Genomic DNA, 111,651 nt, shown 5'->3' with positions numbered 1-111,651 from the left:
AAAAATAAGAGGTCTGGGGGCTGCAGTTGTAGCTCAGTGATAGAACACAAGTGATAGAACACGTGAGGCACTGGGTTCCTTCCTCATCACCACATAAAAATAAATAAAATAAAGGTATCATCTGTTATGGTTTAGATGTGGTGTCCTCCAAAAGCTCACATGTGAGACAATGCAAGAAGGTTTGGAGGAGAAATGACTGGGATATGGCTTTAACCTAATCAGTGAATGAATCCCTAATGGGATTAACTGAGTGGTAACTGGGGCAGGTGGGTGTGGCTGGAGGAAGGGGTTCATCAGGCACATGGCTATGGGGTATATATTTTGTATCTGGACAGTGGAGTCTCTCTCTCTCTGCTTTCTGATCATGATGTGAGCTGCTACCCTCAGTCACACACTCCTGCCATGATGCTGCCTCCCCTGGAGCTCCAAGGAATGGAGTCGGCCTTCTATGGACTAAGACCTCTGAAACCATGAGCCCTCCAATAAACATTCCTCCTCCACAGTTGGTTCTGGTCACAGAGGTGAAAAAGCTGACTAAAACAGTGCCCATCTACAACTAAAAATGTATCTTAAAACAATGAGAGGTCTGCAGTGGGCAGTAAGAAACACACATGACCACACTTGCAGCTTCAACAAGGTAGGAAGACCTGACGCTAGCTATGATTAGAGCAGATGATACCTGCCTCTGAGTGGAGAAAACCTGAGAGTGTCTTCCTGTACTGGTTTCCACACTGATCAAAGAAGATGTCATAAAATCAGTTCAAGACAAGAACACTCAATGCAACAACTCTCTGCTCTTTCTCCAATGGTGCAGGAAAAGGCCAAAAGAGCACTTTGGGTTCAGGAATTTAGAGTACTAAGAAGCAAACTACAGGCTTCTCTTTGATAAATGTGGAAACTGTACAGAACACACTCTAGCCACGGTCGTTGGAGCTCATTGCTAAAACAGGCCTAAAAGGGCTTGTTCCAAGAACTGAATGAAGGGTTCCTTTCCACAAGGACTACTAACTCCCGGCTGGATGTAAGACAAGCCAGGCAGGAACATTCTCATTGAAGTCTTCCTATAAAATCAAAGTTGGAATAAAGAAATACTAATGACTGAATACGGAGAAAGGCTAAGTTATACCCAATAATAAGAGCTACACTTCTACTTTACTACTGCCAAGCACTGCTCATGGCACTTTACATGCATTGACTCTTTTAACTATCACAACAACCCTATGTCCTTGCTAGCACTATTCTCATTTTGCAGATGCTGAAATGGAAACAGCTAGATTAAGGGATTTATTTGAAGTTGCACCACTAGAAGATAAAACAGTCAGGATTCCATCCCATATTCCAGAATCTGAGGTCATTACTCCTGGGACAGAGACAGGGTCTCACAGTGTTGCCCAGGCCGGCCTTGAACTCCTGGGCTCAAGCCATCCTCCTGCTTCAGCCTCCTGAGTAGCTGGGACTGTAGGCATGCACTACTGTGCCAGGCTCCACAACCTTTTTATCCACTGTGTGCTAACTATCGAGGCAGTCATCTCATTTGAAAATGTGTTTGTGTTCCATAAGAATTATCTTTCTTGGGCTGGGGATGTGGCTCAAGCACAATTCACAATAACTGAACTATGAAGCCAATCTAGATGCTCTTCAGTGGATGAATGGGTAAAAGAAATGTGTCACGTATACACAATGGAATTTTACTCATCAATAAAAGAGAATAAAATCATGGCATTTGCAGGTAAATGTATGGCGTTGGAGAACATAATGCTAAGTGAAGTTAGCAAATCCCAAAACAACAAATGCTGAATATTCTCTCTGATATAAGGAGGCTAACTGATAGAGGGGTAGGGATGGGAAACATGGGAGGAATAGATGAAATCTAGATAGGGAAGAGGGGTGGGAGGAAAAAGAAGGGTAAGGGGACTAGCAAGGATGTTGGAATGTGATAGACATTATCCAAAGTAAATATATGAAGACACGAACTGGTGTCAACATAATTTATATACAACCAGAGATATGAAAATATGTGCTGTATATGTGTCATAAAAATTGTAATGCATTCTGCTGTCATTAATTTTTTTAAAAATCAATTTAAAAAACACTGGCAAAAAAGAAACAGAAAATGCAAAAAATAAAAATGAAAGAAAGAAAAAAAGAAATGAGAGAGTATATGCTAAAAACCAAAACCAAAACTAACAATAAAACCCCAGAATGCTTCCAGTAATCATACTGTAGAAGTATTGCAATTTTATTCTTTGACTGATATGTATTATGGGACAAAAGAAATGAGCATTTATGAGACATGAAAATTAAATTATTCCCTCTATGCTTCCAAACCAGAGTTATCAATATGGAAGAAACAGTATGCAAAAAAATAAAGATGATAAATAGAAGCTCTACTCTCAATTAAGTATCAATATACACATGGAAGTATAAAGTTCATAAGCATGTATGTATATACACACATAAAATATATACACACATATAAAGACACGATAAATATGTAAAATATATACATATATACATATAAAGATATAATAAGTAAATACTTATATATACACATATTAAAGTATATCCTCAAATCCTCCCATCCCCCTCCAGTCTCTCCCAGGTCCAGTGGAACTGAGGGGTCCCTGAGTGCTGAAAGAAGGATGTAGTAATCACTGTGACCCAGCATGCCTGGTGCAGTCAGCCAATGACAGCACCTCCTAGCACCCTGGTGAGTGGTGCTGGTAGGTGGGTGAGAGGCCATAGGTCAGAATGGCCACTCCCCCCTGTAGACCTATGCTCCACTTCCAGTGGCTGAGAAAGTGAGTGTTGCATTTGTTAAAAATAATGTGTCTCTGGGCATTGGTCCCTAGATCCTCCCTCATACCATGGCAGGTGAACTGGTGCTTGTCTTGTATCTTCCTCTGATGTGGCTGGGACAGGAAGCTCCTTGCTTGCCTGCACAGGGTGAGTCAGAGTGCTGTCCGTCCACCCGTCTGTGACATGGGCAGATTACTGGAGAGTGACCAGGATGCAATATTTCTCTTTGTGTATTTATATAATCTAATATAGAAGAGTATTTTAAAGCCACAATTAAATATCAAACTTTTTTCACTAAAATATATTTCTTCTTATACACATCAAATTTTGTCTCTTGTTATTATTATCCCATAGATTTCTTGTGTGCTATATAAGCATTATGAACCTTCGTAGATTATTTTCACTTATATATCTTTTGCTAGTATATGCAAACAATTCATGCTAAGGTTTTATTAACATTGAAGTGAATTATATCTGATCAATATATTAGTTTTCTTTGGGGATGCACTTAAGTAATTTTAAATGATACAGAAAATTAAACTCACACTGCCCTTAACATAACACTTTCTCTTCTGTTATTTAGTAAAAATGGATCACAAAACTGTTAAATTTGTGCTGTTCTGCTGACAGTAAAACTTAATGAATGCCTGTATGCTATCAAGTGCAAGTTAAAAGAGTAGAGCTAAAGAATTTTTTTTATTGTATGTGAAATGTGAGTATTTTAGAAAGCGAATTGGCTAAAAGCAATTTAATGAGGTACCTTCTAAATTGAGGTGATAAGAAGGCTTTGTAGTGCTGCAGTCCGGCTGGGTAAAATAACCGGGAGGTGATAAACAACTTGAAGGTTGAAGCAGGAACTGCTTTATTGAGGAGAAACTCAGAGGGAACTGAGCACGAACTCAAGGTAGTGGGTACCCAAGGTAGCAGGCACCACTTTATTGCGGAACAGCAGAGGAATATATACCTAACTGATTACACACAGCTTGACTCAATTAGCATTATCTAGATACAGCAGTCAGCCAATAAGGAATCCTTATCATCTTAATGGCTCAGTGGCCTTGCCTCACAAACCACTCCTCCTGGCAAACTGCCAGATGCCATCTTGACTTGATTTGTGGTCCCCAACATTGTAGAAGTTGTGAGAAAGCAATTTAGATGTTCCTGATGATGTCTAAGAGGCCTGGGTGCCTAGAATCAATCTAAATCTGAAACTACTTCAAGGATATTGAATAGGAACACTGTGTCCTGTAACATTTTTGTATTTATCTTTGCTTGTTGATCTGCAATCACTCTTAAGACATTAACTATTTATTGTACTGTTCCATTTAAAGAGTCAGAGAATGAAGACATAAATCTCCAAAGACCAAAGTGATGTTCCTGAACAGGAAGTTTCTCTATGTGTCCTATATCCATGACTACTTTTTAATTTTTCATTATATTTCAACTATAATTGGAAAAACTCTCATATTACTTTCAGGTCTATATTCATTAAGTTTTGACTTATCTTTTGAATGTCCCAACTTCAAGAGATAAGTCAAAACTAATAAAAATAATTTATTATTTACCAAAGACATATTTAGCCTAAACTTCTACGATAAATATGTATTTGGTAAATAATAAATTAAAACACCTCATTATGTATAAAGCCATAAATAACTTTCTGCATCATTTATTATTTACTACCAGCAAGACATCTGTTAAGAGTTTACACACATTATCTAATTTAACCCCTATGGTTCCTAATAGGCTCCATTTAAAGATGCTCAAAGATCCCTGACTTTTCCAAGTTTTGAAATATTAATGGAGAAAATGGGCATTTTAACCCAGTTCTTCTCAGGCTGAAAACCAAATATATTATTGTTTAAAATATTAAATACAAAATCATAACTGTGTGAAAAATTTAATGAGACAATTTTTAATTTTACATTGAATTGGCTTTATGTAGAAAAGGCTAACGTAAGAAAAGGTAATGAGAGATTTGACTGCAAAATTATTTTAAATGACTTCACAAAAAAAGAATCCATAAATTGCAGATAAAATTAGTATTATATCTATCAAATAGTAAAAATTTACATGAAAAAGTGATATTATCAATTGAAAAAAAAATAATGCTTCTACAATTAGGAAGAGACAGGGCACATACCTTACTAAATAAGAAATACAGAGGCAGCATTAACATATAAGAAATGCTGAAATACATACTAAATAATATGTAAAATTTTTAAGGTGAAAAATCATTTTAGAATTTGGAGATGGGCAAGATTTTTCTAAAAAATCTAAAAATATTTGTAAAAGAAAAAAATTGCTTTGAAAGAAAGAAAAGGGAATTCCAGGTTTTAAATATGTTGAAAGGAAGAGAGAAAAAAAGGAAAAGGAAGAGTAATCAATATGAAAATCACTCAAATCAGTCAATGCAATGAAAAACCAAAAAAAAAAAAAAAAAAAAAAAAACCCAAATAAAAAACACCAATGTGCAACAGAATGATCAAATTTACTGGATTTAAAGTCCACTACTTATGGTGAAAAAAGATAAATTTATTACCACCATATATTACAAAGGTAATATATTACCTTAGATTAGAAAAATGAAGAACAGTGTTACTTTATTAGATAATATACAACTTATGCAAATGCCTGGAATTTTATTGAGTTTGAAGCTGAGAATTAAACCAAGTGTCACAAAGAGATTAATAGATTATCTCTTAGTGATAACATTTTTTTAAAATTTTTTGCCTACTAAGAGTTGTTTCAGAGTAATGTCTTTATTGTTTCCACAATTAAATAGCTGAAAACAACTGTGTTGTAAAAGATGGAGGACAATGGGAAAAGTTTAAGCTGCATTTGGACTAATCAAAGAGCAAATTAATGTATTTTCTGATTTTAAAAAATACTAAAAAATATGAACACCTTTTAGCTCATGAATATTCTTCCAAAATATAACAAGTATCATATATATATATATATATATATCTACTTATATATGAAGATTACTGTGACATTTTTTATAGCATCTGAAAATTGGGTGTAGATTCTACAAGTCTATATAAAGGAATGGATTTAATTTTAGCATATCCATTATGTGAAAAAAAATTATTAACTTAAAATTATGATGCCAATTTATTTACTCTAATAATAGGTATAAAAAGGTAATAAAGTTGAAAAACACATGTTTGATCCTGGTTTTGAAAAATGCTAATCCAGTAGTAATGATTCATAAGATTATACAGAAAATATTAGCCATAATCAAGATAATTCTTTTTTATTTTACACTGAACTTTATGAACATAAAAAATTGACATCCTATTCCTAAAGTATTGTTAGATGTTTGACAATAGGTAGAAATAACACAAAATCAGAGAATGAGTACTAATGCTAAAATTTAACCTACAACTTTATTTCCACCTATGTGAATAATGAAACACATTATTTTTAAGTGTTCCTCATTCTTTGGTCATTTGAAAATGTAAGGCTGTATATGAATATACTTTGAACATGAAATAATATTTATAAAATTACTTTTTTTCAGAATAAAGTTTTAGAACCCCTAAATTTTCTTATGCTTCATAAAAGCACTATTGTGGTTCTTACCAGGCCAATAATAATAACACTAATAATAAAAAATTTTTCAAGGCTGAGATTTCCCTTTCATGCTCAGAAGATAAACAGACAATTGGCACCAAATTATAGATTTGGGACAAACAAAACCTTGATCCGTCAGTACAAGTAGAGAAAGTGAAGCTCAAGTGCTACAAAAGGATTTGATAGTACAACAGTTTGTTTCTTTGTTTGTTTTGGTACCAGTGATTGAACTCAGAGGCCCTGGACTACTGAGCCACATCCCAGCTCTATTTTGCATTTTTTAGATATTTTTTAGTTGTTGATGGACCTTTATTTATTATTTATTTATATGTGGTGCTGAGAATAAAACACAGGGCCTCACACATGCTAGGCAAACACTATATTATGAGCCACAACCCCAGCCCTCATATTTTGTATTCTTATTTAGAGATGGTCTCACTGAGTTGCCTAGCGCCTTGCTGTTGCTAAGGCTGCCTTTGAACTCATGCGCCTCTAAGCCACTGGGATTACAGTTGTGCACCACCGTGCCTGGCTGATAGCACAACAATTTATTAAAGCAGAAGCATCTTCTGTGAATTTATTGGACAGCTTCTGCTAACACCCTTTCAAGTGCAATCATGGGTTTCTTTCATTCTAACTGATGACTGATTCCTTTCTCTTCTTCTGTCCAGATAACTTTAAGCTCCTCATCTTTATTGAATCTAACTTAGAAAACAAATGTGTTGTATTCTAACATCAAATATGAAACACATTTTTGTAATAGAATATTGTTGTCTTTGATTTTCCATATTATATCCCTAAAATCACAGACACTTCGAAAAGACATTACATTGTGTTTTATGAACATTCCAAATAATAAGTAGCTAAGATAAATATTTTCTGAACTCTGAATGTTAAAATCTGGTACTTCTTTATATTCTCATATTCTAAAATAGCTACTATTACTTCTTTGTATTTTCATATTCTAAAATAGCTAATATGATGGGCATAGGTGTTCAAACTGGAGAGATTGAGTAGGGGTTGAAAATTGTTCGCCTTGGTTTCTTCTACTTTAATTATCATTTTTAGTTGAGTTCCCCTTAATTTTATGTTGGAATACTATAATAATATTCTGACTCTCCTGTGTGTGTGTGTGTGTGTGTGTGTGTGTATTTTTCAATTTACTCTTTAAGCTCATATGTCTGATATCAGCACCTCCCTATATAAGCACCGTAACTGTTCCCAGTAAAAAGCAAAAGCAGACACACTTTAAATTTTGCATCTACAAATGTTACTTTCAATACATCATCATTTTGTTGTTAACAAGTTAAATATTCTCCAATTCTCCTTCTTCTATCCTCTTTGTTATTACCACAAATCAGTGTTCTGGGGTGGGAGACTCCCCTGAGAACATCTGAAAATGCCTAAAGATATTGAGATATTGTTATACTGGAGGTGAGGGAAATATTACTGACATCTAGTGAGTAGAAGCCTTGGTTACTGATAAACTACTACATTTTTACAGCAAAACCCCCAACAGCACAGAATTCTGCAATGCAGAACCATCATAATGCTGAGGTCCAGAAACTGCCTGAGATCAAGACATCATTAACTGGTAAGTAGATACCTGAAACAACAGGATGAATGAATGATCTCTCACTGTTGCTCTGGCTCCCATCCAAGACAAATTTCCACACTATAGCAGAGCCAGTCTGTCCAAAATGTAAAAAGAGCCTGTATTTTATACTTAAAACTTCAATTACTTAGTACAAGGGATGGAAAGCATTATAAAATTCTTCATAAATTATTTCCTCATTAACTCTTTAGTTTCTTCCCACCTCCCTTTTTCTTTCTTTACCAAACTTCAGCGCTACTGAAGAGTTTTCTATTATTTAAACGTTCATCTTCTCTCTCTGTTGTCTGATTTCTGACATTTTGATATGCTGAAGCTTCTGCATGATTGCTATGACACTCAATTGATAGGACTTGTTCCCTTTGGACATAGGTCCCCCTCTGAGGAAAAAATAGAATATAATCAGGAAAATGCAAATAACCACTGCATCACTGTAATTTCTGAGAGAGATTATTAGACTATTTTGGAAAATTAATTTAGTACATTTTATAATTGAGTTGGATTCTAAAAAACAAACACCCACCTCAGTTTGTTATTTTTGCCATTTTAACACACAATAAAATACTTCTGAGACAAAGTTTTTCTCCTGATTTGTTTTGGCACTGGAACCTGGAGTCATCCCCCAGGACAGAGTGGCTAAGGAAGATGGACTTCCCTTCATTTTCAGATGCCCCAGTTGTGTGAGCATTAAATATTATTCCATCTACTTAATAGCCAGGAAGTCACAAAATAATTGAGAATAGCAGGTTTTGAGACAGTGAGGAATTTTTCCTGCTTATACTTTAAGAAAGGCAAATCAATATGAACAAAATTTATAGTGATGTTAATTGCCTTAGGTAAGGTAGGGGATAGCCATTTGAACAAGTCACTGATATATGAAATGTTACCTTTTGGAATTTTAAGCAATTTTATGACAAAGGAAACTGATTTTGCCAATCTGAGAGACAGTGGAGACTTTTTCTCTTTGAATAAAATCATCCTATTGACTTAGATAGATCTCAAATTTTTGTATCATGCTGCTTGATTTTGCAAATGCCACTGTCCAATTTCCCTTAGATTTTTTAAAGTTCTCCTGTGTAATATGTTGGAGTAGTTTCTTGGCCTGATGCGCCCAATTTCCCCTTTGTGACACAGTGAAAAAAAGGATACTGGTAATAGACATCAATAAGTTCCATTCCAATTTTAAAGAATTAGCATTTACATATTTAGCTTTCAAAAAATAAAAATCAAACAAATGTTATTCCTCATAAAAGACTTGTGACACAAAATATTTAATTTTTATATTTTTGCTGTTTCCTTCACTTATCCACAATAACATACTCTTTTTTAGATTGGAAGAGATAAAAGCTTTTGTGTTGATGACATATTAAAGAGAGAAAGTGAAATGAGCTTAAGTTTGATTTAAAAAATGTATTTTTCAGAATATGTGTAAGTTCAATTTTTATAAGCATTAAAACCAAGCATTTCTAAGTGATCAAACTTAACTCTTAAATTTATTCCATAGGTAATAGCAGGCAATTAAAAACTACTCCCCACATCCACAGAAGCATTATTTTACACTTGATAAACACAAGTACCTTTGTTTCATTATCTATTAGAGGATAGAGAAATAGTAGGCCTGACAAAAATATATGTATATATAATATATATGTATAATAGATGGGCATATTTAAGTATGTAAATTGTATCTCTGCCTGTCTTAAAAATTGCTAATTAATAAAGTGAATGCCATTCTAATTTTATTCTGTTTAAGAGGTAATTTATTCAAGAATATTCAGAAATCATCTATCTAATGGAAGGTTAGATTTTATTAGCATAATCCAAAAGTAGCATTTATTACTGGGGAAAGTAAGTGGTGTGGGGCTTTCATTTGGGCTTTAAAGTTTATGTCCACCTGCACTGTAGAATTATTACAAGAAGTTCCTTGTCACAAAATATAGAATTAATATTATAGCTCTGAATATTGGATATAATACACAGTAACTAGAAACTTTAGATATATTTTATATTTAGATTATTCTTTCATTCTTCCTTTTATATACTAGATGTTGATGATATAAAAAATGATACAATATAATATCAATCCTGAAAGAATTTGCATCATAATGGAGAAGATATTTATTTGTAAAAACAGACAAAGCACACTTAATGTTATGATTAAAGCTTTTGAAAAAGTATATGGAAATTAGATTAATAAGCTCTCACTTCTATTAGGATGGGAAAGTAATGATGGTGCAGCAGAAATTCTTTGGGGCATGAAAAAAAGAGAATTCAATGTGGAACTTAAGGAGCTAGAGGCAATGGAGGCTATGTTGGCAAATGTTAAGCATAAATAGAGACAGAGAAGCAATAAAAATCAGAAGAGGTAGGAATTGTGTGAAGCGAAGGAATGATGTGAACAAGTATTAGTGGGGCTGAGTTTGTTCCTACAGGGAATTTGGAAGACTATTTGTGATCATGCTTGGAAGAGCTGGGGGACATATGAATAAATATTGAGTTTATTGCATAAATAATAGAATACTTTCTTACTTTTGTGGGTATGGCATGGTTAAATGTTTATTTTAGAAACTAATGCTTGTGAGAGGGGAGAATGGCACACTTGAGAGAGGCTCATGACAGGAAGAGTAACCAGGGGCAGGTCACTGTTCTCTAGGCCAGAGATAAGAGAAAGGAGGGTTGTAAGCACTGGCAATAATGACAAAATGAGAACTTATTTAGAAAGCAGAATAAACAAAACATAATAGTAAGGATTTGATTTTTATTTGGTTTGTTGTAGCTAAAATCACAAAATTTAGAGATTTAAAATTGCCTATAGTTATGTCTCAATTATGGTAAAAACTGAATTAAAATAATTGAATACTTGGTGTGTCACAGCAACTCATGTGGTGGGAACAGCAGCAGTGGCCAGGCAGCACAGTTTCAGAAGGTTCCTGAGAGCCACTGCCTGCAGCACCTGCATGAGCCTTGTGCTCTCAGCCAGGAAGCTCCAGAGGAAGGTCAGCTCTGAAGAAAGTGAGGCTAAGAAGAAGCCTAAGAGGAGGTCTTCCAGGCTGTCTTCTCCGACTGCTGCTGCCAAGGCAGATGCCAAAACCAGAAAGGTTTTCTTTCATAGTCAGCAAATGGAAATAGTGATGTGAATGAATAACTGTGATATGAGGTAATAAATGCAGTTTTGCAAATATTTCCAAAATAGAACTGACGGGAAGCAGCAAGTCATCAAGGAGACTGTATAAAGTGTATGTTCACAAAAGGGAGATTTTATAAGGATCCCAAAGAGGAGTTGGATATTTCCAGATGGAGCAGAGTGAGACTGAGAGGTCTGTGAAAAGAAAATAGGATTTCAGGAGGTGCATCATCATCTGCCTAACTAGAAATATATTAGACAGTTAAGGGAACTGAAAGACTTTAATTTGATTGAAATGCACAATATAATTCTACAACAAAGGGAAAATAGGCAAAAGAGAAATTAGAGAGTACATTGCTTGGTCCTTTAAAAAGCAAAGACAAGAATAACATGGGGACATTTATATTTTAGAATAATCTCATTGGCTTTATTGCTGACGATGGGATAACAGATGTAAGACCTATGAATGAGGGGCTCAGAGTAGAGTTTACTATATTTTAGCAGAGAGATGATACAAATTTTAATGTCATTATCAGTTACCAGACAATGTTATTTAGAGTCAACAAAATATGATTACATAGAGAAGTAAATTGAGAAGTAAAGTTGATATATGTTTGATTTGATATATTTTGACCTGGAATTTATATATTTTAAAAAACCTTTTATAATTTACACTAAGTGTTTACTGTGCCTCTATAGATGAAATATTTGAAGGATTTACTGAGTCTGACAATTTTAGTGTTTTAGCCTCCTGATTCATTAATATAAAATGTTACATTTTAAGTAAGGGAAGTATTTTTTGTTTGAATTACTGCTGTCTAAAAAAGATATTTAAATGATTATATCAAACAAGAATTTATTATGTCTGTTTTTATTATTTAATTTTCCTTTTAATGTGTTATGGAAAACAAAAGTTTAATAATGGAAAATTACATTTATTTTACATAATTTTGGAATAATTTTTAGCTAAGTTATCTAAGGCAAAAAATAAAAAGTAAAGTTTTACAAAGCCAGATATGTGGTAGGAGGTGGGAGAACTAGAGGTGTGCAAAATTTGTGGTTAGAGACTGATCCTTCCCATCTCTTCCAGATGCTTCCCTTATTCTTAACATTTCTCAAAATTTGATATTGATACTCTCTTCTCACATTTTTCCGAAGAGGCAATTACATTACTTTCTATGATTGCAGAAAGTTATGATTACATTATATTAGATTTTGACACTAAATTACACACTGGTGAGAAAGCCATGCTCTTCATTTGGTTTTTATTTTCATCACTAAGACAATACAAAGGTGACTCCCATTCTGTAGTCACAAGTTACTTCAATATTCCTAGTAAAACATAACAGAAACATATATATGTTTTATTTCATTAAGATCTCCTGAAGGGAGACAATTCTTTGTTGTATGCTAGAGCCTTTTTCCCCAAGTTTTGAAAAGCAAAATGTCTCCAGGTATTGTCAACTATCTCCTAGACTATGAATATGGGGAAGAGGCAAAAACTTCCGTGATCCAGATGCAAAAGAAACATTAAATGTTTAAAGATATTTCATCTTTTAAATTCTAATGAAATGCCCAAACAGAATTCTTTTTTTAAAATTTAATTTTTAGTTGTAGTTGGACACAATTAGAATTACTGTAATTATCAACTACTTTCTATAAGCAAATAGAAATGATAGCTAAATAATCTTTAAGTGAATAATATTAAATATCACAATTATGAAAAAAGTAAAGAATATGAGTTATTTAATATTTTCTTTCAAATTCCAACTCACTGTTTTGCCTGGAATTACACTACATTATGTTGAAGTAATTGGTAAACTATACTATTATGAGTGTAAATTTTACAAATATTGAAATTACTGCATTCTGAATAAAATCACAAACTCTTAAAATGGGATATTTAAAGAGGGGAAAATAGTAACTAATACAACTATCTAAAAAATTTATTATACTTTACTGGGCAGTCATAGTCATGGCATTCTTATATTTTTTAAAACATTTTTTTGTAGTTGTAGATGGACAGAATGCATATATTTTATGTTTTTTTTATATGGTGCTCAGGATCAAACCCAGTGCCTCACACATGTTAGGCAAGCATTCTGCCAGTAGCTTCAGCCCCAATCCCAGGCATTCTTTTAAAGTATCATTAAGTTTACACATATTTTTTGGAAGGGATTGAGTATTTGTTCATCTATGATCAACACTTTTAGGCTAATTTTCTGTTTTAACTCAAGTTTAAAAAAAAAAACCTGCTTTTATTCACATTAAAAACAAACTGCTTGATATGTACTCAATAATTAGATGATGAATTAAGATGTAATTTTTCCAATAAGTAGGATGTGGATGCACTGGAGCAAACACCAGCAAGAGTGAGGGCATGCTGCTAAACTGTCTCACCTACTTTTATCATGCTGTATCCACTTTAGGGATCCAATTTATGTGGTAAACAAAACTTTCAACAAATTCATTTCATCCTCACAATAATTATACAATGGGGAGATCAACTTAATCTTCATTTTACAACTTGGAAAACTGAAGAACAAAAATATCCCGTAACTTATATAAAGTGGCATGCCAATAGTGGCACAGCATGGATCTGAACAGTCTGGCTTCAGTAGCAGGATTTTTCCAACCTCAATAGACACACAATTCAGTTAGCAATCTTATTAAATTCAGATTCGGACTCAGTACTTCTGGTTAGGGGAAAACAATATTCTGATTTTTAACAATCACACCTGTGATACAGATGTTGCTAGTCTGAAGATCACCCTTTAATTAGCAAAGTTCTAATCTACACTGGACAATAGTGAGAGATATGGCAACCATCAGAAACACAGTTTATACTCAGAAAATTACTCTTACGTGCAAATTGCCAACTTCTGATTTAGAACTTATGCTACTTCTTTTTCTTTCTTTTAAAAAGGGAAGTTAAGGGCTGGGGATGTGGCTCAAGTGGTAGTGCGCTCGCCTGGCATGCGTGCGCCCCGGTTCGATCCTCAGCACCACATACAAAGATGTTGTGTCCGCCGATAACTAAAAAATAAATATTAAAAAATTCTCTCTCTTTCTCTCTCTCTCTCTTTAAAAAAGGGAAGTTAACAAAATTTGCAAGTATTATAGTATTTACAAGTATTATAGTAGCTAATTTCAGGTTTTGATAGTCAACATATGATTAATATAAACTTGAAACTGTAATATCTACCCCCCATAAGGCCTTCCATTCATCCAAAAAGGATTTACAATTACTCTTAAATATCTTCTTTAACATAGATTCAGTCCAAACCCATTAATATTTAGGAGTACATGTTTGTACCCTCTATACAGGAAAAGAAATTCAAGGTTAACTTAGAAATCCAGCACCTTTCCAAACTTTTGCTGTTTACACAAGTGCTAACTCTAAGTGGAAAAGGAAGCACATCCTTTGATAAACAGAACGTAAATGTCAACACATTACTAAACAACTCTCGTCCATAACTTTCTGTAAAACAAAGGGATGTTCATAATAATTTCCCTTCATGCTCACTGGTGAATTGATTTTTATACCGTAATCTAAAATATAGAATGTAAAAAGTATAAAAGTAAACCAAAAAACATATATTATTTCCCTGTGTTTAAAATGCATTGGCCCACAGGCCTTCAATACTTAAAACCTAAAATACCATCAAATCATTAGAAATTAAATCTTTATCAACCTTGTTTACTAAAAGAAAAAGAAGTATTCCTATTGACATATAATCAAACACTTTTAAAGTCATGCATTTAATTTGACAATGATATCTTTCAAAGGCCATCCTGGATGTGTATATTAGACCTAATTATGTAACTAAATAATAACTTATTAATTAAAACAAAAGATGGGATTTAAGACAAATCTCCCTAGTACAAGTAATTCTGGTTTTCCTATATCTCATTCAACATTTTCCTGAATGTACCCAGATACACTTAACATTTCTTCCCTGAGGGATAATTAACTGCCACATACTTTGACAAGTTTACACACACACACACACACACACACACACACACACACACACACCTTACCAAAAGCCATAATTAAATAATTGCACCTGGAAGTAGCAAGCATAAGGTTTCAAAGGTCTCATGCAATATTAACACACAAATTCTAAATATACTTATGACTGTGGAATCCCATTTTTAATTACAACATAAATTAACAAATCTAAATAATACAATTACCATAAAGCTAAAATTCTCATTTATGCAGCTATGAGTTAAAAGAAATATAATACCACAATCTATTGCATTTTCTGGCATGAAAGCAAAAACACAATACAAATGTAGGCTTTTCTATCAAAATTACAAGAACTAACCTTCTACCCAGAAGAATCCAAAGACACACAAAAGTATCTGCATTATTTTACATATGAGGTGTATGGAAAAAAGTCTCTCCCCAAAGTAGTAAGAAACAACTTCTAATTTCCTAAGAAACTTGTATTTTACATTTGTTTTTTTTTTCCTGAATCACTTACACAGCCACAAAGAAACTCAGATATTAAAGAACTAGAGAAGTTAAAAGATGTCCTTTTCAATAGCCAACAGTCACCAAAGACTGTGACAAAAGAAAATAGATATAAGTATTCCATGTTACTGTGCACAAGCAAGCCCAAAGTTTTACTGCTTCAATAGTTAAATCACTAAATGTTAAGCATTATTTCATGAACCTAAATGAAATCTGGTATATAAAGAGAAAAAAATATGCGATAAGTGAAACTTACTTTCTATTTCACAGAAATATTATTATTATTTTAGATTATTTTACTTCATCTAAAATAATCCTGTGACCTTGTGGAAACAGTCCTGGGTTAAACACTTAAAGTACATTCCTTTACCAAATGTACTAGTAAATTACTGCTCTGAAAGTATTCAATATGTCTACTATGTTCTCTAGATGTAAATTCATACACTGGTTTAAGCCATTTGCAGAAAATCAACAGAAATTATCAGAATATATTCTGAAAGTTAAGTGATTCTTCCACAGAGCAAATTTAACTTGACCTCCTAAATGGTACAGATTTGACACACCATTTAGAAGGGTAAAAGAAATACTGATTTACTTCTTCTCTAAAGCAATACTGTTCAACAAAATTATAATACAAGTTACACATGTAATTTTGAATTTTCTAATAACTATGCGAAGATGATAAAAATACAATTTTTAAAACACTTACTAAACATGCCAAATATTATTTCAAGATGTAAAAATCCAGTATGCATTTCACACTTACAGCATATCACATTTTCAACTAACCACAACAACCTGGTCCATAATCAGAATGTGGCTAGTGGCTACACTATTGAGGAGTATACTTTTTAAGTAATATTTTGAGATCTGACATACCACTCTGTTTATAATTAGTTCACATTCATGTCTGCTTTTTAAACTGAAATGGCTGTGACTACAAATATAAGCAAAACTGTTAATTCACTGGATAAATCAGGATCAGATCCCCCTTATCTGGGAATCTGGTTAACACACACAATAAGTAGCAAATGGATTTTTCTTTATTATGTCTCAAGTAGACTTCAGAGATGGTGCTGATCAACATGAGCAAACACAATTTGTAGCAAAAACACAGGTTAAACACCAAAACATTTTTATATCAAATCATAACACTGCCTTAATTCTAGCATCCCTTCCCCTCTCATTCTTGAGCACATATTTCTATGCAATTTATTTATAATATTGCTCTCTAAATTTGATAAATTTTGTAAACCATACAGTCACCATTCAAAAATAAACAGAACACTATATAAGACACAAATGAAAAAAATCAACCAGCTACTTTTAATACAATTTGTCAACCAATCTTAAAGTCTGAGTTCCACTGAATTTGATTCTTCTCACAATTCCAATTAATTTACTTCTAAGAATTTTCCCAAGTCATTAGGATATTTGTTTAAAATGTAAATAATTCCAACAATGTGTTTTCTAGAAAATAACAACTACAACCATAGCTTAGCACATAAAATTTGTCCTTTAGGCAAGTTACTGAATAAATCAAACAAAAACAACTATACTCCTGTTTAATGCTTTCACATTTTGTAACACCATATTCAACAATTTCTAAATTTGGAAAATCAGTTCAGATTGCACTCAAACATTAACTTTAAAACTTAAAACCTTACAGGTTTCTACAAAATACTTGTGAATAAATGTATTCCACAGAAAAACAACAGAAAAATCAACACCACTCAAACAAATCTCAGCAAGAAGCACAAGATCAGTATATTCATAAGTACAGAATATATGATACATGCTAAACAGTGTTTTTCCCCTAATTTAATTTAATTCACCTAGGAAATTTTTGTTTAAAGCACTTGCAAAGTTTTAAGGAAGCAAACATAGCTAGCTAGCCTCTTCTGCTGCACATACATACAAGGATAATACATTCATCTCCTGATATCATTCCACAATTTAGAAATCAAAATAACAAAATTTGTTTCTTACCTGTAGTTAGGAGAGGGTTAAGGGTTATTTCAGCTAGCTCCTTCTGAATTCTATTAGTGAAATGGGAACAGACAAAAAGGATTTGAGACAGTCTACAGAATAACCAGAAAATCAGAATGCCCTCTACCATCATGCAGGTAACTGCAAGGCTGGTTTTGCCTTCAGTAATGCTAACATGGCTGCTTCCTCTTTGTTCTCAGAGGCATAACCCAAACTCCTTAACAGAAAATTGCAGCTTTTTTCTCACTTGGTACTGTAAATAGGTAAGTCATTTACACCTGATTTGAGAAAGTCCTCCACTACTACTCAACAAAACGATGTAAAATCTATTTTAAAACTCTTTTTACCAAAGAAATTCTCTTTTCAAGCTTATATGCAAATGAGACAAAACAGAAGGAGGAAAAGCACTAGAATATTTTTGACAATGACTTCAATCCACTTTTACTGTGGTAAAAATTAGAAAGCTATTGCAAGAGCACATTAATAGTTTTGTCAATATTTTATCTGTTTAAAAAAAGTTTAAAATTTACAAATACCTTTACCAATGAAAAACTTCCAAGGACTATTTTAGCAATCTTACTTAACCATTTCTTTTCTCTGATCTTAGGTACAGCACGCAAATTTAAATTTCATACTCTTGGAGGAAAGAGGGCCTTAAGGTAAGGGGAAAAAGAGCATTTCTCTGATTTTCTTGAAATTTAAAATGTTTTCAAAAGTTGTTTAATGTTCTCTCCACAAGATTACAACATACTGAGAAGAATTTTAAATTATTTCAAAGACTGCTGCTATTCAATACAATATTCTCAAGTTCATTAGTGTTTGATTAATGGTGCAATGACTGTGAAAATGTATAGAAAAATAAGAACATGAATCACTATAAAATGCAATAATTGATCAGTTTTTATATTTCCTTTTTCTTTTAGTTGTGATCAATGAAAAACCACAAAACATCAACATTAGGTAATGCTATAGGTACACTTTATGTTTGATACAAGAGTTCTACTCAACACAACCACTATCACTGATGGAGTCCCATTGATGGATTTTTTTTGCCATAATAGAAAATAAAAGTCAGCAGGAAACAAATAATCTTTCACTTATAACCAACAAAATGTTTTTTTTTCCTGCTGTTGATTTTCACTACTATGTCAAGAACATCCAGGAGTTTTAAAGATGTGCAAAGTTTTAACAGCAAAGTGACACCTGAGATTGTTAATGGCTACTTTTCCATTTTATTTGTTCTCACAAGAACAAACAGGGATAACTATAACTACAAAAAAAATTATACCTATTATGCAGGATTTAAAGACTTGTTTGTAAAACTAAGCAAATTTAAAATCTGCTTTCAAAAAAAGCCAAGGCCTGACATTCAACATTTTTTAGCAAATATAAACTTTTTTGATCATTTCCTTTCATGAAAAGTGACATATTTCTTTTTATGAAGTTGCCACCACAGATGCCTGGACTGACACCCACATGGACACACGCTAATTTCACTCAAGAGTATAACTCACAAAAGGAAACATCCCCAATGTACCATCTAATTCAGTTTCACAAATTTTCCTTGCCAACTCCTTAAACTGTCAGGATGAGAATTCAGTCTCTAGGACTCTTGCTGAAATTACCAAAGTACAGAATAAGTTTGCTTAGAAGCATAATTTTAGTGAGGATATTTTCATGCTCCCTAAAGGATGACAATTCATTCAAGTACAAATAAAATTGGTCATGAAGTATTTCTGGAGTATTGTTCTTGATGTAAAAATAAAAGCATCCAATTGCTTGAAAGACAACCTGACAATGTTACCTTTTAGCACTAGTGGATAACTTAGCAGTGGTTTTGCGAGAGAGTTTGGTGCTCTTCTTCCCCTGGGTGGCAGAAGGTTCTTTCTTCATGATCTTCAGGCTCTGGAGCAGCAGGGTGTTGCTGGTCGAATCTGAACTGCCACTGCTGGTGCTGGGGCTGTCATCATCGGACATTTGCTTATCACTGGCCATTTGATGAAGTTATCACTTGAAAAACTTTTTTAAAGAGGAAAGAGAAGAGGGAAGAAATGTTAATCTAAGAAATCAATCAACAGCTTTTCCTTATCTTAATATCATTCCCAAATTGTATCTTTATAAAAAGGCTTCAAAAGTGTTCACATTTATTGTATGAAAATGTTACTGGGGATAGGATGAATCTTACAATGCCAGCTCTCAGGGATTGTCCGAAATCACCCACTCACATTTTTTTCCATTCCTTGGATAATCTATGAATTGTCTACTTTCTCAGAAGGCATGAAAAAGATTTGCCGGGGAACTTAAGGCAAGGAGTATTAACAACATAACTGTAAATAACAGGTTTTTATGAAAAATGTTAAAAAGTCACTACACGTCTAAATATTCACAGACTGACATGGGTCAGAGCTACCAAATTCCCTTTCCCAGAGGAAAACATTCCCTGTCAACCGCTCATATGCTTATTTAAGGTGAACATTCCTCTTCTATGCACGTAAAACCTTTAAACACAACACTGGGAAATTTAAAACTCAACTAACAAGCTTCCCTAGCCTTTTCCACAGCCAGCAGTGAAGATTCATCCAGCCGCCACCATGGGAAAAGCAGAATCCAAACTGCACTTTCGGCAAAGCTCCCCACGTCACCAAGGTTCCTTGCTCAATATTTACATCACGGGGGACATTTTATCCAAAATTAACCAAAAGAAGGGTAAAAGCCCAAGGAAAACAACAAAGCCCCAAGAACTGCAACAAATGTCTGCGCCCTCATAGGCGAGCCACTGCCGCTGTCGCTGCTGCTGCCGGCGTCCACGCAGCTCCGCGGCCCTTTGTGGGGAAGGTCACCCACCGACAGCTCGCAGCCCCAGCGGGCAAGTAATAGGAGCAGCCAAAAGGCCCCGCAGCTCGGGGACACCGGTGGCGTGGACGCCTGGCGTGAACCTAGCTGCTGCCGCCGCCCTAACTGCCCACCCCCCAGGACCCCCGCCCCGCCGCCCTACCTTGCCGCCTGAAGGAAGTTGCCGCCGCCCCTACTGCCCCGATGCGGACCCCAGGACCCTGCCTTACCTCGCGGCGGGAATGAAGCTGCCGCCGCCACCTCCCCAGCCTAAGCCCATGGGGACACCATCCCCGCTGCCCTACTTCCTGGCGTGAATGTAACTATGGCCGCCGCTGCCCTAACTGCCCACCCCCCAGGACCCCAGCCCCGCCGCCCTACCTTGCTGCCTGAAGGAAGCTGCCGCCACCCCTACTGCCCCCCACGTGGACCCCAGCCCCGCCGCCTTACCTGCAGCGGGAATAGCTGCCGCCGCCACCGCCCCAGCCAAAGCCCACGGGGACACCATCCCCGCTGCTCTACTTCCTGGCGTCAAGGTAACTGCCGCCACCGCCGCCCTAACTGCCCACCCCCCAGGACCCCAGCCCCATCGCCCTACCTTGCCGCTGGAAGGAAGCTGCCGCCGCCCCTACTGCCCCGCACGTGGACCCCAGCCCCGCCGCCTTACCTGCAGCGGGAAAGAAGCTGCCGCCGCCACCGCCCTGGCTAAAGTTAACAAGGTTCCCATCCCCGCTGCCCTACTTCCTGGCGGGAAGGAAGCTGCCGCCGCCGCTACCACAGCCCTAGCTGCCCCCAAAGCCGACCTCAATCGTGGCGGCAGGAAGGAGAACGAGGCGGCGGCGCCGGCAGGAACGGGAACGAGGTGGAGGAGGCGGCAGGAAGGAGGCTGAGGTGGCTGGAAGGCGAGGCCACTGAAGTTGTCCCCTCCCCGCCCCCCTGGCTGCCACCCCCAAGCTGACCCCCCAGGCTGACCCCCACCCTCCCTCTTCCTTACCTCCGAGGAAAGAAGGAAGCAGCCGCCGCCGCAGCGAGGCAGCGGCAGGAGGAGGCGGCAGGACCGAGACCCCGAGGCGGTGGTGGTCCTGGCAGGACTGAGACCCAGGCGGCAGAGGCGGCGGCGGCAGGCCACTGAAGTCGCCCCCGCCCCCCTGGCTGCCACCCCCACGAAGACCCACACCCTCCCTCTTCCTTACCTCGCAGCAAGAAGGAAGCAGCAGCCACAGCGAGAAGATGCAGAGACAAATCCACATACTTACAGCCATCTGACATTTGAAAAATCTGTCAAAACTATATTTTAGACAGACAAAAGACAGCCTTTTTAACAAATGGTGCTAGGAAACTGGATAGCTATGTATACAAAAATAAAACAGACCCCTCTATTTCACCCTATACAAATCCCAATCAACATGGATCAAAGACTCGGGAATTAGACCAAAAACTTTACAACTACTAGAAGAAAACATAGGCTCCATAGTCCATCATATAGATACTGACAAGACCCCCAAAGTGCAAGAAATAAAATGAAGAATAAATGAATGCCATAAAACTAAAAAGCTTGTCTACAGCAAAGGAAACAATTAAGAACATGAAGAGAGAGATGACAGAAAGGGAAAGAATCTTGGCCACCTATTCTTCTGATAGGGGATTAATATCCAGAAGATTAAAAAAAGCTTAGCACCAAATATAATATAATAATAATAATAATGATGCAATCAATAAATGGGCAAAAGATCTAAACAGAAACTTCTCAAAAGATGTAACACAAATGGCCAACAAATATACGAAAGAAATGTTCAACAGCAATCAGGAAAATATAAATCAAAATTACAATACAATGTAATCTCAACCCAGTCAGAATGGCACTGCTCAAGAATATGAATAATAATTGCTGGCGATGTTGGGGGGGGAAAGGTACACTTGAACATGGTTGGTGTGACTACTAAACCACTCTGAAGAGCAGTATGGAGATTCCTCAAAAACCTAGAGATGGAACCACCCTATGACCTAGCTATCCCACTCCTTGGTATTTTTCCAGAGAGACATAAGATTGACACACTACAGGGATATAGCCACCTCAAAGTGTATAGCAGCAAAATTTCAATAGGTAACTTATGGAATCAACCCAGATGCCAATAAATAGATGACTGGAATAGAATGAAATATATATATATATATATATATATATATATATATATATATATACACACACACACACACACACACATATACATATACATATATATATTCTTAATATGTATCACAATTATGATACATACACACACACAATGGAGTTTTACTCAGCCATAAAAAAGAATGAAATGATGGTACTTGCTGGTAAATGGATGAAAATGGAAAATATCATGTTAAGTGAAATTAGCCAAACTCAGAAACTCAAAGTTTATATGCAGAAGCTAGAGTAAAATAAGGAAAGGAGGAGGTAAGGAAAGGATAATACAAATGAATCAAATATTAAATAATAGACAAGTGAAAGGAAGTCTAGCAGAGTGGAGGAAAGGGATGGAGAGGGGAAGGAGGATGGAAGGGAAAAAGAGGAGGGAAAAATGGATATCATGAACTAAAATAGATTTCCATGCATGTATGAGTTTTTCAGGATGAATGCAACTACTATGTATAACTATAAAGCTCTAATTTAAAAAAGAAAAATTAATAATTATGCAGTCAACAGTTAGGACTTTTGAGACAAGCATTAAGCTAGGAGCCTGGGTACACTGACCTCCTCCTTTATCACTCTTATTAACGATGAGGAAAAGGCAAAAACTCACATAGCAATAACTGAACAAATGATGACCATAAATTAAAACTGGTACTGAAGCCAAAAGTCAGGATGATATGATGAAAGAAATGTATGTATTAGGGGAATGAAGTTAGAAGGAATGACATGACAGTTTCTAAGATACAGATGGTTATGGTGCTCTGAATAAAAACTAGCCCAGAAAGCTGACAGTGCTAAGGGGTTGAACAGTCAAGACAGGAAAGGGGAGGTCATGAAGTATCCTTTCTTGGGTGACCATACAATTACCATTCATGTAGGGGTTCTTTAGAGATTGAAATATTAATAATAATTATACAAGGACATGGCATGATCCAGTGCTATCCTGGGCTAGAAGAAATATGGTTATCCTACATATATAGTATACTAACTAATGCTAAATTTATTATCATTGGGAATCACTAAATTTTTTAAATGAGTAACATGAATCAATATTTTTAAAAGATTACTCTCGCTACCAATAGAGAATGAATCTGAGGAGATCAGAGAACTTCAGAGACTTGCTTGGAGACTAGCAGTTCAGGTAAGAAAAGATAAGAACTACGCTTAGATGGAGATGAGCTGAGGTGGAAAGAAATGTCTACACTCAAAAATATTATGGAGACACAGATTCAAAAACACTTAATGATCAATTAGATGTGAAAGAAAAAAAAGGGGGTAATTCAACAAAATATATCACAGAATTCTCCCTTGAGCACTTGCATTTCTGAGGTTACTACTTCCCGAGATAAAAGCAAATACTCAAGCACAGTTTCATAGAGAAAATTAATTACAGTTCAGCTTGATATACATTATAACACACTCCTAAAATATATTTAAGTGGATGCATCAATAGGCAGTTAGACATTCAAGTCTGGACTACAGAGGAAAGGTTGCAGATATGATTTGAAAGACATTAGCCTACAGCTGATATGTAAAGCTAGCCTAATGTTCCTATGAAGAGCTACAGAACTGATGAAATTTCCCATAGTAGGTGAAAAGAAAGAAGAAATATGAACTAAAACTGAATTATGGAATACTCTAAGACATATTGATTCAGAAAAGGGAGGAGGATCCAGCAATGGAGACTGAGCAGACAGAGTTCTTAAGAAGGAAAGCCTTGTGGTATCACAAAGCAAGAGTAGAGGAGGATGAGATTTGGGTATGACTAAGTCTCATGCTGGTGGGAAGTTGTATATGACAGTGATAAACATATCTACTAGATTTGGCAACCCAGTCGCCATGGGTGAGCATGAGAAGTAGACAAAGCTAGCTGACACTTCTCTCACAACGTCCTACCGAAAAGGAGAGAAAATAAATGAAAAAAAAGAAATCAGAAAGGGAAGAGATCAAGGGATTTCGTTGTAAACTGAACAATTCTCAACTATTTATGCCAACTGTAATAATTTCTTGGAGAAAGAAATGCCAGCTATGGAGGGAATAACTAAACCTTATGAAGGCTGAGGGGCAGCCATGTGAAAGGAAGGGCTTCTCCAGAAGGACACTCCTCCGCTGCAGCAGGAGGGAGGGGCAACACTGGCTTTTAAGTGGAATTTTGAATTTGGTGTTGGGAAAATAAGTAATCGCCCTCTAGTGACTTTCATTTCACTGAGGTCATTAGTTGAAAATGAGGCGATAAGAAGCATGTACAGAAGCACCAGAGACAAAAATTATCAATTAAGCATTAAGGAGATTATAAGATGTAGTGTGCTAGAAAAATGTGAAATTTCTGGGGTGATGCTGAGTGCCCAATTGGTAATGTTAATCATGAATTTTTAGTGATACCATCTATCTAGCTGTGTGATTTTCCTCCATAATGTTTTCCAACTCAATTAAATTCTTATTAAATGTTCATGTTTATGATTACATTTGCTTTGGCTCTTGAAGAACATATAATATTCATAACTGTTGTTTAAAAGTTAATTGGGACCAATCAATATTCATATTCTCCTTTACTACTTTACCACAAACTATGGTTTTCTTTTATACCAAATCTCTAGACCCTACCTCATAACTTTCAATTACAGTATTTTTTTAAAAGTTGGAGAGATCTTCATTTTCAAAGATTCAAACCTGAGTTAATTCGGAATCCTCTCTTTGACTTGCAACAATTAAATAATCTTGACTGTCTGAAGTAAAATATCTTACTTGGGAACTCTCAGAAATAATGATTGTTTGCACCTGCAAGGAAGACAGAAAAGTGGGAATAAAAATTTAAAGAGTTTAACTCAGAAAGGCACTAAATATTATACTAATGAGTTAGTATTTGATGTTTAAGACTCGATGTTTAAAACTATTCTGATCACTAGGTATGCATATATCATAAGCATACATCATTTCAAGCCAACAAAAATAGCCCCCGTTTAAGATACATGCTACAATTTGTATCAACTTGCAAAAAGTTCTGTTACTCATTAACATAGAATATACATTGTCATCCATTTAGATCAGTCTTACAAATCTGAATTTCTTTTAGGTAAAGCAATATAAAATGAAGATTTTGTTTTTACCAGGAATAACTGGAATCCAGATGTGAAGGTATACACACTGTTAACAGAAGACTTCTCTTCATTTCTTTCTTTATGAGTAATTACAAAGTAGGGGGAAAGACCAATATTAAAGGCCTCACAAGTTTTAGGATTTTGTATCATTAAATCCTAGAAAATGAGAATTACAAAAAACAGTTAACTCATAATGTATCTCACATTTACTTGTATATATTATTTTGTGCACTGTGGAAAAAAATAAGCAATGTTTACCTTTACTGGAATAAAAATCCCTTGCCATCGGTAAATAGTAAATGATGATTTTCTTAACATTATACCATATACTGAATCTTCCAAAGTAAAGAAACACCAGCCAGAAACTGGCTTGTCCAAAAAAACTTTGAAATATGGAAAAGACAACATCCATTCCCCCTAAAAAACATAAATCATTATTTACCAGTGCATAATTCCTTCTCAAACTTATCTGCTCTAATTTGTTATTTAAACATTGAGACTAATGACTTCAATACAAATGAATTCCCCATGGTGTGTGTGTGTGTGTGTGTGTGTGTGTGTGAGAGAGAGAGAGAGAGAGAGAGAGAGAGAGAGAGAGAGAGAGAGAGACAGGAACAGAGAGAGAGAGAGAGACAGGGACAGAGAGAGAGAGAGACAGGGACAGAGAGAGAGAGAGAGAAAGAGGCTAGAAAACTTAAAAATAGTAACTTAAAATAACAATTATGGATAACAAAAGGAGTACTAATACTTCACTCTATAGCCATATGAACTTTCCCAAGGTCTATTTAAATATAAATACTTGCTAACTGTAATTTTAAAGGGAAATATGCTAAAACATGTTTTATTTCTTTCTTTTCTTTTTTCCAGCACTGGGGTTTGGACTCAGGACCCTGGGCATGCTAGGCAAGCACTCTGACATTGAGCAATAGCCCCAGCCCGTCTCCCACCCTTTAACACACTCTTCTAGTATCTGCAATCTACTGTTTTCTCCTGTATTTCTCACCAGGTCTCCAAATCCCCTTCGTGAGATCACTCTGCTATCCCTAGCCATTCAATCTTATGCTTTTCAATTTTCAGGCTGGGTCTTCTTCCCTTCTCTGTCTAGAGCTCCTCTTCTCAGATTGTTAAATCAATGTCCATGACTTTAAAAACAGTAACACATGTCAGATCCCTAAGTCTATCTTGCAGCAGAGACCTTCCTTTGAGTATAAACGCCTTCTCAAAAGGAACTCAAACTTAAAATGTGCTAAAACAGATTTATTTTAATTCCCTCACCAAAACAACACCTAGCCTTCTTTCACACATCTCTTAGTCAGTGGCAAGACACTCTATCCTACCACACAAGCTAGGAGTCATCTGGGTCTCACCCTCACCCTTGCACCCAGTTCATCACCTGCTCTAAACTTCCATCATCTGTTGCCCTTTTGCTCATCTCCATGCATCCTCTCTTCTCTGCTATACCAACCAATTCTTTACACGGTCCTATGAATAACACTTAAAAATGCAAACATGATCATACCATACCATCTTCCCCATGCCTAAACCACTCAAAGGTTTTCCATTAACTCTGGGATAAAAGATTGACATCCATAAAATATTTCTCAAGTTCTTCAATGATCTCTGCATCTCCCCTATTTCTGTACTCCCTATTCACTGAGGTTCTTCAATTATGACATGTCCTTTTATGCCTGAGTTTCCTGCCTCTAAAGCTTCCCCCTCGTGTCTCCCAGGTTCCTCCAACCCAGTTCTTTGCATAATTGATTCCTCCACATTGATTTTTACTTATTATTTTGGTACACTTTAAATTCTAAGCTCCATGAGCTCAGTAACATTCCTAGGCACTCAAATATTCTTGGATATAGTAATAAAATTAAATATCTGTTTCCCATTTTTAATAAACCCATAAATTATAATTCATGGAAATAATGTAAATCTTATACATGCAACATTTCTGAGTTACAGCATTTTTTTCTCATAAAAAACTAAACATACTCATGCCAAGGGCTGTTTCAGATATCGTCTCCCACTGCACACTCACAGCTAAATCAATGCCATTAGTACACGACACATTTAAGTATACCATTCTGTTGGTTTCTTCAATATCTATAGAAGTGGCTCTGAAATTGTGGAAAACAGAAAAAGAATATAATTTCTACATATTTAAAATATATGTCACATTACCAGTATATGCTTAATATGCTTCTACATTTATACAACCCAAATGACATGCACAAATTTGATACATGAATATTTTCAAGACAAATGTGTGCTTGAAAATATTCATTTATGGAGTTTTTTTAAGTACAAATGCAACACTTATAATCAGAAAATACTGAAGATCAGTAATTTAACATTACACATTTTAAAACTGTCTTTTTTGAATTTTTTCACACATAAATCAAAAACATCTGACAGGAAAAAACAGGAAATTCTTAGTATAAGAATAAAACTAAATCTCTTAATATACTGTATATAAATATCTGTCAGTTTCCAAAGGAAATTTTATAATTATAATCATTTTAATATGTTTAAAGAGTCATGTATTTGGATTAGGTGACCAAGTATATTTTATATTTTTTCTTGCTTTTTATTTCTAAAATCACAAAATAATGCAGGCCTTTTCCTAGAAGTGTGAAGTATGAGAAAATAAGAATTCTGATGACACCATTAAGCAGGCCATGGTTAAGTCTGGAATTCATTTTAAAAGTCCACTTTACATAATCACACCTCAATTTTCTTTTGCATTTTCTTATGTCAAAAATTATTTCTTCCTTATTTTCAGAAGTGACATTTTCTTATAAATAAATTATACCTATTTTCAATAGCAGAAATACTGAACAGCCCCAAAGGGGCCTGATTTTGTAATACTGTTATCAAGGTTTGAACCTGAGCCCCTAGTCTAGCACCTCCAGTCGGATTAAACAAGGTGCAAACAAAATGCTCATCCATTTCTGGTTCTGTGTCTAATACAGCAGAAATGTGCAGGGCCTGAAAACAAAATAAAATAGTAAAGTTACTATTTATGGAGTTTTTTTAAGTACAAATGCAACACTTATAATCAGAAAATACTGAAGATCAGTAATTTAACATTACACATTTTAAAACTGTCTTTTTTGAATTTTTTCACACATAAATCAAAAACATCTGACAGGAAAAAACAGGAAATTCTTAGTATAAGAATAAAACTAAATCTCTTAATATACTGTATATAAATATCCGCCCCCCCCACCGCCGCCCGGCCCAGCCTCCCGGAGCCCCGCTCCGAAGGCAGCGCCCCCCGCCGCCCCGCCCCCTGCCGCGCCGCCCCGCCCCCCGCCGCCACCGGTCCCTCCGCCGCCCGGCCCCCGCCCCGCCCCCGCAGCTCGGCCCCCTGCCTCCGCCGCTGGCCCGTCGCCGCCAGGCCCCAAGCCGCCGCCAGGCCCCGCCTCCCGGACTGACGCCCCGACGGCACCGCCCCCCCCCCCCCCCCCCCCGGCCGCCCGGGCCACGCCGCTGCTGGGCCCCCCGCCGCCTGGCCCCAAGCCACCGAGAGGCCCCAAGCTGCCGCCAGGCCCCACCGCCGCCCGGCCCCGCCTCATGGACCGCCGCCCTGATGGCAGCGCACCCCGCCGCCCGCGCCCCCCCCCCCGCCGCGCCGCCTCCGGGACCTCTGCCCCGAAGGCAGCCCCGGCCTGCTCACCTGCTACACTGTGTGGAGGACCCCAGCTGGGGAGCAGCATCCAAAGCAGCCCGCCCAACTGCTAGCCGCCGCCAACCGCCCACCTGTGACCTCGCGCCGCCTGGCCGGGCTCCCGCATGCGCAGACCGGTCAGGGCGCGCCGGCCCCCACACCCGCCCGGCCCCGCCCCCCCCGCCGCCCGGCCCCGGCCCCCCGCCGCCGCCTGGCCCACGGCCGTCTGGCCCCTAGCCACCGCCAGGCCCCACTGGCACCGGGCCCCGCCTCCCGGACCGCCGCCCGACGGCAGCGCCCCCCGCCGCCCCCAGGCCCGCCGCCAACCGCCCCCCACACCCGCCCGCCGCCCGGCCGGCCCCCCGCCGCCGGGCACCGCCCCCCTGCAGCCCGGTCCCCCTCCACCCGGCGTTCCGCCTCCGCCCAGCCCCCCGCCAACCGGCCCCCCGCTGCCGCTGATGGGTCCGCCGCCGCCGCCAGGCCCCAAGCCGCCGCCAGGCCCCACCGCTGCCCGGCCCCGCTTCCCGGACAGCCGCCCCGACGGCAGCGCCCCCCGCCGCCCCGCCCCCGGCCACCCTGCCACCAGGCCCCCCGCCACCCGGCCCCCTGCCGCCTGGCCCCAAGCCACCGCCAGGCCCCAAGCCGCCACAGGGCCACGCCGCCGCCCGGCCCCCCCCCCAGCTGCCCGGCACCGCCCCCCGCCGCCGCCTGGCCCCCTGCCGCCGCCGCCCAGCCCCACCGCCGCCCGGCCCAGCCTCCCGGACCGCCCTTCCCGGACCGCCGCTCCGAAGGCAGCGCCCCCTGCCGCCCCGCCCCCCGCCGCCACCGGTCCCGCCGCCGCCAGGCCCCCGCCCCCCCGCAGCTCGGCCCCCTGCCGCCGCCGCCACCGGGCCCGCCGCCGCCAGGCCCCAAGGCAGCCCCGGCCTGCTCACCTGCTACACTGTGTGGAGGACCCCAGCTGGGGAGCAGCATCCAAAGCAGCCCGCCCAACTGCTAGCCGCCGCCAACCGCCCACCTGTGACCTCGCGCCGCCTGGCCGGGCTCGCGCATGCGCAGACCGGTCAGGGCGCGCTGGCCCCCACACCCGCCCGGCCCCGCCCCCCCGCCGCCCGGCCCCGGCCCCCCGCCGCCGCCTGGCCCACGGCTGTCTGGCCCCTAGCCGCCGCCAGGCCCCACCGGCGCCGGCCCCGCCTCATGGACCGCCGCCCTGATGGCAGCGCACCCCGCCGCCCGCCCCCCCCCCCCCCCGCGCCGCCTCCGGGACCTCTGCCCCGAAGGCAGCCCCGGCCTGCTCACCTGCTACACTGTGTGGAGGACCCCAGCTGGGGAGCAGCATCCAAAGCAGCCCGCCCAACTGCTAGCCGCTGCCAACCGCCGCCAACCGCCCACCTGTGACCTCGCGCCGCCTGGCCGGGCTCGCGCATGCGCAGACCGGTCAGGGCGCGCCGGCCCCCACACCCGACCGGCCCCGCCCCCCCCGCGCCGCCGGGCCCCGCCCCCCCCCCCCCCCCCCCGCCGCCGCCGCAGGGCCCGCCGCTGCCGCAGGGCCCGCCGCCGTCTGGCCCGCTGCCGTCTGGCCCCTAGACGCCGCCAGGCCCCACCGGCGCCTGGCCCCGCCTCCTGGACCGCCGCCCCGCCCCCCGCCGCCCCCAGGCCCGCCGCCGCCCGCCCCCCACACCCGCCCGCTATAAGTGTCAAGGGGCACCACCCGCACAGCTGGAGTGCCCGCCCACCTCGCCCACCGCCAGGCTACCACGAAGTGCCCTGCACGGAGCTCCACCCACCCCCTACCAGTGGAGGGGAAGCCCCGCCCGGGAAAACCTCCTTTGAGACCTGGCTTGCGAAAAGCTGGTGTGCACCAGGTGGTGCGTCTGGGCGGCCCTTCTCCTGCAGCCCACTTACCTGTCAGGCTGCACTGCCATAAGTCCTGCTCCAGCACCCGTGTCCTCATCGCCTCTGGTGGGCCCTTTGCCTGGAAGGCTACTAAGAAGCCTGGCACTCGGCCCTCCATCTGGCTGCAAGAGGCTCCGCCCCACGCTGTGCGTGCTCAGCCTTTCCTGTGAGCCCCAGAGGACCCTGGACTCAGGGCTGTAGGAGTGCCGCGCTAACTGAATTCTATATTTTAGTGATAGTATGAAAATACTAATTGAAATCTATACTTCAATTAAATAATAATATGAGCCTTATAATTCTGTATTTGTACATTTAAGCAAATGCATACTATTCTTATCATGTTTGGACTTCTGCATACCTTTCTGTTCTTCGTTTTTGGGTGGATGACTTTCTCTTAAGTCCTCTTCCATTCTTTCTTGTGCTAATTTTTTTGCTTCTTGTTTTTGGATCTTTCTTTTCAATTTTCTGTCTTCTTTCAGTCTTAGCTTCTCTAGGCTGATAAACATTTACAATTAGTGATAATTTACCTTTGTTAATTGCTCAATGAACTACTTTCTGTTGCCTACTATAGAAAACATTCTCCAAGCAATAGGCTGTGACTTTTAATTAAGAAAACTATGTATAATTTGTATAGATGTTATTTCCATGTACATAATGTATATAAATTACTGTGTAGGGTAAATAAGAATAGTACATGTACTCTGCAAGCAAGATCCCATAATAAAATATTATTTTAACCCCAATAACAACATGGGAATTTGGTTGATTTGGTTACACTGATTCCTTTTCAACAAATAATTCTATACATCTTTTCTTTTGGTTTTTCTTGGTCACAAATTATAAGAAAAAAATCACTTTTTAGGATGAAAAACAAGAAGCAGGACCGAAAAGAAAAGAAAAAAGGATTGGAATTATTTGATCTGAACAGAAAGATACAGAGGTGAATAATTTTGACAATACACTAAGTATTTCAAGGTAAGAAATAGTCATTGGTTCAAAATGTTTAAAGTGGAGAAAAATAAAAAAGCAAAAATGCTTTTGAAATTGAAAGCCAAAAGCTAACTATATAATTTTTGTTAAATGCCAAATCTGTTGATAAGTAATTTCATAACATGAAATGTTATAATTTTACTTACAAGTTCAACCACTAAATAGTGACTTTTTCAAATTTTCAGTATTTAATCATTCTAAAGCTAGTTCTGTTTTAAATATCCATAAAAATAATTTTTAAAATACTTATTTATATATGTTTACACAGCCAATTTTAAAAAATAGCACAATTTAGAAATCTGCATTTAACAGAGTTATATACTAAGAGACAATATAAAAACTACTGATTGATTGTTAAAAATCTTACCTAGAACATTTCTGTTTCAGAATAGGTCTTGGAGGAACTGCCCAGAAAGCAGGAAAAAAAAAAAAAAGGAAAGAATTAAGAGAAATCGAACAATTAAGATAAAATAAGCCTTACGGCAAGCCTGAAAATCCTATGATTCATCTCTTTCTCAATGTAACTTGATCTAAAATCCTAACACTCCCATTCATCTATCTCTGTCACATGTATTTGTTAATGCTCTAGAGAATTAGAAGCCCCCAAGAGACTAACACCATGCTTTCAGTACTGGATTTTGTTGTCAATAACTTGTATATCTCCATCCCAATATGGTATAATGAGAGGAAAATCTAATAATCTCTGTGCTTTATTTTTCTGTAACAGCTTTGTTGATATAAATATAATAAAACTTACATAAGAGTACAGTTCAGTGGCTTTTAATATATCCAAAATGTTGTACAACCATCACCAATCTAAATTTAGATATTTTCATCGTCCAACAAGGAACTCAATACCATTAGCAGTTCCTCATCTTTTTCCCCTAATGCCCAGACCTAGACAATCTATTTTCTGTCTCTGTATACAGATTTGCCTATTCTGGATATTTCATATATACAGAATCATACAGCATGTGACCTTTGTGTCTGGCTTCTTTTATTTCGTACAGTGTTTGCAAGATTCATGCATGTTGTATCATATATCAGTACTTATTGTTTATCTATTCATCAGTGGATACTTGGGTTGTTCCCCCTTTGGGGCTATTATGAATTGTGCTGCTATAAACATTCATGTACAAGTTTTGGGGAGAACATGTTTTCCTTTTTTAGTACAAATCTAGTAGTGGAAATGCTGTGTCACATGGTAACCCTATGTTTAACTATTTGAGGAATTGCCAGTCTTGTTGTCCCAAAGCAGCTGCACCATTTTACATTACAACCAGCAAAGTATGAATGTTATAATATTTCCATCCCCTTGCCAACACTTAATATCTATGCATATCCTCAGAGTGTGAACCAGTATCTCACTGTGTTTTTATTTGCATTTCCTTAATGGTTAACAATATTGTACTAATGGGTTATCACTATTTTCTTTGCAGATATGTCTATTATATACTTGTAAATTCGATTATTTCTCTTTTTACTATTAAGTTGTAAAAGTTGGCCCCTGTACTTTTAAAAGCTTCATACAAAAGCAAGTTCTGGTATATGAGACAAAATTTATTAGTTTTTCTAGAATTGGTAAAGCATCCATATGGCTCCAGAAATGACACTAACTAAATTCATAATTCAATTCATAAACTCAGGTACCATCTCAATAATGATATTAATATAATAAAACAGTAATACTGTACCTTCCTCTAAGTACAACCAGTACAGCATCCTGCTTAATAACACATGCACTAATGTCAGAATGCCTGAACTCAAGTTCCAGCTCTACCACTTCCTTGATGCTTAACCATGAGCTCATCACTTCACCTATCTAAACTGTAAAATGGAAATGATCATACTACACAATTCTCAAGGCTGCTGTAAGGAAAATGTAATGATGAATGGAAGGTGTGTCACTAGTACCTAGGAAACGTGCATTAAAAGTCATTGTTTCTCTTTCAAGGGAGAATGCATGTCAGGGACTGTGAGGAGAGTACTACTGTCTGTCTTTCAACACCTGCATCACTTAATATAGCTAGCAGGGAACATTCTCAAAAACAAACTGTTACCTTTATTTTCTCTGGCTAAGACTCTTCAATAATCATATTACTGGTGGGCCAAGTTAACACTCCTGGAAGACGATAAGTCAAGGTTTTTGCTTTCTCAAAGTGATTGAGAGCTTCTAGGAATCTAAAATCAGAATTAGGAAAAAAAAAAGAAAAAGATGTGATGTGATATTTTCATTTACTACAAGAGTTCACAAGACCTAGAGCTTCTTGGTAGGAGTACCTTCAATAAAACATCAGATGGAAGTATTCAATGAACACTAAATTTCCTTTAAATAAAACTAAGGTTTATTGCTGCTTGCTATTACAGTAATATAAACTAAATATAACTGTGTCCTGGCCTTTGGCTTTATCATGGTAAGGTGCGTTCTATTCCTTTTAAAATGCAACTTTGTTCCATTCAAAAAATAAGAGGTTGTGAGGGGAATGGAATAATAAACATGGAGGTAAATGAATTACAGTAGATGGGGTAGAGAGAGAAGATGGGAGGGGAGGGGGGATAGTAGAGGATAGGAAAGGTAGCAGAATACAACAGTCACTAATATGGCAGTATGTAAAAAAATGTGGATGTGTAACCAATGTGATTCTGCAATCTGTATTTGGGGTAAAAATAGGAGTTCATAACCCACTTGATTCTAATGTATGAAATATGATATGTGAAGAGCTTTGTAATGTTGTGAATAACCAATAAAAAAAAGAAAACATTTGCACACATATGAAGTATGTGTAGAGGCTGAAAAGGAAAGACAGAGAGAGATACCAGAGTCATCAATTCCTAGGAATCAACAATAAAAAAAAAGATACTGAAGTATTAGATTATGAAGTTAATGAGGGCTTTATTCTCTTTAGACTAAAAAAAAGAGATTCCCTGCTTTCTCCAATCTTGAAACTATTTTCTAATTTAAAAACTTATTTTTGCCTATACATATGTAAAGATTCATATGTAGGGCTGGGGTTGTAGCTCAGTGGTAGTAGAGTGCTTGCCTTGCACACGTGAGGCACTAGGTTCGATCCTCAGCACCATATAAAAGTAAACAAATAAAAATAAAGTTTAAAAAATAGCCAATAACTCACTGACAAAAAATTGAAAAAAAAAAAGATTTATATGTAGAAAAGCTAGACTACCATCCACCATAAGACAATTATCAATAGCAGGATACAAATGGTACATTACAATGCCAAAAAGCAGCTATTAGACTTTTACCCACATCATATTACTTAGGAATTAAAATGTAAATGCCTTTCAACATGGCAAAGACTTTTCAGTTTACCACATTTCCATGATTTTACACATTTATGTTTCTTTCCTGGACCTTGTGAATACCAGCATATCACCGTTGCATTAAACAAGTATGTCCTAACAATTTACACTACACTTTGAAATTAATTTCATTTGCTATTACTATAAAGGTGATTGCTAAATCCTATTTCCCTTGTAACTACTTGATCCTTACAGACCAATTCAAAATTAACTTCATGAAGTAAAAGAATTTTCTTTAATCTTTAAAAATCTACAAAGAGGTTCCAGGCACACTCTAAGATTGGGTTCCCAAGAATCTCATAAAAAACTTTCCCTAAAAAGTTAGATGAAAATATGAGGAAAATTAAAAATTATAAGAGATATTTCAATCAGTGAACAATTATTTCTTTATACTGTAACCTATGTATATTGAATGCAAGTGGTTGGAAACACAGATTTCTTTTTTTAAAGCCCAAGACACAATCCTGTTCTGTAAGGGTCATACAGGCAATCTGGGGAGACAAGACTAAGAGCAATAAAACATTTAGAGAAAAGTTGTATTTTGAACTTGGAATAAGGATTTCTACTATAATAGAAATTCAGAAAGGTTTTTATGCTTAACTTATGATGTATTTAACATCATGTTAACATGTACCTTTTATTTAAAACACTTTCATACAATTGTTTTGGAAATAGGTGCTTAACATCAAAATGTATAAACCATATTTTAAAGTACTAATTTATATCAATTCAGTCACCATTTATACATGAAATGTACAAATGGATATTAAATTCTTCATGTTAAATACTCTATTACTGACTTTCTTATGAATTACAAAATTAAGAAGCATCAAGAATTGCACTGATTGATCTTGCTTTAATACTTAATATCGATACTAAGATGTCAGCTCCTCAAAGTAAATCACAATCATAATAGTGTGCCACACATAAGGTAACAAAATAATTCCAGAAAAAGGATCATCATCACATTAAGACTTCAAATTTATCAGCCTGGAAATTAATGTCATTTCTACTAACCTGGTTTTTTTTAAATATACTTTTTTCCAATTTCACAATAGGCCAAGCAATCAAGTCCCTCATTGGGGTAGTGTTCAATAATCCTTTTAAACTGGTTTTTCAGCTTCAGATAATTCCTTTAATAAAGGTGAGAACAATAATCACTTATGCAAGAAGAAAAATGTTAAAACAGACTTCACCCCAAAGTTGATTTATTTCGTGTAATATTAAAAAAACTGTATATTAAAAAATTCTTATGGAAAAATTATATTCTCTGCATTTCATTTTCTTAGAAGTTATACAAATTTCCTGTAGCTAATCAGATGAACATATGGAAACCCAGGAATTCAACAAATCCAACCTTGCCAAAAATATAAGACAGCCAACTATATAAACGTTTCTTTGTACACACAAAGTGATGGCCCATGCTGGCTAATACTATAAGATGTAAATTCATGATAAAAAACACACAAATACAAATACACACATGCACACACATTGTAATCTACATCCTATTAAGTACTGCTCTCTTAGACAAAAGCTATCTTAAAAATAGCCCCCCCCCCAAAAAAAAAATAGCCCTTTAGAGGCATCCCAAGAATGTCTGAAACAAGGGCTGGACTGTGGTCAACACATGACTTCCTTAAGGGTCTATGCTGATGAAAATCTTTTAAATGCATAAATTCTACCATATTCATAGTTTTTTAAAAAAATTTGTCTATTTTATAGTAAATCATGAGTATAAGAAACTATTTCTTCAATTCCAATAAGGGAAAGCATGAAATTTATTATTCTGTCAAGATAGAATTAAAATCATGAAGTCCTGTTTCCATTGATATATTATAAAACAGAATTAGACAGGAATTAATAGAAGGCATTCCATCTGTCACATCAAGAACAAGGAAAATGAACCTCAGGCACTGTAGATTCTCAGAAGTGAGTAAAACATAAACGTCAAGTTTGATCTTAACTAGGTAGCAATTTAGAGTTGAACTTTCATTTTAACAGGGAAGTTTAGCATCCAAGTTGGCAGAAAGGATATGTTATAATACTTGAAATCATTCTAGAGAACCTCAAACAATGTTATAACACTGAAAAGCACAGGTAAGTAAGCATCCCAGGAAAGTTAAAGAAGAGCATGAGTAATGGGGACCACTAGAGCTCACACCTACATGCAGACCATATGCTATTACCTGAATCCTCCACTTAAGAATTAACCAAACACCAAACTACTCATCACCCAGAACTAAGAGCTATTAAGCATGATCATGTTTACTTCAGTTTTCTAATAAAACAGCATAACACAAAGTTGACATCTCCTTTCTAACTTCCTCAGGCCCATTCCCTCTTTTATCAATAAATGTTGTCATTATCTTAAATATGATAAACGGGTAGTCCATGATTTTTTTTCAGTTTTACAAAATGCAGAGGTATCCATAAACAATATTTAGTATTGTTCTATACGAAATTATACACTAGTGTTATCACAATGTTTGTGTTCTCCAACCTGCTCTTTTCCTTCAACTTTATGTTTTTGCAATTTGCCTACCATGATACATTAGATTCTTTATTTTTTATGTAAGTAAGATGTAGAAGCCCAGTACTGCAAGCATTACTTTTTTCTAATAGGAATACAAAGTTTTCTTTAAAAAAAAAGAAAAAAAAAGCACAAACTATTTAAATTTAGCTATTTCAGCCTTTCAAGAAATTACACAGAAGGAAATGAGCCAAAATGGAAAAACAGTTTTTATATATCTTACAAAACCAATATCCTATTTTAATTGTTTGTTCTCTGCGTTACAATCTTACCTCAGGCTGTCCTATTCCAAGCAGAGAAATGGCAAGTCCATATACTACTAATACATATTTAATCATGGCCAGGTTCAATTGCTGTCAATAAAAAGGCTTTAGTTAAAAATCTAAACATAAATCTGCCAGTTTACATCACATTAACCTTCTAGCCACAACAGTGTAATAACATCACTAAACAAGTGTAATAACATCATTCATCAGTATGATTGAATTAATGATCAAATAGAATTAGAAAATATATTTTGCAAATACAAAACTGTTATATTCATATCAAGTATTTAAAACACAAAATCAGTGCTGGGGTTGTGGCTCAGCGGTAGAGTGCTCGCCTAGCATGAGCGAGGCCCTGGCTTCCATCCTCAGCACCACATAAAATAAATAAATAAAATAAAGGTATTGTGTCCAACTACAACTAAAAAAAAATTAAAAAAAATAAAACACAGAATCGATGTGTCAGTTGTTTAAGGCATAGTTCATAATAAATTAGAATAATTTTTAATTAAAATCATGTGTTTTTGCATGTGTTAGTAACAGATTAAGTAAGATATCTGCTTTCACAATCTTGCTTAAGCTACTCATTTATCTAATTAATTCCTTCTTGCTGGATAAAAAAATGCAACCTAAAAGCGAGTCCAAATTCTTGCTTTATTAAAAGACTCCTTTTCATAAAAGGAAAGGCCAGAAGGTTCTGATAACCCCAACAATGGTCAAAAAGAGAACATAAGCATGGATCATACATTGAATGTAATCACAAACTCTGAATTGGGATCATCACCTGTGCCCCACAACCTGGAGGAGATTCACCTGCTCCCAGCCCAGGTATAAGGTATATAAATTCGAGTTAAAGCCTTGATTTTTTCTAAATTCATCTGAGGTGCACTGGTATTGATAAACAAGCTATGATTTGGCAATTTTACCTTTATTTTTTGAGGTTCTAAACCATTTAGCAACTCTGTAAAGGCCTGCGCAGCACTTCGGCAACGCTGCTCCAATAAGGCTATGTAACCATCTTGAATTAAGCTTCTTAGCATTTTCATTATATTAGCAAAATCCTGCAAAAAGAAAAAAAAGAAAAAGAAATTTTATTTCACTAGTGCAAATCTACAGCTTTTTAGTTTAAAACTTATGATGTTAAATTCGCATTAACACTTTATAAATGATAATAAGTATTTAAATAAATACTCAAACTATGCTTTATTCATCATATTCCTTTCTCAGCACAGCACTGCCTCATTATCTTCATTCCTCTGCCACTGCCCATGAGAGAAAAGTTTGATTCATTTTATTCTATACAGTGCAAAGCTTTGCTTACTTTTTCAGTCTATACCAATAATATTTTGGAGTTTTAACAATGTAAGAAGAATACTAAACATCACTAAATAAGTAAATTGTCTGGGACTACAACAATTAGACACATAATAATACAGGACCTATGTACTCAAACAATCAGATTTTAACAACTGTCATCCTGTGCTGAAACAAACATTAATTTTAAGCAAGAAATACATATTTCAATCGTTAACTACTCCTACTTCACATGTACTTAAATATAACCAGAAAAAAATTATTGACAGAGTACAATATTAAATAAAAGGAAAAACATAAAAAATAAAAACAAAATTGACATAATATACTCAAATAAAGTGATAAACTTTTTGCAAGTTGAAAACATATGTACACAAACATTATAATGTGAATTCAGATTTTAGTTACATGGCAATAGCCTTAAGTTACAAAAGTTCCACAAAGATGACAGAGGTAAGACATTAAGATAAAGTCTCGTCATCCTTGCCATACATGTGTACACCATTCAGAGAACAGAAAATACTAATCTAAACAATATACTCCTCACTGTTCCTAACAATAAAGACTCAAAAGGTAAACTGTAGAGTTTAGTCACAGATTAACAAAAGATTCCTGATGGTTTCTAGCCAATGAACCAAAATATAGGACAACTTTCCCCCAAAATATGATGGAAAAGAACAATTCTCATATTAACCTGGTTATCCACTATAGTATTTAAAACACACATGAGAGCCACATTTGTTTTAAGATGTGAATTTGAGATTACAGACCATGAAGTGCTGTCCTGTCAATCACTAGTTATTCACCTTTTTAAAAAATATTTTTAGTTGTCAATGGATCTTTATTTCATTTATTTATATGTGGTGCTGAGAATTGAACCTAGTGCCTCACACATGCTAGGCAAGCACTCTTCCATTGAGCTTCCACCCCAGCCCAAATATGCTGTTTTATTCTCCTTTCTTATTCTAGGAACGGATCCACATAGCCTTGGAAATTATTTCCCTTAACATAACTTAACATAGGATATCTGTACTGTAAGTTTCATCAGACCAGGTTGGACACTGTCAATGCAGACTCCCTCTGTCTGCAACATCTGGGAGGGGCCCAATAAAAACGCATTGAATAAACAATGGGTTCACAAACAACTATCATAAATAATCTTTTTACCTTCACAGGCTTTTTAAAAAGTCCTTCAGGGTTTTTAGAGTCAGTAAAAATATAAAAACATATAAATAAAAAATCTCCCAACTGTTAACAAATTCTAAAACTGCTTTTATTCAAATAATTAGAAATCTGTTTCAGTCCTTTGTAAGATGTTATAGACCTAATAATTAATTGAATTTTAAATGACCCATAAATTTTGAAGCAATTATCCTATTTGAAGCAATTATCCTATTTTTGAAGCAATTATCCTATAGGATAATTGCTTCAAAATTTATGGGTCATTTAAAATTCAATTAATTATTGAGCGCGGCGCGGCGGGGTCGGGCGGGGCGCGGCGCGGCTCGGCGGGGCGGGGCGGGGCGGGGCGGGGCGCGGCGCGGCGGGGCGCGGCGGGGCGCGGCGCGGCGGGGCGCGGCGGGGCGGCCGGGCCTCCCCGGCAGCGGGCGCCGGCCATGCTCATCACGTGTGCTACCTGTACCTGTGGGCGGGCTGCGCCCGGTCGCGCTGCTCCTTCACCTTCTGCGGCGCGGCTGCCACGTCTTCTGTGATGGCGAGTCAGGTGGGCGAGCGGCTGAGCGGCGAGAGTCAGGGCCGGAAGCGCGCGGGGCGGGGCCGGAAGCGCCTTCGGCTGCGCGGGAGAGGCGGGGCGCGCGGGCCGAGAACCCTGGCCTCCCCGCAGCGCCATGCGCGGTGGGCGGCCTCTGGGGACCTGAGCGCGGCAGGAGGCTGTTCCTCCTGGGCACCACGGTGCAGCGGCGCGCACGTGTTCCTGAGCCCCGGCGGCCGCGTCTTCTGCGTCGGGGAGTCAGGTGGGCAGGCGGCGGCGGCGCGGGGAGAGTCAGGTGGGCGGGGGGCGGGGCCGGAAGCGCGCGGGGCGGGGCCGGAAGCGCCTTCGGCTGTGCGGGAGCGGCGGGGCGCGCGGGCTGAGAACCCCGGCCTCCCCGCAGCGCCATGCGCAGTGGGCGGCCTCTGGGGGACCTGAGCGCGGCAGGAGGCTGTTCCTCCTGCGCACCAAGGTGCAGCGGCGCGCACGTTTTCCTGAGCCCCGGCGGCCGCGTCTTCTGCGTCGGGGAGTCAGGTGGGCAGGCGGCGGCGGCGCGGCGAGAGTCAGGTGGCGGGTGGCGGCGGCGCGGCGAGTCAGGTGGCGGGCGGCGGCGGCGCGGCGAGAGTCAGGTCGCGGGTGGCGGCAGCACGGCGAGAGTCAGGTGGCGGGCGGCGGCGCGGCGAGAGTCAGGTGGGCGGGGGGCGGGGCCGGAAGCGCGCGGGGCGGGGCCGGAAGCGCCTTCGGCTGCGCGGGAGCGGCGGGGCGCGCGGGCTGAGAACCCCGGCCTCCCCGCAGAGCCATGCGCGGTGGGCGGCCTCTGGGGGACCTGAGCGCGGCAGGAGGCTGTTCCTCCTGCGCACCTCGGTGCAGCGGCTGCGCGCGTCCCGCTGCTCCTTCACCTTCTGCGGTGCGGCGGCGCGCACGTGTTCCTGAGCCCTGGCGGCCGCGTCTTCTGCGTCGGGGAGTCAGGTGGGCAGGCGGCGGGGCCGGAAGCGCGCGCGGGGCCGGGCTGGAAGCGCCTTCGGCTGCGGGGGAGCGGCGGGGCTTGCGGGCGGGGCCGGAAGCGCCTTGGGCTGCGGCGGGGTGCGAGGGCTGAGAACCCCGGCCTCCCCGCAGAGCCATGCGCGGTGGGCGGCCTCTGGGGGACGTGAGCGCGGCAGGAGGCTGTCCGTCGTGCGCACCGTTGAGCTCCTCGCGCTGCTCCTTCACCTTCTGCGGTGGCTCACACGTGTGCCTGAGCCCTGGCGACCGCGTCTTCTGCGTCGGCGAGAGTCAGGTGGGCGGGTTAGAAGCCAACGTTTTTATTTGAAATCTGAGACATGTTCTACTTTTGAAAGTCTCACCTTTGCTATTGCCATTTATATGTCCTTTAAAACCAGAGCTGCCACACCCTCCAGCCCAGCCAGCTGTTGAGCACACAGGCCTCCCACCAAGCCGCCCTCTGCTCTCCCCCACATCCTCTCTGTGAGCAGGCTGAGTGGTCTTCAGCCACATTATACCCAGGCACTTTAGAAACAGTTTTTTTGAGATGTGATTCACCTCACGTACAACTCGGGAATTGAAAGTGTGCACACGTCATTTCAGAGGTTTTAGGATGTTCTCACTTGTGCAGGAATCACAATCAACTTGATTCTCATCACCCCTGTGCCCATCAGCAGTCACTCCTGTCCTCTGCCTCCCTCCCCAGCCAGGCACCCCCACTTGAGTTCCATTCCTGCTGCTTGCCTGCTGTGCATAGCTCTCACAGCGGAACCGTACCGCACGTAAACTTTCACATTGGGCTTCTTCCACTTCATATAATTTTTTGCCAGCTCATCCATGCTGCATGACATATTCATTCCTCCTTTGTAATAAATACTTTGTGCTGCTGTCTTTAACCTTTTGAAATGATGCCTGGGCCACTGGTTGCATCCAGGGGGCCAGTGCCCAGAGCTGAGGGTGCAACATCTGTCTCCTCAGGCCAGCAAGATAATCCTGGAGATCAAGAAGGCCTTTGAGGAGAGCCTGAGCATGCTGAAGTGGATGGATGAGGACACCCGGAAGTCAGCCAAGGAGAAGGTGAGGCTGCCCGGGAGCTCGGGCACCCAGGCTTCCTGCACCGGGCGAGAGCAGCAGAGAGAGTGCAGGGCTAGGAGAGGCCAGCCTGTCCCCTGGGCACGCATGGATGCTGTCCTGCCTTGTGACCAGTCTAGCAGGCTGGGGGGACAGCCTGAAGCCCAGTGTCACACATCTCTTGGCCGAAGGTGGACAGGCAGGAGAGCACGCGCAAGAGAGGTGGACCAAGCCACTGTGGTGCCCACTCCCTCCACAGCTCCCAGTTCCCCAGTGGTGGGGGACGGAGCCTCAGAACCTCATCACCTGCCAAAGGTTCCAACACTTGAACTTTGGGGACACATTTGGACTATAGCAGCTTCCCTTGGGGAAGCAACATTTAATCAGAAACCCAAAAGATTAACTGGGGACTGGGGTGGTGGCTCAGCGGTAGAGCACTTGCCTCACCTGTGTCAGGCACTGGGTTCGATCCTCAGCACCACATAAAAGTAAAGAAAAAAAAGATACTGTATCCACCTATAACTAAAAAATAAATATTTTTTTAAAAAAGATAAGTTAGGCAAGGAGGGAATGTTTCCAAAAAGAGATGTGAAAGTCCTAAGTGGGGAGGTGCCTGATCCCCCGCCCCTTGACCTGACCCTGAGCCCAGAGCCCGCAGAGCTGGGGCCAGCTGGCCAGCATCGCGGGTGCTCAGTTCTGTGTCCCTCCCATCTAGGCGGACGCCATCTACAATGTGATAGGCTACCCCAACTTCATTATGGACCCCAAGGAACTGGACAAAGTGTTCAACGACGTGAGTGGTTTACGCCCTGCCATCCCAAGTGCCCACTTGGGGAGGGGCCAAGGTGGGCGGGACACCCAGGGCTTCTGGAGGCAGGGAGGCTGACCTGGCATCATGACAGCCATCAGGGGATTAGCTCAGTGGGAGAACGCTGGCCTCGCATCATGACTCCAACTGGTTCAACCCAAGCACTACATAAAATGGGGGTCAGGGGGGCTGGGGCTGGCTCAGTGGCAGAGTGCTTGCCTCACACACGTGAGGCCTGGGTTCGATCCTCAGAACCACATTAAATAAATAAAAAAATAAAGATATTATGTCCATCTACAACTAAAAAATTTAAAAAAAAAAAAGGTTTTGGGGAAGCAGATCCTAAAAGGTGCAGCACCACCTGACCCTGAGCCCAGAGCCCACAGGGCTGGGGTCAGCTGGCCAGCATCACGGCCCTAAAACACCACGGGGTGGGTAGAAAGTGAAGCCCCTCACACCCCCGCTCCTGCCCCAGAGCGGCCACCTGTCTTCAGGGTTGTACCCCGACCTCCTCAGAGAAAACTCGGACCTCAAATTTTGACCTTGAGATGGGAATGGGAACGAGGAGGCAGCCATCCCAAATGCACGGTGACGCTCCGCTGAGGTGGAGGGGGATTGCTGCCTCCCTGCTTGCTGCCAGAACCTTCGGCACATCACCCCTTTAAGTGGGTTGTGATTTTGCCCCAAATAATAGTTTCCTATCTTCTCATGAGTGAAATTTCTGAAATTCAGGCATTTTTGAAATTATAATAACCTCTCATCATGGTTCTATTTAAAACCTAAGACTATTAAAATTACTTCTGAGAATAGGAGACTCATTCCGCAGCCATGTTTCTTAAGAATAATTTCAGACACCCCAGGGTCATCATGATGCGAGACCCAGAGTCTCCTGGAGATAGCTCAGGAAGGGCCCACAGGACAGGGACCTGCCCCTAAGGGCCCAGTGTTTTATAGCAGCCCTTGGGTACACCGTAAAGATCTGGAGTGGACCTGGGGGAGGGCTTTGCACCTGTCAGGAGCTGAGAGGCCTTGCCCAGGGGTGGGGGTGTGATAACACCTGTCCCCTGACATTTCAGAGCTAGACTCCAGCATGGTTCATTAAATCTGTGCTGTCCAATTTGTTAGCTACCAGCCATGGGGGGCTATTTAATTCATCAAAACTTAAGTTAATTAAAATTTAATTACACTAGCACATTTGAGATGCTCGGTAGCCACCTGTCACCAGAGTCTACCATATTGGCCAGTGTGGGTATAGAACACAGGGAGAACACACCCATCGTCACAGTCCTGCAGGACAGTGATGGAGATACTTCTTGCCCAAGGGAACCACTGCCGGGGCATCCTGCAGCACTGTGACACTGTCAGGCGCCTGAAGGAGACAGTTGTTGCTGGGCCCAGCAGGTTAGAGGCCTCCGGAGGGGTGGAGCCTGCAGCTCCAGCCCACACTCTGGCCCTGGTCCTGCCGACCCATCCCTTCACCTCAAGGGGTCTGAGTTTCTGAGTTTCCTCTGGGCGTGCTCTCATCCTGTGTCTCTGCTTCTTTCTTCAATACACGGCAGTTCCAGACCTCTACTTCGAGAATGCCATGCGATTTTTCAACTTCTCATGGAGGGTCACCGCTGACCAGCTCAGGAAAGCCCCCAACAGAGACGAGTGAGTCCCCCAGGCCCGGCCAGGAAGGCCTTGGTTCCCCACCATGGGGATGCACCCCACTGAGCTTGCCTTCCCCACCCACTGTCAGGTGCCAGGTGTGACTGTCACATTGGCCCTCTTTTCAAATTAAGAAATCAAAAGCCACTGGGTGCGGTGGCACATGTCTGTAATCCCAGCAGCTCAAGAGGCTGAGGCAAGGGGATCGCAAGTTCAAAGCCAGCCTCAGCAACGGCGAGGCGCTAAGCAACTCAGTGAGACCCTGTTTCTAAATAAAATACAAAAGAGGACTGGGGATGTGGCCCAGTGGTCGAGTGCCCCTGAGTTCAATCCCCAGAACCCTCTGCAAAAAAAGCCAGAGTAGAGCCCATCCTGGCCCCAGTCTGTGTGCCGCAGTGCCCAGCCTGTTGGCAGAGTGAACCTGGCCTCTGAGGCCGAGGAGGCCTGGCGCCACATCCCAGCTTCATGGCCTTCGCATTCAGAGCCTTCATTTCATTATCTTCGAAGTAGAAGGGAAGGGAACTGGTTCTGGGGTCATTGAAGCAATCCAGTGTGGGAACTGGGGAGAGCCAGGCCCTGAGAGGAGGCCCTCCGCATGGGTGAATGTCCCATAACTCCTCACAAACAGGAGCGGTGGTTTCTCCCACTGTCTCCCTGAGAGCTGGGGAAGGTTCTAGATGGGCGCTGATAACCAAGCACATGAAAACACTGCAAATCCCACTGTGCATCAGTGTCCCTTAGGGAGCAGTTTCAAAGATATTTCCCTAGGATGAGGGTGTAGCTCAGTGGTAGAGTACAGCCTAGTACTTGAGACCCTGGGTTCCCTCCCCAGCACTGCCAAAAATGTGGGTGAGGGTGTGGGGGTTGCCTCCTGAAGTTTTTTGTTGTTGTTGTTGTTATGGTGGTGTTTGGTTGTGGGGACTTTTGCAGCGGGGGTAGGGAGTTCCTGGGGATTGAACCCAGGAGTGCTTTATCACTGGGCTAAATTCCCAGCCCTTTTTTATTTTTTATCTTAAGACAGGGTTTGACTAAGTTGCTGAGAGCCTCACTAGGTTGCTGAAGCTGGCCTTGAACATGTGATCCTCCTGCCTCTACCTCCCAAATTGCTGGGATTACAGTTGGGCACCACTGCACCTGGCCATAGCCTAACTTCTACCCCAGATCTTAAGTCAGAATAATCTGGAGAAAGACCCTTCTTTTTAAAATGGTCTCCCCAGGAAATTTAGATGTAGTCAGCCCAGTACTAGTCCCTCCACTCCTGAAACAGGATAAATCTTACCAAAAGTCAGAACGAGTCCTCTTTGCCTCTGGCGCCCTCTTGTGGGCAATGGAGGTTCAAACATCCTTTTCCTCCAAGTTTTCCATTGTCAACCAGGGTCCCCCTAATAAACAAGAAGGTAGGTGGGCCTTCACCTTCAGAATATGGCACAGACACTACTGCCAATTTACCTGGCTTTTTAAATTTTAGATTAAAATTTTTCACTTAAACTTGTCTTCTAGCCAGACACAGCAGTATTCATCTACAACCCAAGCTACGCAGGTGGCTGAGGCAGAAGGAGCCAAAGTTCAAGGCCAACCTAGGCAATTTAGCAAAGTAAAAAATAAGGGCAAGGGATGAAGCCCAGTGATAGAGCACCCCTGGGTTCAGTCCCCAAGGAAGGAAAGATTAATGCAGTGTGGAAAATCTGAACCAGTCGTGGTGGTGCACACCTGTAATCCCAGTGGCTCAGGAGGCATGGGCAGAAGTTCAAAGCCAGCCTCAGCAAAAGTGAGGTACTAAGCAACTCAGTGAGACCCTGTCTCTAAATACAATACAATATAGAGCTGGGCTGGGGCTCAGTGGTCATGTGCCCTGAGTTCAATCCCCATTAGCCTCCTTGCGCCCCCCAAAAAATACAATATGAAAAATCTGAAAACTTATCCATGAACTTTTCATACCCTGTACACTAAAATCATTGATCTGTCTTGCACTTTTTGGATTTTTTACATAATCATGGCCTCATGCATTGGTCCTTTGGAAAATAGCGTTTTGCCAGGCATGGTAGCACATGCCTGCAATCACAGCAGCTAAGGAGGCTGAGTCAGAGGGATCATGAGTCCAAAGCCAGCCTCAGCAACTTAGCAAGGCCCTAAGCAACTCAGCAAGACCCTGTCTCTAAATACTATATTAAAAAGGGCTGAGGATGTGGCTCAGTGGTTACACACCCTGGGTTCAGTCCCCAGTATGAAAAAAAAAAAAACAGAAAAGAAAAAAAATTGTGGTTCCACTAAGATTTACAGATTTTCCACTTTCATATACTGCAGCCAAAAAAAATTTTTTTTTCACATTAGTTAACATCATAGTTGACCTCCTGAGAAAAGTCTTAAAGTACTATCAAATTCATGATGGTCAATACAAGTTTTCCAAAATTTTAATTTTTCTTTAAAACTTTAGTTTTTTTTGAAACCTCACATTTTTATCATTGGTAATAAATGACAAAATGTGAATTATTTACCCTGAGGTGCTAAGCTTCCCTTTTCATTTTCAAGAACATGTCTGCCTAGTTGCCCAAGTCCAAAATTCCATGGCTGGTCAGTCATCCGAAGAGGATGAGAGAGGCCTGAAGCACCACGTGGGTATTTCCCCATTGGTCACACGGGATATTAAAGACTGGTACTTGGGGGCCGAGATTTAATGGAATTAATAGTTAGGCTACTTTTTCCTGGGTGTTGTCAATGAAAATGACTGGCTGGTTTGTTTTGGTTGGAGCACCTTCTGGGGAAGGAGAGGTGGCTGCTAGGACTTGCCTGGCTCCCTGCCCAGGCGGCAGCAGTGTCATCCACGGTTGCTTTTGTACCTTGATGCACATCTCAACAAGTGGCAGAGGCAAAGTGTCTCAATGTTATAATGAAGATAGTTTTGACATCATAAACCAGAGGATCTTGGGGACTGTCCACAGACCACACCTTAGAACAGTTTCTAGACACATTTCAAGCCTCAAAAATAACCTCAATTCAATATCTGATGGTCCCTCTTGCTGTCTGTGAGTGCCTTGGTGTGGCACCCTCTGAGGTGACATCTCTGATTTATAGACATTCAGGTGTTTTCTAGTTTCCCCCTCAGAAACAGTGCTGCCCGATGTCCTTGTGCTGACTTGGGCCCGGGTCAAGGAGAACCCACTGGAGTTCCACTCCGCCCACCGCCTGGGCTCTCTTGCACCTGTTGCTTGCAGGTGGAGCATGACCCCGCCCATGGTGAATGCTTACTACTCGCCCACCAAGAATGAGATCGTGTTTCTGGCTGGGATCCTGCAGGCACCCTTCTACACCCGCTCCTCGCCCAAGTAGGCCATCTCTGGTGCTGGTGCCCCGATGGGTCCCCTGCCCCTCAGCCAGCCCTGTGTCTGCAGCTGACCCTGACAGCCATCTTACTGAGCCATCTGCGCCCCGGTGGCCAGGTGGCCTAGGATTGCAGCGTCGTGGGTGCAGAGGGCAGCAGCCCCTGTCTCCTGCCTTCCCTCCAGGGGTCTCTGGGGCCGAAAGCTCCTGCAACCGGGGAACGTGGCACAGTTGTGCAGTCAAGAGCCCCATGTGGGAAATACTGCTGTGCCGGTGGCTTAGAGCAGTCACAGCCAGGGAGTTGGTGGGTGAGGGCAGTGTACTAGAAGCTGGACTCCTGGGATGACCGTGTGGAGCTTGGGAAGAGGTGCTGGCCCATTCCCAGGCTCCGTTTGCTTTAAAGCTTAACTGCTAGTCTGTGGGAGGGGACAGTGATCCTCTAGAGTGTCCAGCACGAGCATGTCACCCACAGGGCACAGCTGGCTCCCTTAAACTGCCCAGCCTCCCACTGTCTCTAGGGCTGTGTCCCACAAAGCCCCGAGAGACTCTGCTAAATCTCAGGCCCAAGAAGTGAGGGCCACATGACAGGGTAGGAGCCAGAGGCCTTGCTCTCACTTTGCGTTTCTCCCTCCAGGGCCTTAAACTTTGGTGGCATTGGTGTCGTCGTGGGCCATGAGCTGACTCACGCTTTTGATGATCAAGGTACAGGTTCCTTGGGGTCCCTCCAGACAGAGCCCATCAGCTTCTTAGCCCCGCTGCCTCTGCTCCCTGGGACTTACCTTTGGAGAGAAGGACCAGAGTCTAAACCCTGGCTCAGCTGCTTGCCAAATGCTCACAACTCGGCAAGTTACGTCATTCCCCAAGCCTCCTTATCTGCAAAATGGGTGCAACAGATCCAGGTGGGGGTGGAGAGGATCATGTGAAGACTATAGCTAGCACCTTCTAGAGGGTGCTGGGTGCTCGGTGCTCAGTGGGAATCAGAGACGTGGAAGTCACACCCTCCTCAGCAGCTAATGTCCAGGGTCTTCCTCAACTGCCCCCTGCTTGGGGACAAGAAGGAAGTGGCAGAGACCCTGGAGACCAGGCCTGGCATGTGCTCCTGATTCTGTCAACTCCACTGGCCCCTTGCTGGCCTCCATTCCTTGGGATCCGAGGCCCTTGGCCAGTGGAGATCCACCCCACGCCTCGAGCCTTTGTACAGCCGCTCAGCCGCCTGCCTGGCCACTTTCCCCCACCCTCTCCCACTCGGTCTGGCCCTCTGATGGGCATCCTGTCCCTGTGCAGGCTGGAGGGTGGGGGTCAGACAGAGGAACCCACTTGTCACTGGGAGAGAAGAGCGATAGCAGGGACAGGTCCCACGGTGCCACTCCTGCGCTCCGACCACAGGGCGGGAGTATGACAAGGACAGGAACCTCCAGCCCTGGTGGAAGAACTCCTCAAGCAGCAGAGGGAGTCCATGGTGGAGCAGTATAGCAGCTACAGCGTGAATGGGGAGCCCGTGAACGGCCGCCACACCCTTGGGGAGAACATCGCAGACAATGGGGGCCTCAAGGCGACCTATCGGGTGGGTCTGCTCCCCCTGTGCACCTGTCCAGGTCCACATCTGTCCAGATGCCTCATCAGTAGGTCAGCGTAGAGACGCCTGGCAAACTGCAGGAGTGCTGTGCCTCAGTTTCCTCATCTGTCGGTGGGGGTGGGGAGGATATGAGCACTGACTGTGGATGCAGAGCCTGAGCCGGGTGCCCAAGGCCCTGTGCTCAGAGACCACCTGCCTGAGAGACCCGGGAGAGAGCCAGGGTGGGGTCCACCTGCAGAGCCGGCCCCTTCTTACCTTTGAGGGGGAACCCACTGCCAGGTAGGGCAGCAGGGCCCAGGAGGACACTGAGCACAGAGCCAGTTCTGGGTTCTGATCCTAGTCTAGAGTAAGTGGCTACCATCTGAGCTCATTGGCTTGGCTCTGAGCCCCTGACCTACACCCTCAGGTGGCCAGAGGTGAAAGCAAGTGACTCAGACACAGGTCCCGGCCCGAGAGGCAGCCTGGCAACTCACCAAGGAAAAAGGGCCAGGGGCAGGGGGTGGTGGAAGGAGTGGGAAGCAAGGGCCTCTGTCACTGAGAAAGGAGCTTGGTTCTATTCTGGTGACAGTGGGAGCCACTACAGGGTCAAACAGGAGACATTATCTAAATCCTTCTTTAAGGCAGGTCTGCAAGCCCACAGCCCGTGGGCAAATCCAGCCCCAGCCTGTCCCTGTAGGTTTGGGGGACCTGGCCACACTGTGTCCACAGGTTGCCTGTGGCTACTTTTGCACTCTGAATACAGAGGAGGATAGTTCAACAGGGACCGGTAGCCCCAAAGCTGGAACATCTACTCCGGCCCTCACAGAGGAGGTCTGCCAACACCCGCCCTAGACAGTTTGCCACATGAGGAGGGGACCAGGCTTGTGTCCTCCGTTCCTCTGAGTCAGGGCGACCCGTTGGAAGCTGTTGTGTGGTTACCCAGGCAAGAGGCCGTGTGGAACAGAGGGAAGGGTGAGGAGGGTCAGATTTGGGGTGTTTGGCTTGGCTGGAAGAGTTGGGGGGCACTCTGGGATTTGAGCCTGAGTAACTAGGAAGGTGGTGGTGCCATCGTATGGTGGCAGGTTTGGTGAGGGTACGTGTGTGTGTGACTTATTCCTCTGTGCCATGCTGAGTTGGATGTGACCTTGGGTGTCCAGCTAAGGCAGTTGAATATCCAGATCAGGGAAGAGGCTGGCGCCAAAGTGCACATTGGAGAGCCATTGGCATTGTATGGCGTTTTAGGCCTTGGGGTTGATTGCACTCCCCTTTAGGGAGGGAGCAGAGAAAGAAGAGGGATCCTCCAGGCTGAGCCGAGGCCCAGACCCCAGAAACCAGCCCCGGCCTGCACACTAGCACCTCGCCCCTATGTCTTGGCTGCCCTCAACCTCTGGCCTTCTCTCCTCCCAGGCTTACCAGAACTGGGTAAAGAAGAATGGGGAGGAGCAGACCTTGCCCACGCTGGGTCTCACCAATGACCAGCTCTTCTTCCTGGGGTTTGCACAGGTGAGTTCTTTAGGGGAACAGGTACAGGTCCCCTCCGATCACCAGCTCCCTAACTCATCAGACCATCTTCAGGTCATTACCCTGTGAGGAGGTGAGCTTCCTGTCATTAGAGAGATTCAAGAAAGGGCCAAGAAAGAATACTAGTATCCTGTATGTGGTGGAGTAGGCCCCTCCTGGTTCTGGGGTTCTAGAAACTTCTTAACATAGCCAGACATGGTAATGCACGCCTGTAATCCCAGCTCCTTGGGAAGCTGAGACAGGAGGATCACAAGTTCGAGGTCAGCCTCAGCAACTTAGCAAGACCCTGTCTCAAAATAGAAAATGAAAAGGGTTGGGATGTAGCTCAGTGAGAGAGCAGCCCTGGGTTCAGTCCCCAGAACCGGGGGAGAAAGAAATCAAGACCCACCAGGTCGGCACTTGAGTTGGCCTTCAGTTGATTCCCAGAGCTGCTTCACGAGAGAGTGTCCTGCCCAGTAAAGATGAGATCTGGACTAAATCCAAGATTTGTAGAGTTTGGGCAGAATCCCAGCCTGGTACGTTGGCATCAGACAGAGACCCGGCTCTGGCTGAAGAGACACAGCTCGGTGACACCTGCGTCAGAGAGGTGCACAGGCGCACACCAGCCTCCCCTCCGACCCACCCACGGGCCTTCCTGACTCCTTGGGGTGTGAGCACCAGGCGAGGGCTCATTCCACCCCTGCACAGTGACCCCAGCTTCTCCCCCTTGTTCCCTCAAAGGTCTGGTACTCTGTCCGTATGCCGGAGAGCTCCCACGAAGGCCTCATCACCGACCCCCACAGCCCCTCCCGCTTCAGGGTCACGGGCTCCCTCTCCAATTCCAAAGAGTTCTCAGAACACTTCCACTGCCCCCTTGGGTCACCCATGAACCCTCGTCACAAATGTGAAATCTGGTAAAGGGCAGAGCACAGAGAGCCAAGACGGAGGAGAGGAAGGGGCTGAGGACGAGCCCCGAGGGGAGGCTGCCGAGTCCGCCCCTCCTTCCAGCCCCTTGGCCGCCCAGGGCCCCTTCCCCGAACTGGAGGGTTTGCAGCCGGCACTGGGCCAGGTGGGGGTCCTCCACATACCCGAGTTGCTCCCCTGTGCAGACCGGCATCCCAGCGTGCACCAGCTCCAGCGGGCATTCGGGTATCAGGCTGGTGGCTCACCAGGCCTGGGCCCCACAGCGACAAGGGCCGGGGGACACAGCCCCCTCGCCCACATCCAGCACCACATAGACCACAATTACCACCGTGTCAAATGCTTTAAGATATATTTTGGGGGGAAACTATTTTTTAAACATTGTGGAATACACTGGAAATCTTCAGGGAAAAATGCATTTAAAACACTTTTTTTTTTTGTGGGAAGGATTGTTATATTTATTATGTTTTCTTCTTTTTTCCTAAATAACATGTGGACAAGGAAACCCCACTGATTTACCCCCTCACTGCAAGGCTGGGCTGAGGCAGGGACACACACACACCTGCGCCAGGCCACTAAGCAAATCCTCTGACTGTGGTGACTACTGCATGGCCACCCACAGACAGGAAATGTGGGAGCCAGGCAGAGGCCCAGTTCATGGCCTGCTGCTCTCAGCTTGCTGCCCCTGCCCCCAGAGTTCAACCATGGAAACCCCAGCAAGGAAGATCTCATCCCCACAGTCACAGCAGAGGACTGATGGCTATGGCAGATGAAGCCAGGTCAGGGTCCCCAGCATATTCTGAGGGCACCCAAGCGCCCTGGATCTGGAGCACAGGGCCCTCCAGCACCAGATACATGCAGCTGCCCGTAGACCTTCTCTTTTGGCCCTTCCTCTTCGGGTCACCCCGCGGGACCTGTTGCTTCTCTGTAGCAACTCCCCACCCCAGCCATTCTGGGCTCTGCCTTGCAGGATCTCTCTCCCCCAAGGGAAGGAAGAAAGAGACTGTCGTTCTTGTCTGCAGAAGGGTCCAGATCCTCCCCTGAGCTCCGTCCTCAGCCCCCAGCCTGGTCAGCTTCCAGACCAGTTCTCTAGTGCCTTATCTGAGGCTGCGGCCTGGGCCGTGCTGAGGAGATGACCCCTGCCCCAGTGGCCCCTGGCCTCCTCAGTGGAGCCCCCAAGTGCCCTGATTGGAACCCAAGGCCATACTCCCACTCCTGATGCTCACAGGGCCATGTCTCAGCCCCCAGGAGCTCTGGCCTGCAGGGCTGTGCTCTGGGTAGTAGAAGGTAGATGCTGCTGCCCTCGCCCTGGGCTCCAGCCATCAAGGCCCACTGGTTTAGATCAGGACGGCCCCTGCAGCTGGACAGGCTCCCCTCCTTAGACAGGAGGCTAAGGGAAGGGTTCCTCAGCGCAGTCTGGCCCGTGGAGTCAAGAGACCAAGAAGGTCACCCCTTCCTAGAGGCCACAGCTCCTCCCAACAGTGGATGCTCAGGCTCCACCAGGTAGGTGGAACCAACTGCAGCTGCACAGCAGCTCCTGTGAGAGACCAGGCCCTGCCCATGGCGCGCCCCTTACCTAGGAAGCCTTGTCCAAGAGGCACAGACAGCTTGGGTCAGCAGGAGGCTTGTGAGTGGGCTCCAGGTGAGGCCCCTGTTCCTCACAAACAAGTTCAAGGCCTGGGAGCTCTTTGGGAGAAAGAGAAGAAGGAACCAGGGAAGGAGCTAGAGCCAGCCACCTGGGAGTTGGGCCTTTTCCATCCCTGTGCCTCCGCTGCCCCACCCTCCTGCCTTCCCCAGGGAAGGGTGGTCCAGGAAACTGTCAGCACTACCAGCCAGACACAAGTGTCTTGGCCTGGAGTCTAGCCAGAGGGAATGGAGATGGCACTCCCAGTCAGGATGTGCGGGATAGGGGGAGAAGTCCAGGCCCACGCAGAGGCAGCGTCCCCACTCCCATTGCCCCTCCACAGTGTCAAGGCCAAGGGGAGATGGGCAGCTGCACTCCCAAGACCAGGGGAGCCTCGGGCTTGCTTCTATGTGGGCACATGGATGTGGGGTTTGGAGGTGGGAATCTATTTTTTGTATTATGTTTCGTGCTACTGTAGTTTTGTGTGGCACTATTGTAATTAAAATAAAGTACTTGTATCGAGAGCCACTTGTGTCTGAGTGTCCTTCCAGGGTGCTGTGCATCCTTTGGAACCACAAGAAAGCCCCAGCCAGCCCAGAGCGGCCCACCCTAGCCTCACTAGGAAGAGGCTTTGGACCCTGAGGAACAGCTGGAGCTTCCTCCTGCCTGCACCCACCCAGCCGGCACCCCCCCCCAGCCAGCCGGGCTTCATGGACAGGCTTGTGTGCACCCCCTACCCGTGAGAATGATGCATCTCATGGCCTGGGCCCAAGGGGCTCCCTGGTCAACGTCATCTTTCCATTATCTCAGAGCAAAAGAGTTTCTGGATCTCCGATGCTTGGGCAGGGCAGGCAGGAAATTCAAAGAGGTCCGAAAAACAGCCTCCCCTGGCTTTTACATGCGTTCTTCCTGCTGCCTAGAATGTTCTGACTTCCCCACCTGGTGAACTCCTACCATCTTTCAGTGCTCCACTCACCATCACCTCCTCTAGGAAGCTTCAGGTCTGCATGGGGGTGCTCACACAGGCTTTCCTCTCCTTCCAGAGGGTATTAGTTTACTAGGACTGTTGTAACTAGGTACCACAAACACGGTGGCCTACACGACAATTGAGGTGTTGGCCTCCCAAGTCTCTGGGGTGTGGGTCACCAAGCCCAGCCTGACTCTACCTGTCTTTAAAAGGAGTAGGTCATTTCTCTGTTTCTCTGTCTATAAGACCTACAATGTACTCTCTCTTCTTCTGTCTTGGTAACCATCAGGTATGGGCGACAGTGAGGATGCCAGAGACAGTGATATGCTTTGAGCTCAGATTGTCCCCATGAGGTGCGAAGGGGCCTGCGAGGCCCATAGGCCCCAGTGTCTCTCTTCAGGGCAGCTGGGAGAGCCCCCTCCCCTCCACCTCTTGTCCTCAGGAGAGCAGCCTGTTAAAAGAGCAGGTCCCTCTCTGTCACTGGCTCCCACCTCTTGTGTTTGACCCTGTTGTGTCCTGTTTTGTCTGGGGCAGTGCCGGGATTAACCAGGCCTCAGGCTGCAAGTGCCCCACTGAGCCACACCCCAGGCCTCCAGCTTCTTTCTGGAGCCCAAACAGGCCAAGCCCTTTCCTACTGAGGCTCTGGGTCCCTTTTGTCCTTCAGGCTGGAATGTTCTCTGCACAGAGGGCACACCCCTCCCCAGCAGGATGGATGCGTGAATTCTGTTTAGACCTGCCATGAGTCACATGCCTATTGGAGTGCAGCCATGTGCAAGAGTTCTCACCCGCCTCCCCTGGAGCTCACAGTCTGTGGGACAGAGAATTTCTCAGCCCTGATGCTCAGAGGAGGTGTCATTCGGGGACACTGGGTTGCAGGGCAGGAAGTGGCTGAGCTGGGTTCTGAACCCAGGCCGCCCACTTGGAAAATGTGAGAAGCCGCTAGAAACAGAATGCCCCAGGGATGCCACGTGTGCAGAACACGCATGTGCGTACACACACACACACACACACACACACACACTCATGAAGGCACAGGATGGAGGAGCTGGCTGCTGCCCACCCTTTTCCCAAGAAGGGAGCTTTTAGCCACCCTTCCCCCAGCCCTGGGCCTGCAGATGCCCTCCCTCCAGACAGGCCACCTCCCAGGGACTAAGGACAGGCTCCTTCCTCCCCCTGCTGGGGTCCCAGTGCCCCTTGCCGTCCCCATCTTCCTAGACCCTCACCCAACCTTGTTCTCCCCCCAAACAGGACTTGAAACCCCAGCCTGGCCCTTCAGACTTCACCCGACACATGTGGAAACACACAGGATGTAACTTGGGAACAGCTGGAAAAAGTAAGCAATCTGTAACAACCGTGTAAGCAGAAGGGCCTGCAGAGGCCTCTGAAAGGGTGAAGGAGCAGGGGGTTAGGACAGACTTTAAACTTGTAAAGAGTTTGGCCCACTGAAGAGCCCAACCAGAACTTGAAAAATCTCAGAAGAGAAAACTGAGAAACTTTACCAAATACCGTCAGAGAATGCCCTTGAGCACCCTGCCGGTGGGCGGAAAAGTCCAGTGTAACATTCAATGCCAGCTCTCCCCAAATTAATGTGTGATTTCAACATACTCTCAGCCAAAACCCCAAGATCATTTTGCATAGAATTTGACGAGCTGCTTCACATGAAAGGGAAAAAGCACAATCAGGACAATTCTGAAAAAAAAAATTGAAACAACGAAGGAGCTATATTCCATATGTAAATATTTATAAAGCAATGGTAAATGAGAGCTGCTGTAGGTTAGGAACAGGTACCAAACTGGAATAGAACAGAAGCCAGAGACAACCCTGCACATATATAGGAATTAGTGGAAGATAGAGGAAGCACTTCGTGAGTGGAGAAATGAACCATTTAATAAATGGTGTTGGGGGATCCATTTGAGAAAAACTGAATTTAGATGGAATTCCTTCCTACTGTGTACATCAGTAAGTTCTCTATGCATTAGAAACCTAAACAGACTAAAATTATAAATGTATTAGATAAAATATAACAATCTGTTTATAACTTTGGATTAGCAAAGCCACCTTTTTTTAGCATTTATTTTTACTGTAATTGGACACACAATACCTGTATTTCTTTTTCTTTTTTTAATTAAAATACCTTTATTTTTAATTTTTTTTAATTTTTATATGGTGCTGAGAATTGAACCCGGGCCTTGCACATGCTAGGCGAGTGCTCCACCCCTGAGCCACAACACCAGTTCCCCTTTATTTCTTTCATGTGGTGCTGAGGATGGAACCCAGAGCCTCACATGAGCTAGGCAAGCGCTGTACCACTGAGCCACAACCTCATACCAGCAAAGCCACCTTTTAAAAACCACAAAAAGATTAGAAGATAAACACATTTGGCAATACCGAAATTTCATTCTTTTATAAACCAAGGTACCACAGGGAACGGGGTGCAGCTCAGTGGTAGAGCACCTGCCTAGCATGCTGAAGGTGCTGGATTCAACCCCCAGAATCACCAAAAAAAGAAAGAAAAAGAGAAATCGAGAAATAAGTGAGAAATAAAAAATTTTCCCCTATCCTCTGACCACCATTCACAAAGGAGGGCAGCTTAAAATGGGAATTCTCCTCAAGAAATGGGCTGGGAGAGGGCCAATCACAGTCCCCAAAACACAGGTACAGACAGGGAGGTGGACCCGGGGTGTGGCTCAGTTCTAGAATGCTTGCCTAGCATTCTGGAAGAATGCAAGTTCAAAGCCAGCCTCAGCAATTTAGCACTAAACAACTCAGTAAGACCCTGTCTCTAATAAAATACAAAACAGGACTGGGGATGTGGCTCAGTGGTCGAGTGCCCCTGAGTTCAATCCCTAGTACCCAAAAGAAAAAAAAAATTAAACTTAATAATAATTTAATTATTTACATGCTCATTTAAATGTGTTCCATATACATGTGTTCAATTTTTTATGATTCGAAACAGACTGATTTTTCAGAAATTCTTTTTAATTTTAAATTATCTTTACATCTAGAATCAAGTGAAACTATTTTAAATACTGGACTTAGTTTTCTTCCATACTATGGGGCTTCATGAAGCAAGAAGTTAATCTAGTTAAAATAAGTAAATAGTAAAAAATAGTAAAAAGAGTAGTTTGCTGGTCTGGCACAGTGGCACAAGCCTATCATCCCAGCAATTTGGGAGGCTGAGCCAGGAGGATAGCAGGTTCAAGGCCAGCCTGGGCAAGTTAGTGAGACCCTGTCTCAAAATAAAAAATAAAAAGAGGGCTGGGGATGTGGCTCAAGCGGTAGCGCACTCCCCTGGCATGGGTGCGGCCCAGGTTCTATCCTCAGCACCACATACAAACAGAGATGTTGTGTCCGCCGAAAAACTAAAAAATAAATATTAAAAAAAAAACTCAGGTGGCACAAAGCCTGTATCATTTATTTTAATAAATAAATAAATAAATTATAAATAAAAAGAGCTGGGGATGTGGCTCAGTGGTAAAGCACCGCTAGGATCCATCTACAGTACACATTTTAAAAAAATAGTATTTTTGCTAGTAATTTTTCTTTTTTAAGCAGGGATTGAACCCACGGTTTCATGCATGCCAGGCAAGCACTGTTCCACAAAGCAACATCCACATCCCTCTTATTAAATTTTTGATTGCACAAAAAAGATAAGGATTAAAACTTGTCATGTGGGGCTAGGATTGTGTCTCAGAGGTAGAGCGCCCGCTTTGCACCGGCAGGACCAGGGTTCGATTCTCAGCACCACATTAAATAAATAAATAAATAAATAAAGGCATTGTGTTGTGTCCATCTTAAAAAAAAAAAAAAAAAAAACTTGTCATGCCATTGATGAGAATGCAACACTGACAGGAACAAAATATTCAGGGTGTGGAGATAAGGCAGCCATGTTTGTGAGAAAGCCCTGGGAAAACAGCAAAATCACATCTGCATAGGGGGGTGACCCTCACAGCACTAATGCAAACTGAAGAGATTTAATTGCTGAGTTCTAGCTTTTTGCTTTACGTATTAAAGAGAAAATTTGGGAGTCAAAATTTGCAAGTGGATCTATTGATCTCAGTGCATAAGGAAATTTTGGTATGACCCTTGTGGTAGGATGATTTTGTGAAAGCATCCCTTTCTTGTCAGGTTGATTTCATACACGATTATATTGACTAACCATTTTTCTTATGTTTTTCTTATAAGCCAGATTTATAAATATATTGTTTGCTTAAAATAAGTGGTAGAGTGCTTGCCTAGTATGTGTGAGGCATCGATGGAAAAGCTAAAATAAATATGACAGCCATTAAGCATTTATTCAGTGTTAATGGTATGCCACACTTTTCTATAAAAATCATCACAGCGGTCTTGGGATAGATGTGTTGTAACTATCTCATCGATAGGGAACCTTTTAATCAAGGCTATAAGCTTCACCTTAATCATGTGGATCCCAAGACCATGTAGGTAGTTTCACTGTGACAGGTAAAAGCACCTAACTCTGATAGTGCTGAAGGTTCCTCTCTATGAGGATATATGTGTGAAGTAAAGAATCACACTTTGTAGACAGGCGTCTTTTTACATGAGAGCTTAGATAAAGACTATGAAACAATATACTTATTTACCGTAAAAACTTATTTACCAGAAACTTCTTCCAGGGTTGTGTAAAGTTGAAAATGTCCTGATACCTCTGCCAGGTAACTGAATATCAGCCTTAATCCATTCTGAATATGTACATTTAGCCAGGAAAGAACAAAGAAGTACTGAACAATCTCCTGTAGTTCTACTAGCAATCTTTATTTTCTCCTATTCAATAATCAATAGAACATCTCTTAACAGGATTTATAATTGGTCAGATGTGCATTGAAACGTCAGTTTGCCTGTTAATAGCTATATGATCTTCGGCAAATTTTTCATCTTCCTGATGTCCCTCACCCATAAAATGAGGATGATATTGGCTTCCTCAAGGGGTTGTTGTGTTAACATTGTAAAATGGTTAGTCAGAAGACAGACAAGAGAACATGAGAGATGCACAGATGTAGTGGGAGAAGAGGGTGGGCTCTCGTACAGAGGAGGGCATGTGAAAGCCTCCTGTGTACTGACTCTATGTGACTTTTCTCTCCAGCCTTTTATTTTTGAAAATGTTCACATCTACAGAAAAGTCATATCTTTTACCTAGATTCACCTGTCATTGAGTTTGCTATATTTGCTTTTTATCTCTTCCCTCATGGAAGATAGATCCAAACAATATGTAGTATATACACATACTTAAGGACATATCTTTTTTTCTGAAAGTAAGTAAAAATCATTAAAACATACCCAAGAAAAGGGTATTCCCCTACATGCCATAATACAATGATCACATTTGGGAAATTTAACATTGATAAAATAATTTTCTAAAATGTTGGCATATTCAAATTTCTACATATATCCCAATAATATTTTCTTTTTTAATTTTTAATTGAACCCAGGGTCACTTTATCACTGAGTTTTTCCCAGCCCTTTTTATTATTATTATTATTATTATTATTATTTTGATACAGGGTCTCACTAAGTTGCCTAGGGCCTTGCTAAATTGCTGAGGCTGGCCTAGATCTTGAAATCCTCCTGTCTCAGCCTCCCAAGGGATTACAGGTGTACATCACTGCAACCAACCTAATAGTCTTCTTTATAATAAGTTTTTTTCTATTCTAAAAAATGTTAATCACATCATTTCATTAGTTGTCATGTCTTTTTTAATCTGAAATACTAATTCTCTATTCCCTTTTTTTTTTTGCATACTAGGAATTGAACCCAGGAGTGCTTTACTATTCAGCTACATCCCTAATTCTTTTAATTTTTTTGAGACAGGTCTCAGTAAGTTGCTGAGGCGTCCTCTAACTTGTGGCCCTTCTGCCTCAGCCTCTAGAGTCACTGGGATTATAGACATGCACCACCATGCCTGGCCATTCATTTTTTTTAAACATGGACTTTTATTCTCCTTCTCCTCTTTCTCCTCCTTTCTTCCTCCTCCTCTCCTCTCCCTATTTCCTCTTCCTCCTCCTCTTTCTTCTTTCTAAGGCATGGTTTTTGTAGACTATCTCTAAATTTTGAGTTGCATTGTATCTTGGCATATATACTACATTAAGGGATGTTATCTTCTTGGAGAATCCCATCAGGACCCACATGATGTCAGTTTATTTCATATTAATGATGCTAAATTTGATTGTGGGTAAAAAGTGGCATGTACCAGGTTTCTCCAGTACAAAGATAGTTTTCCCCTTGAAATTAATTAGTGGGATGGTACCTGGACACCGTGTTCCCCAACAACTTTTCATTGAATTATTTAAGCATGAATATGTTTTGTAGTTGCAAAACAAATTGAGGTTTTATTGAATAATAAAAGGTAGGCAAATCGGGTCAGCATGTAGCATTCTAATTGTAATATGTTAGAATAGCAAAAGGCACATTATGCCCCAAGACCTGCATATAGCCTGGTATAGCTAGACTATATGGCAAAGCTAGAAGAGTAGTTGAATACATCTCTAGGTCTATCAGGCATGAAACCTTTTGTATGCTCTGCTAAATAAAAAGTATAGGGGGCTGAGGATTTAGCTCGGTGGCAGAGTGCTTGCCTAGAATGCACGAGGCCCTGAGTTCGGCCCTCAGCCCTGGCAGGGGGAAAACCAAAAAGTTTGGAATGAAGACAGCAAATCCATTCAAGTGAATGACTTGTTAAATTTAAGCAAGCGAGTGGTGTAATAATAAGTCTATAATAATTCTATTTTAGAATGACCAGGCATGTGTCACTGCAACTGACCCAACAATATTCTTTATACCTTTTTTTTTTCTTTTCTAAATCAAGGATCCTAAAATCATGTTTATTTGCCCTTCTTATTGTAAGGCAAATGGTATAGAGGGGAGATGGGGGAGCCCTAAAGACAACTGTGTTGTTCAGGTGAGACAGTTAGTAGACAAAACTATTCTAGGCAGACTTCTTTTTTAAGAGAGGAAGAACACAGGCTTGGTGAGCAGACAGGAGACAATTCTGTGGCTTAGGCAACTGTGTGGATGGAGGCGCGCTAGTGAAAAGCAGTAGGTTAGAGAGAAAGATGAAGCCATGCGGCTGGAATGCAGAATACCGTCTTCCTGAAGGTTCAAATCCAAGCAAATTGACTTCCACAGCTCGGGTGTACTTGGGTGTAGTCGTAAGACACATGACACTCCTGAGGATAGGCCAGGAAGATGTGGGGAGAGGGGTCTCGGAGCCTGCTGACCCAAGGTTCAGGAATCAAGACTTGTTTTTACAGACCCAAGATACTGGAAACCTGACTTATTTATTTTGATACCCTTATTCCATGCCGTCTCTAGGTCCAAAGTATCCCAAGAGAGTATAGAAAACTATTTTTACAGAAATTCTAAAATCCTAGGCTGTAGAACATTGGTCAAGTCACTTATCTTCTCTAGACCTCAGTTTCTTCATCTATACAACCTGGATAATGACACCTACCCTTCATAGAGATTATGTGACTGCCAAATAACTTAATGCATGGAAATGTAATTTGAACTCTAACTTGCTGTACATGTGTAATTTATTCCACAGTTTGGAAAATGAAAGTCTAAGTCTACCTCTTTGGAATTAGAAATGGATCAGGACATTAATAGTCAAGTTTTGTCAGACTGATTGATATGTGGACAGGAACGACTGTCCTGTGGCCTTGTGACACCACGGAGCATTACTATCACATGAACAACCACATATGCACTCCTCCAAAAAACTCTTATCCTTCACTTCTCCAATATCTTCCCCTTCAGTGACTTGCAGGGTCCAGCCCATTCAGCCTTGAGCCCTGAAAAGCTGATATAAAGTAAAACTGGTGTAAAGTGGGACTTTCCAAATTTCATGGGTAAACCGAGGGGACACCGTTGACATATTATTGTCTAACCACCTCCACCAAAGTAAAAATTTACTTACAGGGTTTATTTCTCTCTCCCCTTCTTTGCCTCTCTCGGTCCCTCTCATTTCTCCTTCTCTTAATCTTCATGGCCACTCACAGAGCTCTGAGCCAGCATCCAACAGTAAATGACGATCTGCCCAATCGCATAATCTCTGGTTTGGTGAAGGTGAAGGGAAACGTGAAGGTGAAGGGAAACGTGAAGGAATTCTCAGAGACAGCTGCCATATTTGAGGATGGCTCTAGGGAGGATGACATTGATGCTGTTATCTTTGCCACAGGCTACAGCTTTGCCTTTCCTTTTCTGGAAGATTCTATCAAAGTGGTCAAAAATATGATATCCCTATATAAAAAGGTCTTCCCTCCCAACCTAGAAAAGCCAACTCTTGCAATCAGAGGCTTGATTCAGCCCTTAGGAGCCATTATGCCGATTGCAGAGCTCCAAGGACGCTGGGCCTCTCAAGTATTTAAAGGTAAGTGACAATAAAAATTCACTCCTTAATTACTTGGTGATGTTTGACTATGTTTCTGTGCTTGCTTTTAAATAGCAGTATGTTTGACCAAAATCTTGAGGGTTGCATAATATCTGGCACAAACTTAGTACCAGAAAACTTATTTTTAAGTGAATCTAAGTAGTAATATAACCATGGACATACCTTAGAATCACCTGGGTATTTCCCAGTTTAGGCATGCTTTGATCTCATTCATGGTGATACTTATTCAGTAAATCTGGGAGGGGCAGGCACAAAATTGTTCCCCAGAAGATTCCAGTGTGTACTTCAGATTACAATCCACTCATCTGAATTTTAGGCAACTGGTATGTATTTGTGAAGTAAAAGAATTTCATCTTTCATTACAGAGAATGTCAAATATAGAAATGGTGCGACTTAATTCATACAATAAGTTAACACCTGGTAGGAGATAATCCAGAATATAAAATATTCAACTTTCAAATCCTCACATCCCTACTATTCTGCGTCCCTGCATGTCCCCCCTTAGAGTTTTGACCAGGAGCACCTGAGGGAAAACAACTTTGAGCTTTGGGATAGTAGGTTCAGTAGGAGCCAGCGGGTGAGGAGGGTTCCAAAAGGCTTCATTCAATCCAGCACCATCTCAGAACCTCGTGACAGTTCTCTAAATGGTCAGACTACCACCTAAAGACATTATAGAGTTAACCTGGAATTCACTGAATAAGGAGAGAGAAAATGGTTTAAGGAACGTGAAAACATATCATTTGAAATACAAATGAAGTTACTGGAGAAGTTTAGGCTAAAGAAGTTAAGATCTGGGGGAGATCTAAGAGTTCCCTTCAAATATTTGAAGGGATACATATGGGATAAGAATTAGACTTACTTACTAGAGCAAAGAGTCAAACTAGAACCAAGGAATGAAATCTTGAAGGTTGCATAATATCAGCTTAACATTAAAAAAAAAAAGACAAGACTTTTTTTTTTGGTCCATATAAAGGGAGCATGATTTGAAGGAGGGAGATAAGAAATCTGATACAATATGTGTCTAAACAAGGTAACACTGAAATCTAATAAATTCAAAGAGAACTTCATCACAGAATGTTGTAAATATCTGTATCTGCCCATCAAATTTAATAGTTCATGAACTGACTGCCTCTAACCACCAAGAAATAGACCTCCGCCTCCTCCTCCTCCATACAGTTTCAGCTAATAACTGCAGACTGGTGGCTGTACCCTGTAAGAAGTCATTGGAAATCAGCTTTCAAATGTACTTCTTGAGCATCCTAAAGACCTGTGATTAATTTCAAAGGAAACATTCCCATGCTTCCTTGTTGATTTGTAAGTCATAATTCCCATAAATTAAGAAAACACATTAAAAAAACATAGTAGGCTCTGAGTGTTGAATTTCTGACTTCTGTGTTTCAGAGGCGTATCAGGTGTGCACAGAAAAGGGCCACCAGAATGGCAGAGAACATGACACCTGTTATAGTAGGACCCCGTGCTGGTCAGCCTGATAATGAGAAGACTTAAAGTAGTCATGACAGGTGCTTTTCACATTTTAACTTAGTTGTGTGGCTCCAGAAGGAAGAACTAGTTCCAATGATAAAAGTTGCATAGAAGTATATTTGGGGGTCAGTTCAAAAAATAATGTTCCAACAACCACATCAGTCAGTTATATCATCTCCTTAGCAGGTAGTGAGATCTCTAAGGCCAGAGATCTTTTTTTCTTTTAAAATACATGACAGCGGAATGCATCACAATTCTTATTACACATATAGAACAATATTTCATATCTCTGTATATAAAGTATGTTCACAGCAATTCATGTCTTCATACATGTACTTTGGATAATGATGTCTATCACATTCCACTGTCCTTGCTAATCCCCTGTCCCCTCCCTTCCCCTCCCATCCCTCTGCCCTGTCTAAAGTTTGTCTGTTCCTCCCATGCTCCCTCTCCCTACCCCACTATGAATCAGCCTCATTATATCAGAGAAAACATTTGGCATTTGTGTTTTTGGGATTGGCTAACTTCACTTAGCATTATCTTCTCCAATTGCATCCATTTACCTGCAAATGCCATAATTTTATTCTCTTTTATTTCTGAGTAATATTCCATTGTGTGTATGTGCCACATTTTTTAATCCATTCATTCACTGAAGGTCTTCTAGGTTGGCTCCACAGTTTAGCTATTGTGAATTGTGCTGCTATAAACATCGATGTGGTTATGTCCCTGTAGTATGCTGTTTTTAAGTCCTTTGAGTATAAAATGAGGAGTGGGATAGCTGGTTCAAATGGTGGTTCCATTCCAAGTTTTCCAAGGAATTTCATACTGCTTTATATACTGGCTGCACCAATTTGCAGTCCACCAGCAGTGTGTGAGTGTGCCTTTTCTCCCACATCCTTGCCAACACTTATTGTGCTTGTCTTCATAATAGCTGCAAGGCCAGATACATTTAAGGAAGAATTAGATGACCACTTGATATTGTATTGTAAAGAGAAGGATTGTACTAAGACACATTCCCATTCTGAAATTCTATATTCCAGAATTTTATAGAGTAACATTTTAGAATTGTGGCTCAATTTTGTACATGGCACAGTGCCTACATATCTGGTTGGGCATAAGGCTATATATCTGGGCAAAAGGCTAATTGTTTGAGCTAGAGTTGTTTATATGGACTTAAATGTGATTCTGCCTTTGTCTAGTCATGTCCTTGGTTTTAAATCATAGTACAGAAACTGTTTTATATTAATACTTAAATTTTATTTGTCAAGATTGGGTATATGAGTTCCTTTGGCCTTACCTCCCCCGCACACACAGACACACAAAACTCTTATCAAATAAAAGAGGTTATAAGGTGAAGGTTATTTTCCATAGGATTTTAGCATAAAATGTGATTAGAGTTTATGTTTACTTCCTTTATTCTCTCTTGTATAAAATACCTTTGTTATTAAGATACCTGTGCAGGTGTTCCTCTAGACCCCTCCCTTTTTTGAGTTGGGGTTTTACTATATCACTCAAGCTGATTGAACTTTTAGATCCACGTTATCCTCCAATTTCAGCCTCCCAAGTGCTGGAATTACAGGCATGCATCACTACACCTGACTTGCCTTTTGACCTTGTACCTCACTTTTCATTTGCTTTTAAGGCCATTTGTCATTTCCTTGTGTCCAAATTTAATTTACCAATTCAAAGACTATGTTAGGGAGGAGGCAGGTATTTGTTGGAAGGCAGAGTACAGTAAATATGTTCCAAAGACAAAACAGAATAAACTACATGTACTGATACCGGTGAATATTCCTTAGGACTAGAGGTATTTTGAACTTAATATATTTTTAGATTTTTGGAATATCTGCATATACATAATGACCTATCTTGGAGATGAAACCCAAGTATAAAAAGGAAATTCACTTAGTTTTTATATACACCTTACACAATACAGCCAGAGGGTAATTTTATACAATAAAATTGTGCCTGTGTTTTGATATGACCTATCATGAGGTCATGTGTAGAATTTTCTACTTGGGGCATTTTGTCCATGTTCAAAGAGTGTTGAACATGGACAAAATGTTGGAGCATTTAAGATATCTGTTTTTGTGATGAGGTATGCTCAACTTATATTTTGGTCATGGCAAGATCAAATGATCAAGCAAACTGTTATCTCTTTGAGTATAGAAAATCATCCTATATTTCTTTGAATTCTCCATAGCACAGTAATTGTTAATAGGATCATTGTTTCTATTGAGGTAATTTACACTTAAATTTAAAATTTTTCTCTTTAGGGCTAAAGAAATTGCCCTCACAAAGTGAAATGATGGCAGATATATCTAGGACTCAAGAGGAAATGGCAAAAAGGTAAGAAATTCTCCCAAGAAGATGTATGTAACTTTTTCTACTTATTCTTGATAAGAACAATATTATCCTACATTTAGTTTCATCTTGTTAATTTGAGAATCCTGGTTATATTGTGATAGGAGGGGAATGATAGTGGTGACAACAGAATGGGGAAATAGCACTAGCAGTTTAATGTGGATGGGAAAGGAGAGAAAACTCAAGGAAGTGTATAAAGGCGCTATAAAGGCTATGTTTAGGACTTAAAAGTCAGGAAAAAGCTCCTTGAGAAAACAATCAGGTATGTTATTTGGGGGAGGGTTACTTGAAGTATTAACAGGTCTGCAAAGGAAGGAGGGGTGTGGTGAATCAATGGTGATTTCAAGTTCTAAGTAGACTTACAGACCTGACGTGGCTGCTTTGCTGGCTGTCATCAGGTGCACCGCACACGCAGGTCACAGTATGATCTGGTAAAGCAGTAACATCCCCTGGCTGCTTTGCTTCTGTGGATACAATGATGTGGCAGTCTGGATCTCAGAACTTGAGCTCAAATCCCAGGTTGTTTTTATGTGGAAATCGATTGTTGCAGGCCCCAAATGGTGGTTTCAGCCACTGACTATAAAGCATGGCTCTGGCCTGTCTTGGAGGAGAGAAGGTGACTTTTCATTCCATCTTCTTGTCCTTACCGGTGCTCTCCTATTTTCCTCCCCTTTCATTGTTGCACGTCTATGGCAAAGTTCCTACATCCTCTGCTCTAGGCCTCTCCTCTGCTTCCCCGAGTCCCTGTGTTCCCAACTTCCTCCTTACTCTCCACATCATTCCCCTGAAGGTCATCCATGACCAGGTGCCTTGCTCTCACTCCTGAGCTGGCACTTCTAAGCATCTTCCCTTCCTGAAGGCTTTCTTTCCCTTCTTTTCTGGCACCAAACTCTCTTATTTGGACTTTCCTGCTCTCTTTCTTTTCACTTAAGCTTGTCCAACCACCTTCTGATTGTGAGTAGTCCCCCAGGACATAGTCTGAACTTTCCTGAGGGTTGACAGTTTGCTCACATTCAGCATTTCATGGGCATGGGGTCTATTTAATCCTCTTAACCATCCCACAGGCTATGAAACCTCATGAAAACTCCAATACTTGACCTACTATTATAAGATATGTAAATGCACATGTGCTGACGCCCGAGTTAATATAATCTCCAGGAAGGAGAGCTCTCAGGTTCTTTCCTATTTCATCTCCTCAAAATTCCAGCTCCATTTTGATAAGGTACTACTTGACCACCTATCAGTTCCTCCAGAATTCCACCTCAAGAATTCTACCAAAAATTCATTTTCTAATCCTTGTTTCCTGTCTTGGTTTTTTGATTCCTCAATTAGCTTAAAGACTTTCCTCTTATTTGCTTTGTGTTCCATTTTTCTTTCTTTTCATTATAGAAAATAAAAAGTGAAAGTCTCCTAGTCACACTTCTTCCACATATTTTACTGTCAACTATTTTTTCACTAAGAAGTCTTTTTATCTCTCCAAATCTGCACTTGGTACCATCACTCCATCTGGCTCCACTGGGAGGGCCACTTCTTCTTGTGAGATAAGTCACCCTCCCTGGTCCTTTCAGGATCCAAATTAACATTTTCGCTGGGAAGCCCTGATCTGTGGACAACCCCTACCCATCTCACCACCCTGGCCTCACAAAATAGAGAACCCCATGCTTGAGGATTTGGGGTGAACTCCCTCCTTCTCGTCAGAGTCCTCTGTGTCTGGAGTGCTGTGGTCCATTCTTGTTTTCTGCTGACTTAGGCAACAACCACAGATGTTTATGCCCATTCCTGCTTTATTCCTTCACCTGGCTGTTTTCTCATCTATATCTTTCAAATCTTCAATGACCTATTATAGCCCTCTTTTTTTTAAGAATTTTTTGAAAATATTTATTTATTTTTTTTAGTTTTCGGCAGACACAACATCTTTGTTTGTATGTGGTGCTGAGGATCAAACCCGGGCCACACGCATGCCAGGCGAGTGTGCTACTGCTTGAACCACATCCCCAGCCCTGTAGCCCTTTTTTAACTACCCTTTTTAAAATTTCTATTTAACAGTCAAACCCACAATATTTAGCAAAACCCTTGTATGTTCTGTTATGTATACAACAATCTTATCTCTTCTGGTGTATTATCAGATCTCTAAGAATGGTGACAAATATCTTTTTTCACTATTTACTACAGTTTGTAGCCTAATTTAAAATCAATACAAGCTGAGGCTGTGGCTCAGTGGTACAGCACTTGCCAAGCATGTATGAGGCACTGGGTTCAAATCTCAGCACCACATATAAATAAATGAATAAAGGTTCATCAACAAGTAAAACAAATTTTTTTAAATCAGTACAATGTGCCCAGTATAAAATCAATACAATATGTATGTTGATTGATTGACTAGTTAATCGCCTTTTTGATAGGCCATGGCTTCTGTCTTCTCTGATTTAGGTACATGGAAAGCCAACGCCATACCATTCAGGGAGACTACATTGATAGCATGGAAGAGATTGCTGATTTGGTGGGAGTGAGGCCTAGTCTACTGTCTCTGGCCTTCACTGACTCCAAGCTAGCATTACAGTTACTTTTCGGACCTTGTACTCCAGCCCAGTTTCATCTACAGGGCCCTGGAAAGTGGGATGGGGCTCGAAAAACCATCCTTTCCACAGATTACCATATCAGGAAGCCCATGAAGACAAGGGTGATGGAGAAGAGTTATTCCGCAGCTTCGGCAGTGACTGTGGACAGGTTCATGCTGGCCGTCATTCTCTTTGTGGTGATCATGGCTTATTTTTAGATGTCCCATTGTCAGTGCCCTGGCTTCCGCTGGGAAGCTCCAGGTAGAGATGGCTTCCAGACCTAACAAAACTGAGCACTCTCACTCCCCTGTTGCTCAGAAACCTACCTTTATTTCTCTTTCAGAAGCATTGATCCTCTTTTCACCTTTTCCTACAATGAAATCCTGACTTCTCATTTGTGTTGGTTCATGCTCCTTCCTCTTGTAATCTGTCACTCTTTCCTTCCAATAATTCCTGGACTGTGAGCTCAGGCACTCTTTAGTCATCTTTATATGATGTCCTTAGCAGACATGTGGCCTTGTTGATCATCAAATATTATGGTGGGGATCCTAAATCAGCATCTAAAAAAATGGCTGACTTCAGGCTGAGGTTGTGGCTCAGTGGAACAGCGCTCACCTGGCACATGTGAGGCACTGGGTGCAATCCTCAGCACCAAATAAAAATAAATAAATAAAGGTCTCCGGTCCACCTACAACTAAAAAAAAAGTTTAAAAAATGACTGACTTCATGTAATTCTTCTGATAGGATTTGATTTTCTATTTAACAAGCTCAATTTTTGTTTTTAATGTTAAAACTATACATTTTCTGAGAGAGAAGAGAAATAGTCGTTTGTCTGTGATAGACATACAGATACATAAGACATCTTTTTTTACTCACTATCCTAATAACTGGTCATTTTTGCTCCTTACCCTAAGCAACATGTCTTTATTTTCTTAATAAAGAAGTTACTTTCAATTTTCTAAGCTCATAGGTTGTTTTAATAATTTAACATCTACCCATGGGTTCTACTTGGTTGAGAAAACTGGGATTTTTTTAAAGAAGCTGTCCTATCTATTTTGATCTCTTAGTTCCTAGATTGGATCTAATCAGATTTTTAGTTTAGGAAAAAAGTAGCTGCCAACTATGGTAGTGAAGTCTACAAGTGTAATGTGTTTTGTCTCCTCTTACTCTTTCTCCCATTTCTTCAAGTAGAATCTAGTAGTAAGAATTCAAAGAGGTTTTGTCTAAAATGTAGGAATATTCTAATACCACTTTTTCTTATGTAGTTCTGAAAAACAGAGCAAAGAAATAGAAAGCAGGAACTTGGGTTTACATCCCAGAGCTGCTGGCGATTCTGTCTTCTCATCTGCTGAAGTTTTGCTATTCTTGTTTCATGAGAAACTGTCACTGTCTAGCACCCTGAACTCCAGTGGGGAAAGGTACTGGAGTAACAGTCAAGGGTATAGTCACAAATAGCTGCTGTGCAATGGTTTTAAGTTTGGATTGCTGCCAATTTGTTAACTACAGGATAAATTTGAACAAGTAAAAGCACATCCAACTAATATAAATACACATAAGAGAATTAGAAATTTGAGAGTTAAAACTCCTTGATCACATAGCTATTTGGACAGCTGCCTATCATTTCACCTAATTTACTTTTCCGGAACTAGAGAACTGAAAGTTGGTATTATGTCTTTTCCTTCTCTAATCCTTAGGATTTAGGGCATTTGTTATCTATTAAAGTAGATCTAGTACTTTTAAAATCTTTTCTTAGTTATTGATATACCTTTATTTTATTTATTTATACACAGTGCTGAGAATCAAACCCAGTGCCTCACACATGCCAGGCAAGTGCATTACCACTGAGCCCCAGCCCCAGCCCCAGATCTAGAATTTTTTAATCTACAGATTATTCTTGTTCAAAAGTAAATTGAAGCTGGGCATAGTGGTACATGCCTATAATCCAGTGGCTAGGGAGGCTGAGACAGGAGGATCACGAGTTCAAAACCAGCCCAGCAACAGTAAGACACTAAGCAACTCAGTGAGAGCCTGTCTCTAAATAAAATACAAAATAGGGCTGGGGGTGGCTCAGTGGTTGAGTGACCCTGAGTTCAATCCCCTGTACCCAACCCCCCCCCAAAAAAAACAAGTAAATTGAAGGCTGTGGTTGTGGCTCAGTGGTGGAATGCTGTCTTAGGTGAATGAGGCCCTGGGTTCCATTCTCAACAGCACATTAAATTAAATAAATAAAATAAAGTTATTTTTTAAAAGGTAAATTGAAGGTCTCTTGCTTCTTAAGTTTTCTCCTTTTATAATATAAACTTGCCTCTTTTAGGATGTAAATGTATTGAATTAATAATCCCCTAATTATCACTAATAACACCCCAGTTTCCTCTTTAAAGTGTGTATTTTTAAATTGATTTGATTCTCTCATTCTACATATAATATGTAAGGTAACCAAAAAAAAATCATCGCTTGAATTCTAAACCAAGCTGAATGCAAGATGTGAATAGGATATTGCACTCAAAACAACTCAAGATGCAAATCTTTAGTATTGATGAATATTTGCTAATATTCTATTTATATATTCTACTTATATATTTTGCTCTTTGTATTAAGATCATGTATATGTGTATATATATTTATATAAAAATTCTCCAATTATATTAAATCTGGTTACCAAATAAAAATGCATTCTTGTAATTCCAGAGAGTAAGGAAGTGCTCTCTGAATAAGCATGTGTCAAGGGGACACAGGAGCCATCAAATAGTGGACAAATTTGAGCAATAAAATAAATAACCTACTATTAGAACAAAAGACATAAAAAATCACAAGTCCATAGTGATATAAACAAATGATTGAATAAATTAATAAATGAGATGGAACAGAACTCTCCTCTACAAAAGAATTCCAAATAATTCATACAGACACTCTATTCTCAAGGAGACAGAGCACGACTGTCTAAGTGGGTGGTATAGATCGACTTCCTTTCAAAATTTACAGCATGGAAAGGGGGGAGAGTGACTGCAGTGGAAAAATTCAACAGGTACCACTTCAGCCAGGTGACCAAGGTCAACATCGACAGCCATAAGTCCTACTGACCATAGGTACCCTTGTGATAGGACGGAAAGGTCCCTTACCTCTGTGGCACTCACCCCTAAACCATAGCCCAGCTTAACCATGAGAAAAGTACCAACAATCTCAAGTTGAGAAAATTCTACATACTTCCTGACCACCTCAAAACTGTCAAGCTCATCAAAAACAAGACAGTTTTGAGCACAGTATAGAGGAGCCTAAGGAGGCCTGTCATGTAAATGGAATGGAGTGTTCTGGAATGAAGAGAGGGTAGTAAGTAAAACTTGGGGAGTAAGTAAAGTAGCATTATGGTCCATAATAACAAGTCAATGTTGGTTTCTGATTGTGACAAATGGACATAATAATTTGTCAACAGTAAGGAAAACCAGGTGAGTGTATTCAAGAACTCTAATATTTTTGCAAACTTTCTTAAATCAAAACTATTTCTGGGGCGCTGGGGTTGTAGCTCAGTAGTAGAGTGCTCACCTAGCATGTGCAAGGCTCTGAGTTCAATCCTGAGCACCACATAAAAATAAATAAAAACATTGTGTCCATCTACAACTAAAAAAAAATAGTTTTAAAAAATATTTATTTTTTAGTTGTAGTTGGACACAATACCTTTATTCAATTTATTTATTTTTATGTAGTGATGAGGATCAAACCCAGGGCCTCAAGCATGCCAGGCAAGTGCTCTACCACTGAGTTACAACCCTTGCCCCAAATCAAAAACTATTTTGGCAACTGAAAAGCATGGTGCCAAAAACAAAAATAAATTGACTTGTGCCCATTTACTGGTTGTGCAAACAGGCATGGTCATGAATACAAATGGGTAACTGAGAATGAAACATGGGGTGGATTGTTGTCCTTTATGAAAGGGGCTCCATACACCTTTCTTTTTTTTTCAGCATGGCTCTCAGTTTGTAAACCCATTTAGCTAATTGGGCACACCCTAGGTGGCCTTTCCGATTTCTTTCCCACACCTCACCTGTCCATGTGTCACTGACACCTTTCCTGCTGAACAATGAGGCCCGTCCACTCACCTCCAGGTTTGGACACTGACATTTATGGGGATGGAGGATGGAAGACTCTAACTAGCAGTCATCTAAACCCTTCTAAACAAGTAATTTGTCAACTACTATGTCCTCTCATTCTGCTTCCCCAAATTAGGAGAGGGTTTTACAAATGGGTGGATGGAAAGAAGAACAAATGGGAAAAAATAAATGAGTAAATAAAGAAATGTGCATATAAACATGGAGCATGAATGAGCACTTCTCTCAAGCTATCCATCTGCTTATGGTATCGAAGACCAGCATCTGGGCCCTTGTATGGAAGTATTATCTTAGATGACTTGTTAAAGAACTCCTGCTGAAAAACCTAGCCAAAGAAATTGTACTTAGGGAAGAGAACATAAGGAACAGGGACATATGTACTCCTCTGGATGTTATGATGCCATATCCAAGTGAATGTTAAAACCAATGGCCCTTCAGGATCTTCACAGAACTGTCACCCTAAACTGTGTCTTAATGCTAGACTTCAGCTTTAATCAAGATTTGTTGTGTGACAAAGTTAGTTCTGCACGTGCTGTAAAATTATGGTTGAGAAAATTGTCCACTTTGTTATTCAAAGACAGCTATGAACATTTTTGTTATGTAACTTTTATCCTCTTTCCTGTTTTATCTTGGCTGGTAAGAAGCTCAGTGTCAAACAAGATGATCAATCATAGTGAATAGATTGGCCTACAGCAATACACAACTTTCAGTCCCAATAAACAAATATATTTACTCTTACTTAGGCCTATACCTTTAACTACATCATGTAAAACCTTAGTTTTGCCTGTCTCAGATAAGAAAAATAAATGAATAAAAATATAGTGTTTATGTAATGCCAGCATGTTTATTTCTTTTCTTTTATTTTTTAATGTTTATTTTTTAGTTTTCGGCGGACACAACATCTTTGTATGTGGTGTTGAGGATCGAACCCGGGCCGCACGCATGCCAGGTGAGCGCGCTACCACTTGAGCCACATCACCAGCCCCCAGCATGTTTATTTCTAATGCAGACTAAGATGAATGAAAAACAAAACAAGACTTATCTTCAAAGCACTTGTGTAGGCTCTGGGAATCAAATTCATTTGACTGATTGGTCTTGCACACCCAGCCATGAACACGTGCATCCACCATGGTGCCCATACTATCCAGTGAGGCACACTCACTGTGAGCCCACTCACCCGCACTGCACCCTCATCCTCACTCAACATTCTCTGGCTCAGACCTTAATCCAAGACCCAGCATGTAGGTAGATGAGCAGATGATTTACCTACATGCAGTCAAGATCTAACTGGTTCTGTTTAGTTTCAATCCTGACTCTCTCTCTCTACCTGTGATTATTGCCATCTTCAGTGAGTATGGAAAGTATCACAAGGAAGACCCTGGCTTTCCCCTGCTTCTCCTGCTGTACCGCATCCACATTTTAAAACCATCTTGAGCCTGGTGTGGTAGTGCATGCCAGTAATCCCAGCAGCTTGGGAGGCTAAGGCAGGAGGATGGCGGATTCAAAGCCAGCCTCAGCAAAAGCAAGACACTAAGTAATTCAGTGAGACCCTGTCTCTAAATAAAATTCAAAATAGGGCTGGGGATGTGGCTCAGTGGTCGAGTGCCCCTGATTTCAATTACCAGTACCCGCCAAAAACATGTAGATGTGGGAAGAAAGACCTGATGATAACTTTTTTTTTTTTTTTAAAGGGATGGTAGCACTAGGATTTATTAGGATGTGCCTTAATACAGGCGCTGGGGCTTGCCCATGGTGCACTTGATGTATAAAGCCCGGACATTCTGCCAATTCTTCTTGAGCAATGACACCAGGAAGTTGACAGCCAGGTGGATGTTATACACAAGCTCATCATCTGTCATCTTCACATGACCAACAGCAACAGCCAGATATAGCACCTTCTTCATCTGAAACTTGATTGTGGATTTCACCTCATCAACTTTGGCCACCATGTTTTCATTGTGTGTCAGCAGGGAAGGGAATTTGCCAGCCTTATATAAGCCTGGACCCAGGATTCGTGGAATCTGCTTTATCAAGGACTCTGAGGCCAAAAAGGCATCATACTTCTTGGCTAGCTTCTTGACCAACTTCTTATTCTTGTTGAGCTTCTTCAATGCCTCGATGTCCATGTGGGGGATATCCACAGCCTTGGCCTCGTCACAGTGTTGCTGGTCCCCCAGGACGCACACAGAGAACTTAGGGCGGGGAGTGGACTTAAGCCTGACGGTGCCCGAGAAGCGCTTGTCCTTCTGGGGATCATAGTTCTTCAAGCTGATCTGCAGCTCCACCGTTTCCAGAAACTTGCGGCGCTTGCGCTGGTTCCCGTGCAGGACTTCCCGCACCGCCTCGTACAGGGTGTCGCGAGAGACTTTGCTGCTCATGGTTCCTCGCGCCGCAGTACCAGAAAGAGCACCTGATGATAACTTGAAAGGCAAATAACAGAGACAGGTGGCTGAGAGAGCCTGGTGTGGAGCATCCTGGATTTAAGGGGAAGAATGAAGCCGGCGTGTCTCGCCCTAAGGCAAGGACTTCAATAAGTCTCATCCTGGCTTCCTGCCTCTCTGGCTCTCCCAGGACAGCTCCAGACCCCTGAGTATTTGCCTAGAGCAGGCTTTCTCCAGCATTTGCTGGATCTTCCTTTCTTTTAGGTGCTGTCCTGTGCAGTGTAGGATATTGGTCAGGATCTCTGGCCAAAGCCCACTAGATGCCAACCACGCCTGCCCCAGCTGTGACAGCCAAAGATGTCTGTAGACCTTGAGAAATCCACCAGGTTGAGAACCACCAGTCCAGGGCATGGGGGAACACCACAGAGCATGGGAGTCCATAAGCAGAGGCTGTCAAGGGTCCATGGAGGTTGCTAGATCACTATTGCAGGGCACATGGTTTGGCCCAGAGAAGCATACCGACTGTAAGGGGATTTCAAGGAGCCAGGTCAGTGACCGATTCCCAGCCCTTCAGCCTGAGTGCCATCTTCCCAGAATAACTTTCCAGCCCCCCACCCTGAGAAATGGGTTGGAAATCAATGGAGTGGACCTTTTCCATTTTCTGGGTGTTTTGTTGTTTGGGCCCTCATGATTTGGCACTGGTTGACAAACAGGCCCAGCTGGGGTGAAATTTACTCTTTTCCTCAGCTGAAGGGGGCTAGCTTTGTGATGAGTGTTAGAAATAAACAAGATGGCCCCAGGAGTGATCTTCACCCTGCCGCCAAGCACTTGACACATGTACTTCCTTGGCTCACTTGTCTGCTGGCTGCAGATGAATGATATCTATGAGAACAGATGTCTTGGGGGCTATCAGGAACACACCTCTTGGATGTCTCCAAAGGAGAGTTATTGACAAGCTCTGTAATCTAATTTCTCATGAGTTCCGAATACCAGCTCTTCCCAGACCCCACTGACCTTTGTAAGTGAAGCAGGAAATTCATGTCCCCAGGAAGTAAAACAAGAACTATTTGCCCCTGGCCCCACTCCATGAGGTCATGCCTTGGGTCCTCTGGAGTTGAGGCCAACCTGACTCCTTATGGACAGCCGTGACTGACCAACAGTCAGAGGGTTCCTGCTGGGGAATGGCTGGTCACCAGGGCTCATCTGTTGAACCAAGCCCTTAGGCAACCCTGGAATCCCCTCACACAGGCAGAATCTACACTTCCAGGCCTGGTCCTCACCTCTTCTACTCCCAGAGAGACACCTCAAGATATTTGTATGAAATACAAATTTGAAAAGTCACACCTGAGAAGTAAACCTTCCTGCTTCCAAGGGAACCCTGAGGAGGCCTCCCTGTCACCTCATCCCCCATGTATAGCCTTCAGCCCAGAAGCAGCCACCACCATTCCTGAGGGTTGGTTAGACACAATCCTGCAACCTTAGGCCTCACAGAGTATCTGAACCACAGTCTGCATTTGAACAAGATCCCCAGTGACTGGGTGCCCAGTGAGACCTGAGGGTATGTCCCTAGAAGCCCAGAATAGTGTCCCCAAGACACTGGACCATGAAGAATATGCCTTCTGGATTTACCACCCTCACCTCCTGTAACCTGACAAGTCTGTCTGTCCTGGTCATAAATGGTCACTGGAGAAGATATCTCTACCGCCGTGTCAGCTTGTACCAACAGCCTCATAGTCCCACCGGCCAGGTAGGCCTCCCTGTGGCCCACCCTCCATCTCTCCTACAAATAATTTCTGCTAAATTATGCTTGCTTCATCCTCAGTGCCTCACTACTTCAAAAACACTTCATCTGCTTAATGACAGTGAGTTCACTGGCTGTTTTATGGCTCATTTCTGGTCATATTCAGAGAGGAGCCCTGAGCCGCTTTGCTGTAGGATGGCAGGAGGCTGGTCCTAGGCACACAACCAGGCACAGAGCTGTCAGAGAATCAAAGTCGATTTGTAGAAAAGGTGAGGGACAGGATGCCAGGACCTTGCATCTCCACATCTGGTCCTATACCTGCTTTCAGAGAAGACACTTTGGAATCTAGAACAGTGGTTCAAGTGCATTTGAGATTACAATATGAAGATTCTGTGTCATATGGAGGAGCCAACAGCTCAAGGAGAAATGGAGGGTGGACGGAAAGTAAGCTGGCAGGAGAAAGCTCTGGAATCTTTTCCTGGACATGCCCCCTTTTCCCCTCCCTCCAGGGAGTGAGCAGACACAGGATGCTCCAGGGTTCTCCAGTTTGTTGCAGGCAAATCCCTCTGAGGACATGTGGCTAAGTTCTCCTGTGGGCTCTGGGCTCCATGCCTGGGAGTTTTCTCTAGACCTTACCAATTCTGAGCAGGGCTTAATAATTCCCATCGGCAAAATGGGAAGAAATAACTCTGCTCTTTATAATAACATGAATATCTTTGGGGAAACCCTACCTAAAAGAGCTGACAAGATCAGTGAGGGGAAACATGAATGGGTTCCTCCCACAGCCCAGGTGGGCTGCTTAAGGTTCCATCTCAAGCAGAGTCTTCACCTTCACAAAGTCACATTCTCCAGAGTTCCTCCCTCCTGCATCTACCTGTGGGGGCCTTGCTATAGTTTTAGGGACCAGCTCATCTTCAGACTCATCCAGATAACTCTCCCAGGCTCTTCCATAAGAATGACACTTTGCCTTCCTGGGAACTTCATTCGTGACTCTGGTGTAGCCCTTTCCAGGGTTCTGGCCTCTGTTTGCATTCTTTGTCCCAGTTATTATTACTCCTGAGCTCATTCCTTACAAGTGTGATGCCTCAGCAGGTGACTTAATCTCTCTGAGACTTGAGTTATTTGACCAGAAAATGGGTTTAACAGTAATAATGCCTGTCCCTTAGATGTGGTAGAGAAATAAATGAGATGATGTCTGCCAAGTACTTTGTGTACTGGCATAAACGTGAGCTCAGCCAATCACGAGGACCATCCCGCCATGTTGCTACTAATGTTAGTGACTGTAATGGTGATAAACCATGATGGCCACCAGTCTGAGCTCCAGGAGGGACAGAAACATTTTTAAATCACTTTGACCCTTGCAGTGTCTAATGAGATGCCTTTCTTATAGTAAGTGACAACATCATACTATGAAGATTAAATGAGATAATAAGGTAAATGAAAGCAGCTAGCACAATGCTCCCCCCACTGTGCTATTTAGCTCTCACCAAGGAGCTATGAAATTTACTCTTTTTTCTCAAAAAAATCATCCGTCAATCTATCTGCCTTCCTCTCTGCCTGCCTGCCTATCTCCATTGAACTGTAGTTCAACAACCTAAATCAAGGATACTAGTTTAAAAATGCTTAAAGTTTAGGGGTTGGGGAATCCCAGGAACTAATGTGATTTCTAAAGAGGCATTAACTTTATAAACAGTGGGTTGATTGATTGAGTCAATCCCAGCTGTATAGCTATAGTTTTCTGATTTGAATCAAATCCTCCATAGCTAGGAGTTCATGTCACCTACAGAAACACTAAATGTAGCTGAGCATGGTGGCACATGCCCATTAATCCCAGTGGCTTGGGAGGCTGAGGCAGGAGGATCACCAGTTTAAAGCCAGCCTCAGCAAAAGCAAAGCGCTAAGCAACTCAGAGACCGTTTCTAAATAAAATTCAAAATAGGGCTGGGGATGTGGCTCAGCGGTTCCCTCCCCCTCGCAAAAAAAAAAAAAAGAAAAAAGAAAAGAAACACTAAAGGTAGATTGATGAAGAGGCAGACATACTATAGGAATGTTTGGAGGATATGGTGGTGACATGAAAGAGCTTTGGGAGATTTGCTGTGGGGACAGAGCAACCCCAGGAGAGCCCAACCTGACACCAGGGAAGGGCTTGAAGGCATCAGGTTGTTTCAGGGGCCTTAGGAGCTTGGACCTGGGGGAGAAGCTGAATGTTTGAATCTCTTTCCCAATCGTGCCTCTCCAGCTGGAGATCCACAGTGCTTGGAGGTGGAAAGAAGCACTGGTTTGTGTTCTCCACTTTGGAGAAAGCTAAGTTTAAACCAAAGAGCAGATGCGTACCTAAGGCAGCGCACACACAGGCCCACTCACCCCCGGGCTCCAGAATCCGCCCCTGCTGCTCTCTCCTTGCAGACAAATATTCTGAGTGGTGGTGCTTGTGCCAATAAAAATAAACAATTCCATGACGGAGTCAGAGGAAAGCATGACTGGCAGGCAGGGGAGCAACAGAGAAAAGACAGCTGGGACTCTCCCCCTCTCCTGTCCCTTCTCCTCCCCAGAGGCCTGTCTGCCATCTTTTGCCACTGCGAACAACTAGTGCTGAGGTGTGCTGCTGTCAACACCTTCTGCTATCCACAGTGCTTCTTGGAGTCTAGACCTCCTAGGTTCTGGAGCTGCATGGTTGGCTAAGACCCTGGACAGGTCTCTGGGTCTCAGTTCCTACCTGTGCAATGGGCAATGGGGAAGGCCCAGGGGAAGGAAGCGATGGCTCTGGGGTAGACACCAAGTAGGCATTCAGTTGACTGCTGTTAGGCTGCTCTCATTGGGATAACAGCCACGACGTGGACTTGCCCTACGTTAACTGTGGCATGGGTTGGTTGGATGCTCACTGAGCCCATCTCAACTTCCTAGTATGAAGCTAAACTGCTTTTCTCAGCACCCTTGCTTCTAAGTGCACTCTATGGTTGTTGTCGCCACTGGGACGGGAGCAGCAATGATGTGAGTCCTTCCAGGTGAAGCACCTAAGAGTGGGTGTCTGTTCTCCATCCTTCCTATCACAAGAAAAATCCCACTGCTCCCCTGTGTAACTGCTAGACCTCTGTGCTCCCCAGCCCACATTGGGTTGTGATGAGGGTCAGACCTGAATTTTTCTTGACACCAGGATTTCAAAGTTACCTATCAATAGCAACTGGGGTTACTTAGCTGGCTGGTATAGGCACAACCCTCCCTTCTTGGAAGAATAAATACAGAGTCCTCAGTTACTACTCTTTATCCTTTTAGTGCAAAGAGTACTGAGATCTAAGTTGAGAGACTTAGCTCCTAGTTCAGGCTCTAGAACTTACCAGCTGTTAATTTTGAGGGAGTCTTATTTGGACCCTCAGTTCCTAATTTATAGGATAAGAGTGTTGAACTGGCCATGCATGAAGATGAGCCAGGGGGCTGGCTCCGTTCCACTGACTAATCCACATGGCAATGAAATGTAGGTGAGTGGTGTCTCTCAGGTTTGAAGAGTGCTGACCTTTTTGCTAGAGGGTCCTCAATAGGTCTTTGTGTGTGAAGAAGGCAAAAATGGCAGAAGTAAGGTAAACCCCCAAATTCCCAATGGTTGTTCAGTCAATATTTGCTGAGCAATTGCACATTGATGACTATAGCAACAAATGAAATGAATGAGGAATTTCTGATGATTTGTCTCTCCACTTCTATCCCACCCTTCTCTCAGGCCACCATGTTGTCTGACTCCTGGCTGCATCATTCATATCCCCGTCCTGCCTTACTGTCCTCCCCTGCAGTTGGGCAGTGCACAGCTGGTGCAGCAGTGGGAGGTGGCCTCAGCTCATCTGTGTCCTCAAAGAACATACTTTACATTCTCACACCTCTTTGTCTTTGTCTGTGTGGCTGCCATTGCCTAGAGCAACTTCCTTCTCTTCTCTACCTGCAGGACTCCAGTGTGCTTTTATGCCAGCTTGAAACATCTCTTTCCCTGGGAACCCTTCCCTAATCATCACTCTTTGCAGAAGATATAATTGTTCATTCCCCCTAGATAGCATCAGTCCCTTCCCTGTTTGGTGACTTATTTACATGCTTCTCTCCACCACTGGATTGTAAGTTCATCAAACACCATGATCTTGTCTTTGTTACTTTAAATTCCCAGCACCCTGTTATGGTTTAGATGTGGTGTCCCCCCAAGACTTACGTGTAAGACAGTACAGGAAGGTTCAAAGGAGAAATGACTGGGTTATCAGAGTCTTAACCCAATCAGTGATTTAATCCCCTAATAGGGATTCATGGAGCAGTAACTGAAGTGATAAGGTGTGGCTGGAGGAGGTGGGAATCGGGGTGTGGCTTTGGGGTATATATTTGTATCTGGTGAATGGAGTCTCCTCTCTGCTTCCTGATCACCATGTGAGCTGCTTCCCTCTGCCACACTCTTCTGCCATGATGTTCTGCCTCACCCTGAGCCACGAGGAATGGAGCCAGCCTTCTATGGACAGAGATCTCTGAAACCATGAGCCCTCAAATAAACTTTTCCTTCTCTATAATTGTTCTAGTTGGGTCCTTTTAGTCACAGCAGCAAAATAGCTGACTAAAACACACCCAACAGTGCCAGGCTCATGGAAAATTTTCAGTGAATACTACTGAATTGAACAAACCATGTTTTTTTTTTTCTTGCTGCCCTGGGTCAAATACAGAGATACCAGAATGTGTTTTTGAAAAAAAACCCCAAAACCTCAAAATGTGAAGATCTTAAACTACTCAGAACCACTCCCCACACACATCCCCACACACAACTATCATTGATTATTAAGTTATGAAAAGGTGGCTGCTGATACTTGAACTTTGAGATGACAGCAGGACTGTGCTGTTTTTCTTAAGCAAATAAAGGAATGTGACAAGTTTTGTGTTCCCAGCCCCCTAAAAGAGGCCTCATGGTGAAATTAAGCCAGGTGATAAAAATTCCTGGGGCATAAAGTCATGAGCACCCATTCAAGAGGGCCACATTGGTATGAGGTCTTTATAGACCTCATTAATATTAATACTTAACAGTCTCTCAATGATGCCACCTCTCTCCAGGTTGTCATGGTTCCTCTGAATTAGTTTCATGGAATTGCTCATCCCCAGACAATGAATGTGAGGGCCAGTCATAGAACATGGACTGTGTGAGTGGACAGGAAAGGACAGTTGATTTGAGTATCCATCAGGTCAGGTGTTGATGATGAGGCCAATGGCAGGATGAGCAGACTCCTGGGAGGAAGAAAGGTGAGAATAAGTAGGATGGTGAGAATAAGTAGGATGTTCCCAGGACATTGTAAGGAATGTTTGACACTAAGGGTATGCAAATGTTTTGAGCAACAGGATTGTGTCTAAACATTCTGTCTCAAGGTCCCCTCTGTGTGGAGCAATCTTAGGTCATGACATTCGTTACTCACAGGTGGTCATTGCCAATATTCCCTCAGCACTTGTCCACCTGACCCAGTTTTTGATGGTAACTTTTCAGGAAAGCCTTCCATTCAAGTACCACATCACCTGGTCATTTGTCCAGCCGGCCTGCTGCCCTGCTGGGTGTATGCTGAGCAGGGCGGGGAACATCCTGGATTGCAGAGACTGAATCCAGAGCTCAGCACTGCAGCCTGTGTCCACACTTGCTCTTCATGTCCTGGTTCTCTACTGAAAGGGGTTGTGGGAACATAAAGACAGCCAGGCTATTGACACTGACCTGCTGAAGGCAACAGAAGACCCACAGGCCAACATTTGCCTAACTTCTCACTTTATTCTCAAAATCCAAAGGATCAAGACTTGTGATAACTGGCTTCTGAACTAAATTGTTTTATGGCTTACAGGGAAAGAACAAGATCAGCGTACTCCACGGACTAGTTAACAGGCCACTGAAAGATAGGGAGACGATATTTTGAACAGCAAAAATCAAGGAGGGGATTGATCCAGAAAAAAAGTTAAGAACTCAAGAGGGAACTGGGGATGTAGCTCAGTGGTGAAGCACTGGCCTAGCATGTTCCATCCAGCACCACACACACACACACACACACACACACAAAGTCAAGAGGAAGAAATAGCAAGTGGAAAACAGGTTAACGGCTAGCAAATGTTTGTCAAAATCTACTAATTGTAATCAAAGAAATGCAGATTTTAAAAATGAGAGAATTCCAAAGGGGTATGGAGAAAAAAGGAACACTTCTCCACTGTGGGTGGGATTGTAAATCAGCCCAACCACTATGGAAATCAGTATGGAGGTTCCTCAAAAGACTAGGCATGGAACTGTGTATGGCCCACTTCTGGGTATTTATCCTAAAAAATTCAGCTCATTATACTACAGTGATATGTGCATAGCCATGATGTTAGCAGCACCATTCACAATAGCCAAATTATGGGGCCAGCCTGGGTGCCCATCAACATACACAATGAAGTTTTATTCAGCCATAAAGAAAAATAAAATGATGGCAATTGCAGGAAAATAGATGGGCCTTGAGACCATTACATTAAGCAAAATAAGCCAAAGTCAGAAGGTCAAGGGCCATATGTCTTGTCTCATATGTGGAAGCTTAGGGAGGAAAAAGGAAAAGAAAGGTGTGTGTGAAAGGGTGGGGATCTCATGAAAATCAAATGGAGGTCAGTTGAGGAAAGGGACCAAGGGGTAAGGGAAGGGGAGGGAGGGGGATGTGCTGGGGAGTGATAATGTTCAAACTATGTTGCCACATTGTGTGCATGTGTGAATATATAACAACAAATCCCATCAATATGAACAACTATAAAGCACTAATAAAAATGTGGAAAGTGAAAAGAAAATTTAAATGACAGGTTGCTTTAGACCTATCTTTTTAGAGAGTATTTAGTGTTTGTAAGGATGAAGGGAAGTAGGAACACGCATGCTTAATGGGTGCAGGCTGCTTGAGTAATAATTTAAGTACAGTAGACTCACCACAACCAGCGGTCTCACACCTGTGTTCCCACCCCAGAAGAGTTCTTGCATAGGTCCGTCTGGAGATGTGGATGAAGATGTCCATCGCAGTGTTGTTTGTGATAGTTTGCTGCCTAGATGTCACTGCTGTGGGAACAAACAAGTGGCACTTGGTGCATGTGAAACAGACTGAAATTAAGGGCCCCTCTGAAATCCAGGACAACTTCCTCCTGCTGAGATAGAGGCTTTAACCATGACGCCCTCTTCCCACCCTGCCCTGACAGATGCCAAGGGAGCTGAGTGGAGATCACCTCCTGCTGGCCTGTCTAGCTCAGGCTAAAGAAATCTGCATGTGTGTATTTTCTGCCTTTTGTCCCATTTTTCCTTCTCTTCTCTTTTTAAAGCTTTCCTCACCTCAAAGCCAGGAAGATGGAAATTTAGAAACAAAAAATTTCCTCTATCTTCCTTCAAAGCTGGCTTTGAACAAAACCTACTGTCCTGCCAATTTGACTCCCAGTAGTTGTGGAGCAATGAGCAGTGTCACCTAGCTTATTCCCCCAAGCAGGAATCCGGGTATCCCACTTGTCCTGCAGTAGTGCACGTGGTTCTTAACAGCACCCCCTTGCCTTAAACACAAGCTCTATATGTGCTGCTTATTAATGTAAAGTAAGTAACCCCAGCCCTCCACACCAGTCAGGACCTCTAGTTATCCAAGCAAATATATCCATCACATTAGAATGGGTTCTATCGGGGAGGTAAAAATAGAGAAATGGAAGTCAGATCAAGGATGAAGATGAGAACACACACACACACACACACATAACAGTACAATAGAATTGTCTTGCAGTGACTTTTGACAGTAGAATGCATTGAATGGAGACATGTGTTATATGTATTCTACTCTTCGGACCCCAAATCTGAAAACAGAAAAAGAAAGGCAAGCCATGAGAGCCCCAAGAGTCAAAGTCAGCGGGCTGACAGTTTCCATCTGAGCCTGGTCCCTGAATCTGACACAATGACTTATTGTCAAGTCTCAGCCTTTTCATTTGTGAAATGAAAATAATAAATAGCTTTCCAGAGAACAATAAATAGCTTTCCAGAAAGTGGCTGAGAAGATGGAAGCAGCATGCCTGGCCCTCAGTAGCTGCACAGGAGACACCAGGTTCCTTCCTCCTGCCCAGAGCTCTGTGCCCCCAGATCTCTCTTCTTTTTTTTTAGTGGGGGGACCAAGGATTGAACTCAGGGGTACTCAGGGGTACCAGTAAGCCACATCCCCAGCCCTATTCTGTATTTGTTTAGAGACAGGGTCTCACTGAGTTGCTTAGCGCCTCGCTTTGCTAAGGCTGGCTTTGAACTTTCGATCCTCCTGCCTCAGCCTCCTGAGTCACTGGGGTTACAGGCATGCACCACTGCGCCTGGCTAGGATCTCTCTTCTTGATGGGTCCACAGATCCTACCAGTTGACACTCTGTGACCATGTCCGTCAGTGGGCACAGCTGCCCATCACTGAGCCAGCCTGTTGGAAGGACATATGCTGTCCTGAGTCAGACACCAGAAGAGACACATTGCAAGGCTGGGCTTCCATGATCGGTCAGATTAGAGTGGGTAAAGCAGTGCTAGTTTCCCTAGGTCCTGGGAAATGCCCTGGGTTGTCTGTAGCCTGGTATTCTGGATTATACACCCTTGCTCCCCGCCTAGGGAAAGGATAGGCTGCTCATCTTAGAAGCCATAAGTATTTGTCACTTCTTTTTTTCAGCCAGCTCCGGATTGTTCCTGAGCCCACCTGAATGTTCCAAAGAGACTTTATTTGATCTTCTTTGATTATATCTGGTCTTTCAGAAACCCCTAACAGAAACAAGCAGCCAAGACCCTTTGGTGATTCCCCATAGCCTTATGGTGAAGTCCAAACTCCTTTTGACAGGCTTACCAATGCCCCTTACCCCAGGAGCCTCAACTTGTCTACTTACCTAGGACCCGACATCTTTGGATTCAGTCACAGAAACTCTACTTGGACGTTCTTCTGTGTTCTGCTCTTACCAGATAGTGTGTGCCCGGCTGGGCTTTCACCTGGTTGAGACATTCCGCTGAGCTCCTGCTACGTACCAGGGATCAGTCTAACTCTACTCCTCTGGCATCTTGGCCCAGTTACCTAGGATTCATCCTGAGGAGACACAGAGATCATCACCTTCTACCCAAACCTTTCTTGATCCCCTTCCCCACGAGGGTTGATGCCCCTGTTTGCATTCTTATAGCACTCTAAGGGTCTATTCTCTTTGCACTTTCAAACAGTTCTCTTTGCACTCATCACCAGACCCTAAGTGCTGAGAGCTTCGGGATCACGTCTGTTTAGATCATGTCTGTCACCCGAGCTCTTAGTTTGGCACACAGTAGACACTCATTGAATAGTTATTGACTCAGAAAGTGATTTCACAGCCTATTAGAGTGTTGTTTTACATTGCTTTTTTATGTTTTTAGATTGAGAGGGACCTGGACATAACTCCTGCCCACACTTTTTTTGGTACCACCTTACTCTTTTTCATTTAAATGTTGTCTACCAAAATTATTTTAGCCAGCTTTTTTTTTTGCTGCTGTGACTAAGGACCTGACCAGCACAACTGCAGAGGAGGAAAAGTTTACTTAAGGGCTGACGGTTTCAGAGGTCTCAATCCACAGACAGCTGGCTCTGTTGCTCGGAGCTCAAGGTGAGGCAGAACAACATGGAGAAGGAGTGTGGCAAAGGGAAGTGGCTCACATGTTGATCAGGAAGCAAAGAGGTCTCTACTCACCAGATACAAATGTATACCCCAAAGCCACGCCCCCAATTTTTACCTCCTCCTGCCACACCCTACCACTCAGCTAATTTCTATCAGGGTATTAATTCACTGATTAGGTTAAGGCTTTCACAGCCTAATCATTTCCCCTCTGAACTTTCTTGCAATATCTCACACTTGAGTTTTGGGAGGACATCTCACATCCAAATCGTAACAAAAATGAAATTCACATAATATAAAGTTCACTCTTTAAGGCATCCAGCTGGTGGTATTCAGTAAATTAACAAGGTTGTACAACTATCCCTACTGTTTAATTCCCAAACATTTTGATTACCCGCCAAACAAATCCTGTGTCTACTAGCAGGCACTTCCTATTCCCCCTTCCCTCAGGCCTAAGCAAACACTAACCTACTTTCTGTTTCTATGTCTTTGCCTATTCTGGAGTTTCCATATAAATAGCATCATCTGATATGTGGCCTTTTGTGTGTGACATCTTTGACTTAGCATGACTTCTCCAGAGTTTGTATTTGGTAACTTGGTGTGTGTATCAATACTTCTTCATTCCTTTTCAAATTTGAATAATATTCCATTGTAGGGATTATATATATATAATTTTGCTTATCCATTCCTCAATGGAAGATTGGGCTTTCAGGTTGGTCCCACATTTTGGTATTATCAATGACCATGCTATGAGCATTTGTGTATATATTTTTGTGTGAATGAACTTTTTCTGTTTCTGTATGTACATAGAAGTGGAATTGCTGAATTATATGATAACTTCATGTTTGATTTTTTGAGGAAATGCTAAACTGATTTCCAAAGTAGCTGCATTGTTGGTGACATAGTTCAATCTTCTGTGTATCCTTGCCAACACTTATTTTCCTTCAAGTTTTATTTTGCATTTGAGCTTGGATCCATTATTTAATTGTTATGAACATCTTTCCCCTCATTCCCCCAACGAGGGCTAATTCCCACTTCTTGGGGGGCCCTTGTGTGGATGGAATGAGCAAAAAGATACACAGCACTTAACACACTTTAGGTCCATTGTCAGTCCTCAGTGGGTGGGAGCCACTATTACTGTGGCTTCTGATGAAATTTTCCCCTGCATCTGGGGTTCCCATAGAGAAGGAAGCTTTGGTTTGGTAGTGGTCCCTTCGGTAGGGGCAGTTTCCTGTTGCCTGACCTGAGAGGACTGGGAAGAGAGTGACTGCACTAAGGAGGCCTGGAAGTTCAGAGGACTCTGGAACCCCTTATCTTCCCAGGGTTTAAGGTCCCTTATTTGTACCTGGGGGAGTGTTTTGTGGGTGAGGAAGTGACCTGCCATAGATGTACCAATGCAGGACACATGACCTTCCAGAGTGACCTGCCATAGATGCTCCAGTGCAGGCATGAACTGGAAAAAGAATGGGACTGGGGCCGGAAATGGGAACTGTGATCACCTGGGAATATTCTCACGCTGAAATGCACAGAGCCGGGCCCTCAGCTGCTTCTCTTCCAGGTTCTTCACTGGGAAGAGTTTTCTGCCAGCCATTGATTCTTTTGAGTTCCTCAGCTCATAGTTTTTAACATCACTTCCTAACCAGAGCGTCTCCTCATCCTTGTTCCTATCAACCAGGCCTTTGGGAAAAACTCCTCGCCATGCTTAATGCAAACACAGCAGAAAGAAAGGCAGCTCGGCCCTTCTGCAGCTCTGCTGTCACAGCTCTGGACTGCAGAGTTGTCTTTTTTTTAAAAGGATCAATAACTCAGCCTTTAAAGTGGAGGACCAGCCTGTGGAGTGCTAGTCCCTGCTTCCAGGACCTGGGTTTCCCTGATCTCTGAACTGTCAGAGTGACGGGGTACATTGATTCCATTTAATGTATATTTCCCCAAAAGTCTGCTGATTCAGATTCCTGAGAAAAAGCACCCAGCGCACCTGCTGTGGGACTCTCCAAGTGGATGAGCCCAGCTGCCTACTTACTGCAAATCCTGTGCACAGGGAAAGGTTTTGAAAATCTGCTCTGGTTGCTATTTATTTTCTCCTTTTTTCAGCTGAGACTTCTGGGTTAATGAACCAGGGGACCTCCTGTCCAGTTCTCCTTAGGACTGACAGTCCTGCAAATACAATCTAAGCATCTCAGCTCTGCAGCTGTGGGGTTTGAATTCATTTTTCCAGTTTCTTATTTATGATTGACACATAATAATGGTATATATTTCTGGGATACAAGGTGATGTTTCAATTCACATATATATTGTGTAATGACTGAATCAGGGTAATTAGCATACCTATTGCCTTAAATATTTATAATTCCTTTGTGATAAGAACATCTAAAATCCTTTCTTCTAGCTATTTTGAAATATTCTATACATTATTGTAACTCATCCTCCTATGCAAAAAACCACAGTATCTTGTTCTTCCTACCTGTGACTTTGTGCTTGTTGACTACCCTCTTCCATGCCCTCTCCCCACCCTTCCCCACCTTCTACTCTCTACTTCCACAAGATCAGCTGTGAGTGAGATTTCACATGAGGGAGATCACGTGGCACTAACCTTTCTGTATCCGGCTTGTTTCACTTTAATGTAATGTCCTTCAGGTTCATCCATGTCTCTGTGAGTGATCAGATTTCTTTCATGGTTTTTTTTTATGGCTGATTAATTAAGCAAGGTTAGGGTACATTGGGGCTGGGGAGAATGAAAGTTAGGAGGGACGTGTAGATGTGACCATGGACAGGGCACTTGCTCTGTAGAATGTTTTCTCATCTGAAAATGGAGCATGAGACTGGACCTCTTAGAGATTCTTGGTCTGTGCACACTGCCTCGTAGCCACAAGATTAAAAGATTAATAGAAATGATATAAAACTGTAGAAAAGTGTAAAACTCTCTGTGGTTCCCTCCCTCTGTCTCCCCGCACCCAACACCTGCCGCAAGTGAGAATATTGTGATTGAGTGATTAGTCAGGAACCAGAAGAGGCAATTTATGGGCACTCCAAGAATATAGGGTCTGCGATATTTTTGGAGGAAGAGTGTACAGATAGAAGGGCTTGGGGAATATACTCAGAGATGACAGAGTCAAGGGAGATATATCTGATAACATTTTTTGAAGAATTAAGGTCATGAAAACCTCAATACAATGTGATGTTTGTTCTTTTCAGAGAGCTGAATTGTGGTATTTCACTTATTGGAATATCAGATTACATACTCCTTTCTGTAATTTAAATCCCTGAGTATTTTTAGGCATATGTTGTACTTATTTACACATTGGCATTTCCACTCTATTTTAAAAAAAAATATGTTTGGAAGGGTTTTGGAAAGAGGGAGACAGGTGAGGAGAGGAAAGGAGAGGAGAGGAGAGGGAGAGAAGTAGATTAAGTCTAGACAGGCAATCAGCCTGACACAATCACCCCCAACATATCTGGGGATTCAGACTTCGTTTGTAGCAGTGGCTGGAATAATGGTAGCATGTGTAACAAGACATTCTTGGATCTAAAACACATTCTAGAAAGGTCTGACTGTTCTAATTTCTTCTGCCATATATTATTATCTTCTTGTTTTGTGGAATGAAGCATGGTGCACAGAAGATCCTGGAATGAAGAAGAAAGGAAATTCATGTCTGAGGTTGTTTTTTGCTACGATGGAGGGTGGAGACCTGGATGGACATGGGGGCATTACTCAGCCAGTTCATGTTGGCATACAGGATTGAAAAGGGACTTGGGGGACATCAGTGTTGGTTTTGTGCGGAAGGACAGGTTTGGATTGTTTTGATGGATTATCCCTAGCTCATCCTTATCTTTTGGGCTTTCATTCCAGATGATTCAGTTATTATAATAGTTGTTTATAGTGAATTCAGTGGCCAACTGGTGACTTAATTTTTGTACTGTGTAGAAGAGACTTCTGCAAGGCTTATTCTGCATCCTGCCTTGGGGGAAAGCTAAACCCTGGCAGGGCCCGGGAACTTGCACTTTCTCAATATTAGCAATGGTGGTGGCAGCAGAAGGCAGGGTAGAGGGACCCCTGGGTGTGCTCAAACACCTACTGTGGGTCTTGTGATTGTATACAGTCAAAATGGGACAGGTTGGAGGAAAAGGAAGAAAAAGTCAGGCCAAAGAAGAGAGAAGAGGGAGCTAGAGTACGTAACAGAGGTGGGGGAGACTTTCTTTACTATGCTATGGGCAGAAAAGATGGGATGCCAGTGGGGTTTTCCTAAATTTCAAAATGTTCCTTCCAAATTGGGCTATTTCATGCTTTGATTTTCTGTGGCGACTTAAGCACTTAGTCCTTTTCCTGAAATTCTGATTAGATTAACTTTCTTCAGCTTCTACTAAGCATTTCTTATTAAAAATGCCCATCCACTACTGGAAGGGGATAACCCCAAATGTTTTGTTAGGATTATGGGATTATGTGTGTTTTTCTCTTTTTTTCTAAACCTTAATAAATGGTGGTTACATTACTTCCAAACAGAAATTACCATATTAAAAAAGGAAAGCCTTAAGTTTTCCCCAAGCTCTTTAAGACTGAACAGGCTCATCATCTCCAAATGATGGTTTATAAAACACTCGCCAGTGATTAAATTGTCAATGAAGCAAAGACATATGGATTAATTTTTCCCACCAGGAAAGTGACTTGAAATCCATTTTATATTTTGGTGAAAATAATGTGTCTGTAGAAATTATTTCCTACACACTGAATAAAAGCTTCTTAAATACAGTGCTGAAAGATCTGGGACTGTAAAGGAATTCATCTAAAACTAGGGTTTGCTCTTGACCTTGCTGTGTTGTGTGTTCATGTCTGATAATGATTTCTCGCTGGAAATCACAAGGGTGTGTTCATTTACTGTGTGTGAACATGTACTACAAACAGTAGGTCCTCACTGGAGTAACCAAATGTGAGACATCCAGACCAAAGACTCACTTATAATCCTGAAGAGGTAACTACCTTCTTTCTTCTTTCTTTTCTTTTTTTTTTTTCCTAGGGGAGTGTACTGGGGATTGAACTCAGGGGCACTTGACCACTAAGCCACATCCCCAGCCCTATTTTGTATTTTCTTTTCTTTTCTTTTCTTTTTTTTTTTTTTGTTTTTGGTGGTGCTGGGGATTGAACCTAGGGCCTTATGCAGGCAAGGCAAGTACTCCACCAATTGAGCCACATCCACAGCCCTGTATTTTCTTCAGAGACAGGGTCTCACTGAGTTGCTTAGCACCTCACTTTTGCTGAGGCTGGCTTTGAACTTTCGATCCTCCTGCCTCAGCCTCCTGAGCCACTGGGATTACAGGCGTGACCATGGTACCTGCATCACCTTCATTAGTAATTGCCTCAAATTATGAAATGATGATTAACCCAGGTTTTCTCTACTCTGTTTAGATGAATAACCTGGGTGGGAAATTGAAAAGGTTATTGAGAGTAAAAAGCACCTTACTAATCAGATACATCATTATTAATAGCAACAGTAAAATGTGAATTTTCTTCGTATTTGACGGGGGTTGGTGGTACTTGGCTGCATTTGAATGTCAAGTCTTAGGTTTCTGCTGAGATGTGGTGTTCTTAACTGTCAGGCTTGTAGGTGACCTAGTGAGTGAGAGGCAGAGGCCAGAGTTCCCTTTTCCACTCCTGGCGTCGGTGATGACAGTCCCCGTGTGGTTCTGCCGTGCCCGACTGATTGGTTTTTGTTGTTTTCTTGGTGTGCCATCTAGCAAGACTCTGAGCCTTTCTAGAGCAAGAAACTGGTCCTGTGACAGCTCAGGCAGAGCCACCAGCGCCAGAGCTTTTTGTAGTGAGTTTAGTGCCACACAGCCTGTGGACACTGATGGAAATTAATTTATGGCATTGAGAATGCCCGCATGCTATTTTGAACAATTTAATTGTGGCAAGTGTTGGATGCTTAGCACCTTCAGACCCTTATTTAGAGATAGGGTCTCACTGAGTTGCTTAGCACCTCATTTTTGCTGAGGCTGGCTTTGAACTTGCCATCCTCCTGCCTCAGCCTCCTGAGCCACTGGGATTACAGGAGTGCTCCATGGCACCAGCATCACCTTCATTAGTAATTGCCTGAGGAGCCGGGCTGGACCAGTGATGGCAGTGAGGTGCTGCAGGGACTGAGGGGCCAAGCCCCAGGCCTGGTGGGGAGGGTTTTCCTCCTGACGTTGACATCCATACTCCCCAAGTGAGCTTGCTAGAGAATACAAGCCCCCTGAAAGAGAAAGGTCAATCTGGCCCCATATTGTTACAGAGGCAGGAAAGAAGAAGAGCTCCGTTGGTTCTCTCATCTGCACTTTGCAGAGCACTGGCCTGCCCAGTCAGCCTCCAGCCAGGCTTGTGAATGGAAGGAGTGTGGCTCTTTCCACCTCTCTTGGAAGTGCTCTGTGCTGGAATTGGAGGACAAGTCCCTCTGGATCTTGCCCTGCTAGGCCCTGGGACATACCGGAGGCTTCACCATCAGGGGAAAGAGTCAGATTGCACTAGATAGTCTTGACTCTGACTTTACCCCCCACCCAACTCAGGAGGTATTTAACATTATCTCAAGATCTGTTTGGTTGTAACAACTGGGTGGAGTGCCCTTGGCACCTGGTGGCTTGAGGTGCTACACATTCTACAATGATCCTCTATCCCCCACACACTCAAGAGTTATCTGGTCCAAAGTGTAAACAGTATGTAGGCTAAGAAACTGTGGTATAGAAGGATGTCATGGTTCATTTTTTGGACACATGTTTTGGTCCTTAATGGCAGAGCTATACAACTTTTTAAGTTCCTTTATTTCTTTATTTTTTTGAAGTTTTCAAAAATTTTTTTTTTCTTCTTCAACAAAGCAAAAAAAAAATATTCAGAGAGTTGGAAAGCCAGGGGCATGAAAGAAAGTTGAGAAACAAAGATTGTTTCATTTGAGAGAGCACAAATGAAATGGTCGCTTAATTAAGAATGGAGTTTTTTTTTTTAAAGAGAGAGTGAGAGAGGAGAGAGAGAGAGAGAGAGAGAGAGAATTTTTAATATTTATTTCTCGGCGGACACAACATCTTTGTTGGTATGTGGTGCTGAGGATCGAACCCGGGCCGCACGCATGCCAGGCGAGCGCGCTACCGCTTGAGCCACATTCCCAGCCCAAGAATGGAGTTTTTGTTTGTTTGTTTGTTTTTTTGTTTTACATGAAAGATGCTAAGGATCTACAATTCTCTTTGCAAGTCTGTAGAAAAGTTTAAGTTGAGAAGGAAGGATTTGAGTTTGATCCAAGAAAGCTTTTCTCTGTATTTAAGCATGATAAGAAATTCATTTAAGTCCCTGAGCAAAGGTACAAAATTGCTTTCAAAGAAAACCTTTAAGGAAGTGAAATGGTATTCCTCTGTCTAGGAGGACATGGGTACAACCTCGAAACAGGAGCAGGGATTGGGCAGAGTGACATTGCAAGCTCCCAGTGCATCTTGGCCATTCGTCGCCTATTTGCCTTATCCTTTCTATAGTTCAGAGAATCGTGTCGCCGTTTCTATTGTGTCCTTAATGTTCAGCCTCCTTTCCTTGGTCCACCTCACCCAGGACCTGTCTACCCCTGTTCATGGCCATGTTCAGGGTGGCTGACTCTCTGATCTCATCTCTTCTCCTCAAGTTGTTCCCCACTGCATCTCTCTTCCTCCCAGGGTCTTTGAGGTTGAGGACTCGGCAGCACTGAGGTTTAAACCAAGTGCTGTGTTACATGTGGGACCCACCTGGGTTGTGAGCAGGAATTTCCCTGCCTCCCGACCTACAGTGCAGCAGATACCTTGGCTTGGGAAACTTTGCCAGTCACATTAGCATTGGATTTTGCTTTCTTATTGGATTGCAGTGCTGTATCTAATTTGCTGACCAATATCATTATCTTGATGTTCCTCCAAATCTCTCTTGCCTGCCAAAGTTCTGTGATTTGAGATTATTATTTCCCTTGGAAAGTATTTTCTGGATGGATTTGATTATTTTGTGGTCTCTGCCCCATGTTTGTTACTGAGGAGGGAGGAAATGATTTGATGTACTTTCTCTGCAAAGTTTTAATGAAAAAGAAGACAGAATAGAGAACTTTTCTCTTTCCTCCCCATCCATTCCCCAAACTCATATCTTCTATTTCCAGCAAAGGGATGAGTACTTGTGTTCCTGATTGGGCCAGTTTATTCATCTAGAGAAAAATTCCATTTTGTGACCACGCTACATGCTTCCTCAGGCAACCATCATGCAATTATGATTTTGGTTGACAAAAGTTAGATAATATACTTGATTTTGTTTAAACTTGACCCTTGGTGTACATGTCTTCCTGTTGTTGGCTCATTAGAATAGTTTTTCCAGGTTGGCTACTTTTCTATTCCCATGAGTTGAGTGCAGACTTTGAAGTCAGTTAGGCCTGGGGCCAAATCCTTGTTCTTACACTCACTGTACATCCTTAGGTAAGTTACTTAAAATTTATGTGCCTCAGTTTCCACATGTAAAATGAGTTTAGTAATCCTGACATCAGTGTGTTCTTAGCAGGGCCAAAGTGACAAATCAATGCAAGGCTGACCTAAGTAGTCACTTGATAAATGTTAACTGAACTATGAGTGGAGGTTGGGACAGAGCACCGAGCGACAGCGGGGAACTATGGGTGGAGGTGAGGCTGACCACTGAGGGACAGCGGGGAACTAAGGGTGGATGTGAGGCTGACCGCTGAGGGACAGCGGGGAACTATGGGTGGAGGTGGGGGCTAAGCACATAGAAACAGTGGGGAACTATGGGTGGAGGTGGGGCTGACCTATGAGAGACAGCAGGGAACGATGGGTGGAGGTGAGGCTGACCTCCGAGGGACAGCGGGAAACTATGGGTGGAGGTGGGGGCTGGCAGCTGAGGGACAGCGGGGAACTATAGGAGGACATGGGGGCTGGCCGCTGAGGGACAGCGAGGAACTATGGGTGGAGGAGGGGGTTGGCCGCTGAGGGACAGCGGGGAACTATGGGTGGAGGTGGGGGCTGAGCATGGAGGGACAGCGGGGAACTATGAGTGGAGATGAGGCTGACCACTGAGGCACAGCGGGTAACTATGTGTGGAGGTGGGTCTGGCAGCTGAGGGACAGCGGGTGACTATGGGTGGATGTGGGGGCTGAGCACGAGGGACAGTGGGGAACTATGGGTGGAGGTGAGGCTGACCGCTGAGGAACAGCGGGGAACTATGGGTGGAGGAGAGGGTTGGCAGCTGAGGGAAAGCGGGGAACTATGGGTGAAGGTGGGGGCTGAGCACCAAGGGACAGCGGCGAACTATGCGTGGAAGTGAGGCTGACCGCCGAGGGACAGCGGGGAACTATGGGTGTAGGTGGGGGCTGGCAGCTGAGGGACAGGGGGGAACTATAGGTGGAGCTGGGGCTCACCGCTGAGGGACAGCGGGGAATTATGGGTGGAGGTGGGAACTGAGCACCGAGGGACAGCGGGGAACTATGGGTGGAGGTGAGGCCGACCGCTAAGGGACAGTGGGGAACTATGGGTGGAGGTGGGGGCTGAGCGCTTTGGGACAGCAGGGAACTATGGGTGGAGGTGGGGGCTGAGCGCTGAGGGACAGCGGGGGACTATGGGAGGAATTGGGGGGTTGACCGCTTAGGGACAGCCGGGAACTATGGGTGGAGGTGGGGACTGAGCACCAATGGACAGCGGGGAACTATGGGTGGAGGTTAGGCTGACCGCTGAGGGACAGCGGGGAACTATGGGTGGAGGTGTGGGATGGCCTCTGAGGGAGAGCGGGAACTATGGGTGGAGCTGGGGGTGATGGCTGAGGGACAGCGGGGAACTATGGGTAGAGGTTGGGGCTGGCAGCTGAGGGACAGCGGAGAATTATGGGTAGATGTGGGGACTGAGCACCGAAGGACAGTGGGGAACTATGGGGGGATCTGCGGCTGACCGCTGAGGGACACCGGGGAAGTATGTGTGGTGGTGGGGGCTGGCAGCTGAGGGACAGCGGGGAACTATGGGTGAAGGTGGGGGCTGAGCACCAAGGGACAGCGGCGAACTATGCGTGGAAGTGAGGCTGACCGCCGAGGGACAGCGGGGAACTATGGGTGTAGGTGGGGGCTGGCAGCTGAGGGACAGCGGGGAACTATAGGTGGAGCTGGGGCTCACCGCTGAGGGACAGCGGGGAATTATGGGTGGAGGTGGGGACTGAGCACCGAGGGACAGCGGGGAACTATGGGTGGAGGTGGGGGCTGAGCACTGAAGGACAGTGGGGAACTATGGGGGGATCTGCGGCTGACCGCTGAGGGACACCGGGGAAGTATGTGTGGTGGTGGGGGCTGGCCGCTGAGGGACAGCGGGGAACTATGGCTGGAGGTGGGGGCTGGCAGCTGAGGGACAGCGGAGAACTATGGGTGGATGTGGGGGCTGAGCACCGAGGAACAGTGGGGGACTATGGGTGGAGGTGGGGGCTGGGCGCTGCGGGACAGCAGGGAACTATGGGTGGAGGTGAGGCTGACTGCTGAGGGACAGCGGTAAAGTAGGGGTGGAGGTGGGCCTGACCATTGAGGGATAGCGGGGAAGTATGGGTGGAGGTGAGGCTGACCGCTGAGGTTCATAGGCGAACTATCGGTGGAGGTGGGACTGACCGCTCAGGGACAGCGGGTAACTATGGGTGGAGATGAGCCTGACCTCTGAGGGACAGCGGGGAACAATGGGAGGAGATGGGTGATGACTGCTGAGGGACAGCGGGGAACTATAGGTGTAGGTGGGGGCTGGAAGCTGAGGGACAGCGGGGAACTATGGGAAGAGTTGGGGGCTGGCCGCTGAGGGACAGGGGGGAACTAAGGGTGGAGGTGGGGGCTGGCTGCTGAGGGACAGCGGGGAACTATGGGTGGAGTTGGAGCTGAGCACCGAGGGACAGCGGGGAACTATGGGTGGATGTGGGGGCTGAGCACCAAGGGACAGCGGGGAACTATGGTGGAGGTGGGGGCTGGCACCTGAGAAACAGCGGGGTACTATAGGTGGAGGTGGGGGCTGTGTACCCAGGGACAGTGGGGAACTATGGGTGGAGGTGTGGTTGAACGCTGAGGGACAGCGGGGAATTATAGGTGGTGGTGGGGATGACCACTGAGGGATAGCGGGGAACTATAGTTGGAGGAGGGGATGACCGCTGAGGGACAGGGGGGAACTATGGGTGGAGGTGGGGGCTGAGCACCGAGGTACAGCGGGGAACTATGGGTGGAGGTGGGTGCTGTGCACCGAGGGACAGTGGGGAACTATGGGTGGAGTTGGGGCTGACCGCTGAGGGACAGAGGGGAACTATAGGTGGAGGTGGGGATGACCACTGAGGGACAGCGGGGAACTATAGTTGGAGGTGGGGATGACCACTGAGGGACAGCGGGGAACTATGGGTGGAGGTGGGGACTGAGCACCGATGGACAGCGGGGAACTATGGGTGGAGGTGTGGCTGACCGCTGAGGGACAGCATGGAACTATGGGTGAAGGTGGGGGCTGAGCACCAAGGGACAGCGGGGAACTATGGGTGGAGGTTAGGCTGACCCCTGAGGGACAGCGGGGTACTATGGGTGGAGGTGGGGGATGGCCTCTGAGGGAGAGCGGGAACTATGGGTGGAGCTGGGGGTGATGGCTGAGGGACAGCGGGGAACTATGGGTGGAGGTTGGGGCTGGCAGCTGAGGGAAAGCGGAGAATTATGGGTGGATGTGTGGACTGAGCACCGAGGGATAGTGCGGAACTATGGGGGGATCTGGGGCTGACCGCTGAGGGACACCGGGGAAGTATGAGTGGAGGTGGGGCTGGCCACTGAGGGACAGCGGGGAACTATGGCTGGAGGTGGGGGCTGGCACCTGAGGGACAGCGGAGAACTATGGCTGGAGGTGGGGGCTGGCACCTGAGGGACAGCGGAGAACTATGGGTGGAGGTGAGCCTGACAGCTGAGGGACAGCGGGGAAAAATGGGAGGAGTTGGGTGGTGACTGCTGAGGGACAGCGGGGAACTATGGGTTGAGGTGGGGGCTGGTCGCTGAGGGACAGCGGGGAACTATGGGTGTAGGTGGGGCTGGATGCTGAGGGACAGGGGGGAACTAAGGGTTGAGGTGGGGGCTGGTCGCTGAGGGACAGCGGGGTACCATGGGTGGAGGTGGGGGCTGTGTACCCAGGGACAGTGTGGAACTATGGGTGGAGGTGTGGTTGAACGCTGAGCGACAGCGGGGAACTATAGGTGGAGGTGGGGATGACCACTGAGGGATACCGAGGAACTATAGTTGGAGGTGGGGATGACCGCTGAGGGACAGGGGGGAACTATGGGTGGAGGTGAGGCTCACCGCTGAGGGACAGCGGGGAACTATGCGTGGAGGTGGGTGCTGGCAGCTGAGGGACAGCGGGGAACTATGGGTGGACGTGGGAGCTGTGCACCGAGGGACAGAGGGGAACTATGGGTGGAGGTGGGGCTGACCGCTGAGGGACAGTGGGGAACTATGTGTGGAGGTGAGGCTGACCGCTGAGGGACTGCGGGGAACTCTGGTTGGTGGTGGGGGCTGGCAGCTGAGGGACAGCGGAGAACTATGGGTGTATGTGGGGGCTGAGTACCCAGGGACAGTGGGGGACTATGGTTGGAAGTGGGGGTTGGTCGCTGAGGGATAGCAGGGAACTATGGTTGGAGGTGAGACTGACCGCTGACGGACAGCGGGTACTATGGGTGGAGGTGGGGGATGGCCGCTGAGGGACAGCGGGTACTATGGGTGGAGGTGGGGCTGACCTCTGAGGGACAGAGGGGATCTATGGGTGGAGGTGGGGGCTGTCCACTGAGGGACAGCGGAGAACCATGTTTGGAGGTGAGGCTGACCGCTGAGGGACAGCGGGGATCTATGGGTGGATGTGGGGGCTGGCTGCTGATGGACACCGGAGAACGATGTGTGGATGTGCGGGCTGAGCACAGAGGGACAGTGGGGCACTATGGGTGGACGTGGGGGCTGGCCGCTGAGGGACAGCGGGATCTATGGGTGGTGGTGGGGGAGATGGCTGAGGGACAGCGGGAAACTATGGGTGGAGATGGGGCTCACCGCTGAGGGACAGCGGGGAACTATGGGTGGAGGTGAGGCTGACCGCTGAGGGACATCGGGGAACTATAGGTGGACGTGAGGCTGACTGCTGAGGGACAGCGGGGAACTATTGGTGGAGGTGGGGGCTGGCAGCTAAGGGACATCAGGGAACTATGGGTGAATGTGGGGGCTAAGCACTGAGAGACAGTGGGGAACTATGGGTGGAGGTGGGGCTGACTGATGAGGGACAGCAGGGAACTATGGGAGGTGGTGGGGGCTGGCCGCTGAGGGACAGCGGGGAACTATAGGAGGAGGTGGGGGCTGGCCGCTGAGGGACAGCGGGGAAGTATAGGTGGAGGTGGGGATGACTGCTGACGGACAACGGGGAACTATGGGTGGAGCTGGGGACTGAGCACCGTGGGACAGCGGGGAACTATGGATGGAGGTGGGGGCTGGCAGCTGAGGGACAGGGGAGAACTATGGGAGGAGGTATGGGCTGGCCGTTGAGGGACAGCCGGGAACTATGGGTGGAGGTGAAGCTGACTGCTGAGGGACAGCGGGGAAATATGGGAAGAGGTGCGGGGTGACCGATGAGGGATAGCCGGGAAGTATTGGTGGAGGTGGGGTCTGGTCACTGAGGGACAGCGAACTTTGTGTGGAGTTGGGCTGTGCTCTGAGGGACATCGGGAAACTATGAGTGGAGGTGGGGGCTGAGCGCCGAGGGACAGCGGGGAACTATGTGTGGAAGTGGGGCTGAGCGCCGACAGACAGCGGGAAACTGTAGGTGGAGGTGGGGCTGACCCCTGAGGGACAGCGGGGAACTATGGGTGGAGGTTGGGGCTGGTCGCTGAGGGATAGCAGGGAATTATGGGAGGAGGTGGGGCCTGCCCGCTGAGGGACAGCGGGGAACTATTGGTGGAGTTGTGGGCTGAGCACCGGGGGACAGCGGGGAACTATGGGTGGAGGTGAGGGTGACCGCTGAGGGACAGCGGCGAACTATGAGTGGAGGTGGTGCCTGGCAGCTGAGCGACAGCCGGGAACTATGGGTGGAGGTGGAGCTGACTGCTGAGGGACAGCGGGGAACCATTGGTGGAGGTGAGGCTGACCGCTGAGGGACCACCGGGAACTATGGGTGGAGGTGGGGGCTGGCCGCTGAGGGACAGCGGGGAGCTAAGGGTGGAGCTGGGGCTGAAAGCTGAGGGACAGGGGGAACTATAGGTGGAGGTGAGGCTGACTACGGAGGGACAGCGAGAAAGTATGGGTGCAGGTGGAGGATGAGCGCTGAGGGACAGCGGGGAACTATGGGAGGAAGTGGGGGGGATGACCGCTGAGGGACAGCAAGGAACATTAGGTGGAGATGGGGCTGAACGCTGAGGGACAGCGGGAAACTATGTACGGAGGTGGGGGCTGGCTGTTGAGGGACAGCGTGTAACTATGGGTGGAGGTGAGGCTGGCCGCTGAGGGACAGCGGGAACTATGGGTGGAGGTGGGGGTGACGGCTGAGGGAGAGCGGGGAACTATGGGTGGAGGTGAGGCTGACCGCTGAGACACAGCGGGGAACTATGGGTGGAGGTGGGGGCTGGCGCCTGAGGGAGAGCGGGCAACTATGGGTGGAGGTGTGGGCTGAGCACAGAGGGACAGCGGCGAATTATGGGTGGAAGTGGGGGCTGGCCGCTGAGGGACAGCAGGGACCCTTAGGTGGAGGTGGGGCTGAAAGCTGAGGGACAGCGGGAAACTATGGGTGGAGTTGGGGCTGAACGCTGAGGGACAGCGGAGAACTATGGGAGGAAGTGGGTTCTAACTGCTGAGGGACAGCAGGGAACTATGGGTGGAGGTGAGGCTGGCTGCTGAGGGACAGCGGGAACTATGGGTGGAGGTGGGGGTGATGGCTGAGGGTCAGTGGGGAACTATGTGTGGAGGTGGGGCTGAGCGCTGAAGGACAGCGGAGAACTATGGGAGGAAGTGTGGGCTGAACACCGAGGGACAGAGGGGAACTATGGGTGGAGGTGGGGCTCACCGCTGAGGGACAGCTGGGAACTATGGGTGGAGGTGGGGGCTGGTCGCTGAGGGACAGCGGGAACTATGGGTGTAGGTGGGGGCTGACAGCTGAGGGACAGCGGGGAACATTCAGTGGAGGTGGGGCTGATCGCTGAGGGACTGCGGGGGAACTATAGGTGGAGGATGTGCTGACCGCTGAGGGACAGTGGGGAACTATTGGTGGAGGTGGGGGTTAAGCACCGAGGGACAGCGGGGAACTATGGGTGGAGGTGGGGCTGACCGCTGAGGGATAGTGGGGAACTATGGGTGGAGGTAGGGACTGGCTGCTGAGGGACAGCGGGGAAGGATGGGTGGAGGTGGGGCTGACCGCTGAGAGACAGTGGGGAACTATGCGTGGAGTTCAGGCTGACCGCTGAGCAACAGTGGGGAACTATGGTTGGAGGTGGAGGCTGGCCGCTGAGGGACTGCGGGGAACTATGTGTGGAGGTGGGGCTGGTTGTTGAGGGATAGTGGGGAACTATAGGTGGAGGAGGTGCTGACTGCTGAGGGACTGCGGGGAACTATGTGTGGAGGTGGGGCTGGTTGTTGAGGGATAGTGGGGAACTATAGGTGGAGGAGGTGCTGACTGCTGAGGGACAGCAGGGAACTATGGGTGGAGGTGGGGGCTGGCAGCTGAGGGACAGTGGGGAAGTATGGGTGGAGGTGGTGGCTGGCCGCTGAGGGACAGCGGGGAACTAAGTGTGGATGTGGGGGCTGGCCTTGATGAACAGCGGGGAACTATGGGTGGAGATGGGTGCTGACCGCTGAGGACAGCGGGGAAATATGGTAGTAGGTGCAGGGTGACCGCTGAGGGACAGCGGGGAACTATGGGTGGAGGTGGGGGCAGGTCAATGAGGGGCAGCGGGGAACTATGGGTTTAGGTGGGGGCTAGCAGCTGCGGGACAGCTCGGAACTATGGGAGGAGGTAGGGGCTCGCCGCTGAGGGACAGCCGGCAACTATGGGTGGAGGTGGGGGTTAAGCACCGAGGGACAGCGGGGAACTATGGGTGGAGGTGAGGCTGACCGCTGAGGGACAGCGGGGATCTATGGGTGGAGGTGGCGGCTGGCAGCTGAGGGACAGCGGGGAACTATGGGTGGATGTGGGGGCTGAGCACCGAGGGCCAGTGGGGAACTATGGGTGGAAGTGGGGCTGACCACTGAGGGACAGCAGGGAACTATGGGTGGAGGTGGGGGCTGGCAGCTGAGGGACAGCGGGGAACTATAGTTGGACGTGGTGCTGATCGCTGAGGGACAGCGGGAACTATAGGTGGAGGTGGGGCTGACCGCTGAGGGACAGCGGGGAACTATGGGTTGAGGTGAGGACTGAGCATCAAAGGACAGCGGGGAACTGTGGGTGCAGGTGTGTATGACCGCTGAGGGACAGCGGGGAACTATGGGTGGAGGTGAGTCTGACCGTTGAGGGACAGCGGGGAACTATGTGTGCAGGTGGGGGATGAGCGCTGAGGGACAGCGGGGAACTATTGAGGAAGTGGGGGATGAGTGCTGAGGGACAGCGGAGAACTATGGAGAAAGTGGGGGTTGACCGCTGAGGGACAGCGGGGAACATTAGGTGGAGGTGGGGCTGACCACTGAGGGACAGCGGGGAACTATGTTTCGAGGTGGGTGCTGGCTGCTGAGGGACAGCGGGGAACTATGGGTGGAGGTGAGGCTGGCTGCTGAGGGACAGCGGGAACTATGGGTGGAGGTGGGGGTGATGGCTGAGTGACAGCGGGGAACTATGTTTGGAGGTGGGGCTGACAACTGAGGGAGAGCGGGGAACTATGGATGGAGGTGGGGCTGAGCGCTGAGGGACAGCGGGGAACTATGGGTGGAGGTGGGGGCTGAGGCCGAAGGACAGTGGAGAACTATGGGTTGAAGTGGGGGCTGAGCGCCGAGGGACAGCGGGAAAGTATGGGTGGAGGTGGGGCTGACCTCTGAGGGACAGCTGGGAACTATGGGTGTAGGTGGTGGCTGGCAGCTGAGGGACAGCGGGGAACTATGGGAGGAGGTTGGAGCTGAGTACCAAGGGACAGCGGGGAACTATGGGTGGAGGTGAGGCTGACCGCTGAGAGACAGCAGGGAACTATGGGTGAGGTGGGGGCTGGCGCCTGAGGGACAGCAGAGAACTATGGTTGGAAGTGGGGGCTGAGCGACGAGGGACAGCGGGGAACTATGGGTGGAGGTGGGGCTGGCCGCTGAGGGACAGCGGGGAACTATGGGTGGAGGTGGGGGCTGGCCGCTGAGGGACAGCGGGGAACTATGGGAGGTGGTGGGGGCTGGCCGCTGAGGAACAGAGGGCAACTATGGGTGGAGGTGGGGGCTGAGCACCGAGGGACAGGGGTGAACTATGGGGGGAACTATGGGGGGATCTGGGGCTGACCGCTGAGGGTCAGCTGGGAACTATGGGTGGAGGTGGGGGCTGGTCGCTGAGGGACAGCGGGGAACTTTAGGTGGAGGTGGGGCTGAGCGCTGAGTGACAGCGGGGAACTATGGGTGGATGTGGGGGCTGGCAGCTGAGGGACAGCGGGAACTATAGGTGGAGGTGGGGATGACCGCTGAGGGACAGCGGGGAACTATGGGTGGAGGTGGGGACTGAGCACCAAGGGACAGAGGGGAACTATGGTTGGAGGTGGGGCTGAGGGCTGGGGGACGGCGGGGAAGTATGGGTGGAGGTGGGGACTGATTGTTGAATTACAGCGGGGAACTATGGGTCGAGGTGGGGCTGACCGTTGAGGGACAGCAGGGAACTATGCATGGAGGTGAGGCTGACCGCTGAGGGACAGCGGGGAACTATGGATGGAGGTGGAGGCTGACCGCTGAGGGACAGCGGGGAACTATGGATGGAGGTGGGGCTGATTGTTGAGGGACAGCGGGGAACTATGGGTGGAGGTGGGGCTGACCGCTGAGGGACAGCAGGGCACTATGGATTGAGGTGGGGGCTGGCAGTTGAGGGACAGCCGGGAACTATGGGAGGAGTTGGGGGCTGGCCGCTGAGGGACAGCGGGGAAGTATGGGTGGAGGTGGGGGCTGACCGCTGAGGGACAGCGGGAGCCAGATGCCTCCCAGAGTGAGAGGAGCTGAGGCTGGAGAGACAGGAGCCATTTGGTGCATCATGACAATGTGTGTTGACTTTAATTAACTGAAATGAAAACTTATGGAAGGCTTTAGGCAGGGGAGGGCATGATAGGGATCTGAGCCTTGAGCCTACCCCTCAGTGTTATTCACTGTTCTGTTTTAGACTCAGGGTGCCCCTCAGAGCCCACGATTCCTGGGAAGTCCTGCTTCTGTTCTTCTCCCGAGCTAGAGGGGCCAGGTCAAAGCTCTAGGCTCAGATCTTCACCCCACAGCTCCATTGGTCCTCTTGGCCTCAGGTTTTTGACTTGGATAAAAATCCTAGATTTCATCCAGACCTGGCTTTTTAGTACTACCAACTCTCCAGCACACTTTTCTATTTTTCCCCTGAGCCCAAGTCACTCCGTCTTCTCATCTTCCTGTTCTTTGCAGGTGCCAGGACTTCCTAAATTACAGAGAAGCAAAGGGTAGAGATTCATGGACTAAAGAAGAGCCTAGGTGCTCTGGGCATCCAGAATCAGGAGCCCCAGGTCCACGTCCTGTCTCCATTGCCTGGGAAATCATCCGTTCGTCGCTGGAATCCTCTGGACTCAGCTGTATCCTGTTAGACCCAACCATCTTTCAAGTCCCTTTCAACTTTCACGTTCTCATGTGGGGGTTCAGCCAGTCGGAGAAAAATAGATAAAAGCTAAATGCTGGGAAGCAGATAGGCTGTGCGTCTGAGAGCAAAGGACTCTCTAGATTGGGTTTAAAAGTACTCTTTTCAGTTTTGAAACCCCACAAAATCTCCCTCTAGCCCCTGAGGTCTTGGCTTCCAGGAGGCGTGTGTTTGCAACACACATATGTCTTCCAGAGAACAACGTGAATGTCAGTGTCACTTCACTGGAGAATTGCCTGGGGTTTGTATTTGAAACGGAAAACTTGGAACCAGTTAGCTGCAAATGCAGATTGGCCAAAGCATGAAATATTTCTCCTTGCCTCTTTTTTTCCCCACTCACAAATTAACATTTTACACGACTCATGTATGCTGGAAATGCAAGACCACGTTAGAGAGGCCACGGAAAACCTCTCAGAACTTTCCAAGGATAATCACAGTAAAAATGTTGAAATACCTTCTTTCCTTTAATTAATTAATATATCATATAGAGATGTACTGACATGTTTCTAAAATGTTCATAGTTAGCTAAGGAATAATCCCCACAGCCCCATCTATGGAACCTGTGCATGTCATCTTACTTGGGATAGGGGTCTTTGCAGACGTGATTAAATTAAGGATCATGATTAAAGAGGTGTCCAGGTGAGCTCTAAATGTATCTTTATAAGATGAAGGGAGAGGGAGATTTTATACCCAGAGAGAAAGCCTTGTGATGATGGAGTGGAGAGAGATTTAAAGATTGGAGTGACATAGCCACAAACCAGGTAGTGCCAGTAGCCACCTGAACTCAGAAGAGGCAGGGAACAAATTCTCCCCTAGGACCTCCAGACAGACCACAGCCCTCCCAACACCTTGGGTTTGGCTCAGGGAAATCCATTTTGGCATTCTAACCACAGGACTGTGGGAGAATAACGTTCTGCTGTTTAAAACCAGCAGCTTTATGGTAATTTATTACAGAAGTCACAGAAAACTAATAAGTGTTCAAGGGTTGAAATGGAAAACAGAGATTCACTATCCCACTCCTTACAAACCCTTCGTTTTGCTCCCCAGAGGTGAATATTTTAAATCTTGGAGTAGTTTCTGTGAAAACTTTTCTTTTTATGCCTAATTGCTGAGTTGATATTTTTGTTTTAAAAAAGGATTTAAGTCAGGCACAGTGGCACACACCTATAATCCCAGCAGCTCAGGAGGCTGAGGCAGGAGGATCTTGAGTGCAAAGTCAGCCTCAGCAAAAGTCAGGAGCAACTCAGTGAGTCCCTTTCTCTAAATAAAATACAAAATAGTGCTGAAGATGTGGCTCAGTGGCCAAGTGCTCCTGAGCTCAGTCCCCAGTCCCCCCTTAAAAAAAGAATTTTAAATTCTTATGCCTTCTTAATATGTGATATTCACATATGTATGCACACAAGTACCCTTTTCTTTATCATGAACTTATCTTCCCAAATAACTGTAATGTAATTCTTGGCTAAATAATTTTATATGATTTGTTATGTTCAAATTGTATTCCCAGCTGTTCAGTGCACAGCACTATAATGTTTATATTTCCCTTCTTGAACTACCTTTTTTTTTCCTGGAGTTAATAATTGCCTCAATATTTCAAAAATTTTCCACTCCCTTCATATACATAATCACCTGCATCCCCAAACTCTATTCCAGAAATAAAAAGTGGCTCTCAATATGTTCAAACATAGGAGAAAATCTATGATTTTCATCCCACCTCCATCTTGAAAACACCCTTCCTAGACCTCTCCATTTTCCTGATCCAATAAAAAGTGGTTGGTTTCTAGATTTGTAACCTGTCTCTCATTCTTGACATCCTTCTCTTTCTTTTTGAATTGCCATTTTGTGCATTTTTATCTCTCTCTTCTTTTTACCTCATCAAAATGAAGATTTGAAGTTATAGTAGCTTCCAAAGAAAAGATGCATGATGTAGAATACTTTGATTTATTGCATATCTCTATCTTAGCTATACAAAGAAATCTAGGCAAATATTTTCCTCCAAGTTTTGAAGGTATTTCTATTGTCTTCCAGCTTCTGATATTGCAGCTAATAATTTTAATGATTGCTTGATTTCTGATCATCTGTGTGTATGTGATAGATATCTTTTTTTCCTGAGAGTTTTTGAGATTTTCATTTAACATCATTACTCTGAAATTCATAATGATGTATCTATTGTGCTGGCACAAAGTGAGTCTTTTGAATCTGAACACCGACAGTCTTTAATCATGGAACATTTTTTCTACTCTAATATATTCATTTTCTGAAACTTTTCTCAGTTCAATTTTTAACCTTCTGAATGAATTAACTTTCTAAGACACTTATCTTTCCCTGTTCTTTTTCATTATGTTTCCATTCTGTCTTGATAATCTATATATCTACATTTATATTTGTATCTATAGATCCCTCTATCTTTGTAATTTGTCTCTCATGATTTTAATTTTCAAGACAAATTTTGTTATTTTAAAGCTCCATTTAAAAAATCAGGCAATGCTGGTTTCATGGATTTAATGTGTGGTGAGCCGCTTCTGCCGCTTTTGCAGACTATGGTCGCCATTACAAGATGGCGCTGGCTCTGCTGTGGTTTGTGATAAACAACTCCTTATTTGGGAGAGTTGGCACATGGTTTTTCAACACCCTATGAGAAAGTTCCACGTGGCGGCTTTGCATTGGGGCTTGAGATGCTTTATTAAGGCTGGGAGGGGCATGCAAGAGGAGTAGTAGAAGAAATATCAAAGGCCTGAATAAACTGCTGGAAGAAGATTCCTGAGTTGCGTCTTCCTTGCGGGCAAGGGGTCGCGACATTAATGTATTTTCTTATCTCTCTGAGCATATAAATTGGAAGTTTCCACTCATAGATTTTTCCTTCTTTTCTTTCTGCCTGGTGTCAGTTTTCTTTATTCTTCTCTTTTCAGTTAGAGGCATCATTCAAATGTTTCAGAGTCTGGTCTCCTCTCACATTCCAAAGGGAGGAACAGAAGCTCCATGCACATGTGATGTTTTTGTGCATTAGTGACTTCCAGTGGGATGCTCCTGGAAGCATCAAGATATTTTGTTAACCAAGGCTCCTCTCTTGGTATCTGTAAGACTCTGCTCCTATGGGCCAGTGTGACTCCTTCCAATCTCCTGTCAAAGGGCTAACATCTTTCTACTCCCTAAATCCCAATAGTTACTAACTGCACCTCCCACTCTTCCCAAGCTGATCTTGGTGTTCTTGACTCCTAAGTTCCTCCGGTATAGCTCTTCCAAGGCTTAGCACACCTCCAGCCTCCCGTTAGGGAGGGGAGTGGGAATGCTGGTTGCTCTGGATGGAGTGGGGAATGCACCGCGTCTGACTGCTTCTCTCACAGAGTTTCAACCAATCCTTGACTTCTCAGCTTTAAGGATACCTTCCTTTTAAGACATCTATTGCTTTAAATTCCAGAGTGTTTACAGAATTCCATAATAGAAATTGGTTGGCTTCTTGTTCTACTCAGCAACCTTATGGGCATTATATTTATCTGGCACGCAAAGTTAAAATTTAATTATCCATCTGTTTACTAACATCTGAAGTTCTCTTGATATTCCTCTGTGTGTTTTTTTTTGCATACTTGGTCTTTGTTTTCATGAGTGTGTGTCTTTTTAAAAATCTCATGACACTTATTTTACTGGGGTCTTGGATCAGAGCAGAGGAAACAACTGATGCCTATGGCCCACATTTTAAAAGAATCTGACTCTTTCTTTCTTCCACTATTCTAACGCCGAAGCCAGTATCTCCTTGTTTGAATTGGTGGCCCCCAAACTTCTTTCCAAGTGCAGGTAGGTGGCTCCCACTTCTGTTCCCTATTGGCTGTGCAGCAAAGAAACGTCTCATTATTCTGCACCGCCCCATCCTGCCATTCTGCATCCCACCCTTCCCTCTCCTCCTCCTGGCTCACAGTCTCCTTGGTGATTTTGGTCAGAGAAACTCCTTTCCCCCACATCTTCAAGATTCTAGTTAATGATCTTTTACATATGCCCCCAGCTTCCTTCCTGGACCAAGCAGGAGACCTGTTTTAGATATATCTAGTTGGGCCAATTCTCCATCATTCCATAATTACAATGTCTGACGTCCAATTTTTGGCTTCCTGCCTGATGCCTCAGCTTTTGAAATGAGAAAAAAAAAATTTAAGCCTCATGACCGACTTCTCTTTGTATGTGAGGGTGGGTGGGGTGCGGGGGAGGTATCCAGCATGGATAAAAACAACATAATTCCATACCTTCTGAAAGGTAGACACCACATCCTTCTGGCTCTTCATGGAATCATGCCTTAAACCATAGCTTTCCCAGACCTTCATCTTCCCAGTATCTACTCCCACTGCCAGGTTCTCTTACTTCCACTTTTGCCTCACCATCTTGAATTGGAAGATGAAGTTCCATGTGTCTTTCATGTAAGCTAAAAATAACAGCCCCCGTCCCCCTGCAAGTTTTAAACC

The 111,651-nt window shown here is 44.1% G+C and overlaps 5 protein-coding genes across 8 annotated transcripts; 2 read left to right on the top strand and 3 right to left on the bottom strand.

Annotated features, from left to right (window-relative positions):
* Nucleotides 1-10,738: 10,738 nt before the first annotated feature.
* Nucleotides 10,739-31,326, bottom strand: LOC144252761 (adhesion G-protein coupled receptor V1-like). Its single transcript, XM_077794871.1, has 7 exons — nucleotides 31,262-31,326; nucleotides 27,728-27,806; nucleotides 25,948-26,106; nucleotides 25,699-25,845; nucleotides 25,262-25,369; nucleotides 17,587-17,636; nucleotides 10,739-11,309 (listed from the first exon to the last, which is right to left on the bottom strand). Exons 1-6 carry the CDS (start codon nucleotides 31,279-31,281, stop codon nucleotides 17,616-17,618), a joined length of 534 nt encoding a protein of 177 aa, XP_077650997.1. The 5' UTR covers nucleotides 31,282-31,326; the 3' UTR covers nucleotides 10,739-11,309; nucleotides 17,587-17,615.
* Nucleotides 31,327-36,590: 5,264 nt separating this feature from the next.
* LOC144252762 (E3 ubiquitin-protein ligase TTC3-like) lies at nucleotides 36,591-41,586 on the bottom strand. 2 transcript variants are annotated; one of them, XM_077794872.1, is made up of 4 exons: nucleotides 41,316-41,586; nucleotides 39,286-39,420; nucleotides 38,366-38,446; nucleotides 36,591-36,693 (listed from the first exon to the last, which is right to left on the bottom strand). In XM_077794872.1, exons 1-4 carry the CDS (start codon nucleotides 41,520-41,522, stop codon nucleotides 36,664-36,666), a joined length of 453 nt encoding a protein of 150 aa, XP_077650998.1. In that variant the 5' UTR covers nucleotides 41,523-41,586; the 3' UTR covers nucleotides 36,591-36,663. The 2 variants fall into 2 exon arrangements, with proteins under 2 accessions (XP_077650998.1, XP_077651001.1); XM_077794875.1 differs by lacking the exon at nucleotides 38,366-38,446.
* A 529-nt stretch (nucleotides 41,587-42,115) lies between these two features.
* LOC144252765 (uncharacterized) lies at nucleotides 42,116-49,192 on the top strand. The gene is made up of 6 exons (XM_077794880.1): nucleotides 42,116-42,350; nucleotides 42,498-42,657; nucleotides 43,341-43,439; nucleotides 44,149-44,226; nucleotides 45,801-45,894; nucleotides 49,104-49,192. The coding sequence occupies exons 1-6, from the start codon at nucleotides 42,181-42,183 to the stop codon at nucleotides 49,112-49,114; spliced, it is 612 nt and encodes a 203-aa protein (XP_077651006.1). The 5' UTR covers nucleotides 42,116-42,180; the 3' UTR covers nucleotides 49,115-49,192.
* Nucleotide 49,193: 1 nt separating this feature from the next.
* On the top strand, nucleotides 49,194-109,018 carry LOC144252763 (flavin-containing monooxygenase 5-like). Of its 3 annotated transcripts, XM_077794878.1 has the most exons (9): nucleotides 49,194-49,214; nucleotides 49,844-49,911; nucleotides 50,596-50,773; nucleotides 52,172-52,267; nucleotides 57,025-57,109; nucleotides 63,968-64,159; nucleotides 67,939-68,011; nucleotides 75,571-75,636; nucleotides 76,379-76,430. In XM_077794878.1, the coding sequence occupies exons 3-8, from the start codon at nucleotides 50,666-50,668 to the stop codon at nucleotides 75,605-75,607; spliced, it is 591 nt and encodes a 196-aa protein (XP_077651004.1). In that variant the 5' UTR covers nucleotides 49,194-49,214; nucleotides 49,844-49,911; nucleotides 50,596-50,665; the 3' UTR covers nucleotides 75,608-75,636; nucleotides 76,379-76,430. The 3 variants fall into 3 exon arrangements, with proteins under 3 accessions (XP_077651004.1, XP_077651003.1, XP_077651002.1); XM_077794877.1 differs by lacking the exons at nucleotides 75,571-75,636; nucleotides 76,379-76,430 and adding an exon at nucleotides 106,981-109,018; XM_077794876.1 differs by lacking the exons at nucleotides 75,571-75,636; nucleotides 76,379-76,430 and adding an exon at nucleotides 70,457-70,802.
* Nucleotides 76,383-77,109, bottom strand: LOC144252764 (large ribosomal subunit protein uL1). The gene has a single exon (XM_077794879.1). It carries the CDS (start codon nucleotides 77,063-77,065, stop codon nucleotides 76,412-76,414), a length of 654 nt encoding a protein of 217 aa, XP_077651005.1. The 5' UTR covers nucleotides 77,066-77,109; the 3' UTR covers nucleotides 76,383-76,411.
* Nucleotides 109,019-111,651: the final 2,633 nt, after the last annotated feature.

Source organism: Urocitellus parryii, unplaced genomic scaffold, assembly GCF_045843805.1.
Source record: "Urocitellus parryii isolate mUroPar1 unplaced genomic scaffold, mUroPar1.hap1 Scaffold_59, whole genome shotgun sequence".
NCBI classification, from domain to species: domain Eukaryota; kingdom Metazoa; phylum Chordata; class Mammalia; order Rodentia; family Sciuridae; genus Urocitellus; species Urocitellus parryii.
This window is presented reverse-complemented; position numbering and strand designations above follow the sequence as displayed.

Bases quoted from the DNA above. Each gene is read 5' to 3' on its own strand.
- LOC144252761 (XM_077794871.1), bottom strand. From the start codon at position 31,281: ATGGCAGTGCAGCCTGACAG. The intron at 26,107-27,727 runs GTGAGTGTGCAG...TATGTTTTTTAG, and splicing joins CTAATGGCATTGATTTAGCT to GGGGAATGGATGTTGTCTTT. The intron at 17,637-25,261 runs GTTTGAATCTTT...TTTCACTAATAG, and splicing joins AGGATTCCGAATTAACTCAG to AATTCAGAAGGAGCTAGCTG.
- LOC144252762 (XM_077794872.1), bottom strand. From the start codon at position 41,522: ATGGCGCTGCGGGGAGGCCAGGGTTCTCGGCCCGCGCGCCCCGCCTCT. The intron at 39,421-41,315 runs GTACAGGTAGCA...TTCTTTTTGCAG, and splicing joins CGGGCGCAGCCCGCCCACAG to GATTTTGCTAATATAATGAA. The intron at 38,447-39,285 runs GTAAAATTGCCA...TTTTATTGACAG, and splicing joins TAGAACCTCAAAAAATAAAG to CAATTGAACCTGGCCATGAT.
- LOC144252765 (XM_077794880.1), top strand. From the start codon at position 42,181: ATGCGCGGTGGGCGGCCTCTGGGGGACCTGAGCGCGGCAGGAGGCTGT. The intron at 42,351-42,497 runs GTGGGCAGGCGG...GCCTCCCCGCAG, and splicing joins CTTCTGCGTCGGGGAGTCAG to AGCCATGCGCGGTGGGCGGC. The intron at 44,227-45,800 runs GTGAGTGGTTTA...AATACACGGCAG, and splicing joins TGGACAAAGTGTTCAACGAC to TTCCAGACCTCTACTTCGAG.
- LOC144252763 (XM_077794876.1), top strand. From the start codon at position 50,666: ATGGTGGAGCAGTATAGCAGCTACAGCGTGAATGGGGAGCCCGTGAAC. The intron at 50,774-52,171 runs GTGGGTCTGCTC...CTCTCCTCCCAG, and splicing joins GCCTCAAGGCGACCTATCGG to GCTTACCAGAACTGGGTAAA. The intron at 52,268-57,024 runs GTGAGTTCTTTA...CCCCCCAAACAG, and splicing joins TCTTCCTGGGGTTTGCACAG to GACTTGAAACCCCAGCCTGG.
- LOC144252764 (XM_077794879.1), bottom strand. From the start codon at position 77,065: ATGAGCAGCAAAGTCTCTCGCGACACCCTGTACGAGGCGGTGCGGGAA.